This window comes from Miscanthus floridulus, chromosome 5, assembly GCF_019320115.1.
Source record: "Miscanthus floridulus cultivar M001 chromosome 5, ASM1932011v1, whole genome shotgun sequence".
Classification (NCBI taxonomy): domain Eukaryota; kingdom Viridiplantae; phylum Streptophyta; class Magnoliopsida; order Poales; family Poaceae; genus Miscanthus; species Miscanthus floridulus.
Window position 1 is genome coordinate 138,972,172 of NC_089584.1, and position 142,281 is coordinate 139,114,452.

Genomic DNA, 142,281 nt, shown 5'->3' on the forward strand with positions numbered 1-142,281 from the left:
TAGAGTGTTGATTGATGGCGGCAGTTCCGTCGATATACTGTTCAAGAATAGTTTGCCAGCCTTGAAGATAACCTAAGCTGATCTCAAGCCATATGAGGTATAGTTCTAGGGTGTTCTCCCCAGACAGAGCTCCACACCTCTCGGACAGATCACGCCACCTATGTAATTTGGTACCCCAGACCACTTCCACACCAACTACGTCAACTTCGTGGTCACTGACTTCGAAGGCACCTACCATGCTATCCTTGGCCGACTAGCTCACCAAGTTCATGGCCATACCTCACTATAAGTATTTGGTGCTCAAGATGCCTACTGAGAAGGGGGTTCTAACTCTCAGGGGCAACGTATACGTAGCTTACACCTGCGAGGATGATAGCTTCAAAATAGCAGAGGCTCACGACCTCTCTATTTGCATGGCCAAGACCATGCTCGACGCCAAGCAAACCCCAGCCGACCACCTAGAGATCCTAGAGCTCGAGGCCCCATGCAAGAACATCAAGTCCAAAGAGCACAAAGAGATCCAGCTGGTCGACGGTGATCCTAGTAAAACGGCCCTTATTGGGGCCAACCTAGATCCTAAATAGGAAGACACGCTCGTCAGGTTCTTGAGGAGCAACATGAGTGTGTTCACATGGAAACCCGCTGACATGCCCGGTGTACCTTGGAACTTGATCGAGCACTCCTTAAATGTCGATGGCAAGGCCAAACCCATCAAGCAGAAGCTATGACGGTTTGTTCGCAACAAAAAGGAGGCTATTAGGGGAGAAGTTACATGACTTTTAGTAACCAGATTTATGAAAGAAGTTTATCATCCAGAGTGGTTAGCCAACCTGGTTCTTGTATGCAAAAAGAATAAGGAATGGAGAATGTGCATTGATTACACTGATCTCAACAAACACTGCCCTAAAGACCCCTTCGGCTTACCTCACATAGACGAGGTCGTAGATTCAACTACCGATTGTGAGCTGCTTTCCTTTCTCGATTGCTACTCTGGTTATCACCAGATCGCTCTAAAAAAGGACGACCAGATCAAGACATCCTTCATCATGCCCTTCGGCGCCTACTGCTACATGACCGTGTCATTCAGGCTCAAGAACACTGGGGCTACCTACCAACATGCCATATAGGCCTGCCTCAAAGATGAGATAAAAGACGACCTCATCAAGGCTTATGTTGATGATGTAGTTGTTAAAACCAAGGAAGCATACACCCTTGTCGACAACTTAGAACGTACCTTTGCAGCCCTTAACACATTCCAATGGAAATTAAACCCAAAGAAGTGCATTTTTGGTGTTCCATCTGGTATATTGCTCGGCAACATCGTCAGTCACGATGGCATACGCCCTAGCTTAGAGAAAGTAAAAGCTGTCTTGGACATGAAGCCGCCTAAAAAGGTGAAGGATGTTCAGAAGCTTACCGGATGCATGGCTGCCCTTAGTTGTTTCATATCCAGATTAGGCGAAAAAGGACTATCGTTTTTCTAGCTACTCAAAGCATCCGAGAAGTTTGAGTGGTCGGAAGAAGCAGACGTTGCCTTTACACAGCTGAAATAATTCCTTACATCACCTCCGGTCCTCACTGCTCCTAGAGAAGACGAAACCCTCCTGCTTTACATTGTGGCAACTAATCGAGTGGTCTCCACTACCATGGTGGTCGAGCGCGACGAGCCCGACCATGTCTACAAGGTACAGTGACCAATTTATTTCATCAGTGAGGTGCTCAGCAAATCCAAGACCAGGTACCCATAGATTCAGAAACTGATCTATGCTATACTAATTACATCCTGAAAGTTGAAACACTACTTCAACGGATATCGTGTGATGGTCATGACTGAGTATCCTCTGGGAGACATCATTCGCAACAACGATGCAAACAGGCGCATCGTCAAATGGGTAATGGAGCTATGCCCTTTATCCTTGGAATTTGCAAGCCGTACTACAATCAAGTCTCAGGCACTTGTTGATTTCATCGTCGAGTGGACAGACTTAAGCACACCTACCTCTTAGGGACCTACCGAGTATTGGACGATGTACTTCGACGGCTCTCTCAACATCAACGGCGTAGGAGCAGGAGTCCTTTTCGTATCACCATCTAAGGAGCAGCTCTGATACGTCCTTAGGATTTATTTTTCGACGTCTAATAACACCACCGAGTACGAAGCATGCCTACACAGTCTACGCATTGCTATTGAGCTTAGTGTCAAGCGTCTCTATGTCTATGGAGACTCGGCACTGGTCATCAACTAGCTCAACAAGGACTGGGATACGACCAGTGAAAAGATGGACGCATACTACAAAGCGATCAGAAAGCTAGAAGGCAAGTTCTATGGCATCGAGTACACACATGTGGTCTAGGACAAAAATCAAGCAGCAGATGCACTGTTAAAGTTAGGATCATCCTGAGCCAAAGTCTCACATAGCGTATTTGTTCAAGACCTGCTCACGCCCTCCATCAAAGAAGAAGATCCCACGGTCGATAAGCCTCCAAACCAGCCATTGGTGGCTACGGTTCCGGCGTCAAACACCACCAAACCACCTCCAACCACCAAGAAGCCTGACTGGAGAGTATATTTCATCAAGTATCTGACAGATGGTAGCAGTTACACTGATCAGACAGAGAACAAATGCCTGATGCGTCGCAGTGCGCAGTATCTGCTCGTCGATGGCAAATTGTGGTGCAAGAACGTGAAGGAGAAAATCTTGATGAAGTGTATAACCTAGGAGGATGGTGAACATCTCCTAGACAAAATCCACTCTGGCTCCTACAGCAACCACGCGGCCTCGAGAACGCTGGTTGGCAAGGCTTTCCGAGTAGGGTTCTATTGGCTGTCAGTCGTAGCCGATGCAGAGAAGCTAGTTTGCCATTGTGAAGGTTGTTAGTTTTTCACCAAGAGAATCCATGTACTAACACATGAGATTCAGACTATACTAGCCTCTTGGCCCTTTGCATGCTGGGGACTGGATATGATCGGGCCTTTCAAACTGGCCCTTGGAAAATTTACATGCGTCTTTGTGCTGATCGACAAATTCTCCAAGTGGATAGAGTACATGCCCCTGGTCAAGGCATCTTCAGAAAAGGCTGTCGTGTTCCTCAACCAGGTCATCCATCGCTTTGGGATACCCAACAGCATCATCACTGATCTGGGTACTCAATTCACTAGGAACGCTTTTTGGGACTTCTACGATGAAAGGAGCATAGTAGTAAAATACGTCTCGGTGGCACACCCTAGAGCTAATGGACAGGTCGAGCAGGCAAATGGTATGATCCTAGACGCACTTAAGAAGAGGATGTACAAAGAGAATGACAAAGCTTCTGGAAGATGGCTCAAAGAGTTACCAGCCGTGGTCTGGGGTCTCAGAACCCAGCCCAGTCGCAATATCGGCGTATCACCATACTTTATGGTTTATGGTGCTGAGGCAGTACTCCCAGTAGATATAGCCTTCAGATCAGCACAGGTAGAGAACTTTGACGAAGACAAGGCTAATGAAGTGAGGGAGCTAGAAGTGAATAGTGCAGAAGAGAAGCGACTCGATTCTTATGTACATACAGCCAAATACCTTGCTGTTTTGCGTAGGTACTACAACAAGAACGTTAAGAAGTGGTTCTTCGTGGTCGGGGACCTGGTCCTGAAGTGGAAGACGAATTAGGCTGGTGTCCACAAACTCACAACCCCATGGGAAGGACCCTTCATGATCAAGGAGGTCACACGCCCTACGTCTTATAGGTTAGCTCACCTAGACGGCATAGACGTACCCAATTCCTGGCACATCGACAAGCTTAGGCGTTTCTATGCTTAGCTACTAAGATATGTACCCCTCTTGTACTTTTGATTTATTTCAATAAAGCTATTATGATTTCTCTGATCACTCTAATGTGTCACTTTGAAGTCTATTGTTATTCTAACTCTATCAGTTAAAACCGACCACCATTCCTTCTCGGGTTTTCAGAGCAGGCCCTGTCTCCGGTTCCCCCCAATGCGTGCATGGGATCCGCTCTCTATGCTACGGGTGATCAGCAGGTGCTCTCTGGTTTGACTTGTGTATTTCTACGTGTGCACAAGCTATGCACCTCACACTCCAAAAGCAAGTCAAACCAGGGCCGTACAAACTTTTCAGGATGACATGTCGACTAAACCGGTACAACTAAACAGAACGCCAACACGTTCGAACTTAGTTACACCAACATGATATCCGAGCTTAAACATGTTTTCTACAAAGCAAACAAGCTTATATTGATATACAGTTACGTTATTACAAGCTTGCCTAAAAAGGTCCAAGTTTACAATAACCCAACTACATCTTCTTCTATAGCTATAGCCTACATTATTGGCTGGTCGGGGCATGTGGCGCCTGCTGCTCGCTGGGCCTGACATCGTGCTCGGGTCTCAAGGACTCTGGCATTGATTGAGCTAAAGAATATGGCCCCACCGATGCCTGGCTGGTCAAGACCGTAGGCTTCGCCGATTGGCTTGAAGATGACAACGCTCCCAGCTGACTTGTTGATAGCGTTCCTTGTACGGGTGGTGTCGCACCTCCACATAGGTTAATATCGCCAATTATTTTTGCTGATAAGTCCAGCTAGGTCATCCGTAGCTCCTCGACCTTGTTTGGATCTACCTCCTTCGGGTATCCAGCCTCCAGGTGCTTGAGATCGATTAGGGGGTAGTGAGCACGTACCATGCTTAGCACATGTACGCCTGCATACTCTCCCGCCTCCTTCATGAACTCCTAGAACCATCCCCATGCCCTTTGGCATCTCTTGATCAATCCCAGCTGTGGCGTCCTTGGCACATCTTCTGCTAGCACCGGATCGATGAGGTTAAGGACCAGCAAAATGCCCTTTGCCACCTCCTGGCACTGGCTTTTCCAAGTGTCACAATCCTTGGTGATCTCTTGGCATTACGCCTTCCAGCCATCACGATCTTTCATCGTGGCCTCCAGATGCTTCTTTGCATTGATTTTTATAACTGCAAACCACACACGCCGCAGACGGTTGTTTTCATGTTTGTAGTATTACTCAGCCTCGAGATCTACGCCAATATATGCGCCTCTTCGTTGCCAGTGTGGGAGGGCCCACGCTGACGCACCTACTGATAGGTGCCATGCAACTGTTTGCTTGACAAGACAAAAGGCAGTATAACGTGCTATACCCGTCTACTTTTTTGACCAGACGTGTCAGACTAGACTTGTCAGATCAAATAAATAAATAAATACATAAAATAATAGTAATAGTGACATATGGTTTTTTGCCACACTCTTTTTGTGCTCGGGGACTGTCCTAACCACCCTCGTGCTTGAGAACTATCACGACTATCCTTGTGCTCGGGAACTGTCCTGACCACCATTGTGCTCAGGGACTGTTCCGACCACTCTCATGCTCAGGACTATCTCGACCGCCCTCGTGCTCGGGGACTGTCCTGACTACATTTGTGCTCGGGGACTGTCCCGACTATGGTGCAGCTTGTATCGCTTGTACGACGATTGGATTCTCAACTTAACTAGGAATTATTTTTAGACCCTGGCACCATGTGCCTACGTCACCTACTACCAGGCTCAAGGACTAAGTGGGCACACTTCACCTTGCGGTGAATGTGCTTATTTTATCGACCCCTACGCTCTGACTGTTGGCCATAACTACTCCTGTACAAGGGTCACTTACATTTCTTTTCAGAAATACAAGTGGGCACACTTGATCAGGAAAGAAATATTTTTCTTTTTTCTTTAGAGCACCATGCATTCTTCAGACAACCAGAATCTTCGGCTATAATCATGGTCTACTGCTCTCTATGCTGACTAGAATACTGGCACATTTGCTTGGTCAGTGTTTCAACCAGTTGGAGATGACATGAAGACAGACCGCATTAGCCGAAGAAGATCAAACGACGTGTCGCAACATAATACATGGTGCTCGGGGACTAGCTTTGGGGGTATTAACCCCTATACCCTTACGGCTAGGTTTGGGCCAGCCCGGACCAGGGGGTCCGGCCCACCAGAAGATGACGCGTGGCCCAGCCGATCTGCTCGGAGTCCCACGCAAGGAATCAAGGCAGACTTGGAGATTAAGCAAGATCCTAGTCGGTTAGAATAGGAATCCTTATTCGACCACCTATGGCAATTGTAACTGGTTGGGATTAGTTTCTAGATCTGTAACCCTACCCCCAAACTATATAAGGTGGGTAGGGGACCCCTCTCAAAAATCATCTCATTTACATACAGCAATACAATCAGACGTAGGACGTAGGTATTACGCCCTCACGACGGCCGAACCTGGATAAAACCTCATGTCTGTCTTGCGTCACCATCTCGTTCGTAGCTTGCATACCATTCTACCGATAATCTACTACCTTGGGCATACCCCTAGGTAGACTATCGACCATATTTCATCGACAGTTGCCACACTATACTGTCGTCCCCCAGACGTCGAAGACGTCAAGATGAAATACCATCATCACCGCTCGCACTATCATCGCCGATGAAGTCCCACACCAAGGTAGCCCACTGCGAAGCAGAGCTAGTCGCCGTAGGCCACTGCGAGCCATGTAGCCTTCCCATAATTGAATCCGCTTGCACCACCTTTGAAGACGTTGTCCCATGCATGGACTAGCCACTGCCAAGCAGGGCTAGTCGCCGTAGTCTGCAGCAAGCTGCCAACCCAATCGTGGGCGGCTGCCTCTGGCACTCACCAAGTCGACCCCGTCACCAAGATCCACATAGACACCCTATGGCTTCTAGCAACCTAGCTACCTCAACAAAGGTAGAAGTGCCACACGCCAACTCCAGCAGCCATCAGAGCACCTCCTTGCACCGGAACGGTCGCCGCAGAGCAGGACCGCCCACCGCCACTCCACACAGGTCACCTCATGTCGGGTATCGATAGTAGGGATACCCAAAACAAGAAAGTTAGCGTCCACGCCGACTTTCCTAGATGGCTTGAGATGTATTAAAGGGTCTCACCCGACCCCAAGGCTGCGGCCTCCGTCTCGCCCGACCCCAAGGCCGTGGCCTCTGTCTTGTCCGACCTCGGGCTCTGTCTCACCTGGTCTCGAGGACGTAGGTTTCATCTCGTTCGACAGGGACCCATACCATCGCCAACCACTCTAGATCCAAGCGTTTGGGCCTAGGTCAAAACTCTAACGCTAGGGAGGAGGCTAGCATGCCTCGATGTGACCCATGGCCATGATAGGCCATACCTGGGATTCACATCAAGAATAGTGTTAGACGTGCCGGTGCTGTTCTGCCTAACCCTCTTACGGATGCTAATAGGCACGTCAGTTCACCATGATGTCCGCTGAGATGGAGTGGAGCGCCATGACTGGCAGATGATGCCTATGCATGGTGCTAGTGACAAACAGGGCCATGACATGGAACTATCCTAGTTGACATCTATAGGATCAGCGGGACTCGCATGAAGGAGAAGGACCCAGTGACCCTGAAAGCCTTCCTCTCTTTATGGTTCTTTCACTTTTGCTCCTCTGTAACCCACGCTTTCCCTTCGTCTATAAAAGGGGAAGTAAGGCGCCTCATGGAGGGGGGGGGGTGAAAAAGCACGAGATTAGAACACAAGAGCATGACACGAGCACATGACTGAGCGATAATTGGGCTCTCAGCACCCGTTCACTCCTTCCACTAGAGACTTAGGATCCTTTCCCTCTCTCACCTATTTGTAACCCATACTACAAACCAAGTGTTGGTAACATGAGCAGCGATGAACTAGACGTAGGGACATTCTGCCTGAACCAATATAAACCCTTGTGTCCTCCGAACACACCATCCGAGCTAGACGCACAAATACAAATTTACTCATCAGTGGTCCAAAAACACCGACAGTTGGCGCGCTAGGTAGGGGCTTTTTGCGCGTGTCGACATTGACATCAGGCCTCGGATGGCTAGTCATGGTGTCAGCTGGGTCCCGAACACACACGTGCACTTCAAGAACCTAGACTTCATCATTATGACAGAGGGATTGTTGACGCAGGTTCTCGTCGTCGTCCAACCTCTCCACTCTGCCGGCCTCGACGTGATCGTCGAGGTGCTTGAGGAGCTACAGCTGCACGCATGGGAGGCTCGCACCTCTGAGAGTGACTAGCTCCTTGGCTTCGATTATGGGAGGCTAGAGCGCCAACTCGGCGCCTTCCTAGGACCCCAACTGTCTTGGGAGGACCTATGTCGCCTCACCTTCTCATCCACCAACGTCATGACACAGCTTGCTAGAGGAGAGCTGCTCTCCCTAGAATACCTCATTCAGAGCGCCCCGACAGCACTCCCGTTTGGTCTACACCATGCCATAGAGACCATTGGCCACCTTGTGGTGCAATGCACACCCCCATCCCCTACGAATGACAAGTTTGTGGGGATGACTGAATACGTCACGGAATCTTCCCACGACCTTCTCGCGGGAGAATTAGAGTCACCCTCTGACTTTGACTCCAGCAGGGGGAGCCATCACCCCTCGTAGGAATGTTTCATGGCAAGTACCCTCGAGGGATACATTGAAAGCATCCATGAGGGAGGGGCTACCCCAATAGATGACCTCAACGATGAGGTCGAGGGGGATGCAGGGGCCCCACCTTGCCTACGGGTAGAGCAGCTGAGGGCACGACACCAAGAGCTCGATGAAGCATGACTCCATCTTGAGCAAGAACATGTAGAGCTCAAGTGAGATAGAGCGCCATGGAGACGGTGGGCGTGCATGTGTCGTGGCCCGCGACGTGAACTAGAGGATCATTGTGGACGACGAAGCCCTCCCACAATTCACCTGGGCAAGTCAGAACATCGTTGCCATGGCAGCCTTGCTCCGGGGGCTTTCGGAGCCCTCGACACCTGAGGATCATTGGTCCTATCACATGATTCGCAAGCTACTCAAGCATGCAGCGGTGCAGCAGGCCAAGAGCTCCCTGTCCTGACGACATGAGCATGATGCCAGCTAGCGTGTGCTCTCAAAGCGACCCGATAGGGATGTGTCAGTCCACTAGGCATAACAAGGTGGCAGGCCATGTGCTATAGTCCTAGTGTGTGAATGTCTTGGCCTCCACCATTTTATTATCCACAACCTTCCATTGTTCCTGGCCGATTTAGCACGAACATGGTTGGAACACCCTTCGCCCAACTGAATGTTGGGCGGACCTAAAAGAGATCTTCATAGGAAAGTGCCAGTGCACATATGCGCATCCTAGGAACCTATGCTATCTCAAAAATTGCCAATAGAAGTCTGAGGAAACTCTTTATGGGTACATCCGGTGCTTCTCCCGACAGTGCAATGAGCTGCCCAACGTCGCCAACGTCGATGTCATAGGAGCTTTCCTGTATGGGACCACTTGCGAGTCTTTGGTTCACAAGCTAGGATGTAAGGGCCCATGAACCACCAAGGAGCTTCTTGACATCGCCACTAGCCATGCCTCTAGCGAGGAGGCGGTCAAGGCAATTTTTGACCGCCACAAGGGCAAGGCAAAGCAGGACGAGGACGCCGGTGAAGGAGACTCCAACCGCCCCAACAAGAAGAAGAATAAGCAGCGACATGAGGGCTCACTCGTAGCCACTGCCGACCGCACGGGGGGTTGGAAGCCCATCAAGGGTACCTCGGACCACTTCGAGAAGCTGCTCGAAGGGCTATGCCCGAACCATGCTTTCCCCGTCAAGCACCTATACAAGGACTGCGTCCTCATGAAGTAGTTCTTGTCCAGAGGCTCCAACAAGGGGGAGCATAGGAAGGAGCCTAAGCCAGCAATAGACAATGCCGAGGGGAAGGATGGTAGATTTCCAGTGCTGGATGGCTGCCTCATGATCTTTGGAGGTTCAGTGGCCTACGACTCCAGGCGCCGCCAGAAGCTTGCATGCTGCGAGGTCTATATGACCGAGCTGGTCACGCCTTCCTTCCTCCGATGGTTGGAGTCCGCCATAACCTTTGATTAGACTGACCACCCAGAAAGCGTCTCATAGCCAGGAAGATATCCGCTCATGGTCGACCCGATCATTGGCATGAAGCATCTCACGAAGGTGCTGATGGTATGCTGAAATGCTTGACGCTATGGGCATCGACCGATTGCGCATCCAACCGACTAGGGCGCCTTTCCATGGCATCATACCTGGAAAGCAGGCTGTACTGCTTGGACAGATCGATCTGCCCATCACCTTTGAGAATCTGACTAATTATATGACTAAGACCCTTACCTTTGAGGTGGTTGGTTTCCATAGGACCTACCACGCCATCCTAGGATGTCCATGCTATGCGAAGTTCATGGTCATCCCCAACTATCCCTATCTGAAGTTGAAGATGATGGGTCCATGCGGGGTCATCACCATTGGCACCTTAATCCAGTGCGCCTACGAGTGCGAGGTCGAGTGCTGCGAACACGCCATGGCAATTGTCGCCTCCAAAGAGCTTGCGGCCATCAGGGAGGAGGTTGTCGAAGAAGTGCCTGACCCCAAGTAGTCAGCTGGGTCCTTCGAGCCCATAGAGGGCGCCAAGGAGGTCCTCATAGACCCTAGTGGCTCTAAGGGCAAAGTGGTGTGCATGGGCACCATGCTTTCCTTTGAATAGGAAAGCGCGCTCACCGACTTCCTCCATGCCAACAGAGACATCTTTGCATGGAGACCCTCAGACATGCTAGGTATTCCAAGAGAAGTCATCGAGCACACCTTCAAGATTAGGCTAGGCTCTAAGTCGGTAAAGCAGCGCCTGTGTTGCTTCGATGAGGAGAAACGTAGGGTCATCGGCGAGGAGATTACAAAGCTTTTGGTAGATGGGTTCATCAAGAAAGTATACCACCCCGAGTGGTTAGCCAATCTCGTTCTTATAAGAAAAAGAGTGGGAAATAGAGAATGTGTGTTGACTATATGGGTCTCAACAAAGCATGTCCAAAGGATTCGTTTCCTTTGCCACACATAGACCAAGTAGTCGACTCGACCTAGGGTGCGAAACCCTTTGCTTCCTTGATGCGTACTCTGGGTACCATCAAATCATGATGAAAGAGTCTGGCTAGCTCATGACATCTTTCACCACCCCATTCAAATCATACTGCTATGTCACAATGCTGTTTGGCCTAAAGAACATGGGGGCTACATACCAACGCTGCATGCTCAAGTGTTTCAGGGATCTCATCGGGTGGACCATTGAGGCCTACGTGGATGACATCGTGGTCAAGTCCAAATGGGCTCACCAGATCATAGCCAACCTAGAGCAGACCTTCATGAAACTTCGAGCAAATGACATTAAGCTCAACCTTGAGAAGTGCATTTTCGGGGTCTCAAGGGGTATGCTGCTGGGTTTTATCGTCTCCAAGCATGGCATCAAAGCCAACCCGGAGAGGATCTTGGCCATCATGAGGATGGGCTCGATTTAGAACATAAATGGGGTATAGTGAGTTATAGGGTGCCTTGCCATGCTCAGCCACTTTATCTTGTGCCTTGGTGAACGAGGTCTCCCCCTCTATCGGCTTCTGAAAAAGGCCGACCATTTTGAATGGACACCTAAGGCCCACGAGGCACTTGACAAGGTCAAGCAGCTACTGACGAAAGCCACAATCCTGGTCCCTTTGACCGATAGGGAACCGTTTCTGCTCTACATTGCAGCCACCACGCAAGTGGTCAGTGCCGCCCTGGTGGTAGAGCGAGAAGAAGAGGGACACGCCCTCAAAGTGTAGCATCCCATGTACTTCATTAGCAAGGTCTTGTCCGATTCTAAGACTCGCTACCCCCAAATCTAGAAACTCCTATACGCCATCCTTATCGCCAAGAGGAAGTTGTGTCACTACTTCGAGTCACATCTAGTGATGGTTGTGACGTCCTTCCCTCTCGGTGAGGTCATCCAAAATCAGGATGCCACAGGAAGAATCGCAAAGTGGGCAATCAAGCTGATGGGTCAAGGCATTTCATATGCCCCCTAGACGGTTGTCAAGTCCCAAGTGCTGGTTGATTTTATTATAGAGTGGACCAGGATCCAAATGCCACCAGCAGTCATCGACCAAGAGTACTGGACGATGTACTTCGATGGATCGTTAATGAAAAAAGGCGCCGACATGGGGCTGGTCTTTCTTTTGCCCCTCGAGATACGCATGAGGTACATGGTTCGCATCCATTTCCCCTCCTCCAACAATATGGCCGAGTATGAGGCACTCATCAATGGCCTATGCATCACCATCAAGTTGGTATCCGATGGCTTGACATTTGGAGCGACTCCCCGTTGGTCATCGACCAAGTCATAAAGGAATCAAGCTGCCACAACGCCAAGATGACTGTGTATTGCCGAGAAGTCCGCTAGTTGGACGTCAAGTTCGATGGTCCCAAGCACAATCACATCCTGAGGTGTCTCAATGAGGTGGCCGATGCGCTGATGAAAATGGCGTCCTACCGAGAGCTGGTGCCGGCGGGTGTCTTTGCCAGTGATCAGTACAAGCCCTCGATCCGCTACAAGGAGCCAAAACAAACTAATGATGGGCCACCTGCCTTGGGCTCAAGGGCTAACTGGTCGGCGGATCCATCCGACCCCAAAGTCATGGAGCTTGACGAGGATCTGGCAACAAAGCCTGACCCTCTAGCAGAATGGAGGATGCCTTCTCTGTGAGGCACTGCCGATGGTCAAAATGGAGGCTCGGTGGCTCACGCGTCGTGTAAGTCCTTTATCGTTATTAAGGGCGAGCTCTATAGGCAAAGCCACACCGGGATCCTACAGCGTTGCATCCCCATCGAACAAGGGAAGCAGTTGCTGGGTGATATCCACGGTGGGGTCTGTGGACACTGTGGCAGAACCGCCTGAAATAACTCACTTTCGGAGGTGCTTGTTTTCAATTAGACACTATGCACCCCAAAGGTGAGATACATTAGGCAGTTCTATCGAGCACACCCCATGGGAGAACCCAAAAATCTACATTTTTCAACAGGACCATAAATGGAAGAATAAAGCTTACAACATTTTAGCCATTTCTTACATCACTTTCCATGCAACATCAGAGTATAATATTTATTATTTATAACAGCAGAATATAACCATGTTATCAGAGTTTCGGCGGGAAATAAAATCATTTATTGACAAGTTAAACTTTAACACGATGATCCATTATATACATCATAACAGGTTATACGTTTTTCCATTGTAAAACATTTTAGGTGGAAGTTTCAAAAAAACTCTATGTCCATAACGTTAAGGAAATCCTCGTTGAGCCCACCAGGAGGTTTCCACACATAAGTGTCAGCTCCACATGTTCTTGCCACCTGCAACAGGGTAGAACAAATCCTAAGTACTCAATTATACTCTACAAGACTTACCCGTAGGAGGAAAAAAAGACTCTAAGGATATGCAAGGCTGACTGGCTTGTGAGTTTGTTGCATCTACATGAAGCATTACTAAGCGTGCATCCTTATATTCAATTTTATTAGCAGTCATCATTAGTTCATTAACTAACCATTCTATGTAAGCACCTGTGCTACTTTTAAGCAGGTGGTAAGCAATCAAAACTATTTTACCATCTTTCATATTTCAGTTCTTACTATGGTGCTAGATTGTAAACAAGTCGTATCGGATTACCCGGTGATTTGTGAATCAATGTGCCTAGCTAGGTACCCCGAAACACACGCCCTGCTTGTACCCTAGGCACAAGCAGGACCAACCCATCACTCTGTTGTCAAGGGGTCTAGGTCCCCGTCCAAACTTGGACTCCAAGCCTCCACACCTGAGTCCTAGACTCAGTGTGGTGCTTAGACCTCCACCATCCCTGCCTCTAATTAGTCGGTCTAGAAAGAGCCGGAACCCATGATAAGAGGGCAATGAGCCTTCTCTGCTCCCATAAACAAGTATGTGCTCAGGATAATAAGTCTGTGACCTACCTATAACCCAATGCAACGGCCGGTCCTTAACTGACATCGGCGGAACAAGTGCAATCCAAGCCTCGCTCGAATGCCAAGCCAAGTCTAGATCCAAACTACCATTCCATCCGGTCTCCAATTATCATTCATATATATTCCATGTGATAGTAATATAATAACAACAATAATATCTTTCCTATCTCTCGTGAGTGACAGGTAATCACTCGACTTCTACCGGAGTCCTATAGCATAGCAGTCGACATGATCCTGTCATACTAGTAGGACTCAAAGGATAATGATATATATATGCAAGTGGTTTTCATTTAACTCCTTAAAACTTAATGTACAAGCATAAGATAAAGTGCAGAATAATAGGGGTTATGCACCGGGGCTTGCCTGGGAAAGATATAACCAAAAGTTAGCATTCCATCATGGTGACACGATCATCTAGGCACCATCTTTTCCGCTAATTCGGTCATCTCCATGATCCATCGTTGTTCCTATTATGATATATGTGGATGCAACGCATAGATGTAAATAATCAACGACAACCGAAACTCTTAGAAATTCGATTACGCCTCGCAAGCTAACGAGATAGCCCTAACGTGCTGAGCTACATATCTAGGTTGTCGAACTAGGCGCTAATTTCCCACAATGTTCTAGTTATAAAATCCATAGGTGTTTCGGCATTTTATTGATTTAAACATATATTTTTGAACTAGAGCTCATTTAGCTACCTTAGCAAACTAATTATTATGGAGCTACAAAAATTATAGTGAGCACCTAATAATGTTAGGAATCTACTTTAAAAATTTCATGGCCAAAGCTATTACCAATTTGCCATAAAAATTCCTACAATTATTAATCTAAATAACATTAAACACTTTCAAATGATTTAATAGACCTTAGCATCAACACAAACATGTATAAACTAACCATACTATCAGATAGACAACATTTTTAGGAACTCAACAAAAATTATTTTATAATTTTTGGACACTTACATGAATTGATATTAATTATCAAAGATTAGCCTAGAATTAACATGATATAACTATTTCTAATTTCTCAGGAAAAAGAAAAAGCAAATTCGGCCTTGCAGCCCAACGAGGCGTGGCCCACGCACAGGGGAGCCCGCACGCGTGCTGACGCATTTGCACAAAAGTCCTCGCTGTAACGAAACCACGTGTCCACTATGCGTGCTATTCACGTAGTCAGCAATCATGCACAAATGACCCTAAAATAATTCACCTTCGCATCGGGATGCGACTAGAGGGGTGCGGCGGTGCTCCACGATGGCACCACCACATCAGCTATGGCATGAAGGTGGTAGAGATTAGGTAATGGTGCATAGGGTGAAGTGGGGAGGGAGGCGAAGCTTGTGATGCGATTGGTTGAACGTGAGGCTCTAGGGGTGGATGAATGCTCTCGGCATTTGCCGATGCGGCCTTAGAGGCCCGGCGGTGAGCGACTCCAAAATTGGAGTTTGTCGTGGTGCGAGTCAAGGCATGGTACGGCCAAGTGGCTAGACGACTCACAGGCGGAGCCTTAGAGGTAGTGAATCGACATGAGGTGACCTATATCTACCGAATTTAAGGAAGCGGCTTCGTCGGCCATGGCGACAGGGAAGAAAATGCTAAGGAGAGGGAGAGGTAGGTCCGGCTCGGTCTGTCCTCACCTTGGTGGGAGCTATTGATGCTACCAGGGTGACACGTGCTCAGGAGCCAAAGCCAAAACGTGCGCGTGCAAGCGGTGGGGTAGCATGGCATGCGCGGCCGTAGCACCGTTAATGGCAAGGCGACAGCGCAAGATAGCAAGGGGCAAACCCATGTGCTCGGAGACATGACAGGCAGCAGCATCACGACGCAAGACCGCGAGGGCAGCAGTAGCAGCGGCTGCTCTACGATGTGGCATAGAGGACAGCAGCAGCACGACCATAGAGGCATCCAGAGCGACAACGCGAGGCAGGACTAGGGGCACAGGATGGGGTTAGCGGCCCGCTGCGACTGGCCTCAGCCAAGCCAAGAAGGCTCAACCAACCCAATGCGATGGCGTGGCACGCAAGACATGACCAAGTGCACGGCGTGGGGTGGACACGTGGTGACCACGCCCACGGCACCAGACTGCTTGAAATGTGACATGCATGAATTTTAAAGCTTCAACCACGACCGATCTAGCTCAGTTATGACCCAACCAACTCAGCCAAGCTGATGATGGTACCTAAGGCTACTAGATGGAGCAAAATACTCAGACCAAGGTAGACTAGAGAAGAAAATATGGGCATGCCAAGTTGGTGCCGCCAACCGGCGCCCAAGACCTTAGACTAGCTGTCCAAACATCATTTTCTAGCTTTTTGTACCAATTAATTGATGATCAAAACACATACCAACTAAACCAACCCCTATACCATTGAAAAGTACTCACTTTGATGCAACCAATGGTGCCAAAACATGAAACTAATGTTTAGGCATTTTTGTTAAAATTTAAATGACAAAATAGCATTGTCTATTATCATTTCAGACTCACAGGAATTCAATGTTCGATTGGTACTAACCTCCCCTAACACTTTTAATTGAATTTTTAAATGGTCTCAACCTTGCCAGATTCAACTAACAATTATACCATGACCTAGCCCATACTACATACTAACTTTTAGAACCAAAATATCTAAGAACTTCCTAATTAGTTTGTCCAATATAGTTCACCAAAAATGATACTTTTAAACACAAGTTCAAGTGTTTGCCGGCAACGAAATGACCGTTCTTAAATCCCAAGTTCGATTTTTGAACTTCCCAAATTACTAACTAATAGTATTTATTCTCTAAAAATTAATGTTGCATTTTCATCTACTACACTTACACTCTAAACTTTATTTAGGTACTACATACAAATTATATTTAATTTTTGTTTATAAAATTTGCTTTCGTGCCAATGTTTAGAACTGCATAGTCTACTCTTTGCGTTAGGATTTTCATTACACATATAGGCATTTAAGTAATCTAGCTCACTATATTTATTAGATCCATCTCTCAGGCCATAATCTCAGTGCTTAGCGAGTTCATAACACCAGAGGTGTTACAACCAACCCCACTTAAAAGAATCTCGTCCTGAGATTCGAAACAAGAATCAGAAAGGGAAATGCGATTGCACCTTGCATATCTAAAATTACACGTAAGATTACACGGCTTCAAATACTAAATCACTTGGGTATTTAGGGATACATGGTTAAGAGTAACCTAGTACAACCAAGGCTTAATCTAGAAGTCAGGATAGATGAGGGCAATGGAGAAACAACAAAAAAATGATTATCCAAAACATGGCGTATGTCCAACAGATCTAGAAACAGGAGACTGAGAACTCAAACATCGTGAACCCTGAGACCAAACTAACCAATGGTAGACTTGAACATATAAGCATGTTTAGAACTACTTATTCTACTCTTCGCGTTAGGATTTTTCATTACACATATAAGCATTTAAGTAATCTAGCGCACTATATTTATTAGATCCATCTCTCAGGCCATAATCTCAGTGCTTAGCAAGCTCGTAACACTAGAGGTGTTATAGGCACCATGCCGTAGCTAGGACCCTAGTCAGAAACATGTTCTGACAAGGCTTCTACTGGCCGACCGCAGTAGCTGACGCTGAACAGATTGTGCGCACCTATGAAGGGTGTCAATATTACGCTTGGTAGACCCACCTACCAGCCCAAGCACTCTAAACGATCCCCATCAAGTGGCCATTCATAGTCTGGGGGCTTGATCTGGTCAGACCTCTCAAGAGGGCACCCGGGGGCTACACGCACTTGCTTGTCGCCATAGAAAAGTTTACAAAGTGGATAGAGGCTCAACCGATCTCTGCGATCAAGTCCAAGCAAGCCGTGCTATTCTTCCTTGACATCATCCATCATTTTGGAGTTCTGAACTCCATTATCACGGATAATGGCACGTAGTTCACTAGGGAGAAGTTCCTCCGATTCTACGATGAATATCACATCCACGTCGATTGGGCCACCGTGGTGCACCCCCGCACAAACGGGCAGGTCGAGCGCGTGAACCACATGGTCCTGTAAGGCTTCATGCCTAGGATCTTCAACCGGTTGAACAAGTTTGGTAGATGATGGGTAGCGGAGCTTCCCGTGATGCTCTAGAGCCTGAGGACAACCCTAGCCGGGCCACCGGCTACACGCCATTCTTCATGGTCTATAATTCCGAGGCTATCCTCCCAACAGATCTCGATTATGGAGCGTCGAGGGTCAGGGCATATGATGAACAGGGAGCCAAGGCATCCCTCGAGGATGCCATGGACTAGCTAGAAGAAGCACGCAATGTTGCCCTCCTCTGCTCGGCCAAGTACCAACAAACATTATGCCGGTACCATAGCCGTCGAGTGTGGGATCGGGCCTTCAACATCAGAGACCCGGTGCTCCACCTCGTCCAAAGCTACAAGAACTACCATAAGCTCCCTCCACCATGGGAGGAACCCTACGTCATCGCGGAGGTGCTCTAACCAGGCACCTATAAGCTCAAGACCATCGAGGGCGAAGCCTTTGTCAACACTGGAACATCGAATAGCTACGTCGCTTTTACCCTTAAATCTATGCATGCTTTCTCTTATCGGTTTTGCTATTGACTCCTTGATCTTTAGTGACACCTGACCCTAGCAATGGCAAGGGGCTCAAGACCATCGACGATGAAGTCTCTATCAATGCCTGGAACATCGAACAACTATGGCATTTTTGCTCACCAGCGTGATCAGAGTTTTTTTGCCCGCACCCTGAGCTTTAGCCTTCGCCTTCCCAAGAAGGGTTTAGAGGGGCTAGATAAGGGTATATATATCCTTTCTAAAATAGTCACCATGCTCGACCCATTCTCGCATTAAAAACGTAAAGGCAAGGTTTGCGGAAATAAACACTGAGTAAAACTGGTTGAACCTCAAGAAACCTACGCCCTAGCAGCTATGGCATTTTTGCTCACCAACGTGATCAAAGTTTTTTTGCCCTCACCCAAAGCTTTAGCCTCCACCTTCCCAAGAAGGGTTTGGAGGGGCCCACCGATGGAATCTCCATCGAGAAGAGGCCAGTGGGTCACCCAAGTCGATCGGACAGCTTGGGCCGCTGCTGAGAGATAGGTAAGGAGCAGTAGAATGCCCCATGCAGGTTATGCTAACTCCATCACGAACGACGGACCTGGATTCCACTCGGACATATCTGATAAGAAACCCACCACTCAAGCCATTGAGGTAACTTTACCAACCCCCACTTTACTTTTCTAGTGCATGAGCATTCATTCATCCATTCTCATACATCCAAGCATCGCATATGCAATTATTGTGTCACAACGCTTCGCATCGCGTCACAAAGCGGTAGTCGTCTCATTCAACATGAGTAGCAATCGACCGGGGTTCAAAGATCAGCCCGTGAAGGGCTCAAGGCCGCCTCATGTCGAATAGAGCCAGGGGAGAAAATGTAGATGAGCCCCAGTGGCCTTTGCCCAACCCGCTCAGAAGCGGACAGGGTCATCTCGACCTTCTTGTTCGATCCTAACCTTGAGCCATGCCCACAGAATCTCCATCGAGGGGAGGCCAGCGGGCCACTTGAGTCACTCTCTGAAATGACTCGAGCATCCACCAGGAGGTGGGTTAAGGAGCAGTGGAATGCCACATGAGGGCTATACCAACCCCGTTATGAACAACGGACCTGGTTTCCACTCGGACATGCCCATTAGCGAGCTCACCGAGTGTGACACTCGAGCCATCGAGGAAAGTGACGTTAGCTCAACCCCCCAATTGCGGAAACCATGGATGGGGTGATGATCACAAAGCCGACCCCTCGACCGAACCCCTACAATGCGTGGGGGCTCGAGGGAAGTTGGACTCGCAAGGAGACCAAATGCACGGTCGTAGAATGATGGCTCGGACCCTAGGGAGGTGTACGTACGAAAACTAAGAATAACATTTCTAAAACAAAAAACGCTTTCTCCTACCAGTTTTGCTATCGTCTCCTCAATCTTTAGTGAAACCTGACCCTGGCAATGGCAAGGGGTTGGGTCTCACTCAGGCGCTGATAAGGGTATATAGATACCCTTTCTAAAATAGTCACCATGCCTGACTCTTTCTCACATTAAAAACCTAGAGGCAAGGTTTGTGAAAACGAACACCGAGTAAAACTGGTCGGACTGTAAGAAACCTATGCCCCAGCGGCTACGGCACCCTTACTTACCAGCATGACCAGCTTTTCCCGCCTACACCTCGAGCTCTATGGTCTTAACAATAGGAAGGGTTGGAACACTTTAAACCCTTTTTACACATAAAAAGGGAGAAAGAACAAATTTGTTCAAATGAAACAAAAGAACAAGTTTGTTTAGACGAAACAGAAGGGTTGGAACTTGTCCACTTATTACAAGTGCACCACCTGACCTATCTAACTAAACTAACCCCTCGAGGGGATGATTTCATCTTCTATCTTGGCACAAAGGTCATGCGCCAGGGGGCACCTCCTTCACGATGTCGTCTAGCTCAGCATCGGAATAGATAGGCGAGAAGCCTTGGCTCATCGTTGCCAGATCGATGTTCTTGTAATGAGAATGGGCGATCATGAACGATCGATGAACACCAAAGTGAAGCACACTCCTTGCGACATCACATGTCTAGTCCATGATATAGGTGGCGCGAACTGCTAGTGAGTTTGTCTCCTGCTCTAGGGCCAGCTCGAGTTCGTCGAAGACCAGCTAGATGGCGACGCGTAGGTTGTCATGTTCATCGCTCTCCTTCTAGAGGGTGTCCTTCACCTCATTGAGCTCCTTCTCTAGGCTATGACTCTTCACCACTTTCACCCCAAGCTTGTCATCGAGACCTACCCAAGTCACATACCGACCGTGTCAAAAGTCTTACCACAGATTCCAGGAAGAAAGACAACAAGGGAAACCAGATACTTACCATCCGCATCCGCCCAAAGCCTACGTACCTCATCGTGTTGTCGGGTCACCTTGGCCTCTAGGCGCTAGACCTCTTCTTGGCGCCGACTGACCTCCACGGCGAGCCTGATGGACACACCCTCTGCTACAACCTTCGGGTCCCTCTTCCTCTGAAGCTCACCCTTGAGGTGGTCGATCCGCTGTTGAGCGTCAACATGCTCCTGGCATGAGCGCCGTGGGCATCCTGGCCCATGTTCGAGTCTTGGTCGGTTCCCAGTCCATGGTTTTTCCTCGAAGAAAGACAACGAGCCCTTGGGACCGGCCGAACGGACCCAAGAACTATATGGACTGGTCGCCAAGAGTCTAGAGTCGGTCACCAGCTGACCCATGCTAGACACCTATGAACGGGAAGCCAGGGCCCCACTCAGACTAGCCCATTAACAGCTCAACAAAGCACCACGTTTTCGTCCATCGAGGAAAAACGTGGCATGGCTCAGCCCCTCCGTTTTATCAGAAAAAACACTTGAGGAACGGAATAGAATGTCATGACCGACAGATGACGCCTACGCATGGCGCCAGTGACGAATAGGGCCACGATATGGAGCCATCCCTGTTGACATCTATAGGATCGGCGAGACCCGTATGAAGGAGAAGAAGGACCCAGCGATCCTAAAAGCCTTCTTCTCTCTCTCTCTCGTTCTTCTCCTTTTCCTTCACTGTAACCCATACTTTTCCTTTACCTATAAAAGGAAAAGCAGGGCGCCCCTATCGAGGGGAAAAACAATGAACGAATTGGAACACTAGAGCACGACACGAACACACAGCTGAGCGGCAATCGAGCTCTCAGCACCTGTTCACTCCTTCCACCAGAGACTTGGGATCCTTTCCCTCTCTCGCCTGTTTGTAACCCCTGCTGCAAACCAAGTGCCGGTAACACGAGCAGCAACGAACTGGACGTAGGCACGATCCGCCCAAACCAGTATAAACCCTTGTGTCCTCTGAGCACACCATCCGAGCCAGACGCGCAAATATAAATTTACTCGTCGGTGGTCCAAAAACATTGATAGTACGACGACGGACCGATCGGGTCCTAGGGGACCAGAATCAAGAATAATCTTTTTGACCTCCCGAATCCCACGGTTGCATGCCCCCAAGAAAACCAATCGCGACAAAAGGAAATCACCGTCCTACCAGGTCACGCCGTGGGCTACCAAAAGAAGGCCAAGGCCTCAGACTCCTCCTGTCCGGAAAAGCCTCCAAAGGAGTATTCTACTCCTCCACAGGCTTGGGGCCTCGTGTCGGGTATTAATAGTAGGGATACCCAAAGCAAGGAAGTTAGTGCCCACGCTGACCTTCCCGGATGGCTCGAGACGTATTAAAATGTCTCGCTCGACCCTAAGGCCGCGGCCTCCGTCTCACCCGACCCCAAGGCCGCGCGCTCCATCTCGCCTGACCCGAAGGCCGTGGGCTCCATCTCGCCCAACCCCAAGGCCGCGGGCTCTGTCTCGCCCGACCCCAAGGCTACAGGCTTCGTCTCAACCGACCTCAAGGCCACGGGTTTCGTCTCGCCCAGCCTTAAGGCCACGGGCTCCGTCTCACCCGACCCCAAGGCCGCGGGCTCTTCGCCCGACCCCAAGGCCGCAGACTCCGTCTCGCCCGACCCCAAGGCCATGGGCTTCGTCTCGTCTGACCTCGGGCTCCGTCTCGCGCGTCCTCGAGGACGTGGGTTCCGTCTCGTTCGACGGGGACCCATACCGCTGCCAACCACTTCAGGTCCAAGCGTATGGGCCTGGGTTAAAACTCTGATGCCAGGGAGTAGGCTGGCATGCCTCGATGTGATCTATTGCCATGACGGGTCATACCTAGGGATGCACATCAAGAACAGTGTCGGACGTGCCAGTACTGTTCTGCCTAACCCTCGTACGGACGCTGACAGGCGCATCAGTTCACCACGACGTCCGTCGGGACGGAGTGGAGCGCCATGACCGGCAGATGACGCCTGCGCATGGCGCCAGTGACAAACAGCGCCACGACATGGAGCCGTCCATGTTGACATCTATAGGATCAACGAGACCCGCATGAAGGAGAAGAAGGACCCGACGACCCTGGAAGCCTTCCTCTCTCTCTGGTTCTTCTACTTTTCCTCCTCTGTAACCCGCACTTTCTCTTCGTCTATAAAAGGGAAAGCAGGGCGCCTCATGGAGGGGGCGAAAAACACGAGATCGGAACACAAGAGCATGACACGAGCACGCGACTGAACGGCAATCGAGCTCTCAACACTCGTTCACTCCTTCCACCAGAGACTTGTGATCCTTTTCCTCTCTCGCCTGTTTGTAACCCCTACTGTAAACCAAATGTTTGTAACACGAGCAACGACGAACTGGACGTAGGGATGTTCCGCCCGAACCAGTATAAACCCTTGTGTCCTCCGAGCACACCATCCGAGCCAGACGGGCAAATACAAATTTACTCGTCTATGGTCCGAAAACACCGACACCTTGGCAACACAAATCTGCTAGTCACCACATCCCACGTCGGCCTCCTCGCCAACTCTGTGGGTGCCATCCACGTAGGTCTCCTCGCCATCTTCATGGCCGCAATTGGCACACGGTCACAACAGACCGCCGCCCTCCACTAGCAAACAGACGTCAAGCCCTCCATTTGCTGCGTCAACGCACTCCTCCTGGCTGTCTTCCATCACTGTGGACACCAATAACTCGAATCCTCAACTAGGTCTCCACCTTCCTTGCCACGACACCGGCCGCTGCCACAGATCGACAGGGCACAACCTTCCAAAGCGACGCCTCCAAGGAGGGGCACGACGCCACTGACGCTGTCGTCGCCTGACCAGAAGGTCAAGGTTATACACCCAGGAAGAACACGCCGCGCGACTAGCGCAAGGGGAGAGGGGCCTTTCGATAGACGCTTCCAAGGAAGTAAACGGCACCCGAAGGCGTTGCCGTCATCGACCCAAAGAATGGGTAAAGCTTTCGCCATGGCCCGTGGACCCCATGCATGACCGTGGCCAGCCCGTGTCCGCTGCAGCAGCCTTTCCCGTCGAGCCCGTCGACTGTCTGCCCCAGGCCGCAGGTGGTGTACTGAGAAAATAAGGGTAGCTCAAATTCTTAGTGATGGAAATATAGAATCGTGTGGAAACACTCTTGAGGCAGAAATCAAGGGTGTGTTTGGTTGCTCGAACGAGAAGCATGTTTGGTTGGTTGTATCTGCCGATGCAATGACTCTGTGAAGATATTTAGTTCGTTGTATGAGCGGATACAGAGACTATCCATGGACCATATGGGACTAACGTGTGGGCTAGCGTCTTGTACGCTGAATCCACCTAGCTAAGCTCCCGAGTTAAGGTCGAAATGGCCTTCTCTGCGGAGCCACGATGAAACCGTATATTTGCATGAGTGAAGTTATCGTACACAGTAACAGCAAGCAACCAACCAAACAAACTTTTTTCTGAGTTAATACGCACAAGCTGACAAGCGAAACCAGGACGTGGAAGTAGCGAACAACCAAACACGCCCCAACTGACCTGCCTGACTGCCTTCCCGCCGGTTTCAGTCGTTACTCCTCGCCAATGCCCGAAAGCTGGCACCGGTCAGCACATGAGCGCAGCCTTGCCTTTGCCTCCGGCCTCCACCGCCGCAGCCCGCAGCGGTGGCCGCCGGCACCACATCACGCCGCTATCTCACGCAACCTTTTTTTTGCCACTCAACTAACGGACACGGAAAAGGAGGAGACGGCCGACGCGCGGAGAGAGAGCAAGTTGGCACCGAGGACGAGGAGACACTACTCCTACGTAACAGCAGCACGACGTTACAGCGCTGATGAGGACAGAACGAAATCGCAACCGATACACTAGCCCTTCTTTGCTCTGTCGTCTATGGGAGCTCTAGCGCCTGAACTTTCGAAACCAAAGGCATTGGTGCTGAAATATCAGTTTTTTTCTTTTCTTTTCTAGCTTGGATAGCTTATCAGTGGAAATTAACCTTTTCTTTAGCGGAAATCAAATAGGGCTTTATTTTATTTGTTGTATACCCGGGGACGAATCAGCAACGTGGCTTTCGCATCTTCGCTCGTTGCCTGCCCAAATATGCATCGCCGTATCGGCTATAAATGCAGTGTGTTAGGCCAAGTCCCTCCTGGGCCGTGCAAGCTGCTAGCTTAGCTCATTTGGAACAAGCAGGTGACAAGAGAAGAGGAGCAATGGCTGGTTCTTCAATGGACACTGAAGCTGCAGGCCACGAGCTCAAGCAGGGCAGCGGCTACAGCATCCCGGCTACTGCTCATGCGGTAGACACAGGTACGAACCGATTGAAACATGCATGCATGCTAGCTGTTCTAAAGAATTTTCTGACGCGATTCTGAAGAAATCGTATTCGTATGCTGGTTGTTGCCCGCCTGCAGACTCGTGGCAGCAGGTGGGGCTGCTGATGGTGATCGGTTTCAACTGCGCCTACGTGCTCAGCTTCTCCAACCTCATGATGGTGCCCCTGGGCTGGGCCTGGGGCGTCGCCTGCCTGCTGCTCGTCGGCGCCGCCGCATGGTACGCCAACTGGCTCCTCGCCGGCCTCCATTTCGTAGACGGACAGAGGTTCATCCGCTACAGGGACCTCATGGGCTTCGTATTCGGTACGCACATAGCTACAAGTTACTATGTTTTAGACTTCATTTCAGATTGTAACTTTGTAAGTCGTTTTAGTTTTGTACTAAGTTAAATTTCTCTAAATTTAATCAAATTTATAGACAGACATGCTAACGTTTACAGGAAAAAAAATATATGTATTAATGTACTGTCAATGCATATATATTTCAAGTTTGATTTAATGAAACTGATAGAACTAGATGTTGATAAACTTGTCAAAATTCGACTAGTTTGACATAGGACAAAACTAAAACGACAATTTGTAACAGATGGAGTATCTCATATGTTCTATGCTTTGTTCTGAAGGGAGGAACATGTACTACATCACTTGGTTCCTGCAGTTCACCACTCTACTTCTGTGCAACATGGGCTTCATTTTGCTAGGCGCAAGAGCACTCAAGGTACAAACTATATCTGACCAGTGTATTCAGATTTTATAATAAATAAACACATATAGGAATCAGCAGCCACGCTTAACGCCGTATACCTCACTAGTCACACTACTCGTAATTATTAACCAGGCAATCAACACGGAGTTTACCCACACCCCTGCCAGGCTGCAGTGGTTCATCACCGCGACGGGATTCATCTACTTCGCCTTCGCCTACTTCGTGCCGACGATTTCTGCCATGAGGAACTGGCTCGCCGCGTCGGCCGCGCTAACATTAGCGTACGACGTCGCTCTGCTGGCTATCCTGATCAGAGATGGTGATCGCCGTTAATCTCTTCCGTCCTCTCTCTCTCTCTCTCTCTCTCTCTCTCTCTCTCTCTCTCTCTCTCTCTCTCTCTCTCTCTCCCTCTCCCTCTCCTGTGTTTGGATATCGTTCTGCGCTTGAATCTATCTGAGTATTGGGACTTGGGAGAACAAATTAGCAGATTTGCTGTCGTTTCTTGTTAGGGAAATCGAACAAGCAGAAGGACTACAACGTCCACGGAACCCAAGCCGAGAAGGTATTCAATGCGTTGGGCGCCGTCGCTGCCATCCTCGTCTGCAACACGTCCGGGCTGCTCCCGGAGATACAGGTTCGCATCGCTCTCTTCTATTGATGTCAACTCGTCCCGATCGAGCTCGGCGGTGACGTGCCGGTGCGTGCATACCGGCCGACGACGTGTGTGACGCTTTACATGTTTTGGTCTCGCGGTTTAATTTCAGTCGACGGTGCGGGAGCCGGCGGTGCGCGGCATGAGGCTGGCGCTGCTGCTCCAATACACCGCCGGCGCCGCGGGGTACTACGGCATCAGCGTGGCGGGGTACTGGGCGTACGGGTCGGCGGTGTCGGAGTACCTCCCCAACGAGCTCGGCGGCCCGAGGTGGGCCGCCGTCCTCATCAACGCCACCGCCTTCCTGCAGAGCATTGTGTCCCAACACGTACGCACGCTAGCTTCTTTAATTTCACGTGCGCCGCCGGCCGCACCGGCCAGCAACATAGACGACGTACGTTAGCGGCGCTAACAAAAGTCGGTGGACGTACGTGTGCAGCTGTTCACGGTGCCGATCCACGAGGCGATGGACACGCGGCTGCAGCGGCTGGGCGAGGGCATGTTCTCCCGCTACAACCTCACGCGCCGCCTCTGCGCGCGGGGGCTCGTCTTCGGCTTCAACGTCTTCGTCACCGCCCTGTTCCCGTTCATGGGGGACTTCGTCAACCTCGTCGGCTCCTTCGCGCTCGTCCCGCTCACCTTCACGTTCCCCAGCATGGTCATCCTAAAGGTGACAACCTGATGGCTCGTTGCTGTAGGATATGCATGCTGAAGACTTCAATCTGTCGGAACAGTAATGGGATGCATGAGTGATAAATTTGATGGTACTGTGTTGCATGCAGATCAAAGGGAAGAGCGGTGGGAGATGTAACAGACTTTGGCATTGGGGGATCATCGTTTTCTCCTCGGTTCTCTGCGTCGCTACCACTGCCGCCGCCGTTCGTCTGATCTTCAACAATGCTAGGATCTACCAATTCTTCGCCGACATGTAGTGAGGAGTAGTCCAAACACATGATGAGGTGATATCGTCACGATGAGAGGTGATATTGCCACTTCTCAAATTTTTGTTTGGTCGAGGAATGGAAGGGTACGGCCACCTCATGTTTGACAAGGACATGCATGATCAATAAGCACCATGGAGTCATCCTATCAAAATTCAGAAATGGGCTTATTGTGATGGACAGCCTCCTCAAACCAAACATCTCTATTCTCCGTGAAAGCTTAAAGGCAACTCATGAGGTGTTCTTTTAGACACCACATGTGATTCCACATGCTTATTTCTTGCAAGTACTAAGAACAATGTTAGTGTTGTAAACTTACATATAACATCTCTAGCCTTTTGTCTCGCGTGTATTATGTGTCGACCGATTGCGTTATAGTGGTATGCTTGACCCTAGCTAGTCTTGGGCTCTCAGACTCATGCCTGTATATATATATATATAATCGCCCTCACTTTGATTAATGAATTATTGTGTATTTAGTCCAATCTTGTATGCAACATGCTTCCATGATATTACTAGAAGGTTCACATCTACGACCTTATCACTTCTACTTAAACCCTACACTATCATAAATTCCTCGCAGTTCTGTCCAGTGTCGGAGCCAGGACTTTGGAGTTGGGTATTCCCATCTCCCAAAAAGAGTCTAATCCAAAGATCCAAAATATAGTTCATAGATAATTAAAGGTACAAATTGTTCAAGTCTAAGATATGCATGGAACAAACTAATACTAAGAAATTACATAATGCTTAAAGAGAACAACAATTTTGCTTTAACAGTGTGATCTTTTATGGCTTATAAGCGGATGATGATGTCTTTCTCCTTAACTTATAACTCTTCAGGGCATTTTTCAAAACGACTTTAGCAACCTCTTCAAAGTTTGCAGCTAGCATATTTAACAGCTCAAAGAAATTTACTTTATTAAGTGAACTTTCACTTTCATCGTGTCCCCGAGAAGGTAACCTTTACCTTACAATAAATGTAACACATTTAACGGAACTAGCAAACATGTATGTGCTTTGCAACGAGAAAAATGATATTACGTGTTAACAAAGACGAAAATGTTACATATCAATTTATGTTTTATCCTTTCTATAAAATTTATTTAAAAGCTATAATTTATTTTATGATAAGTTACTGTTGACAATAATATAATAATGTTCAATTTTTTTTGAGGGGAATATAATAATGTCCAATTAAACCTGAATCGAGGAATTTAGGACGCAAAGGACCAGTAGGTCAGGAGCCCGCCACCGCTCGCCGGGAGTAGGTGGATTTAGGAGTAGATAGAGAACTGATAAGGGGATTGGGGATGTAGGGAATCGAAATTGCTACTTTGGGGGTGTCCGTTCCGTCCGGACGTACCCGCACAGGAACGACTCCACCGCGCGGACGTGAACTCCCGCTCGCATCCAACCCGTGACCCTTCGCTTCCACTTCCTCAGTCCGCTCGCTCGCTCCCCGTCCGCCGGTCGCTGCTGCCTCCCCCTTCCTCCTTCCACGACCTCCATGCCTCGGGCCATTCTCCAGGCCGCGCCGAGACGGACCGCTGCACCTGCGTCAGGTCGCCGCCGCTGCCGCTCCCTCCCTCTCTCCCTCCATCTCGTGACCTCCATGCGACCCCACTGAAGACGAGGGCGAGGGTGGCGACTCCGGCGAGGTAGGTCTAGATCTGAGCCCTCCTCATCTCCTTCTTCACCTCCTCCTTTGGATCTAGCTCTCCTCCTCCTCCTCCTATGGATCTGGATCTGAGGGACGCGGCGGTGGCTAGGGTTTCCGGCGAACTCTGTTAGCAGTAGCCTTGTTTTTGCTGTTGCACGAAGTAATTTTTCTTTAGTTGCATTAGTTTTTTCCTGATGTTGCAACTCGCATTGCGCTTTGTTTCTTGTTGTTGCAGTAGCGTTGTTTTGCTGTTGCAACAAGTAATTTTTCTTTGTTGCATTAGTCTTTTTTCTGATGTTGCATCTCGCATTGCGCTTTGTTTCTTTGTTGTTGCAGTAGCTTTGTTTTGCTGTTGCAACAAGTAATTTTTCTTTGTTGCATTAGTCTTTTTTCCTGATGATGCTTTTCTCGCATTTGCTTTTTGTTCTGTTTTATTGCAGTAGCCTTGTTATGGTGTTGCAACAAGTAATATTTCTTTGTTCCATTAGTTTTTTTTCTGATCTTGCATCTCGTATTGCAGTAGCTTTGTTCTGTCGTTGCAGTCGCTTTGTTCTGATGTTGTAGTAGACTTGTTCTGTTGTTGCATCTCGCATTGCGCTTTTGTTTGATGTTGCAAACAAGTAATACTTCTGATGGGAGCGCGGTAAGGATGCAACGCACCTAGCGTGAGCGCGGTGGGGGATGGGTGGCGCGACAGGATGGCGGGGGGACGGGACGCGGCGGGACAGAAGGAGTCTACTGTTTCCGTGGGGCAGCGGGCGCTAGGTGCTCCGTTGTTTTGATCGGTATCGAAACGAGTCGGGTGTGGCTTCATGCGTGGGGGGCGTGGGGGGCGGGACACTCGGACGGGTCCGAGGAGCGTCCAGACGCGCCCCCGAATCCGGGCGCTAGGAGCACGGGTAGGGAATTGCTATCGTGGTTTCGCCCGTTGGGAGGGTCACGCACGTGACGCGGAGTCGCAGAACACTGAACAACGCTCTGCAACGAACCGGGTTCAAAGAGACTGGTGTTTCCCAACCCGCAGTGCCCTCGCCTCTGAAAACCACGCAGTGCCCCCATGCCATTGCCAGGTCGTAGCCGTAGTCGTGCAATAAATTCACGCCAGCTGACAGGCGTATCGAGATCAAACTCTCAAATCTTTTTTTCAAACACGCTCAGAAGCACTAACATATCAAGTAAGAATTCAAATTAGCACCCATGATAACCGCGCGCTCAAACATAGGCGAGGCTGCCCGAGCAAGACTCGGGACACACCATACCAAGCATAATTTTTTTTAATTCACCAAAAAAATACGGTTTTATTTTTTTACACAATTGCAAGCAAAGAACAAATCAACATATCTCGGACGAAACTAAAAGCACGGGCACAAATAAAGAATCCTCTAGATCTGACGTCAGAAGTCTAGACAGGGGAGAATTTCGGCATGTACAATACAACTATAGAGTTGCAGGTTAGTAACCAAGGCACCAAGCTGGAGTTGCGGGTCAGTGCCCTACACGCAATTGTCTGATCCACCACACCACCACTTTTGTGTTTTCCTCTCTTTTTCTTCTCTTTTTTTTTTCTTTTTGGCAAGCTGCAATTCGGATCATTCCTGGTGGATATGAATACTGGGACAACCCTGAGCGATGGATCAACAGCCCTGCAATCCTCGGCTCCAATCGATCCATGCTTTCCCTGCAATCCTTAGATCCAATCGATATATGGAGTGCCGTTCCAGCGTTCCGATTGCAAATGGTACATGCTGTCCCGATCCTCCAGTGTGACGCAGGGTGGCTCCAGTATACCACCCATTGGCAATGATCCAAACCACTACTTGCTAGTATAGCTTTATCCTTGTAGTGATGGGATTGCGACAGATTGGGCACGACTCGAGACTCTGTCCGCAGTCACAGCAAGTCTGCAAAGAATATCCTTTGTTAGATAAGTATATGAAGCTGACGTTTCAACACACTTCCACAACTGAATATGACTCGTCCAACAAGGCACTTAATCTATCTTGGCATCTTAAGAAAAACAGCACAGGCATACTAGTCCTCATAAAAAAAGGTGTAGATCAACTGTAACACAAGAAAGAGAGAGAGGTAGGAGATTCACCTGGTGTCCACAGCCAAACGCCATGTCTTTGGGGTTCACAAGGCAGATAGGACAGACCTAGAAGGCAGATAAATGTTGATGGTCAGAGACAAATGATGCACAGATACCTCTAGGATACACATAAACTCAGAGATCAAGCAGAATAAATTATTTTGTCAGGGCACATGAAGTTGTACCTGGTTGTCATAAGTGGACTGAAGGTGCGGCTGGGGTGGCTGTATGTGGAGTTTCATAGTGAGGATAGGGTGATGCGGATGAAGAGCTCTGCGGGTAGGTGGTTGGTTTACTAAAGCTTTTAGATGAATAGGAATAAGCATCATAACTTCCAGTAGGGGGAGGCAGAGGAACTCTGTCAGGAGACTTGAAAGAGCGGCGACTGCTTGCAGCACATTGAGACAAGTCAGTAGGCAATTAGAATGAACAAATAATCAAAGCAAGAATGAGGATATGATTCAGGGAAAGAAAACATACCCTAAAATTCCTAATTCCACGGTTGCTTTATACTGTTGTGGTATCTCCATCAATGCTGAAAGAGCAAATGCAGCCTCTTTCCTTGATTGTGCCATGTTCTTGGACATTATCTCCGAGAAATTTACAAACTAGACAAGCAATAAATTCTCAATGTTAGGGAAAAAGAATTCATCATACAAAAAACGCAAACATGTTTAATGACATCAATCTCGCAGACATGAGCTATTAGGTATAGGTTCCATGTCGACTTACTTGGAAATTGTCAAAAGCTCGAGCAGGAATGTTGTCATCAAATTCCTTCATCATGTCCCAGGGGCCATCACCAACTCCTACTAACACAATGGACAAAGGCAATTCACTGCAGACAAAAGACAAGCTGAAACAATCAGAAGTGTTTCTGACACAGGAGGCCAGGAAAATTATGAAACATGATGATGTCATAGCTGTAAGTAAATGTCAAGACACCATTTCAGTAAGAGTATTTTGAAACAAGGTAATGAAGCACATTTATGTGGGTGTTACCTGGCCTTCACAATGGCATCAACAGTCTTTTGCTCTTGCGAACTCAGCTGTCCAGATGCAGTATCTACACTCCTCGTAACCTGAGTAATATACAGATTAACAAGAGAGAACTATTCAGCCAAGCAATACACCAACGAATTATACAATAACAGCAAATGTGAATTATTCAGCCAAAGGTTGCTATTGTCACTACTCGCTACTGACTAAAGGATTCATAGTAGACTAAGGGGAAAAGGGAGACTACAAGTGAAAGGAATCAGATAGAACACATTTCAAACAGATATTATGTACTATAAATGCTTTATTTCATATAACAACAAAATCCTATTTCATTGTTGCATGTATCGACATGCTAGATTTGGGTAATGGCAATATACAGGTAAGAAAAAAAAATGACTTAAAAAAGGATAGAGTATTCACAGCCATCAAATTAGTTGCATAACATCCCAACAAGAAGAGTTAACATGGTACCTGCCCATCTGCAATTATCAATAGGACGTGGTATTGCCCGCCACTTTGCTCCACAATGGTCATAGCCATCTCAATAATTGGTGCAAAGGATGTTGGCCCTGTTAAGAATTAGTGTAAACAGAAGATGGAACATATGAACAATCCAATTAAATGGATGAACAAGGTATAGCAGCTTACCAGCTAAGCGCAAATGTGGTACAAGTTCCCGATAACGATCGAGAGCTTCTTCGAATCCATTGCAAGGTCTATCGTCAGGAGAGAAACAGAAGACGTCTTGATCATGTGTTGATGCTGAAAGAAAAAAGTGCATGGTGAATTAGGATTTAGAGACACTATCAAATAGTGTAAGAAACAGTCAACCGTGAATGAAACCATTACCATCTCCAAATCCAAAACATGGAATCAAATTATCTTCGTCAAATTTCGATAGTGTTCGCCCAATAATTGAGATGGCTTGTTCATAGGGATTTGGTGCGTTGCTAATGTGATGTAGACTACGTCCATGGAAAGAGAATTTGCCTGATAGAAGGAAAAAAATCATTAGCATCAGGAAGCGAGGCATTTCATCAAACTGTAAGGCAATGAAACAAACAAACAGTTAATAAATGCTAACCTGTCCACTCATTGCTCTTTGTGAAATCAATGCCAACAATAAGATTTGATGATTCAAGTCCTGCTTGAGCTAGAGCATCAGTAACCTGCAAAAGGGAAAGATTTGGTCTTCAGAAAGATAGTCCAGGGGAAGCATAACTGAAATGTGGCCAACCGAGCAACTCTAACCTAACACAACTACACAAATGCCTTCAATATTGCCAAGTTGCCAACCTTACAAAAAATATTGTCTATTCTTCCAATGAGCTGTGAGCACTGACCCTGCACAGCATCTACTTTCGTGTGCATGAATCCTTCATGATTCATGAACAGTAGTTGATGGTTGACTAACAAATAGAACCACCATGTTCTATATCAGAATTTGCAGAGCCCCACATCGTCATCTTAAATCTCCTTTGAAATTTTAATCGACTGCAGATTGAGAAACTACGAAGCACAGATCGGTCATGTTCCCTAAACTTCGTAGCAAGTAAGGAAACTAGGACCCATAGATCCACAGGCGTAAGCGAACGGGGAGTTCAAATCGAGCCGATTCACTGCTTCCACTGTAACTAAGATCCAAGACCTCGCTACGAATTACCAATGACATAGCAATCGCACGCGTACCTGATCAACCGAGTGGTAGTCGTCGGCAATCCGCGAGTACCGCCGGTCCAGCTGCCGCGGCTTCGCGGCCTGCGGCGCCGGAGCAGCGGCGGCGGGCTGGTACGCCGGGGGCGGGTACGGCGCGGCGTACCCTCCTCCCTGTTGTGGCGGCGGCGCGCCGTAGTAGCCGGCGCGCGGGTCCTGGGCGTAGTACGCTCCTCCGGCACCCCACTGCGCCGACGGCTGCTGCTGTAAGGAGGGCTGGCGCCGCCCGTGGCTGCTCCCGTCTCGCGAGCTGTTTTGCCCCATGGCTGGCTCTCGGTGTGTGGTTGGCCGCTCGGTCAAATTTTGGATCCCGCGTGCGGCGGGTGAAGGAACACGAAGAAGCAGCAACCGCCCTCCCTGGGACTAGTTCTGCAGGAGTATAGGCGGCGGCGAAGGAGACCAGATGTGCGAAAGCGTCTACGCGACGTCGGCCGCCGCCTCGCGACTCGCGAGATCGTAAGGAGAGGCGAGGGGAGGTGAGCTTCGGGTCTCCTTCCTCCGGAGTCCGGCGACCGTCACGTTTGGATTTGACTGAGGCACAGGCGAAGCCGCGCTGCTGAGCTGGTTGGCTACCGAGTTGGAACTCGCAAGACTTTTGTGAGAGGTTGTTTTCACCGGGGAGATCACGGGCTGGACAAATCGGGGTTAATATATGACGTAGGGTTCTGGCCTCTGGGTGGGGCCAGCCACACTAGTTGGAGAAAGAGAAGGACGAAGCTCTCGTGGACCTGCAGCCCAGCGTGGCGGGGCCGCTCCGCTGCGTATAACACGTGCAGAGAAACGAAACTTTTTCCATCCTGTATGTAGGACAACGGTTGCGTGGAAAGCACGGATCTTAATGCATCACGGCTACCGTCTTTCAGCAAATTCTTGTGTATTTTCTGGTCACGGAGAGTTGGATTAGTAGCTAGCATCCATTGAGAGACATGATCCTTGGGAATTTGTCATGATTCCCTCGCAAAGTGTACTCAACCTGTCCCATGTTGATCTTTCACATGATTCCATGATTGCGTATTTGCATGGCATCGGATCCTTTTAAGTATCCGGTTGATCCATCATGCATGTGCTACATGTCTTATTGGCGCTCACTCAATCTGCGACCATTTTTCGTAGTAATATTTCATTCACTGGCCGGCTGCCATGTCTTTGTGGATTCGTAGAGAAGTATCTATGTTTATATATCTAATGTTGAAATAATTATTCGTCTTTACCTTTTTACATGTAATCTTTTAGACGCCAATAACACGCACGCACATTATCCCATATCAACACGCGTACACAAGTCATATCCCTATGAGCATATCCGAAGGACTGAGCCGACAGATAACATATCACTCTTCCTTGTCCAGATCTTACTATTATCATCTACATGTTTTCAATAATCTATTTCCAACACAAAATCACGTCTTCAATCTAAAGGTAGCAATGATCCAAATTCAATATGAGAACCCCGAACAACACGTATCTAGCCACGCAAAGTCTGATTTGAAGAGGTACCAGAAGAGAGACGTGGTTATTGCATAAATCTCAGCCATAAAGTCATCTATTGGTGACATGTGAGAAGTTGTACATTATTTGCTAGTGCAACCCGATAAGGTGATTGGCTAATGTATAATCATTCAGAGACGACTTGGGCCGGTATTGAGGCAAGTCTCTGTGTCTGCAGTATTATATTAGTCTTAAAGTCTGTCGACCTATTTAATTTAGGTCAATGTACAATCTTATAAAATAAAGTATGGAAAGTAGGAGCATTGTTCTTTTTGTTGATCAGGAAACTACCCCCCTACTTGCAGTTGCATTGGCCGTTTGACGTCATCTTGAGTACCAAAGCAATTGTCGTCAAGGGCTCACGTATAGGAGTAGGGTGTTTGGGACCACGTTTTTTTAACTTCGCTCTATATTTTTAGCTAAATAGTTTCAGCTCCACGTACTCTGTTCGAGGAAAATTGGTGGAATTGTGAGAGCACCTAAAGAGATGCTCCATAAACTCCAGTTTTTTTTTAGAGCTGCTCCATGGTGGAATTTATGGAGCAGTCCAAAACACTCCATATACTACTTTTTTTTCAAAAGAGGAGTATTATACTACTAGTACATCAGCAGCACGCTTTTTATAATTGTCCAAGAGAATGACTGCAATCGTACGGTGGACATATTTTTATTTTATTGCCATACTGCTGAAGCGCTGATATAGATAGACGAATCAGTCACGAGGGTGTCCGATACGGCACTGCGTACACATTCAAAGATACAGCAATACCACCGGAAAGAGAGACTACGCGCGTATACTTAGCTCGTAAGAAACTAGATAACGTGGTGGAGTGAACCTATCATTTATGAAGTCGCTAGGTCAATGCTTGCCTCTTCTGCTAGGGTCCTACCATGGACATGGATCAGGCCTTGTTTAGATCACCTCCAAATTCCAAGTTTTTTCACTCTCTCTATCACATCAATTTTTAGCCACTTGCATGGAGCATTAAATATAGGTAAAAAAATAACTAATTGCACAGTTTAGTTGGAAATCATGAGATGAATCTTTTGAGCTTAGTTGGTCCACGATTGGACAATATTTACCAAATAAGACGAAAGTGCTACTATTCATCGGGTTGAAATTTTTTGCAATCTAAACATGGCCTCAACTTATAAGTCAGTCATGACTTATCAGCCAAACGAACAGAGTAATAGTTGATACACATGTCTAGTTAGCTAAAAATTAGCTTAAATTAACTATGTTAGACTAGCTAGTTGGCTAAGAGCAAGGCTAATAATACAGCCGGCTTGTTGGCTGTAAGGTTTCTTGCAGTCTTCTCTCAGCCCACTCATATAGTAGTTAGCTCTTTACAGTTAATACATGGCCCACTTGTCTCTCTCACAGACTTTCTTGGTTCTTGTGCCCAAACCGGCTGTAAGCTTACAGCCCGCTTCTCCTCTCTCTCCTCCCCTCTCTCCTCTACCTCAGCATTTAGTTGGCTTACAGCCTACTATTATACTTGCTCTACCAATTAGTTGGAGACTTGGCTAAAATATTAGCCCGTCTATTAGACCTCTTGTTTGGACGACTAAGACTAATTTAAGCCAAATTAGCTAGCTTACAATTAATCTATGGTATAAAAAACATGTCCTAAGCTTAGCAACCGACATGTATTGATATTAAGCTATAAAAACTTAATTTTGCTGGCGAAGAAAACCTCAAACTTTAGTTAACCGACGACGCTAGGATTTTTTTTTTTTTGACCAGCTTGAATTCACTCAGTCGAACCTAGAATTTAGATGTGCTATTAAATCACTTGTAATCACTAAGGGCTAATACTCTTTCGTCTTATACCTAACCTACCTTCAACGACTGATTGATGGTGATCTGAAGAAAAAACAGGTATTTAATGCTGCGTTAGGCTGGCAAGTTTTGCAGGACAAGCGTCAAACGAAGTTGGAGAAGGAAACGACCCGGAAACTCCGACCCGCAAGCTGAATAATCCACAGCTGCTGATCGGTCAGTTCTATTCTATCTACTACCTGCTCTGGTTGCCCCTAGTTTAGCTATTACGCTATCGGCAGCAGTTGCTTAGCTTGCCTGCCGCGGGAGATACGCACCACGTCCGTGGAAGCAACCTGAAAAGTGCTGCGCCTTTGGGATCACTCACACGGGTGGGCGCCGCCGCGCCGGGCGGGCAACGGTGGCGCGGCGCAGACGGCACGTGGTAGTCGCCGCCTCACCGGGCGGGTTACGTGCCGTCGCGGTCGCGCGCAACCCCCACGACGCACGAGGCCACGACGCGCGCGAGGGGCGACGGGCTGACGGCTGACGGTGTTGTGTGTGGTTGCCGGGTGAGGATGCAATCACGATCACGCGGTCGCTTCTGCAGTTTGCACCACAGACAGAGGGGTGGAGTCTCTGCACGTCACGAGGCGGCGCACGCGCTTGCCTCGTCGCCTCGGGCTGGGTTCTCTGGATATCCGACGCGTCTGGCTTTAACTCTTTTCACCCGTTCGCTTGATCGTTTCTATACCATCAAGCGAACAGGGTTTTTGTTTCTAGAGAGAGAGAACGTTTGACTGCCTGAGGTAGACAACACAGGTCCGGTCCTGTCTCCACGTGCTGTGACTTATCTTCCGACGAAGCTTCTGAAGTTTTGAGGGCCTGAGTTTCTCAAAAAGTGCTAGCCATCATATCAAATCTTGTGATACGTGTATGGAGTATTAATATAGATAAAAAAAAACTAATTGTACAGTTTGGTTGAAAATCACGAAGACGAACATTTTAATCCTAATTAGTCCATGATTAAACACTAATTGACAAATAAAAACGAAAGTTCTACAGTAGGCCAAATTCTCAAATTTCACGAACTAAACCTAGCCTGAGCAGTGAAATGCCCATTTCATCAGCATCATGTCTTAGCAACTTGCGATTGTCTGCTTGTGTAGACTGATGGTCGTCGAAAGAAAGAATGCGTTGACGCGCATGTTACGTCCCGACAGGGATGCGTTGAAGCTTCACAAGGTCGGATTTTTATGCAGCTGCTTCCACGATTTTACGCGTATATAGCTACTTTCTCGAGGATGATGTTACTTCAAAGGCTTTATATCTCTTCTACTGGTTCTTGTCCTAGTCTTTCATATCTTTCACGGTTTGTTCACATGGTGCCCTCAGCTATAAACAGCCTTGGTCTCTAAGGTCTTGTTTGGATAGTCTATTTTTTTTGTGATGGTTTGCTAAACTTTTGACAACATTAATTTTTTGACTTCTTGTTTAGAACCTCAAGACCTCAAGTAGTCTAAAGTTAGACCATATGATTCAACACAAGACCTAATTTGTGTTTCGGAATAGATATGCTCAGTTCTTTGTGGCGGGCGATACATCTTGTTTTGTGTCTCAAACCCCTTTTAAATGTAATGGATATCTTTCATAGTTGACACAAACAAAGGGATAGATCAAATAAGACGTTTATTGACAGGTGGTGCAACCATTTGTTGGACCTTATAGCTAGTAAGAAATGATACTGGTTTTCGATAAATGCCGACTCAAATCTCTTTTGTAGGTTTTATTCAAAGGAACACACTGTCTATGACCATTGGTCATTGTTGCAAAGGTGTGATGAAATCAAGGATCGTTTCTCTCAAGTTTGTCAGGCGCTAGAAACAGCGGTCATAGGGTTCTGGCCTCTGGGTGGGGCCACACCAGTTGGAGAAAGAGAAGGAGGAAGCTCTCGTGGACCTGCAGCCCCGCGTGGCGGGGCCGCTCCGCTGCGTATAACACGTGCAGAGAAACGAAACTTTTTCCATCCTGTATGTAGGACAACGGTTGCGTGGAAAGCACGGATCTTAATGCATCACGGCTACCGTCTTTCAGCAAATTATTGTGTATTTTCTGGTCACGGAGAGTTGGATTAGTAGCTAGCATCCATTGAGAGACATGATCCTTGGGAATTTGTCATGATTCCCTCGCAAAGTGTACTCATCCTGTCCCATGTTGATCTTTCACATGATTCCATGATTGCGTATTTGCATGGCATCGGATCCTTTTAAGTATCCGGTTGATCCATCATGCATGTGCTACATGTCTTATTAGCGCTCACTCAATCTGCGACCATTTTTCGTAGTAATATTTCATTCACTGGCCGGCTGCCATGTCTTTGTGGATTCGTAGAGAAGTATCTATGTTTATATATCTAACGTTGAAATAATTATTCGTCTTTACCTTTTTACATGTAATTTTTTAGACGCCCACAACACGCACGTGCACTCACCCATATCAACACACGTACACAAGACATATCCCTATGAGCATATCCGAAGGACTGAGCCGACAGATGACATATCACTCTTCCTTGTCCACATCTTACTATTATCATCTACATGTTTTCAATAATCTATTTCCAACACAAAATCACGTCTTCAATCTAAAGGTAGCAATGATCCAAATTCAATATCCCCGAACAACACGTATCTAGCCACGCAAAGTCCGATTCGAAGAGGTACCAGAAGAGAGACGTGGTTATTGCATAAATCTCAGCCATAAAGTCATCTATTGGTGACATGTGAGAAGTCGTACATTATTTGCTAGTGCAACCCGATAGGGTGATTGGCTAATGTATAATCATTCAGAGACGACTTGGGCCGGTATTGAGGCAAGTCTTTGTGTCTGCAGTATTATATTAGTCTTAAAGTCTGTCGACCTATTTAATTTCGGTCAATGTACAATCTTATAAAATAAAGTATGGCAAGTAGGAGCATTGTTCTTTTTGTTGATCAGGAAACTACCCCCCTACTTGCAGTTGCATTGGCCGTTTGACGTCATCTTGAGTACCAAAGCAATTGTCGTCAAGGGCTCACGTACAGGAGTAGGGTGTTTGGCACTGCTCTGTTCCATATTTTTTAGCTTCACTTTATGTTTTTAGCTAAATGGTTTTAGCTCCACATATTCTATTCGAAAAAAATAGGTGGAATTGTGAGAGCACCTAAAGAGATGCTCTATAAACTTCAGTTTTTTTTTTAGAGCTGCTCCATGATGGAATTTGTGGAGCAGTCCAAAACACTCCGTGTACTACTTTTTTTTTCAAAAGAGGAGTATTATACAACTAGTACATCAGCAGCACGCTTTTTATAATTGTCCAAGAGAATGACTGCAATCGTACGGTGGACATATTTTTGTTTTATTGCCATACTGCTGAAGCGCTGATATATATAGATAGACGAATCAGTCACGAGGGTGTCCGATACGGCACTGCGTACACATTCAAAGATACAGCAATACCACCGGAAAGAGAGACTACGCGCGTATACTTAGCTCGTAAGAAACTAGATAACGTGGTGGAGTGAACCTATCATTTATGAAGTCGCTAGGTCAATGCTTGCCTCTTCTGCTAGGGTCCTACCAGGGACATGCCTCGACTTATAAGTCATATTTTTTTATCAATAAATAGTATTTTTCTCTCACAATAAATCAGTCAATGGTACTTTCAGTCATGACTTATCAGCCAAACGAACAGAGTAATAGTTGATACACATGTCTAGTTAGCTAAAAATTAGCTTAAATTAACTATGTTAGACTAGCTAGTTGGCTAAGAGCAAGGCTAATAATACAGCCGGCTTGTTGGCTGTAAGGTTTCTTGCAGTCTTCTCTCAGCCCACTCATATAGTAGTTAGCTCTTTACAGTTAATACATGGCCCACTTGTCTCTCTCACAGACTTTCTTGGTTCTTGTGCCCAAACCGGCTGTAAGCTTACAGCCCGCTTCTCCTCTCTCTCCTCCCCTCTCTCCTCTACCTCAGCATTTAGTTGGCTTACAGCCTACTATTATACTTGCTCTACCAATTAGTTGGAGACTTGGCTAAAATATTAGCCCGTCTATTAGACCTCTTGTTTGGACGACTAAGACTAATTTAAGCCAAATTAGCTAGCTTACAATTAATCTATGGTATAAAAAACATGTCCTAAGCTTAGCAACCGACATGTATTGATATTAAGCTATAAAAACTTAATTTTGCTGGCGAAGAAAACCTCAAACTTTAGTTAACCGACGACGCTAGGATTTTTTTTTTTTTTGACCAGCTTGAATTCACTCAGTCGAACCTAGAATTTAGATGTGCTATTAAATCACTTGTAATCACTAAGGGTAATACTCTTTCGTCTTATACCTAACCTACCTTCAACGACTGATTGATGGTGATCCGAAGAAAAAACAGGTATTTAATGCTGCGTTAGGCTGGCAAGTTTTGCAGGACAAGCGTCAAACGAAGTTGGAGAAGGAAACGACCCGGAAACTCCGACCCGCAAGCTGAATAATCCACAGCTGCTGATCGGTCAGTTCTATTCTATCTACTACCTGCTCTGGTTGCCCCTAGTTTAGCTATTACGCTATCGGCAGCAGTTGCTTAGCTTGCCGCCGCGGAAGATACGCACCACGTCCGTGGAAGCAACCTGAAAAGTGCTGCGCCTTTGGGATCACTCACACGGGTGGGCGCCGCCGCGCCGGGCGGGGCAACCCACGAGTCTGGCGCGGCGCAGACGGCACGTGGTAGTCGCCGCCTCACCGGGCGGGTTACGTGCCGTCGCGGTCGCGCGCAACCCCCACGACGCACGAGGCCACGACGCGCGCGAGGGGTGACGGCTGACGGCTGACGGTGTTGTGTGTGGTTGCCGGGTGAGGATGCAATCACGATCACGCGGTCGCTTCTGCAGTTTGCACCACACACAGAGGGGTGGAGTCTCTGCACGTCGCGAGGCGGCGCACGCGCTTGCCTCGTCGCCTCGGGCTGGGTTCTCTGGATATCCGACGCGTCTGGCTTTAACTCTTTTCACCCGTTCGCTTGATCGTTTCTATACCATCAAGCGAACAGGGTTTTTGTTTCTAGAGAGAGAGAACGTTTGACTGCCTGGGGTAGACAACACAGGTCCGGTCCTGTCTCCACGTGCTGTGACTTATCTTCCGACGAAGCTTCTGAAGTTCTGAGGGCCTGAGTTTCTCAAAAAGTGCTAGCCATCATATCAAATCTTGTGATACGTGTATGGAGTATTAAATATAGATAAAAAAAACTAATTGTACAGTTTGGTTGAAAATCACGAAACGAACATTTTAATCCTAATTAGTCCATGATTAAACACTAATTGACAAATAAAAACAAAAGTTCTACAGTAGCCAAATTCTCAAATTTCACGAACTAAACCTAGCCTGAGCAGTGAAATGCCCATTTCATCAGCATCATGTCTTAGCAACTTGCGATTGTCTGCTTGTGTAGACGATGGTCGTCGAAAGAAAGAATGCGTTGACGCGCATGTTACGTCCCGACAGGGATGCGTTGAAGCTTCACAAGGTCGGATTTTTATGCAGCTGCTTCCACGATTTTACGCGTATATAGCTACTTTCTCGAGGATGATGTTACTTCAAAGGCTTTATATCTCTTCTACTGGTTCTTGTCCTAGTCTTTCATATCTTTCACGGTTTGTTCACATGGTGCCCTCAGCTATAAACACCTTGGTTTCTAAGATCTTGTTTGGATAGTCTATTTTTTTTTGTGATGGTTTGCTAAACTTTTGACAACATTAATTTTTTGACTTCTTGTTTAGAACCTCAAGACCTCAAGTAGTCTAAAGTTAGACCATATGATTCAACACAAGACCTAATTTGTGTTTCGGAATAGATATGCTCAGTTCTTTGTGGCGGGCGATACATCTTGTTTTGTGTCTCAAACCCCTTTTAAATGTAATGGATATCTTTCATAGTTGACACAAACAAAGGGATAGATCAAATAAGACGTTATTGACAGGTGGTGCAACCATTTGTTGGACCTTATAGCTAGTAAGAAATGATACGGTTTTCGATAAATGCCGACTCAAATCTCTTTTGTAGGTTTTATTCAAAGGAACACACTGTCTATGACCATTGGTCATTGTTGCAAAGGTGTGATGAAATCAAGGATCGTTTCTCTCAAGTTTGTCAGGCGCTAGAAACAGCGGTCATGCAGTTCATTGCTTCTTTTAGATGGCCAAATAATGTTAGGATTGGTTTTTGAGTCGATTTAGTTTTATGTGTGCCTCAACATGTAAAAATTGGTCTGATTATCTTGGTTTCAAGAGATGAAGCCAAATCTTTTTTTTATCTAAAAAAGGTACTCGCCCCTAACCACATACGATGATACGACAGGACACATGTCTTAAATTATAAGTTATTTTAGTTTTTTCATAGATTTCTCAAAGTCTGGCCAATTTAATATTGTGACATCTACGATACTTAATAAATACACTATTAAGATGTATTTCATAGTCAATTTAATGAAATTAATTTGATGTATGTATGTTTTTCATCTTTTATGTAAGCTTCTTTTTAAGTTAGAAGAGTTTGACTTATAAGAACAAAATTAGAGGAGGTAATGTAGTCTCTATACAACTAAAACATACGGATTGTCGACGTTTACCCGACAGGACCAAAATCTTCTTGCGATCCATGACTACCTGACGCAGAAAAGAAAATTCCCCCAACCCCTGCATGGCTGCTCTGCCCGGCTCTATCCCGCGCTCCTCCCTCACAGGTTTCTTCGGGTCTTTTCCATGCATGGATGCATGCACGTGCACCCCGCTCCAACATGCAGCCACGATATTCTTATCTTTTCGGCAAATCCAGAAAACACATATCACGGAAAAAAATCAACAATAAGGGAAATATTAACGTCCACTGGCAGGACGTTGTTGTGCCCGATTGCGTGCACCCCAGCGCTCCAAGATCTACGGTATTTTTTTCTTTCAAGGAAAATCCAACAAATCACAGGAAAAAAACAACAATCAAATCCTGATGCCATCTACGTGCCATCTATGATTATCTTTCCGTAGCACTTGATTCCTAGAGAAGTGCGACCTTATCTTTCGCGTATCGTAGGCATGAAGTGATGTGACAATTGAAGTTGATGTTTTAGTTTTGCATTTAAATTTAGAGTTATATTTTAACTATCTATCTTTCGTGACGACTTATGTAATATTGATTGGAACATTATGATTGCGGTATCTATTTTAGATAACAGTATAATACACACTTATACATATGTTATCGTGATATTATGTGTTCTCGTTGCAACGCACGGACATTGACCTAGTATGTAATATAGCTTACACAAAACGACTAATTTTTTTCTAATGAGTTGAGACCGATACATTTGGCGCATTGATGGGTCTACGTACATGCCTATGTATACAGCACGGGCGCAAGCCTCGATCGGTCGATCATAACTTACAAGTGACAAGTCCGTATTCTAGACACGCAAATAAACGAGGCCACTCGTGTTTGAATCAATATCAGTACGTCAAAAAAAAAAACAGACAAGTAGCGCCCACATTACTTGCTGTGGGTCAAAAAGAAATGAAGGGCTAACACAAGTAGACGCGCATGCGTCATCTTATCTTGCACATAGGCAACGTCATCAGGAGAACATTTCAACTACGCGTCCTGAAAATTCTAGCCATTATAAGACAAAATAAGAAAGAGTATAATAGACACATTTATCATTGACTTACCTTCCTAATGTATTGAAATCTAATTCTATTTCACATGATTAAAGGTGAACTCTTAGTTTCCTTATATAAAATATGGAAAGTATATGATTTGCTTTTCTTATACAAAATAATCATATATTTTTATTTAAGTAAATATTATCTTCTTATTTTCCGAGTACACTATATTTAAGGACAGATTTCAAATGACAAAATACACTGCATCCAGTGGGCGGCCATTTCGTGCAAAGGATGGAGGGAGTAGTCGCACGCCATTTCGTGCAAAGGATGGAGGGAGTAGTCGCACTACATTGTCTGTCCTGTGTGCGGCCATTTCGTGCAACGTCAATCAGGAGAACATTTCAACTACGCGTCTAATCGCACTACATCGTGTGTCCAGTGTGCGGCCATTCCAGGAACACAAAAAGGCACATTTTTTTTAACGAAAGGGTACGAGATTAAGTGCGAGAGTTTTACAGCCCGTCTCATAATTGCACGTTGGCGTTCTATTTGCATCTGGTACAAAATGCCAAACACTTTAGCCTGTTCGCTTGTTCGTTTCAGCCAGGGCTTATCAGTTAGCCAACAGTATTTTCCTCTCACAGCAGACAACACCAGCCGGACTTATCAGCCTAGAAACCAATCAGCGATTCGATTAGCAGGACACAAAACGACCTTTTTCTCGGATAATCTTATAATAATATATGGTGGAAACCATCATGAGCTGTTTTGCTTTAAGAAAGCGATCAAATGCATGCAACATATAGCAATAGGAAAGGCAAAACTTGATGCAAAGGCAACACTTGAGGCAGTCATTTGTGATTACATCCATAACTTAAAAATCCGATAACTGGCTGAGAAAATGCTCACGGATCCATAGTTCATTGATGCTCACCACAAAAACAGAACCATGACAGAAACTGAAATAAATTTCTGAACCGAACCATATCCATTCTGTGTACCAGTAGCATGAGTTGAATTCAACATCAGACTCCAAAGCAAGGTATATGAATTTGACAGCATCGTGCTTTGGTCATTCATTAGTTCTACTGAGTTTCTGCAATTCTGAAGCTATGAGCCAACTACAGAGCTACAGTCTTGCAGAGTACACATGCAACTGCAGTTGCTGCCCATATAGCCATTTTGCTGGAATCATTTCATAGCGCGCCTCAGATGGCTATTTTACCATTGCAAGCAGACGCATATGCATCGGCAAGGCTAGGAAGAACACCCTTATGAGGACGTACATACCTGGAGCAGAACACGTTATCACTAACCGTGACCATCGTGTAGAAGCTCTGATCTTTCCGGATCAATCCTTTGTCCCGGAGCACCTTCATCACGTAATGCCGGGGCACCAGCCGGCGTTCCAGACTGTACATCAGGATTGTTGGCCTGCCCTGAATGTACTTGGTATCGACGCCGACCACATTGGTCAGGAACTCACAGGTGCGCTGAATCCTCTCCCTGGAGCGCCTCAGCACCAACGGGTTCCTTTGCACCATTCTGGCAACCTCAGCGTCTGAGCACCCGAGAATCTTGGCCATCATCTTGAGCTTAGAGGCCATGGTCTCCGGGCCGACGCCCGACACGGCGGTCACAGCCTGCCTGAACAAAAGCGTGTTGCGGGGCACGCCCATCTCATCGGCACGCACGAGGATGGCCCTGGTTCTGTCCGGGTTGCCGGTGAGCAGCCTCGGGTTGGCCACGCACAGGTTGCCAATCTCCTGGACAGATAGACCGCACTCCTGGAGCAGCCGGATGTTGGTCTTCACCACCTTGTCGAGGTCGGAGGTGACGAGGTAGAAGTTGTGCCTGACGATGCGGAGGAACCTGTCGGGCGAGCCGAGGAAGGGCATCCAGAAGCCGAGCTTCTCGTCGATGTTGAAGTTGCGGAAGGAGCAGGGGGCCACGCGGACGAAGTTGCTGATCTGCGCGGCGGAGAAGCCGTAGCTGCGGAAGCGGTCCACGCGGACCCGCAGGGTGTTGTCGACGCTGCAGCTGAGGATGCGCGGGTCTTTGGCCACGAGCAGCTGGATCTCGGCCTTGGAGAGGCCGAGCGCCGGGCCGGTGAGGAAGGACAGCACGGCGTCGGCGTTGGAGGACGATTTCCAGTGGGAGATACACTTAGCGGCGTTCGCGGCTTGCTCCCGGGTGAGGCCGCAGGTGGAGACGAGGTAGTCATCGGCGGCGAAGTGGCCCGGAGAGTAGGTCGCGGCGGCGGTGGAGAGGAGAGCGCGCTGGAGGGAGAGCTGTATGAGGGAGGCGGAGCGATGGAGAGGAAGGAGATGTTCTTGCAGACGAAGGGAGAGGTGTTTTTGGAGGCGGAGCATGGCGGCGGCGGCGGCGGTAGTGCTGCCAGTCTCCGACCTCTCTTCTGATGCGCCCCCCGCACCGTTCTAAACTGTAACCATGAACTATCATGGGCCTTCACCGCGCCTACTTTGGGCCTTCACAAGGCTATGCTAGTGCCGGGATTCCGGCCCAATCCACCTGGAAGTCACGTGCCTTCAAACGGAGGAACCCGTTCGCCTCGCCTCGCCGACGCGCAACGCGCCGCCTTCGGCCCTTCGCCAGTTCACCCCAACACCACAGGCCACGACCAATGCGTTGCCGCTCGCTGCCACCGCCACCGCCACCGCCCACCGCCTACGCTGCCGCGCTGAGCCGCTGAGGGTCCCAGACTCCCAGTCAGGCGCACCGAGCGCAGAAGCCGCCATGAAGCTGGTAAGCACCAAGCACACTCCTCTCAGTCGCAGGTGAAACCTTCGGACTTTGACTCTGACCCTAACGCGCGCCTCCTCGCAGACCTGCTTGTCCGCCAGCGGTGGCGGCGGCGGCGGCTACCACTCGCTGGCGAGCCATCTCCTGGAGCTGGAGGGGTTCCGCTTCCTCCTCGACTGCCCCATCGACCTCTCCGCCCTCGCGGCCTTCGCCCCGGTGCCCCTCGCCGGTGACGCGGCGGGCCTCATCCGCGCGGTGCCGCGCTACTGGTTGCCAGCGGCCGCGAAAGCAGGCGGCGTGGATGCCGTGCTCGTGTCTTCCGCTACGGGGATGCTTGGACTCCCCTTCCTCACCGGACTCCCTGGATTCTCCGACACCAAGGTGCTTCCCCTGCTTCTGCTTCTTTCTCTTTCTCTCTCTGTGTAGCATACTAGTAGTACTTATTAGGCTTCAGCTTGATTGTTTAGGTAGTATTCTTCAATTTTCTGTTTTTTACAGTTTTGTAAGAGATGCTGTATGTTTAAAGCGCAGTGTTAGTATAAGCTATTAGCTATTGAGTTGTGTAACAATATAACTAAAAAAGAACTAAAAAAGAACTTAACCTGCAGGAATACAATGTGCATAATCATTTGCCTTTACTCCACTTCATATAACTTTCACTGGCAGTAGGCAGCAAGGCACAAAGTGAAATATATTACTGGGAACATTTGAACTTATGTTTTTCATAAAATAACAATGGGAACATGTTTCTCCTTTATGAATGAAAGGGATAGAAACCTAACCATTTTGCTCACTGTAAAATGTTTTATGAGATGAGACCTAACCATTTTGGAGTTTTTCTTGTTCTGTATGGGTAGGTATATGTGACAGAGGTAGCAGCAAGGATCGGAAAGCTAATGATGGAGGAGCTGGTGGAGATGCACCGTGAGTTTGTGAGGTACTATGGGCCAGATACGGATGCATCACCCAAGTGGATGGAAGGGGAGGAACTCAATGAACTCATGTCAATGTTGCAGAAGGCAGTGATTGAAGGCAGGGAATATGATTCGACTTCTCTGGTGCCTCTATACAGGTCCGTTACAGAATCACGAGCCTGCTGGCTTGCACATCTGTGGATTCTCTTCCAGTCTTCCCGCAGGGCAATCTATATGTCTGAAAGCTTAAGATAAAGTGCATACCTGTTCTAACTTTCAATATTGGCCTTTAAAAAGTGAACTTGTTTTTACTTATCATTGGATCTGTGGCTTATCAAATACTCAAATATCTTAATCTTGGTTCTGGTTTTGTCAACTTAGTGATATGCATGTTGCTACTGTTTTTGTTGTAATGTAGCTGTTTACTTCCTCAAAGAATTTATATTGGATTAGAAAAGAATGACTGTATGGAGATTCACTGTAATTTTGCCATCACTAATTCTATATCACTGCTTTGTCGTCATGGTTTTTCTTGATTTAACTGAATTACATTTACTTGGCAGTCCAGGAAACATAGAAGAATGCATGCACAAAGTACAGCCTGTTAAATATGGAGAGGAGGTTTGCTTCAATGGCATATTTATGCTGAAAGCTTCTAGTTCGGGCCTTGAACTTGGCCATTCTACCTGGGCAATAAAAGGTCCAAGAGCTAGCGTTACCTACCTACCAAGTTCAGTATTTGTGTCAGCTCATGCATTAGATTTTGACTACAGCTCTCTGAAGGAAAATGATGTGATTTTGTTTTCGGATTTCTCATCCTTGAATGACATGGATGAGGATAATGAGAAACTGAATGAGCATTCAATGGATGAAACAGACTCTTCACTATGTCGCTACTCAGTGTTGAGGTAGGCTGTACATGAAATACGTGTATAATTATAAATTTCAATGCTTCTTTGGGATGAAGTGTTAAACTCGAAACCTTGCAGGGATGACGGTGCTGATGTAGATGAAAAGATGCCATTCATGTGCAACAAGGATGATATCACAGAGGAGATTGAGAGAATCAGCTTTATATGCTCATGTATTTTTGAGGCAGTAAAATCTGGAGGCTCTGTTCTAATACCAATTGGCCGCCTTGGTGTTATTCTTTTACTTTTGGAGCTTATATCAGAAATGCTACATTCTTCCAGCATGAAGGTAATTGTGGCCTTGGAATAATATAGTGGATTTTCAGATTGCAATAATATTATTGTCACACTTAATTAATTTAACATGTGAACCTCAGCTCTCGAGGCAATGCTTATGGTATGATTTTTTTCCTAACGTGGTCATGCAAGATGTCAATGCCTAATTTGCCATCAACTGCCTGTAAAATTGTTAGCATTTAGGGATGTTTAACTATGCATATGGTTCAGGTATCTTAAATTATTAACTGATAAGGAATGAACTATTTGAGTATCTGGCATAGTACAGCTTGCATGATCACTTATATTCTTTCTATCCCATGAAATGTGAATATAGTGCTAAGGTTCTGTAGCTAACTAGCAACGGCACCTTTTCTTAGATTATTCCCCCCTGTTTTTGGCTCATTATTATTTTTTTTGTCTGAGTCAGGTACCCGGGTTCGAGTCACGGGCCTGGTGCAAGCGGTAGAGTCTTACCGCCTGTGACCGGAAGGTCCCGGGTTCAAGTCGCGGTCTCCTCGCATTGCACAGGCGAGGGTAAGGCTTGCCACTGACACCCTTCCTTAGACCCCGCACAGAGCGGGAGCTCTCTGCACTGGGTACGCCCTTTTTTTTTTAGTCAGGTACCCATATTTGTGATTTCTGAAACAGCAGAAGAAATATTTGCTTTTACCAATGCCTTGCCTGAATGGCTATGCAAGTCACGTCAAGAAAAGGTTATTCACTTTGACTAGTCTTGACTCTTGTCTTGAAATTTTAGAGTTAAATGACCTCACTTCATTGCTGGTTATGTTGCAGCTATTTGCTGGTGAGGCATTGTTTGGCCATGTCGAGCTTTTGAAGGAGGGCAAATTATTTGTGTTCCCGCATAAGGGTTTACTGTAAGAATTTGATAAGATATGATTTACAGCTAATACATAGAAAGACTAAGGACATGCTTGGAATTCTTTTCTCATCTTTGCTACTCTTCTTATAAATGATCACTAAAGGCTTTGTTCTTATAATTTTAATTTAGCACAATTTATGGGGCATGCATCTTATGTATCCTGTATCCATTTGAGCTCACTTGTACTTGGGTTGCTGTTTTCTGTCATATTTTGGTTCTGCTGTGTGACAACACTATACTATTGACAGGGCAGCATGGAAGGAGCCTTGTATTGTGCTCTGTCCACACTGGAGCCTTAGGCTTGGCCCAGCTGTCCATTTGCTTCGTCGCTGGCATGCAGACAAACGGTGCCTTCTTGTTGTAGAGGTAAAAAAATGTCCGCCCTTTGCCGAGTCTAACATCTACCTATTGCTCTGTTGCTACAACAACAGCAACATAGCCTTTTAGTCCCAAGCAAATTAGGGTAGGCTAGAGTTGAAACCCACTAAGAGCGCCAAGTCATGGTTCAGGCACTTCAATAGCTGCTTTCCAAGTACTCCTATTCAAACATAGATCTCTAGGTATATCCCAAGCTTTCAAATCTCTTTTTATTGCCTCCGCCCATGTCAATTTCGGTCTTCCTCTACCTCTCATCATATTATTAGCTTTGGCTTAGGACTCCACAATGCACTGGTGCCTCTGGAGGTCTCCTTTGGACATGGTCAAACCACGTCAACCGATGTTGGACAAGCTTTTCTTAAATTAGTGCTACCTCTAGGCGACCACGTATATCATCGTTCCGAACTCGATCCATTCTTGTGTGACCGCAAATCCATCGCAACATACACATTTCTGCAACACTCAGTTGTTGAACATGTCGAATCTTTGTAGGCCAACATTCTGCTCCATACAACATAGACAGTCTAATCGTCGTTCTATAGAACTTGCCTTTTAGCTTTTGTGGTACCCTCTTGTCACAGAGAATGTCAGAAGCTTGTCGCCACTTGATCCACCCTGCTTTGATTCTATGGCTAACGTCCGTATCAATATCTCCATCCCTCTGTAGCATCGATCCCAGATACCGAAATGTATCTGTCTTAGGCACTACTTGACCTTCCAAACTCACATCTCCCTCCTCCTGTAAAACTCCGCCAAAGTTGTATCTCATGTATTCGGTTTTAGTTCTGCTCAATCTAAAACCTTTAGGCTCAAGGGTTTACCGTCATAACTCTAGTTTCCTATTTACTCCCGTCTGGCTTTCGTCCACTAACACTACATCAGCGAACAACATACACCAAGGGATATCCCCTTGTATGTTCCTGGTAACCTCATCTATTACCCAGGCAAAGAGATACGGGTTTAAGGCTGATCCTTGATGAAGTCTAATTTTAATCGAGAAGTAATCTGTGTTACCATCGTTTGTTCGAACACTAGTCACAACATTGTTGTACATGTCCTTCATGAGGGCACGTACTTTGATGGGATTTTATGTTTGTCCAAAGACCACCACATAATATTTCTTGGTATCTTGTCATAAGCCTTCTTTAAGTCAATGAAAACCAAGTGGAGGTCTTTCTTCTGTTCTCTAAACCGCTTCATAACCTGTCTTATTAAGAAGACTAGGTAGCGTGCCCGTACGTTACTACGGGACAACTAAATCTTTTATACTAAAAACACACAGATCACACGATAAGATAACAATACTGTTAAATTAAATACTGACGTTAAAGTGACATTTAATTCAAAAAGCAAAGTTCGTGAACTTAAGACAGTCATGGAGAGCGCGGCGTCGCAGGCTCACAAACTCTAGTGTATAGACTTTTTCGTGATATGGCTAAGATAATATTTTATATCGACAGAAAGAATTCTCCGATATCCATTTCTTTCATGCGCTAATAAATCCATGAATAAGTTTCGCTGCATCTCCATATAATCCTGTACACACAGGTTCGAGTATATATGTAAATATTAGTGCCTGTCACATGGATAATACTGCGTGTCTTAAAAAATCTCTCATAAAATTTTAAAACAAAGTATGTTATACTCACCGTATAAATATGTGTGGCTTTAGGACTATTCCACATAGACATATATTATAGAATAAGGTATCCACTTGAGTGTCTGTTCTAAGATGTTGAATTAGGTGTTGTAATTCTTAATTTCGACATATGTTTTAGGTCAAGGCAACCAATGGTGACACTTTTATTAGTGGTGCATAATTTTATGGTGCACCTCTTGACTATCTGAGTAAGGACAAGTTAGCACTGCTCTCAGAAAAGCTGCTGAGAAGGTCAAGGTTGAGTTTTCCTCCACTATGCATACTAAAACCTATGTCCCCGTTTATCATTGCTGATGTTTTTGATGCAAAGCAATTCAACATTACCATGATCAGATATAAGTTTGAGTCTCTTGTGAGCAATCTCATAGAGGGACTCTTATCCTTTATGTGATCTGTCTTAAGGATATTGGCAGGACCATGGACCCATGTTGAAATATCGCACCAAAAAGTGTCCATGTTTTGTTCATGATTTATTTTCCATGAATACATGCGGGTACTATGATAACACTAACTACACCAAATGAAAGATTAGAGAGAATTTGCATTGCGAATGATTTATTTATTAAGTTCTTTGGACTCTACAGGTAGTTTTGAAATATCTGTTTGCATGTCTTACCACGTATCCTAATTCAAAATTTTATAGTTTAATTAGAATATGGGGAAAGGATTCAAAATGTACAGACCCAAGGGCAATTTCAGCAAGAAACAACAAGCGAGGGTGATGAAACACGTGAGCGTGAAACCAAATGAAAGGAGGAAAAAGTTGTCCCTTTTGCAAATGTAAAGAGCGGAATTAATTAAATGTAGGCAGATTTGGCAAGGTTCTCAGAAATGCAAAGATATTCCTTTTGTCTTAATTATCTTTCCTTCTGTGTTAATTCTCTTTCCTTTTGCTCGTTACCATGTATGCTGGTGCATGCAAACATGCAATGTGTATATGGATAGCATAATAATTTTCTACTTCCTATTTTGCCGTGATTTCTCTATCACATGACAGGTAATATTCAATCAAGGAGAATCGCACAAAAGGACGCAGCATGCGGGAGATGTCGTGGGATCGCAGGCGTGGACAGATGGACAAATCAAAACAAATGTCGCACAAAAAAATGTCCACACTTTATTCTTTTTAGTTGTACGAGATTGCTTCTATGGTTGATCTTCCGGGCATGAAACAAAATTGGTTTGTTGATATCTACATCGTTCCTCGCAGGCACTGCTCGATTACTCTCTCTCATAACTTCATAGTGTGGCTCATCAATTTAATTCCCTGATAATTAGTACAACTTTGGGTATCTCTCTTGTTCTTGTATATTGGTACCAATATGTTTCTTCTCCACTCCTTAGGAATCTTGTTCGATCGAAAGATATTGTTGAACATCTTGGTTAGCCAGACTATAGCTATATCCCCGAGATATCTCCACACCTTGATTGGGATACCATCAGGGCCCATCGTTTTGCCCTCTTTCATCATTTTTCAAGGCTTCTCTGACCTCTGATTCTTGAATCCTCCGCACAAAGCGTCTGTTAGTGTCATCAAACGAGTCGTCCAGCTGAACGGTGGTGTTCTCGTTCTCACCATTGAACAATTTATCAAAATACTCTTGCCATCTATGTCTGATCTCATCCTCCTTCACCAAGAGCTGCTTCCTCTCATCCTTTATGCACTTGACTTGGTTGAAGTCCCTTGTCTTCCTATCGCGAGCCCTAGCTATTATATAAATGTCCTTCTCTCCTTCCTTCGCACTCAACTGTTGATAAAGGTCATCATAGGCCTGTCCCTTTGCCTCACTCATCGCTCGTTTTACAGTCTTCTTTGTCACCTTGTACTTTTCTATGTACTGTTGCTCTGTTGCTAAACTGCATAAATCTTTGCTTGCAGCAAGGAAATGATGCTGAGTTAAGTCTTAAGCCTTTCATGCCCTTGGCAATTCAAGTCCTTGAGTGTTCTTTCCTTTCTGGCGTAAGGTATGTTATAATTACAAAAGGTTGTGTTTCTGATATCGTAGATTATACGTTGAAGAAAAGACAACTTTCTTGATAACAGGGTGGGAAATATTGATCCATTACTGGGAGTGCTCAAACCGAAGTTTGTAATGGTATGACAGTCCTTGTTTCCGGCTACCTTAAGTTGTCAATCCTTTCCTTATGGCCCACTTTATTATGCAACTTCCTAGCCTGTTCGCTTGCTTGTAAATGATCGTAAATTTTCAGTCAGGAACAATGTTTTTCTCTCACACCAAACTAGCCAGCAGTAAATAATCTACGATACGATACGGCCTCCCGAACAGGCTCAAATTTACGCGAAGATTTTGAGGTGCATTTTGCAACTGATGTTGCCTTCAGATTGCAGCCTAGGCAACTGAACGAAACCACTGCAGTGGCAAGATTGAGAACAAAACTGCTTGTAAGCAGTGGACGGTACCAGCTGGCTTCTGCAGAAAAGCAATCAGATCAATCAAAGCGTCACTTGCTACACTGTAGCACTATTGACCCAGGTAGCTTGCTGTCAGCATTGCAAGAGAAGGGGATGGTACGCTCATTTGCTGCAGATGATAGCTCCACTGCTAGTGAATGTTCTGTTCTTATTACTAGTCCTGGAGATGCTTTGGTGAAGATAACATCTGATAGGACTGTTATATACTGCGACAATGAGAGAACATCCAATCAAATTTATGATTCACTTAGCAGTGTTTGTAAAGGGATCTGACTGCATAATACTACACGTGTAATTGTTCGTCATGGAATTTTGCGTGTGAAATTGTGAATTGCCATAAGGTAGTAGTATAGTGATTGAAAAAGGGTTCAGTTTTTTATTAAAAAAAGGGGGGAATTTCTTTATGAAGCATGTTGGTTCTGACTATTGATTTCTGGGCTCTCCAGGTTATCTATATATTTACCATTATTATGAATAACATCTCATATCGTGTCACTGACATATGAGTCACTGATATGAGTTACTGATATGATATTTTTTATATCATTCACGTTAATGATGGTAAATATGTAAATAATGCCGAATGGTCGATCCCAACCTTTCCCCATCCACCGCCCGCCGATGGCCGCCTCTCGCCGCCTCGCGCGGAAGCTGCCGTCGCTGATCTCCCGGCATCAGCGCCTCATCTCCCCGGAGACTGACGCACCTGAACTCACCGAATCCCCCACCACCTCCGCATCCATCCCGCTCGACCCCTCACTGCCCGTCCTTCCGCTCGCCGTCTCGCATCTCTCGCCGCCTAACCCGCTCCCGGTGCTCCCCTCCGCTCACGCCTCCTCCCCCGCCTCTCTCTTTCGTCTCCTCCGCCGAGCGCGCCACCACCCGCGACTCGCTGCGCTCGACCTCCACATCCTCCTGGCCGCGGCCGACGCGTCCTCCGCTTTCCGACCCGACCACGGCCTCACGTCCCTCCTAGCCGCCCGCCTCGCGGCTTCCCGCCGCCTCCCTTCGCTCCAGCGCCTCCTGGAGCTCGTCCTTACCCGCCCCTGCCCCTGCGCCGACGACTCCATCTTCGCATGCCCCGAGCTCCTCCCCACCCTCCGCAAGGCTATCGTCGCCTTCGCCGCCTCCGGCGACATCCCCGCCACATCCCAAGCACTCGCCTCTCTCCGGCGCGTCGCTGACTCCCCACTCCCCGCCGAGTTCTACAACATCATCCTCCACGCTCTCTCCCGCCTACGCCGCCACGACGATGCCATCCGCTTTTACGGCGAAATGACCTCCGTCCACCGCGTCAACCCGGATGCCTACATATTCAACATACTCATCAACAGCTCCTGCCGGGCGGAAGGTGTAGACGCCGCCATGCGATGGTTTGGTGAGATGCAGCGCCGGAGCTGTGCACCGACCGGCGTTAGTTTCAACACACTTATGCGTGGGTTCATCAGAGAAGGCAGGTATAAGGAGGGAATAAAGGTGGCACGTGAGATGCTTGAGCTTGGGGTCGGGCTGTCCGTTGCGTCCATGGAGATTTTGATTGGTGGATTGTGCCGTGGTAGTGAGGCTGTAAAGGCGGCTGAGGTGTTTGCTGAGTTTTGGGGGGATGGGGTGGTGCCAGAAGGGTTTGATTGCTTTGAACTTGTTGACACTCTGTGCCGTGGTGGGAAGGTGGACAGAGCAGTGGAAGCTGTGGACATGGTATTAGAGAGGAATATGAAATGCTGTCTCAGTGTGCCTGCTGGCGTTACGGTTTTGGAGTGTCTGATGAAGGCAGGGAAGCTGGATGAGGTTTGCCGGTTGACGTGGATAATGATTGATCAGGGGATTGTTCCGGATGCAATTTCTTGTAACTGCATCTTTGAGGCGCTTTGCGAAGCTGGGAGGACAGCTGATGCCAACCAGCTAAGGGTGTTCGCTAAGGAGAAGGGTTTTGAGGCTGATGGTGAAACTTATCGTGTGCTGGTGCAGGGATTTGGGAGGCAGGGGAAAAGAAAGGAAGGGAAGGCTGTGTTGGACGAAATGCTTGATTTAGGATTTATACCAAACATTGCCTCTTATAATAGGCTTCTTGGTGGCTTGCATAAGTGAAGATCTTTGTGGTTACATGAGCGCTTCTCGGGGCATGTGAGAGCACCAGACTGGAAGTATTTCGCTGGATGGAGATGCCTGATGAGCCACTGGTGTACATAGCTGCATGGATATAAGATGCAAGTTTGAAATGAGGTATTGTTTTGATTATGTGCTTCTATTGCACATAACATTACTTTATTGCATTCCTGTTCATTCTTTTGGTCGTGTTGGCTCCACCATATCTACAACAATTTATCATGGAAATTTCCAAGCTTCCAACATGGCATTTCCATTAGTTATTGAGATTAATTTATGAAAAAAAATGTTTAATTGCCATGGATGAATTTTGAAGGCCTATCTGTTTGGAAGCAAGGTCTATTTATCAGATTTTTGTGTCGCATTTTTCTGTCATCTTGCCAAACCATTCAGTGCAAGGTCTGTATGGATACAAAATGTCTTATTCCATCAGTGATCTGTGTATGTTTTCAGGGAGCTACTAAGAACTAATCAACTTTGCTTATGTTCCAAATTCTATTGGCCTAACTAGATAGCAACTAAGGTAGGGCACTAGGACTTGAATGACATCGTTTTACCGAACTATGTACCTTACCGGCATCTTTCTTATGCCCGGTGCCCCCCAAATATCATGCCTGCCTGATCTCCCTATATTAGGATATTTCAATGCATTAGATCAAGAAAAGTAATAGTAAGGTGGAAGATCAATGACCTCGTTAGGATACTGTCTTCCTATTGTTTTCTTATGTGCAGCATCTGAACATATTAAGTCCACATAATGTGCGAGTTGGAGTCTTATACTGTTATGATATTTGGACAGTAGATATGAAGCTAATATGATTGCCCCAAATTGCAGAAAGAGGAATTGCTACGGTGGGAGTGGGACTGCTTCAAATGTAGTCTTGCAGCCGTCACTATGAAATGATCTAGGATGTGAAATATTTGAAAAATGTTCTACAAGAAAATTATTTATTGGCATGCAGTGAACATTGGAAGAGAAACTTCTCAAGGTTTGCAGGAGGCAATGCAATGCTTCCGTTTAGATTGAGAGATCTCTTGGATTGATCCGTCTAAGGTTGGTGTTTTTTGTCTATTTAAAGTTGAGAATTCAAAGGGATTAATGTTGCATGAAAATTCTGTCATACAAATTTATTTAGCAACCATTTACCCCCAGATCTTATTTCCTTGTCTCCACTGGACAATGGTGAAATGACCTAATGGCTAGAGGGGGGTGAATAGCCTATAAAAATTTCTACAACAACACTTAGCAAACCGGTTAGATAAATATGAGGCGAAGCGAGTGTTGCGCTAGCCTACTAAAAATGCAAGCCACCTACCATAATTCTAGTTTATATAGTCTATCCATACAATAGCTATGTCACTACACTAAGTTAGTGTGGTCTTAAAGGCTAACTAAAGAGCCACACTAACCAAACTAACAAGCTCTCACGAGTAGCTACACTAAAGAGCTTGACAACTAGTTTGCGGTAATGTAGAGAGAGAGAGCAAGATGGTTATACCGCCGAGTCAAGGAATGAACCAATGAATCACAAGAATAAATACCAATGAAGATCAATCACATCGGAATCAAATGATGACACAATGATTTTTTACCGAGGTTCACTTGCCGGTAAGCTAGTTCTCGTTGTGGCGATTCACTCACTTGAGGTTCACGCGCTAATTGGCATCACACGCCAAACCCTCAATAGGGTGCCGCACAACCAACACAACATGAGGATCACACAAGCCACGAGCAATTTACTAGAGTACTTTTTGACTCTCCACCGGGGAAAAGTCAAGAACCCATCACAATCACCACAATCAGAGCCGGAGACAATCACCAAACTCTACTCGACGATCCTCGTTGCTCCAAGCCGTCTAGGTGGCGGCAACCACCAAGAGTAACAAGAGAATCCCGCAGCGAAACACGAATACCAAGTGCCTCTAGATACAAACACTCAAACAATGCACTTGGATTCACTCCCAATCTCACAAAGATGAATCAAACAATGATTTTTTACCGAGGTTCACTTGCCGGCAAGCTAGTCCTCGTTGTGGCGATTCACTCACTTAAGGTTCACGCGCTAATTGGCATCACACGCCAAACCCTCAATAGGGTGTCGCACAACCAACACAACATGAGGATCACACAAGCCACGAGCAATTTACTAGAGTACTTTTTGACTCTCCACCGGGGAAAAGTCAAGAACCCATCACAATCACCACAATCAGAGCTGGAGACAATCACCAAACTCTGCTCGACGATCCTCGCTGCTCCAAGCCGTCTAGGTGGCGGCAACCACCAAGAGTAACAAGAGAATCCCGCAGCGAAACACGAATACCAAGTGCCTCTAGATACAAACACTCAAACAATGCACTTGGATTCACTCCCAATCTCACAAAGATGAATCAATGATGGAGATGAGTGGGAGGGCTTTGACTAAGCTCACAACGTTGCTATGTCAATGCAAATGGCCAAGAGGGTGAGCTAGAGCTGGCCAAACGATATTTATAGACACCCCCAAACAATAGAGCCGTTGGCTCAATTATTGGGCTGACTGCGGAAAGACCGGACGCACCGGTCGTGTGCACCGGACGCGTCCGGTGGGTGACCGGACGCGTCCGGTCGCAGCCAGACCACCACGTGTCCCTTTCAAATTGTTTAACCATTCGTGTCCAACGGCTATCACTGTGCACAGTAATACAAGTGATCGGACGTGCTGTTAGTAAACGACCGGACGCGGGAGACGCAACGTCCGGTCGAGTCCAGAGAGCTCCCACAGCCGCTCTGGGCCGACCGAACGCGTCCGGTCACTCCGGGCCGAACGCTCCCATCGTCTGATCAATTATAGCGTTGAAAACCCAAGACTAGCAGGTTCACACCGGACGCATCCGGTCTCTGCGTCCGGTCGCTACCAGCAATCCTGCTTCGGGCTATATCACTTTGACCTGACGCTGAACAGTAACACGTCAGCGTCCGGTCACTCCACCGAGCCAGAGTCTGGTCACTTTCACTTAGCCGCTCACCTCGGGTCCAAATATCGGACGCGTCCGGTCCTGATTCCGGACGTGTCCGATCACTTCCATCTAACTACCCGAAGTCCACACCGGACGCGTCCGGTCACAGAGTGTATCACCTTGTGTACATGTGTTAGCATATTTTCACAAATGTTTTCAAGGGTGTTAGCACTCAACTAGATCCTAAATGCATATGCAATGAGTTAGATCATCTAGTGACACTTTGATAACCGCATTTCAATACGAGTTTCACCCCTCTTAATAGTACGACTATCGATCCTAAACGTGATCACACTCACTAAGTGTCTCGATCACCAAAACGAAAAAAAGCTCCTATTAAGTTTCACATTTGCCTTGAGCTTTTTGTTTTTCTCTTACTTCTTTTCCAAGTCCAAGCACTTGATCATCACCATGGCATCACCATCATCAAGTCATGATCTTAATTTGTTTCACCACTTGGAGTAGTGCTACCTATCTCATAATCACTTTGATAAACTAGGTTAGCACTTAGGGTTTCATCAATTCACCAAAACCAAACAAGAGCTTTCAAATGGTCATCTTTGTCTTCGTATATGAATTTTAACAAGGTATATCATGTCAACTTGTATTGACGTTCATGTGTTTTTGTGTCAGTCTCTTAAGGCATATCCAGTGGTTTGTCTATAGATGATGATATCCTTGATGTTATCATAATATTTGTCATCAACCAATGTTTGGAAGTACTTACCATCGATTGGAAATCCCTTTCTACACTGAATAGATGTGTCACTCCACACTTGTTCCACATTTTTGCTGTTATGCCATACTTTACAGAAGTGCCGTTTGCTCGTGGGCCTTGACAGAGGAGGATCGAGCACTCAGCGGCACTACGGGATTTCCGGATTGGTAGCCCTGGCACCACTGCCCGCCGGGTGCGTCGTTGTGGATGGTCACTGTGCTGGTGGTTGGCCTCCTTCCAGCGGCGGCATGGATTCAACTTCATCTGACGTTATGTCTTAGGAACTGCTTCCGGACCAGCTGGATTGCTTGGTTCTTGCCAGAGATTGCTTTGTTCTTGCCAGAGAGGTGCCGCAATGCCAATGGGACGGTACAACATGGTTGTCGGTCAAGGCTAAGATTGCAAGGTTGTGTAGTACCGGAGATGTGCGTTTCTGGAGGGACAAGGGAGGTATCTCTCAGTTTGGCAAATGGAGAGGCAATGACGCAATCTATTGCTGGGCATCTCTCTGACGCGCTTCACTTCACAAAGCATCTTCTCTGCATTGCAGGCGTAGACAACCAACAAGTTGACAACACACGATCCGTAGTGTTGATTCACTTCTTCATAGCTCATTAGATCCAACCGTCCAAGCTGTTGCCTGGCTTAACACATATGTCACTGGTTCGATCTCTGTTTCCATTTATTAAAAAAAAAAACTGCAAGAATCCCAATTCCCAAATGTGTTTTCAATAAAAAAAATAGCTACTGTAGAAACCAAAATACACGAGAGCTGTTCTAATAATAACTCTATGTAATGTTAGGAGCACGCTGCACGCGCGAAGCATTATTATTTTTTCGTCACATAACTGATCGGTTGCTTCGCGCATGTACCTGAAAATGCCTTAGCGATTTGAACAGCGCGCCCTGCGGAGGGCGCCCGCCGGCGGCGGGTCGAGCCAGAGCGCGCAAATCGGCCTGACCGTGTACCTGAACGGGAGCCAGCGGCCGAAGTTGAGCTGGACGTAGAACTTGCCTTGGAGGTGCATCTCTACGAGGCCGCCGCCGGTGGTGACGTTCTTCCACACCTCGGCGTCCTCCTGCGTCATGACCACCTCGCTGACCACCAGGTGCACGCTCCGGAGGGCGGAGTCGCCGGGCTTCTGGTACAGCGGCGGCCACACCGCCTGCGTCCCGATCAGCCTCCCCTGGAAGTAGAGGTCCAGCTGCATGTAGCGCAGGACGACGTCGACCTTGGTGTTTGGGTTGTAGATGGCCGCCAGCACGTAGAGGTCGGAGTTGAGCGCCTTGCCCAGGTGCGGCGGCGGGAGCTCGTCGATGTACCCGGCGTTGAGGGTGGCCGTGCTCACGTGGATCCGGGGCGCCTTGGGGTGGTACAGGAGGTACACCACCAGTATGGCGAGGCCGATGCAGACCACCAGAAGCCAGAACAGGATGCAGCACAAGGTGAAGCAGAACGCCAGTGGCTTCCTCGCGTTCTTCTCCTTCCTCCTCCTGTCCGTCAGGAGCATCGCCCGGTTCTTCGTCCCGGACGGCGACTGGTTCGGTTGCGGATGCTGAGGCACACCATGCGCCAGCGGCTGAGGCGCTGGACTCCCACTCCCACCCGGCATCGGCTCCAGCGTGCTGACGCGCTCGATGGTCTTATTGGGCTTGAGGCCGCGCCGTGGCAGTAGCGGTGCCGGTGCTCCTTCCGACGGGGGTGCCGTCTCGTTCTGCAGCGTGCTGACGCGCTCGATGCTCTTATTGGTCTTCAGGCCACCCGGCCGGGGTAGTTGCGGTGCCGGTGCTCCTCCCGACGAGTCGGGGACGTCACCGGTCGGCGACGCAGCTGTTCCGGGGCTGGGGATGCTGCCCCGTGGTGGCAGCGCCCCTCCCGCTGCTGCGGAGTGACTTGCCGCCTGCGGCGGTGCAGCTCCTCCCAGCCCGGCACGGCTACCCCAGCGCCGCGTTGGTTTTGACGCCGGCGGTTCCTCCCGGCCGCCTCCGAGCGGGTTCTGTCCGTACACCTGTGACACAGGCTTGTAGGTCGGCCTGGGGGGCTCTGTGCGCACCTGGGGCCGGGCAGTGTCCCTGGCACCGTCGCTCTGCATTATTGCAAAGCGAATGCGGCCGGTCCCGGGACGAGGCGGCGCCGCATCGGCTCCGCGAGCACCGATGGACGGCTCGCCGTCCCCGCCTCCCGCCTGCGGTGTCACCGGCTGCTTGCTCATGGCTATAGCTGGGCAAGAGCAGAAGCAAGCAAACGGAGAAGTACCAGCACTATGCAAGAAGGGAGTGACGGAATGGAAAGGAATCAAGGAGTGGTGTTCCAAGTGAGCGAGGATGCAGTTGGCACTTGGCACTTACAAGAAGACGAAGCAGAGGAGGAAGAAATGGGCGGGAGCGAGAATTTTGGAGGGAAAGGGGGGCAAGCAAGGAATCGTTTGATTTGTAACCAGGGCAAGCAACTTAGCCACGCTCCATCTGAGCTGCTTCGTTATACTACTAGCAGCACCGCCGTGTAGGCTGTAGCCAGGAATTTTGCGTTGGCTTGGCAAGAGAGCTTCCTTGCCACCGCCGAAAACCTTGCTCCATCTGAGCACTCTGCTTGCCAGCATGTACTGTAAAAAGCACTTTCTGTCGACGGCCATGGGGATCGCCATGATCCATGGAAATCGTACTGCTTTTCTGATGTTTAGATGCCGTTTTTCTTCTCGGTCTTGCGTGACAGTTAAGGCTGTGTTCTTTGGTCTGGGATGCAAAGGTTTTTGTTTCTCTGTATGTACGTGACGCATTCGGCATTCGTATGCCAATGAAGAGCTCACGTACACAGCCCATGTGAGCCCACTATACTGGGCTCCCTTTTCCGCTCCAAGCCGAACCGGAAGATCTAGGCCATCATGGCCCAAAGGTCCACACGGACGTCTCGCCTCCCTCTTTCTTCCTTACCATTTCCACTCCGCGTCGCCACTTCGATTCGGCTGACTGCGCCCCCCACAAGCCACAAAACCCTCTTCCAGGACCAGAAGCAGCGCGGCGGAGCGGAGCGGAGAAAGCGCTGTCCGGGAATTGGGTGGCCTTGCCCCCGTTCGCAGGCCATGGGGTTCGAAATGCCACTGGTGCGGATCACTGTTTCCCTTTTGCTATTATGCTCTGGTCTTTGTAAATGACGCTTGCTTGCGATCGTTCTTTTCTTATTGGAGTGCGTCGCATTGTTAGTCTGTTTTTTAGTAGGACATGTTGGATGCAATGCACTAAACGTAACGTGACCTATTCAAACAGTCCGATCCCGACGTACTCCTTACTCCGTAGGGTTCTGATCGATGCAGGGTTCCCTGGTGATCCTTTATGCGATTGATCGATGCAGGGTTCCCTGGTGATCCTTTATGCGATTGTTTAGTGGGGTGAGGGTTTTCATAACCATTTCGTTATATTTGGTATCTCCTGCGCGAGTCTTATACTGTTTGAACACGACTTATCTGTGGGCTACAGTGAATTTGTGTTGCGCCTTCCTTGATTCTTCAGTAAAGTTCCGGCATTGGTGTGATTGAACCATAGTTTGATGAACATACGGTTGGATGATTAGTTTAGTTGTTGTGCTAGTGATAAGCTGGCAAGTTTGAGGGTGACAAGCTTAGATTATAAACATAAGGTTTCCAGGAACGATCTTGTGGTGCCATAATGTAATGGTGCTTGTGTAAACCTAAATCTGCAATTGCTTTAATGCCTGTACTTTTTAACCTTGATTTATCATTAGTTTGTTTCTTTTGCTTTCAAGCTTTGAATGTTTTATGTTGTATATGGAAATGGGCACTGCCAATGGTCTTGTTTTGTGTGGATAAATCTTTTTAATACCATGTTTCTACTAAATTGTGACCCCCATATATAACTATGGATGCTAAAGTCTATACCCTTTTTTTTGGTTAAAAAACGTACTAATATTTCCAGGAGTAGTAGTCAGACCTGGAGAGACTGTGAAGTGTGACCCAGGGGGTCTCTTTTGTCATATTTCACAGGTCAGTTTTACAAGTTTTTAAATGGCTGTGCTTTCCTTTTGGTTTATTTGAGGGTAGATCCTATTTATTTACTGTTTGTTTGTTGGAACTGTAATACACAACAGATAGCACTACAGGCTGGCAAGGGGAATGAGGATGTGAGGATCTTTATGAAAGTTGATGACAAAGAATTTTTTATCACCACACTTTCAGATGACAAGTACCCTCACTATAGAACTGATTTGTTTTTGGAGGAGTAGTTTCAGTTGCTGCGCAGCTCAAAAACCAGAAGCATCTCTGTTATTGGCAACAACTTCAGCAATCTCGAGAAAAAATATCCTTTCTTTTTTGTTTCGTCCATGCTTAAGAGAAGCTCTATTATGAATTTTTGTTCCTTAACTGCTTGTCCTGTCTTTATCCACATCTGACACTTCTAGCAAACAAGGTAAATGCTGCTTTTGTTCTCGTTGTATAGAGTATCTCTGATATTTTTCTGCCCACGTAACATAATCTCATAAAAAATTGATATTTCAAAAAGTGTTCTGCCCATTTAACATAATCTTCATAAAAAATGATGTTTCAGACGATGAATCTTATGAGGAGATTCCATTGGATGTTCCACTATACCCCAGTGTAGATGGTACATCCTTTGTTGTACATAACAATTGTTATTTCAGGGTTAAAACTGTTTGCTTCTTTCGAGTATATGATGACTGATTCAACCTGCCTGATTCATTTATATTTCTGGTTTACACTTTACACTGTGATTATTCTTCTTGTATCGTTCACGAAACTACTTATTTGAGCTGCCAAGTGGATAGAATCATACACTTGTTTAACATTGTTTACATTCAGTTGATAAGAGCAAAGAAGCTGGAAGCAGTGCAGAGAAGCTTACTGCACCGCCAGGGCCTGCTGCTATTCAGTCATCTACCTCGAAGGAGACAATGGATCCTGGGAAACTGCAAACTGATATTGGTGGCTCTGATGATGGTGACAGTGATGAAGACTATGTTGATTCAGAAGAGGGTGAAACTAGTGATGATGAGGTTTGTTAAACTGTGACACAGCTACTATTTTTTGAATATTTTAGTTATTGCTCTCGTCCTTCTATAATATCTATTAACATAATGGTAAACGGATTCAGTGAACAACCAAGCGCTGGTCACTATAAATTATTACTGAAACTCTGAAAGATTGTTAACCAGGGGTCATCAGGCAGTTGGGCTAAATTTCTTATGTGTATGATTCTATGTTTTCCCTGTAGGGTTTTATAGGACGGCGATTAGACCTGCTATGTTGTATGGTGCAGAATGTTGGCCTAAGAAGGGATCGAGTTCGGAACGATGATATACGTGATAGATTAGGGGTAGCACCAATTGAAGAAAAGCTTGTCCAACACCGGTTGAGATGGTTTGGACATGTCCAACGGAGACCTCTAGGTGCGTAGTGGAATCCTAAGCCAGGATAGTAACGTGAAGAGAGGCAGAGGAAGACCGAAGTTGACTTAGGTAGAGGCAATAAAATGAGACTTGAAAGGATGTAATATACCCAAAGACTTAGCCTTAGATAGGAGTGCTTGGAAAACAGGTATTCACGTGCCTGAACCTTGATTGCTTCTGCTGGGTTTCAACTCTAGTCTACCCCAACTTGTTTGGGACTTAAAGACTTTGTTGTTGTTGTATTAAACTAGTACTGTTTGTGGATCTGTTATCCGATTACTGAATAGTAAACCTAGTGGTTGATCATGGAACTTATACCTTGTTCATGACTGAAATTGGCTCAGTTATTGTACGCATTAAGTGGAAGTGATGGGTTCCATCTTCCATGGCTTTAAGTCCATCCTTTGTGTAGCGCATTACATTTTTACAAACACTAGAACAACATGTATTCGGATTTTTTTTTTGCATGATATGATTGGTGTTTCAGGATTTCACTGATGAGGATGCTAGTGAGAGTTCAAACGAAGATGATGAAGACTCCCCAAAGGTGTGAGATTGTTCAAGCTGACCTTTAATGTTGTCATTGCTCATTATTTTTATGATATCCTGAAACTGTATCTATAATCCATTTTGACATATGCAGTGCGCTAAGGATAAGAATAGGCCAGCAGAAAAAACCTTGAAGACACCTCCAGAGAAAAAGGCCAGGATGACAACACCATCTAAGGGCAAGAACACTGATGAGAAGTGTTATTTGTTGACTTGTCTACATTGTTGTTCCTTCCCATGCCACATAAATCTCACCTTCTGATCAACTTTCATGCAGGCAGTGGTACTGGTATGAGAAGTGGCTATGTCCATGTCGCCAACCCTTATCCATCCAAGCTGGTGAAGAAGACGTCTTCAATCGTTGAGAGGCCTAAGCAACCTACTGGATATGCCTGCAACTCGTGCAGCAGGTAAGTTCTGGGCCCTTTTATTCGAACCTGTCTCCATCTGATTTTGTCATATGATATCGTTCTTGTCATATGATACTGACACACGAGCTTTTCTTCATATCCAGGACTTTCAATTCCTACATAGCTCTGAAAACTCACTGCAAGGTGAAGAAGCATGAGCGTAGTCCTCACACATGAGCTGTGAAGTTTTTTTTTTTTTCCCTGGAGAAGCCTGGCTTGGGCAATTTGGGCTTGGGCACTTGCCTTTGGTAGTGGTGGTCAGGTTTCTGGATTTTTATGCTGGGCTGCGAGTAAAGAAGCTGATTCTCTTGTTGTAGTGAAATGCTATGTTTTAGTACTTTTTTTATATATAACTTATGTTTTAGTACTTTGAAGCATGGTCCACGCTATACTAGAGCGTTGGAATTTCGTCGCCAATGTATTGGTTTTCTTCAGCCTTTTCCTTTTCTTGAATATAATGCATGGTGATTCTGTGATTCTTTCCTGTTTCTCGCAAACGAATATTCATCTTTTTTCGTTGTCTCCACCCGTAACTGAGTAACGCCGAAAGGAAAACAAACGATATTTCATTTCCAAATAAAAGGATAAAGAAGACACTGCTTGCAAAACTGAATTCTCGCATTGATTTTTTGCATTAAAAAAACTGAATTCTCGCATTACTCACGAAACGCTGCGAGCCCACTGGGCCAAACGAGAATTCGCGTTCCCAGGAAGCAGTCACAGCCGCTCCAAAAAGCACTCGAGAAGCAAAAGAAAAAGATCAAAGTGGACAAGGCGTTGAATAACAACAAATGGATAGAACATTTACTACCGATTAGTGACACTATGAACTCAGAGAACATGTCGACCTTTGAGCCGAATTTTTTACTTTTTAGCCCTTTTTCGAAAGTTTCTCATAAATAGACTCCTGACGGAAAGAATTTAGAAAATGGACCCTTAGCTCGGCGTCATCGATGCTGGCGCCGAGCTAACACGTCTCGGCGCCAGCGTCCTGGCGCCGAGCTCTTAGGCGCGAAGCAGACGTGGCGGTGACATGGCAGGCAGCTCGGCGCCGGCGCCGTGGATCTTGGCGTCGAGCTATCTGTCATGTACCTCAGCCATGATCATGATGGGAGGCTGGGACTGGGAGTGGGAGCAACAGCAGCAACCATGGAGCCAGGTAGCCTTTCCTGTTCCTGGATGTGATGGTCTCTGACTGCGTGCCTTTCCTGTCGGCTTTGGTCACCCATGGACTCCAAAAAAAAGCAAAAAAACAGAGTAGAGCCAGGTAGCCGAGATACGACTCCTACACTAGCAGCAGACGATGAAGATCTTGTACCTTGGAATTCACGAAAGCCACGCACCGTCCGCGTCGATCAAAGCTGTCGCATCCCTGCATTGCATGCCTTGCAGCTGCACTGCACTGCATGCATGCAGAAGAGTACAGTTACATGCGTGCTTTCTTTTTTTTCAACGCAAGCGATCGACTTTTTTCATCAGTCTCAAAGCATGCGCAACAAGATCACTTTATTTCATGTAGCAGGAAGGACTACTACTCGGTGTTTGTTAATCCACCTTGCTTAGTAATTATTAACACACACCACCCATCGGTGTAGTAGTAGGTCAGTGCTCTGAAAAGTCTTGGGAGATTCAAGGTGAGAGCAGTGGTGTCGGTGTTTCGGACCGGGGGGTCCTCAACCAACCAGTGAATTTATCCTACGTGTTCCCGATTTCGGATGGTGATGCAAAGAGACACAAGGTTTATACTGGTTCGGGCAATTCGAGCCCTACGTCCAGTCTAGGAGATTGATCTTGTATTCCTTGTACCGAAGTGCTTGTAGTAGGGGGTTACAAGCTAGGTGAGAGAGGGAGCTAGTCCCAGGTCTCAGCGGGGAGTGATGCGGGCTGCTTGAGACGTTGCTCTCAAGCGGCAAGGTAGTGCGCGTGTTACAGAGTGTTGTTCTTTGTGAGAACCTTGCCCCTCCCTAGAAATAGCTCAAGTCCTTTCCTTTTATAGTTTGAAGGGAGGACCAGGGCAGTACATGAGCTAACTACACGGCGTCGTGCAAATAGAGGCGGCATGTCCGAGCCCTGTAGCATGTTCCTGTGGCGGCGTAGTCGTCGGAGTGGTCCGTCCTTGGAGCACTGGGGCGGCGTGCAGGTCACATCTGATCCTATGCGTCATGGAAGCTCCAGGGCTGCCTCAGAGCGGGTGCTGCGGTCAGCGTGCGGGTCGCTGTGGATTGACTGTGCGCGAGGCCGAGGCTCGGTCGGCGCCGAGGCCGCACCTCGGTGGGGGGTCTCGGCAGACACGAATCCCGAGATAGCCGAGACCCCGGTGCAGAGTGTCGAGGCTCGGAGGCGATGATGACCCGGGCCGGGCTGCCCATGTTATGTTATTTTTGAGGCGGGGATCGCGGGGCACAGTGCAGTGCGGGCGCTGATCGTGGGCACAGCGTCAGAATATAGTGGCCGGTAATCCCCGCCGTGCCCTGTCTCAGCCGGTATGGCGCTGATGCGACCTCATGTCCCGTCGGCCATTCCGCGGTGTCGAGCCGTCGTCTGGCTGAGATTGTGGGAGTGGTTGACGTATTAATGGGACATGACGTGCTGTCGGGAAGACCGGTCGAGGCGGGGGTGACGGGCCGTGGACAAGCCAGCCGAGAATGAGGCCTCGCGCGAGACGGAGATCGGGCTCCTTGCCGAGGCCTTCCGTGAGAGGCCTCGCGCGAGGCGGACATTGCGCTAGGACGCCGAGACCTCCTGTGAGAGGCCTGAGGCGATGTGGAGAGCTGGGTAGGCTCGGACGGGGCTGGTGATGAGCCCATGGCTTACCCTCTAACTTTGTTGTTGATGGGATTTAAGTGCCCCTTTTGGTGTACGCTCGGGGTACCCCGTTTTATGGTACCCGACAAGTGGTTACTATGAGGAGAATAATGAATTTTTATTTAGGATCTTTTAAATTAATTGGCAAGTATTGTTGCGCTAGCAAATAAAATAAGTATTGTTGCTTTTTTCTGGTACTATATTTGTCGAGCTAATATATATTGCTTGTAATAATATACAATAATGTAATATATTATTGATTATCATAACCACAAACATGTGTGCTCCGCACATGTAATGCTTGGTCTTTGGTGTCATAGGAGTGATTTTCATCACATGTTTAGATACGAATATGTCTTTTCATAGAGATAAATATGTCTTTTCATAGAGACACGCGCGTGTGTCACTGGTGCATGGCCACTAGTTAAATTAAAGTCTCCAGTGAATGAAGGGATCAGTTAGTTTTGGCGTCAACTACCGAACAACTAGTACTACTTGATAGTACTCCTAGGACAACAAGCGCTTTGCACGTACTCCTAGATACTAGTATCGTTAACACTCACAATGCAAGAAACTATTAGCACTCCGTTAAGAAAATGCAACTAGTGTCGGTCAAAGTGGTTCATGTTTAATTACATTTTTAACAAATAATATTCATATTTATGATTTCAAATCAATTATTATAAAAATATATTTTGTAATTAATCTAATAGTATTTATTTGATATCATAAATATTGATATTTCTTATTTGTAGTTTGTCAAATTTAAGATATTAAAACATGACACTACGTTAAAATTGTATTTTTTCTAGGACGGAAGGAATACTAGGAATTTAGAAAGATACGTCGTCATTCATTAGCAGCCAGGTGCGATGCATACGTGCGTGGCCTAATGACTAATGAGCCGTCTCCCTCTCCCTCTCAAATGGAAAGAGAAGCCTGCCTGTAAACAAAGCGCTACAGCTGCACGTTCTTCGATCGCTTGCGTTGAAAAAAAGCATGCATGTAACTGTACTCTTCTGCCTGCATGCAGTGCAGTTCAACTGCAAGGCATGCAGGGATGCGGCAGCTTTGATCGACGCGGACGGTGCGTGGCTTTCGCGAATTCCAAGGTACAAGATCTTCATCGTCTGCTGCTAGTGTAGGAGTCGTATCTCGGCTATGTGGCTCTACTAGCTCTACTCTTTTTTTTTGCTTTTTTTTGGAGTCCATGGGTGGCCAAAGCGGACAGGAAAGGCGCGCAGTCAAAGACCATCACATGCAGGAACAGGAAAGGCTACCTGGCTCCATGGCTGCTGTTGTTGCTCCCAATCTCAGTCCCAGCCTCCCATCATGATCATGGCCAGGGTACATGACAGACAGCTCGGCGCCAACAACCCTGGCGTCGAGTTCGGCGCCACAATTCACGGCGCCGAGCTGCCTGCCATATCACCGCCACGTCTGCTTCGCGCCTAAGAGCTCGGCGCCAGAGACGCTGGCGCCGAGACGTGTTAGCTCGGCGTCAGGGACGCTGGCGCCGAGACGTGTTAGCTCGGCGCCAGCATCTATGGCGCCGAGCTAAGGGTCTATTTTCTGAATTCTTTCCGCCATGAATCTATTTGTGAGAAACTTTCGAAAAAAGAGCTAAAAATTAAAAATTTCGGACCTTTGGGAGGCAATACAACAAATACCAATAAATAGTGAAGTTGAGGATAATATTCGAGGTGGATAGCAAGTCGGGCATACACGACTAGTAGTGCCTACAATATGCAGTTCGCGGGCCCTACAACAAATTAAGATTAACCCCAATCTGGAAAGCACGTACTGAACCTAAGTGCACGTTTTTTTTTGCCTGCACATAGGGGCGGATCCAGCAGTGGGGCGGGGGGCTCAAGCCCCCCCTACCCATACCAAAGCAGTTCAAATTACTATAGAGCTCCTATGAATTTTTAGGTAAAGTTCTATAGTGTAGGGGAGGCTGAGACTTAAAATCGAGCAACAGTGTTGTTCAGTCCCCCCTAAAATATTTCCTAGATCCGCCACTGCCTGCACATTACTACATCGGAAGATTCTAATGGCGAATAACTTAATCAAAAGGAACTGGTCAAATGATCCTTTATGTAAACTTTGTGGAACTAAGCCTGAAACGCCTCAACATCTGTGCAAGGATTGCAGTTTCACAAAGAAGGCTTGGGCAATTCTTCAAAGTTGGTGCGACATCACTCATCTCAGGAATATCGATCAATCTGGCTCTGTCTATAATTACTGGAGAAAGTGTCGAGCCACCTTTGACAAGGTAACAAAGAAGATGTTTGATGGAATCATTATATATATTTCTGGTGGCATATTTGGAAGGAGCATAATAGAAGAACTTTCCAACAGAAGACAAGAAGACCAAGAAAAGTAGCTAGTTTATGCAAAGATGATATCAACCAATACAACATAGTAATGGTTCCTAGAACGTCCTCAAGTTAGTCGACATGGTTATCAGTTTATGTTGGCCTCTAAGGGGCCTTTGTTGTTGTTAGGTGTTAGCGGGTTGCGCTTCAATCGTTTTTATTTCGGTCGAGAGTGGTTTCAGGCTTTTTATCTTATTTTGGTGTTTCTTTCAATCCCGGCTGAAAGAATTGTACTAATTTTTTTTTTTGTCTTCTCTCGTCTAATAAAAATTGCGGCGAAGCTTTTGCCGTTTAAAAAAAGCACTCGAGAAGCAGCGCGGTGCAGAGAAGCCGCCGCCCGCCAGGGACTCCGTGGCGTGCCTTTCTTCCTCGTCGAGACATGCGGAACAGCACTCGGGTTCGTACCGCACGCCGAGATCTCCCTTTTGTTCCTTTTCTCCGATCGCGCCTTCTCTAGTGGATATTAGGGGTTCCTCACCCTGCTTGTATTGTGTCTCGTTTGATAGTTTGTGCTGGTAATCGGAGATGCTGGATCCAATGTAGAAAGGGTGAGAGGTTTGATCACTCTGTTCATCATCCCGTAGGGTTTTCGTAGATGGCCTTTGTGCAATTTTGCATTTGCATCTCTGTTTGTTGATTGGGGAAAGGTTTTTGTTATTTCCTGGGTGACGCTGGTTCAGTCAGGTTAAGACTTAAGACTACGACTTGTCTTCTACTGTTACTCAGTAGTATGTACTGCTGCTTCCTTCTGTAAATTTCCTGGATTAGTGTGATTCAGGATCGTATTCCATGAATGTAGGATAGGAATGGATGATTTTTTAGCTTCTGCAGTCTTTGCAGCAGCTCATGGTAAATCAGACTGCTCCGTGACTGACAAGGTCGAGGGAAACTAGTCTAGCTTGTAAGGTTTTCAGCTTTTCATGAACTGTAGGGGGTTTCCTATCAAATCAGATGAACATGATGCTGCGATGACATGGTGCTTGTGTGGCCTTCACAAGTTCACATTACGATTACTCTGATGCTCGTAGTGAACAACTCTGGTTACATTCTTCTCATGATCTTGTATTCTTTGACTATATAAATGCAATTGATGTTATAATTGGATGTTAGCACTGCCAATGGCCTTGTTCCCTGAGAAGAAATCTCCTATTTCCTGCAATTTGCGACCACAATAGTTTATCTTAAAGGTATGCTTATATTTCCAGGAGTTGTAGTCAGACCTGGAACGACTGTGAAGTGTGACCCAGGAGAGTTCTGTTTCCATGTTTCATAGGTCGGTTTATACAAGATTTAGTAATAATAACCACTCTTACTTTTGGTGTGTTTTTTTTTTACTTTCAGTTGTTGGCCTTTTGTGTCAACGGACGTGTTCTAAAAAAAAGGCCTTTTAAGGTAGCATTACAGGCTAGCGAGGAGAATGACTGAATGAGGATGTGAGAGTTTTTGTGAAGTTTGATGGCAAAGAGAAAAGCTTCTGATTGGAACACTTTCAGTTGAAAAGTACCCTCAGTATATACAACTAGTTTGGTATACAACAAGGAGTTTGAGTTACAACACAGTCGAAAACCAGCACCATCTCTGCCCTCGGATTTAAATTTAGCAATTTCTATCCTTTTATTTTACTTTCTTCAATATTTTCAAAGAAGCTCGAGCACAAATTTGTGTCCCTTAACTGCTTGCCCTGTCGTTTATCACATCTGACAGTGACACTGGTACTGAATAAGGTAGTTCTCTTGTTCTTTCATTACTGGACATCCCTAATGTGTCGCATAAGTAGCATGGCGATTGATGAATCAGATGATGAATCTGACGAGGAGGTTCCACAGGCTATTCCATTATTCACTAATGCACAAGATATATCCTTGTTCTACATAACAATTTTGTTTAAGAGTTAAGATTGCTTCACTTCTCTCTAGTTATGACTGATTCATAGATATACATGTTTAGTTCATGGTGCTATTTATCCACTAACCTCATTGTCTGTGCATCAGAAATCTGCTAAATTAGCTAATATGAGCTCCCATTTGTATCCTTGAAGCACTCGCTTAACATTGTTTACGTTCAGATGATAAGAGCAAAGACAGTAAATGCGGCTTGGAGAAGCCTACTGCCACCGAGTCCTCTAAACCAACGATTAGCTTGGAGGAAACAAAGGATCTGATAAACATAAAGCTGATGCTGGGGGCACTGAAGATGGTGAAAGTGATGAAGATTGTTGATTCAGAAGAGGTTGGTATAACTGTATAAGTGATGAATCATGAGGTTATTTATTGCGATACCAATAAATAATAAATAAATTGAGTGGCTAGCCAAAGTATAAGTCATTTTGTTGTATTACTGAAGATAACCTAGGTAATCATGTATTTTGGACCAAATTCCTTGTGTATATGATTACACATTTTTCCTGTGTATGGGTCTATAAGTCTGTTATCCATTTCCTAAACCTTGTACCTTGTTCGGTGCGTCGATACATTTCTACCAGCACTGGATATCACAGGTATTCTGACCATATTATTCATTTGCGTAACATGGTTGATCCTCAAAATTCCAGTGATTAGGATGATAGTGACTCAGTGAGACTCAGAGTTCAGAGTTCAAATGAAAATTTATATCTATATATATACCTAATAATAAAAAGGCAAAATTTCTACCATATTTTTTTCTGCCTCTTCATCCGCTTACAGAGTCCCTGTAGGACTATCGTCCTGAGATCGGGCGCCTCTGTTCGTGGTTTAGGAAAATGGATCAGAAAAAGAAATATAAGAGAAGGAAGGGATCCTGGTGAAAAAGTGTAAGGGCTCGTTCGTTTAGCTCTATTCCTGGCAGGATTCAATGCTTGTGACAGTTTGCTATATAAATTACTGAAGTATTCCTGGCAGGATTAGTTTCGGTGGGTGATTCCCTGCCAAACGAACAGGGCCTAAGAGAGAAAGAAAAAGTGGGAGGATTTAAATTGAATTCAAGAAACTCAAGGATTTCTGATGTAAAAGTACAACCCATGTTGGACCTGCTACTGCTGGGCGCAAATCCGGGAGAGTTGCATACTTGCATGTTGACATACGGGAAACGCCCTCAACTGAGTATATGTTTCTTTTCTTAATTACATATTATATTTAGTTCATGGTTTTCGAAATTCACATTTACATAGTTGGATGACGAGAAGCTTGAGACCGTAAAAAAACTACTTTCAGCTGCAATAATTTAAATGACGTTGTGACAGTAAGAACTTTGCTTGAGCCCGTCCAAACTAAAAGGCCTTATTTTTAAGAGCCCTTTTACAGTACTTGAAATTGCCTCGCGTTGCCTCCCATTGCCTCCTGAAAATTTTAATTATCATCCTAAAGGGTACGTTGGTCATTTCACGTGCCTATCACTACTCGCCGCGCCCCTCCCCGATCCGCGCCCGAAGCCGACTCGCCCTCGCACTCGGCATCGCCCGACGCCCCAACCCTCGCACGCGTTCACCAAAGCCGCCACCGCCGCCGCCGCCCTCGCACGGCGCCGCGCCGGCCTGCCATCCCCCGCACTGCCCTGCTCTTACCCTAGCGACCGCTGCCCTGCTCTCTCCCTCCCTCTAGCCGCCGCCGGAGCCTCGTCGCGACGGCGGCCCAGCCGCGCCGCTGCCCCCGCCCCCAGCGCGAGGGCCGCGGTGGTCGCCTCCGTCGCCGCCTTCGTCGAGTCCACCGGATTCCCGCGCGCCCTCGCCGCCCTCCAGTCTGAGGCCAGCCTCGAGGTACCAACTCCCCTGTAATCCGATCACATGATGAAACCTCGAATCAATTTGGTTTGTGTTCATTCTGATTCCATTCACTACTCTTTCATATGGAGATATCATTCTAATTAGGGACAGATGTCACACAAATCATTTCTGGAACCAGTTATGGAGCTAATAATGTCTGAAGGTATACTGTCCATGGTGAAATAATTGCTAAGAGTCCTTAAAATGCACACCCTACAGAGAAAATAAGATAATGTAGAAAATAAAGCATTATAATCATGGACGAAGTGGCCACCCGACCACTTATCTATCTTTTCTTTTGTGATTAACAACTCCTCTGTACTAATTAATTAATTTTGGTTGAGAATAAATTGAGAAGCTCCTACCCCAGACTGTGGCAGGAGTAAGTACACAGGCAATAATTGAAGCTTCAATTGCCGCATAACACATCAAATTATGCATGCCACAGCAAAGTTATTTTTTGTTGAGAAGAAATTGAGAAGCGCTATCTGGAATCATATCAAGATATGTAATATATGTTCATCTTTTTTATAGCTAGTCTATCAACTGCTATTTATGATGAGAATTGTTAGCAATAAAATAGTGGTTCAACCATTCTCAACCTCCTTGTGATCTCTGTAGCTAAAGGAATTATTAGCCTTGAATGTCAGATGACTCTCCAGGGAAAAAATGAATAAATCATGACACATTCAACTAACAAGATCAATGTACTTGTTTATTATAAGAAGCACATCAACTAATCAACAATTCAAGATCAAGCAATAAAACACCTAAATTTGGTATGGATAACCCATGATATCAACATAATCATGAAATCAGTGAACCTACTGCAACAACTTTTATAAGAACCTGAGCTGGTTAGAGGTATGGGTGTAAAGTAAACCCCCACACCCAGGTTCAAGTCCGCTTTAGATCACTTGCAAGAGAGAAGTTGATGAGCAGAGGATGGCCTCGAAATGAAGTTATAGGAAAAGCGAATGATAGTAAAGTCTATCAAACCTTCCATTTTTTTAAAAAGAAAAGGAATGCTGAAGTCTAAAGCAACTGATGGTTCAACACTATGTATCAGTTGCCCAATTTAACACTTGTAACTACATCTGTTACCAAGTTTTAAATTGCATATCTGTAATACAACATAATCACAAGACAAAGAAGAAGCATTGAAGTTAAAGAACCTTCATCTTTGTGACAGATGCAGTTGTCCTCTCCAATGCATATCCTAATATGCGTCCTGATAAAACTATGACCTACACGAAGTGACTTATGATGCTAAATCACTGACGGTTCACAAAAATATCCACACCAGCTAATCAAAACTTAACAACTAACTATTTGAGCAGATAAGATTAAAGTTTTATTTGGATGCTGTAATTGAAGCTGGACTATCAACAACAGAAGCTTATTTGGAACATATGGTGCCTTTCAAAGATCTAATAAAGGAGTAATAGTGTAAAAATGATCCTCGTTGGAATGCGTTGCATTTAGTCTATGTGATCATGAAAGTAACCCCTCACCAAAGAAATCTTGAATGTGACGATTGTGGTCAAAAAGCAGGACAGGTATAGGAGCCTTCACTATCAGCATACATCTAAACAAAAGAAAAGGTGCCTTGTAGGGAACTAGGAGAGATTCCGTGGTATGGTAGGGATTTTTTTAGGTAAGCAATACGATAGTTTTGCACTGCTCATAGTTATGTAGGCCTTCCAGGTATAATCTGTGTTTTTTTAGGGTTTCAAGGAGGGGGAGAGGCGGCGGCGGGGGTGCTCTAGTTAATCCCCTAAACCAAAGTGCTCTAGTTAATTTTAGTGTGATGTACACCTTACTGACATGAGAATGCTTGTAGGTTGTAGCCATGTTAAGGTAAGATAAAGGCAATTAAAGAACAAGTGTTGCCCATTTGCAATAAGCACCAGTGAGCAACTCCTGATGACCGTGCTGAAATCTAACCTACTAACTGAAAAAATAATAATATCATCAAAACTGAAGTACGAATGTGTGTAGTACCATTACCAAAAAATAAAGCAGATGGATTTATAGAGTTGAGTAATGCAGAATTAAAGTACATATATATCACTGCAGTACTGCACTCTGCTCAATGTCTGCCTGCTGATTCGTGCTCATTACATAGATTTGACGGCGGCCCAGCCGCGCCGCTGCCCCCGCCCCCAGCGCGAGGGCCGCGGTGGTCGCCTCCGTCGCCGCCTTCGTCGAGTCCGCCGGATTCCCGCGCGCCCTTGCCGCCCTCCAGTCCGAGGCCAGCCTCGAGGTACCAACTCCCCTGTAATCCGATCACATGATGAAACCTCGAATCAATTTGGTTTGTGTTCATTCTGATTTCAAAATTGTTTTGTTGTTAATCTGCATAGTTTTCATATGCCTCTTTGCGGTGGCTGCTTCTTTTAATTAGGTCTATATGCAATTTCACATATATCATTTTGTTTGAGTGACCTTGTGGTAAACTGTTCTGAAATAATTATCAGACTATCAAAATATCTGTATCGTTTGAGAGAAATAGGATCAAAGTAGGATCTTCCTTCTTCTGGATAATTCTGACATGTCAAGCTCATGCGGCAAGGAATGCTCCACTGTCTTCTTTGACATGTGATCGAAGTAGGACTAGTAGTTAGCTTTTATATTTAGGAGATGAGTGGTATTTGCATATATTAATATTGCAACCATATCAACAATTTCAATACATAATCAAACATTTCTTAGATTTAAACGTAGAACATGGAAATCAATTATTCACCTGGGATATATGGCATGGGAAATACATGTTGGTAATAATGGCACATTTTGGTTAAAACATTAAGCAACTGAAAAGGACCTGCCTCAAATGGTACCAACCAATCTTAAGCAGCAACTTTCAGTTGACAAAGACTGTAGTGGTTTGAGTGTCTCTGAACCATAGAAAATCAATTATTGGCTTATGAGCCACCAATAATATCATCCATACACTTCAGCATAAGTACTGTTCCCCCACAGCATATCCATGGTCTCACCAGCTTTGGATTGTTGTTTAGTCAAAAATCAAAACATGACCTTTGTTTTTTTTTGAAATCTTTGCTTTTTTATATTAATAATAAGAAGAAAGGGAGTCTAAGAAGAGTATAAGACTTATACAAGCCCATTGGGGAAGGGTTTAATACATGGACCATGCCAAGTAAACAAAAAGGAAAACGACCACCAACATATACATGCAAATGCCACTGCTGCATTAGCTTCCATACTCCACAAGATGGTCTCATCCCTTGTATCTTGCATAATGACATTGAAATTAGGAGAGCTCACCTCACAGAAGCATCCATTACTGTGCTTCCATAACCACCAAGCGACCAAAATTACTAATGAGTTGAAGCCTTTGCAGTAGGGGATTATCCTATGCTTCCCGATAAAATCAACCAAATAGTATTGTGATGCAATTACTTTTGTGTGGAAAAATGCGATCGGACTTCTCAACCTAGTCATCTGGCAGTTAACTTCGGTCTTTTGTTCATGTAAAGCTTCACTAGTCATCCGCACAGACACCTCTAAATAACGCTACAATTACTGTCCTGGGCTCGTTACAAGCTATGTTTGAAAGGTCCCTCAGTATAGCTCTGTCCTCGGCCCTATGTATATCCTTGAAAGTGTCATAGGTATGATCTACTTTCATTCAGCAATCAAAATTTTACTCTGTTCAGTGATTTACAAGCTGTGATGACTGACAACATGTGATGATAGCATAAACCAATTTGAGATATTTATGAAGTTTGTCACAGAAGTGTTCTAAGACACTTTCATCATGCTGTAGAGATTGTCAGTTAAGGGATTTTACTAGTGATGGCCAAACCATGTCAGTGCTGTGGTGTGAAATGCTACTTTTTATAACCCCACATATCGCAATCATTCCTGAACTTGACCATCCTCTTGAGGATCTTTTCAGTATCAGTCCATGAGGCCTCATCAGTCATCACTGTCCCTGGTTGATCTGCTGTACAGATTACTTGGTCCACATGATTCACATAAGCCTTTTCAAACTTTATGCACAAACAGGGTGACAGATTAAAAATAAGTGAAGCATGTGGGAGCTTGTTAATGTAATGATATATGCTAAGATAATCCATGTGATTCCAGCCATCTGTGTAGTAGGCAAGGCCTACTTGGCTAATTTTTTAGTAGATAGGCAGTACTGTTGAATCAGTCCCTTGATCAAGTGTAAGCTTAAACAAAAGACTGATCTCACTTGGTTGCAAGTGAGTGAACATGTGTGTGTGACCTTGCGTGGGGCTGAAGGCTTCATTTTTCAGGAGGAAATGTCGAATGATGATTCTTTGCTGGAGTACAGTGAAATTGTTACGAAGATGTTTGGCAGTGAGGACGACGGATTTGAGTTTTATAACAACTATGCTTATGAGAAAGGATTTAGTGTGAGAAAGGAATACTGCGAGTGGGACAACGGCCACAATGATAGGACCCTTCGGAAGTTTGTTTGCAGCTGTGAAGGTTTCCGCGCAGAGAAGGAGGTGAGGAGGGAGATCAAGAAGCGGAGGCCGCGGAATATCACTCGTTGTGGATGCCATGCTCAACTTGTGATTGCACAGGATCCAAACACAGAGCAGTGGTATGTGAAGGATTTCATCGACGAGCACAACCATCCGATGACGGAACCAGACCTTGCTTGCTTTCTGCGTTCACATAGAAGAATCAGCGATGATCAGAAAGCAGAGATTGTGCAGCTGCAGATTTCTGGGATCCGCAAACACCAGATAATGGATATTATGGTTAGGCGGTACGGTGGGTATGATAAGGTTGGATTTACATCAAGGGACCTTTACAATTTCTGCCATCGCAACAAGACGGAGACACTTTCCGGTGGTGATGCTCGAACAATCATCAGTTACATGACAGAATCAAAACATAGAGATCCTGATTTCTTTTTCCAGTACAAGACTGATGGGAGAGGGCACCTGACGGGACTGCTCTGGTGTGACTTTCAATGTCAGATGGATTATAGAGCGTTTTGTGATGTCGTCGTGTTTGATGGCACGTACAAAACGAATCGATACAACCTGACCCTTGTTCCTTTTGTTGGGGTGAATCACCATAAAAGCACGGTTCTTTTTTCCTGTGGAATTCTTTCTCACGAGGATACTGAGTCGTATGTGTGGCTGCTTAGGTCATTCTGTGATGCCATGATTCAGAAGCATCCAGTTTCTGTGATCACCGATGGAGATCGTGCTATGCAGAAAGCAATCAGTATTGTGTGGCCGAATTCATCGCATAGGCTATGCGTATGGCATATTGAGGTGTGCATTGCGCGTAATCTTTACACCCAGGATCTGAAGGATAAGGTTAGGGGTTTTCTTTATGATCGTTGCTCCATAGAAAAGATTGAGAGGAAATGGATAGCATTCTTGGCAAAGGAGAAAGTTACAGATAAGGACTCGTGGCTGTACCAAATGTATGAGATGAGGGAAATCTGGTGTGCGGCATATCATGCTGGTAAGTGCTACTTAGGACTAAGGAGCAACCAGCGTAGTGAGAGCCTACACTCTAGGATTCAGTTTAATCTAGATCGGAAAATGACACTGTTAGAGCTGATACAGCACGTTGACCACTGTCTTTCAAAGTTGCGCAGTAATGAAGCATATCTGGACTTTCAAGCAAGTTCTAAGCCATGCTTACAACCAGATGCTTCAACTATTGAGAAAGAGGCTGCGAATTTGTTCACACCAAGTGTTTATTTTGCTGATGTGCAGTACAGCGTAAAAGCAGCTGACAAGTGTTATTGGATTGAGACTGTAGATGGCTATGATATTGTTGAGTATATTGTTGGAAGGGTTGATAAAGGAGACAAACAATACTATGTGAAATGTGAGATATGTGTTGTTGAACGCAAGCTGAAGGAAATTTCTTGTTCTTGTCTAAAGTTACAGTCCCTTGGAACCCCATGCTCACACATCTTCTTTGTATTGGGTCGTCGAGGAGAACACAAGCTTCCAGACTCCTGTGTTTTGGAAAGGTGGACGAGGGGGGCCAAGCGTGGATTTCCTCCTATAAGGAAGAGTGCCATGTATGACTATTCCGATAGCTTACAGAGGTACCATGAGCTACACAATATCAGTCAAACGGCATCCTTTGTAGCATCTCAATCACTTGAAGCATATGGGCGGTTAAAACGCGTTCTTCATGAGGAAGCTGCTATGATCCCTCCAAATGGAGGAGAGAATGGAGGCAAGAGGTTTGGTCCTGTGCTGCCGCAAGCCCTGGATGTTGATTCTGCAGATGTCTTTGATCCCATACATGTGCCTGGTAGAGGAGCCCCGAAGAAAAAGTTGAAGTCAGTTTCAGATAAATCTAAGAAGAAATGTACCCTGTGTAAGGGTGAGGGTCACAATCGGCGAACATGCTCCAAGAGAGAAGAGGTAAGCTAAGTGTAATGTTCATCAAAGCTGAAAACTGGCTGTCTGTGAGGCATGTGTACTTATGGGTAATGTTCCTCTTCATTTGTAGGAAACAATGCTCCCTGAAGATGTGCCGGATATATGATTTGCCAAAGGTAACTAAAATGGCCTAGTCTTGTGTAAACACTACACTGTTTAGCACATTTGCTTTCCTTGTCATGTGAAACCCATACCCTTGCTGTTTGCTGCCTATATCTGCAGATTGTTCTCACAGATTTCTGGAACAATCCTGTACAATGGAAATGTGTGCTGCTCTGCCTGCAAACGAATCATTTTTATCTGAAAAGCCATAAGTTGAGGAATATTGCTTTATACTGCTTATTCCTTAAAAGCACCTCAATTTGATGCATCTGCTTCTGGATGATTCTTTGTTCACAAGTTTCTAAATATTTTCTGCATTTTCACCTAAAAAGGTGGAATTATCAAGTTCAATGTTATAGCTATTCTTAGGCATCTGCATGATACACCTAGAAAGCAATATGACGTGTATTCGATATATGCAACTGCAATTATTAGCTGTTGCTTTCTCCTTTTTGGGTTTTGAGCAGAAAAGGTCTCAGTGAAAGCTAGATTGCTCTTATCTGTTTACTTGAACACTGCACATTGTTGTATCATGCTTTTGTTTGCATATTCCTTTCATGTTCTGTATTCCTATTTGAGGCCTGTTGGTTATTGATTAAGATTATCAGTTACTAGTTACTTGATTAGCGGAACCTACTTATCCAAGATTTTCTATGCTTGGAGTATTGAGCTGACAGGCGAAATTCATGATTGCAGGGGCTTTCTGTTATTGTCGTTTCAACCATAGATAGCTTTCAGGGGAGGAAGAGAGCTAAGGAAGAAGATGAACAGCGGCTGGTGCAGCTGGGGCATTGGATCTTGATCCAAAGGCTGATAACATCGCCTAAAAGAAAAATGAAATTTTAAGCACCTGAAAGAAGATGTGAAATTTTAAGCACTGCATCTGGCGTTGTAGAAATGTAACGTTATCATGCTGTGATGCATAGAATAAACTAGTTTTCAGTGGCCATTTGACATCCCTTAGAACAATAACTATGAATCAGAATTGGTCAGACATTGTGAGCAGTTAGTTTGCTCAAATATTCATGCTGATCCTGCAGGAGAGCTGCACTGACACATCAGGCTCGTACGTCATCTATGCGCCAGTGGACGTGGTCGCCATGAACGTTGTCCTCAATGGTGGTGACCCTGACTATGTGGCGCTCCTACCCTCTGGCTTTGCCATCCTGCCTGACGGCCCGGCAGGCAGCAACATGCAAGGCGATGGTGGCGTCGGCTCAGGTGGATCACTTCTGACGGTGGCGTTCCAGATACTAGTCGACTCCGTCCCCATAGCCAAGCTCTCCCTGGGGTCGGTGGCGACAGTGAACAGCCTCATCGCCTGCACCGTGGAGCGCATCAAGGCGGCGGTCTCTGGCGAGAGCAATCCCCAGCAGTAGCTTCGTTGAATCAAACAGTGTTCTTATCCTTTGCATTGAAGGTATGCAGAAAACCAAATCACATCAAGGTCATAATTTGCAAGATTTCATATTATTGTTTAGTCTGAATACTGATGAAATCTGACCATCAATGCCTTTGCAGGAACAGCCAATTTTAGAGCTTTCATCAGTGGGAAGTCAAGAACGCACCTCAGACTCTCCTTGCCATGTGGTGCTCATAGTTTGGGTTATTTTTCGCCTACTTTCCCCAGAATTTATGGGTATTATTCCAAGAAATATTTCAGTCGCAGAAGAAAATGAGTCACCACTACGCAAGGGTAGTTGGTTCGGGTATTGACTTCCTCTTCATGTTGGCCTCTCGGATGCTGCTACCTCTGAATTTAGGCTTCTTTTTCTTCTCTTGTGGAGTACAAAACCGTTATTTAGCATGTAATTTGTGCTGTTGCTGCAGTTGTTCAGACCTTTTCAGTATCCTGGATTCCCCAAATAGAGATTTGTTTCCCTTAGGTTTTATACTTCTGCAGTGCTTCTTATGTCTAGCCACCATTTCAGTACCAAACGTGCCTGTGTAACGTGGTTGCATACTTGCACTGTTGTTGAATGTCTTCATTGCTATCTTGCAGCTTTAAGTTCTCAATTAATTTAGTTATGGCCATGGAATGCCACTCTCAATAATATTGCTGCTTTCGACCTTAAGTTTCTCGTCAGAGTAAGCTATATACATCCTGGGTAAGATGGCTGCATTCCTTGGCCATGCCGTTTCAATGTCCGAGATTTCGTCACCAGGTATCATATCTGAGCATGTATTTCATACAAAACAGCTCCTTAAGACGCACTTACAGAGTCTGAGATGTATATTTATGATGTGTCAGTGCAGCTCTCGTACGTCCCTTAGAATAAACTATGTTGTTGTGACAAGTTCTGCAAAACCGCATCACTGTGGTTTGTTTTGTATCACGCCGAAGCAATCGAACCGTTTCCTTTTATTACCTGCTGCTACTTGGGTCAATGCTACATCAATTGGGCAAGCCGACCTGAATATGTTTCATGGAAGTAAAAAATGGAACGCCAGGTATCTATCTGTATGGTCGTGGTTTTGTAATGTTTGGTCTGTGTCCCGTTAAGCCTATAATCTTTCTGAACTTGCAGTTACCTGCCCAGAACTTAAGCTTCTTGATCATCGTATCTTATTGTGTTCTGAAATTTCTCGCTACAAAGCATAAACTGTATACGATAAGATGTAAAAACAAATCTCAAACGGCGTAAAAAAAGGGAGTGACTAATGTCCAGATCTCTTGTATCACGCAGAAAAACAGATATCATCAGGCATCTTAGAACACAATTACAAGCAGAAAATAGATTCAAGATCATAAGTACAAAATAGATTAGAAGCTCGCAAACATGAAAAACTCCATAGCAATATATGGAAAACTAAGCTTTATGAATCATCCTTGGGGCCAGAGATAGGCCTACACAAGATGAGGTGAACATAACAACACAAGCGTCAAAATCATCCTGCTAGCTCAAATCAGCAAATATTGTATTTATTGGAAACTTCAAATAAATAGCAACCTACTGCTTTGTTTTGAAAAAGTAACCCTATAGTGATATAACAAGTGTAAAAACATGATGTTGCCTCAGTCACAGGTGCTATGAGAGATAACTATCATATACCCACCACTTGCAGATCCTTACTTAAGAGTTAAGAAAGAATAATGAACTGGATCACAGAGTAAATCGGATCAGTACTTTGCTTTAAACTCAAATGCTCCTTTTTTATCTAGTACTTCGCTTTAAACTAAAATCCACTAGTCAAATAGATGGCTACTTTTAACGACTCTCATGCGACGCTAAAGATGGGCTGTGGTATAGTGCCTTCAGGTCTGCCTCAAGGGTTGTCTCCAGCTCCAGGTAGCTGTCCATCATCTCCAGATTGTCTGCATAAATTAAAATTTTAGCTTCTTGTCACACATTGAGTGCAGCTTAAAGATGAATCATCAATGGATTCTTAATTCATTGGTTTCAAGCAATCTTTACATAAATGACAAGTATCCGACATGACAAGTAACTAAATGTCTTGCGATTATGCTAAGAGATCGCTTTCTTAAATGTCAGCACCAGAGCGGCAACACATAGGACATAGCTATGTCAAAACTTGCATGGAAGGTTACTGTACTTTGCATACTGCTATATGGACACGACTGATTCTAAAGTTTTAACTAGTATATCTTTGAAAATAGATCGAATATCTCACCTTATGCCCTCAGTACTATTCAGTACCACGTTCGTATTAGACGTTCCGTCAGCTTCATCATCGGACTCATCAGATGATTCCATTGGCACATCCTGCATTATAGTCCATTAGATGTTAGAGCATCAGTACTTTACAAGGTCAGTTGATGGCTTACTCCAAGGAGTAGTATTTGTCAAGAGGAACCAATACTCACATCCGGATCTTGGTCTTCATATCTGCTCACTAGGTACAAAAGACAAATCTTAGTCCCCTGTTCAGCATGAGCACGCACCATTTTGTTCACGTCATCTTCTCCGACTATCTTTACAAGGTCAGTTGATGGCTTACTCCAAGGAGCAGGATTGAGGTAGTATACCTCTGAGTCGAATATGTGCCCATTATAGGTCAAAGCCCTCATGAATTTGTGGAACTTAACAGATCTGCCTTTAATTGCAAAGCCTCTCAAATCTGCTCGAATGTCGTACTTCTCTAGATCAGAATAAAGCTCCTCCAATTTGAAAACCTTAAATCTCATAGCCAAATACTGCATGTAGGGATTACACGAATAAGAATCATTTGAGCACAACGAGTTCTTACACACAAAAAATGTACGAAAATTATATATACCGGTGCACAGTAGTTGTCCACTGCCATGTCGAAGTACCAACGTGGCATACAAATCATATCATCTGGTACCTTAAAGTCCTAACAATAGAGGGTTTAAGATCACTGTCTATATAGTAAAAATTTTAAATTAAAAGAGTGTCGTGGTTACCTCGACATTCAAGTTGTCAGTCAGACCGTTCAACTTTGAGCAGTCATTCTGCAACCCTTCCAATTGTGACCTTGCCTGATTACTCAAGGAATCAATTGTTCGTTGTTGTGTCTTCATGTTCTCATCATATTCTTGACGGGTCTTTTGTAAGACTTCATCTGCAATAGCACGTTCTTTTGATATCATGTGGGCAAAGAGATCACGCTGATGATTTAGCGCTTTCTTCAGCTGGGCAACCTGTTCTTTTTCAATTCTTTTGGCAAAGGCAGCAAGCTCTTCCTCTTCCGCTTTGTCCAGCTGGTCACGATCAAATGATATGTCTGTGTCAGTTTGATGTTGCTGTTTCATCTTCTTGATGTCAGCTTTGGTACGGTCAAGCTTGATCTTCAAATACTCATTGTTGTGGACCTTCTTAAGTTCGGTAGCCTTCTCCTCGAACTCTTGCAGGGACCTCCGAACTTGTTCCATGACACCTACGAATTTATAAAGTAACACCTAGTCAAAATGATGTAAGTTGGAGAATAAAATATACTAATGCTAGGAAAGTAACTCTTCTTCGCACGATGTCTGTCAAGGGATTAGCAGTTGAAGCTTACTATCTGCACAGATTTTGATATAGCATTGATCTTTTTGCTTCAGCCTTCGTTTAATCATGTGGCATGATTCTTGCCTCTGTGACCCAGCACTCATATTTAGTGATTCAACATGTAATCAGTCCAGGTTGCAATTATTCTGACGTTCTTAACTGTTTTTCTATAGTGTCAGCTCATTTTACGTCCTTTCACCTATAAGTCTATAACATCTCTGGAGTTTTGAAATATTTAACAAAAAATTAGAAAATTACAGGAAGCGTTGTTTAGCCTTTTAATCAGACCATTTGTTTGTATACGGCACCTTAGTCAAAAACCTTAGAAATCTGGAAGTTACAGATTTCAGGAGAAAAAGGAGTTATGATTACTATTGCGTACAGCTAGTGCTGCATGGTAGTAGTACATCTAACTTAATTGTGGAAGCTCTTGTATTTTGATTGACAGAAACCTTATGCATCTGACTGATCAAAACTAAAGAGGTGCCCTACGAACACCTAGACACTAAGTCTGGCTGTATGTAGCTTTCATTCTTACAGGCATGATATTCCAGTGCTGAATGCATGATATCTGTCCATTGAAGTTTCAGTTACCTCATGTATACTATCTGCAAAGCTGCTGTTGTAACCTTGAATTGACATTTTAATGTCAATCTTGTCAGATCAGTTATATAGTTGTAGAAAACTTTGTTGGAGAGCTACAGGGCCTTTGGTTGGCTTTTGGCTATAGGGATGGTATGTATTTGACATTTCAACTGTCGCATGTATGTTCATTCAGCTGCCACGGAACTTCTGTCTACAGATTTTATACTTGAGCCATACCATCCACAAAGTTGCTGATGTAACCTGGACCCTTTTGCGGCAGTTTTTGTTTTGTCAGGTGAATTATGATTGCCCCTTTGACCCAGCATTTATATTTTCTGATGCAACATCTGTTCTTCCAGGTAGTTATTATCTGACGCTATCAGCATCATTTGATGTGTCAGTTCTTTCACCCTTATAATTTTCTAGTTCTTAAAATAGTGAAACTAAAACTGAAAAAAAAATACAAGAAGCATAGGGGAGCCATTTAACCAGATTTGCTTGTTGCAAATCCGAAAATTACAGGCTTGAATAGGAAAAATATGTCCTCGTGATCTTAGAACATAGGTTAATTTCGTGCTACATTATGGTGATCACTTCCTATAGTCAACAGACCAATATGTACTTGCAGGAAAGGCTAATACGTAAGTTGGAGATTGCTCACCTCGCAATGAAGGTCGTGGAAGGGTTCTCGTGGCCAGCGACACGGTGAAGGCGGAGATCAGCGGCGGCGGTGGCGGGTCGACCTCCTGGCAGCGGCTATGGCGGCGCGCGGGCTAGGGCTAGGTCTCCTGGCGGTCCCTTTAGGGATGAAAAGTGGCGGCGCAGAGCTCTGAGCCTACTCTTTATAAGGGGCGGGCACGGGGAACCTCGGGGGGCACGTTCGAGGGGATCGGGCGGCGGTGGCTACGCCCGGTTGATGCGGCGCGGCGGGGCACGTTCGAAGGAGGGGAGGGGTAGTGGGCTTTGGCCCAGAGGCAAAATAGAGGGGAGTAGAGGAGAACCGCTCTGTGTCCGTCTCCAGGGAAGGAGGCGACACTGTGCGTGGACCCGCTGACACGTGGGCCCCACAGGTCAGCGGCAGGGGCGCGGGCACAGGGTGCTGGGCCTGCTATTGCTGATGGGCTGCTGCCTGCTGGGCTTTGGCCCAAGTGAGGGAAAGGGCTTCTGATGAATCAGGTTTTGAAATATTCCTAACATTTCTGAGTTTTGAAATACAGCTTTGAACTTGATTTTGAAATAAACTTTTAAAAACTCTATTTATTTTATAAATACATCAAAAATTTGATTCGAAGTTATGTCGAATTTTATAAATTCAATTTTCACAGCAATAAAATTTTATGCAAAGGCATGAATGCAACATCCCTCAATTTAAAATTTTTAAATTTATTTAAAGTTCCCATTTTGCACAATTTGAAATACTAAACCTCTAACTAAATATTGGAAAATTTTAGTAAATTCATAAGATCAATTATTTTTTCAATGAAAACTATTGACAACCTAAAATAGAAATTCGACGTCCTACGGTCAACGCGGCTTTGAGAGGGTATGACCGATCACTCTTATGTGTCATCCGAGTGCACTTATAGGTTGAACCGATCACTCTATCCATGTGTTTTTTATGTGTGAATCCGAGTTTCTTTATTTTAAGGTCCGGCTTTATATTACAAATCAGTACGGGAAGATACAAAAAAAAATCAATTACAAAATAAATGGTTTGAAAAAAAAGGTTTTCAAGAGGGAATTCAATTGCAAAATGGATGGTTTGAAAAAAAAATTTGGTGCTATGGGCCAGCAACGGCTAGGTCAGGCTCGACCTCCAAGGGAGCCCAACCAGTAGGCTCCACAGCCCAACCAGTAGGCTCCACCTCCAAGGGAGCCCAACCAGGCCGCGCCGGCCCAATTAGCACAGGTAACAAGCATTTAAGAGCACAGGCAGTGTAGTACAGGTGTTCGAACTGGCTAGATTGCCTGCGCTTTTAAGCTGTGCTTTTGATTGATATGCAAGCGAGGTGGGACTAAACCAGGCATGTAGCTGTTTCCTTCTCCACCGCTCTTGCAGTCCCCTCTATTTTCGTTCTGGGCCACAGCCCACTACCCGGCCCAGCAAACCAACCGCAGCCCTCCCTCTCTCCTTTCCACTGCCACGTGGGGCCGGGTGGTCATTACCTTGTCCGAAATCCCTTTCCTCAGTTGACCGAGCTAGACGCCCTCGTCTGATCCGCCATCGCCGGCGCGACCGAGCTTCTCCCTCCCCGCGTCCACCGCCCCCCCTTAGATGCACTTCCCAGATCCCACGCCCGCTGGCTGCCAGGCCCAGGCTGTCGCCATCGCGGAGGCCATCCTGCCGTCCCCTCCTCCTGCTATGCTGCTTCGCCACCGCTGCTCCTCGCCTTCGCCCCATGGGGCTGCGTCCCCTTCCCTGCCCTGGTGCGCGCCGCCGCCGCCTCCCCAATGATGAACCTGACGCCCACGCAGCCCCGTATCCACACCAGAGAAACCCACATGCCCTCGTGCCTCCGCCTCCGACCAGCGGTAATCAGAAGCACCACCTCCAATCCGAGCTCATGCGGGCGAATCAACGGGGCCCCGAAGCGGGCGAATCAAGCTCTGGAGTCGACGAGCTGGGCGAATCCGGCGCTGGTCGTGGGGAGCTGTGCCACCGCGAGATCTTCCCCGGAGCCGGAGGTGGCGTCTGGAGCTCTTGACATCAAGGGCATTGGTGAGTTCACTGATATTTTTCATGGGTAAAACTGTTTGGTTGTGTATGTCTTGATTTTGGAAGTAGTTAGTAGTAACTGTTTGGTATTGTGCCTGATTTTGGAAGTAGTTAGTAGTAACTGTTTGTGTATGTCTTGATAAGACATGTGGTTTCAGTTCCCTCTAATAATCCACAAATCAAATGTCACATGCCATGATGCAAACACAGAAGCTCCCTTCTATATCCAATCCGCTCATATGTTGTAGGTACACTACAATTTGTAGTGCGCATAGACAGACATCAAGCACCGTGTCTGAAGGTGAGTCATCGGCAAATTTATAGCCATGCTTGGTGCGGAACTGAACCTTATTACATATTACAAAATAGACAGCACATAGTTCTAACTAGGCTTATATGGGCTGGTTAGATATTTTCCTGGATGCGTATTCCGTTTAATTCGCTTAGTGATAGATTCGATACGGAAATCATCTACGACAGTACGAGGAGCAGTGTCAACATTTCTCTTTGGGGGTCGTCCTCCTTTCCTAGTTGCAGCTCCTGTAACTTTTGCAGATCCTCCTGTTGCTGAATTTTCTTCATCCTGAATCTTTCGTGGTCGTCCTCGTCCTCTTTTCGTTATTACCGATCCCGATACTGTATTTGCTTCCCCTTCTTTCCTTGCATTGCTTTCTTTCATGCTGGGCGGCGCAGAGGATGCTGGAGTTCCTTTGTTGCTAGCCGCAGCGGTGGTTGGAGTTCCCGTTGGTGGCGGTATTATCTGAACATCGTCTGCATCTTCATCCTGTCCATTCCCCTCTCGTTCATCCGGATTTGCCGCCAAGTACGCTTCCTTCTAAGTATCATCAACAGAAAATGTTAAACCCGATTATTTTGTGCTGTCTGTAACAAGCTGTCTCAGCCGAAAGATTTCAAAATGCAATAAAAGCATATACCGTGATAGGTTTTTTGTATGATTCCAAGCGATTTTTATTGCGATCAGAATGTAGCAGCCTCGTGCATATCTTGTAGCAAAAACTCTCCATTGCCTCCTGTACAAGAGAAATGTAGTGCATGTCGTCACATAGCAGTTTTCATTTCATTCTGTACAAATTTGGAATTCACAATAATTCTAAGACTCACACTTGTGAAATCATGAGCCATTTTTTCTCCATCCCATGCCAGAATATATTGTATTACAAACGCAGCACATGAAAAACTGCAACGTAGCATAAACATTAGTAACTGAATTACAACATTAATATACAAAAGGAAAAAGAGTACCTGTTTTCTTGTCTCGGTATGCCTTCCACATAGGGAACTATTTCCCAGTCGCGCAAGTTAAATGGTTTTTCAAATTTAACCAAGTCATTGTTGACAGAAAAGTCGATGCAAGACTGTATGGCTTTCACCTATAGGGAACATGTTTTTAGAGATGTACACACAATAGTTGGTACATGATGCGCAGAGGATCTGTACTTACCAATGCCTTCTCTAGGTCTTCGTCTCGTGTTCCTAGAGATTCAAGGATCTGTACCTCTTTCTTTATAAAGTTTAGCACCAAGAGACCCCAATGGTTGCCGTTAATATGCATTGGCACGAATACCTAGAAAGTTAAGTATTGACAAACTATTGAATGCATGAATTGAATCCAAACAGGTGACGTTTCCAAAATTCATAGTAAATCACGAGATAGCAACCTAGAAAATGTGACAAAACAAAATCAATATTACGTACCAAATGCCTTCCTTTACATTTCTCAGAAATTTCCTTCTTGAAAGTATCGCCTTGCTTCCAATTTGAGTCTACCAACCTTTGGACCTCGAACGTTGTTATAAATGAGGCTGAATCAGTCCCAACATTGCTCAAATGGACATAGGCATTTATGACCTGCAAAGGGTTGAGTTAGTACATAGTAGGTGTGCACATGTTTACACTGACGACATGGATCTGAAACAATATCACCTCGTCTGTTATAAATTCCTCTGAGACATTTTGGCGAAGTTGTCCTGCTGTAAGAATAATGCCATCTATGTCTACAACCCGAGCGTCCTCGTAACTTTGTATTACGAACAAGGCAGCTTCTAAGTCAATTGGAGCGGTAGCGTAATCTTGGTTGATAATTGGCTCTCTTGGTTTGATATGCATTGTAGGGGGGTCGCCTTGCTGCTCCATGGTATTTTCCATCGTATCATTTCTTGCAGTGGGTGGTTCAGCGTTTATTCTATCCTGCGCCTGGTGGAAACGTTTGAGCGGCGGTTCCTGCAATTGGTGTTGTTTTGTTAGATTCGAAAGTATCAATTCTAGCATCAGACAGGAACTAGTGATAACTGAACTTTGTGAAGATGCAATACCTGAAAATGTGCAGACGTAGGCATGTGTGGGTGAACTTGTGTAGAGGAAGGCATATGTGGCTGAATATGTGCAGTTGTACAAGTAGTTTGCTCAATTAGAATCTGCACTAGCTTTCGGATTTCCTGCTTTTCGAGACATTGTTAGAGATTGAAGCATGGGAGTAACTAAAATGAGTACTACCACGCTGGTTACCTGGATCTCCGTACTCATTCGTTCATGATAATCCTCTACCTTAGCTTCGAGCTTACTGATCCTATCTTCCAGGCTTCTGTCGATTGTAAATTTAGCAAACTCCTTCTTCTGTTCCACAAATTGCCGATCAAGTTTGTAGCTCATATCAAGAAATTTGCTTTCCACCTCTATTGCAAGCTCCATTTTGGTTTCTCTCTTCCAATGTGGAAGGCTTTGCACCTACCACAACAAGAACAACAACAAAGCCTTTAAGTCCCAAACAAGTTGGGGTAGGCTGAAGGCTTTGCACCTACCAAAATAGGGAAAAATGAATAAGCACACAAGTGATGTACAACTCATAAAAAGATGTCATACTTACTTCTTGGTTGCTTTGACCGTCGTGTGCACATTTTGCTTGTCGCGCTTGTGACATTGGCGCTTCTGTTGCTTCTTTTTTTTGTTGGGTGGTATGCGAAACAAGGGGCACATGAAGCTGCAAACAATCTAGATAGTTAGATTAATTGTACGCGTAAGAACAGCCCCATAATGGTGCTATGGTTGGAAACTTACAGTTCCTCCATATATCCCATCATTATTATAAGCAGTCGTTCGACGTTCGGCATTCTGTTTATCCCAAAACACCATCAGCGGTGGTTGGTATGTCCTTTTGGTGTAGTCGATCTGATAATGGCTGGGCACTCTGACGCGCTCCCAGTACCAACACTATAAACAAAACGAAGAAAATATGTAAGACCAAAAATAAACAATGTTTATAGGTTTTGATCGTACCATATAGAACAGACCTATAGCAGAACCAAATTTCCCTTTATGGTTCTTTCTTTCTTATTCTTGTAACTAAGGCATGAGTTCAACAAGTGGTTTAGAGTAAATTGACCCCAATTGAATTGCGGAATCTTTGAGACATCTCGAACAACTTCTATATAGCTCCAATGGATGTCGTTCCCTGTAGGTGATGCTAGGATGCAACCAATCGTGAACAAGACGAAGCCTCTTTTAAAGTCATCATCCGCAGGTCGTTCTTTATCAAGCATCTTTTCCAGCCATGTTAGGTCGAGCTTGTGTTTATCATTGGCATACCTATTGAATAATTCACTCTGCCTACTTCCATCTTTACTCTTCATTTTTTTATTTATATATTCATCTACATCAATGCCTGTAATCCGGAGTGCCATTATATTTTGGACATCATCTGGATGAATAGTAACTACTTGACCACATAAATTGAATCCTCGGTTGCTGACTTGGTATGTGTCTGCAATGTCCTGTATCATGCCTTTCCTGAGACTAATATTTGGCATTTTAATCAGACCACCAAATCCCATAGCCTCAATAGCGTTAATGTGTGGTTGCGATGCCTTTAAGGCTGCTATGACGTTAAATAGTCTCGTAGGCGAGTGTGTTACATGCATATCAACTTTCTGCAGCAGCCAGTTGGTGATGATAAGTTGGTAAAAATGAATAGGCAACATACACAAGAACTAAAACTGGATACTGAGATTACCTTGTTGCTGGTCAGATGTCGCTTCCCTGTGGTAGTACTCCTTCTATGATTGCCATCTGCATCAGATTTTGTGCATAAGAAATCTTTTAGTATAAGCTTCATTCTGACCTCTCATAAGATTTGAAACTAAGACAAGGCAAGGTGGCTACCGGCTACTCTTACAATTTTGTACTGATGAAGGCATTTTTTTAATTTTGTACTGATTATGGAGAGAAGCATTATGGAGAAAGGTAAAGAGGCAAGTACCAATATACTATCAAAGTGATGTGTTCCTAGAGCAGGACTCATGGTGATGTTCCTAATGTTATTTCCCAAAGCAGCGTGCTGACCCCTCCTGTTAAGAGAAAAAGAAAGTATATCCCCTGCAGGTAACCACGTTTAGCTCAGACTGCTGTTTATTTTTCCAGGTCCAATCTAGTGCTATGCTAACTGTTTTTTACTGTGTACAATGTAGATGCCGGCGTGGTGGGCGTGAGCTACGGCCGGTTGGGGAATGACCTGCCTGACACGGCTTCGATGGTGCAAGAAACGTGGCGGCGTACTACCCGGCGATGCAGCTACGATCGTGGACCCGTCGACTGCGGCACGGTGGGTGCAGAGAAACGTGGCGGCGTACTACCCCGCGACGCGGATCCACGGCGTGGCCGTGGGGAACGAGGTGTTCGAGGAGGCCAAGAACCTGAGCGGGCAGCTCGTCCCGGCCATGGCCAACGTGCACGACGCGCTCGTGAAGCTTGGCCTAGACAGCCGTGAAGGTGTCGACGCTGACCGCGTTCACCGCGCTCAAGGAGTCCTGGCCGCCGTCCGCGGGCAGGTTCCGGGACGACATCGCGCAATCGGTGATGAAGCCCATGATCGAGTTCCTGGAGCGGACCGGGTCGTACCTCACCATCAACGCATACCCGTACAAAAGAATGCCAAGATCCACAGCTCATGACGCAAAAGAATGCCAAGATGCACACCTAAAGACGCAAAATAATTCCCCGTATAAAAACCCGGTGCTAATTAAACTGAAGGAGGGATGTATCATTCACCTGTACCCATGTTGATCGGAGTACGTGGGGACTGCTCTCCATCTCCTGTCGTGTCCATGGTGCCAGTGCCGATTCCAGGTGATGTTGTCGTTGTTCGCCGGAGAAATCGAGACAGAAATCAAGGATGTAGAGAAAGAGCAACTACGCCGGGAACGTGGCGGCTACGATCCTATAATTACGCGCGGAGATCGTGCCTTCAAACCTCGTAGGGCCTAATTGGGCCGGCGCGGCCTGGTAGGGCCCTATTTGTGGTTGAACCTGACCTAGCTGTTGCTGGCCCATGGCACCAATTTTTTTTGTTGCAAACCATTGAATTTTTTTTTTTGCAAACAATTGTAGTTTGCACATAATGACTGAGTGGAGTAAAAGGCCTAAAGTGAATGGAAGTGAATCAATCACTCTCATGTCTCGACAGAGTGAACCACTAGCCTTAACATGATACAAACTAATCCGTCACTATCACGTGTCGTCCGAGTGGACTAACAGGCTAATAGCACGATAACAAAGTCAACCGATCACTCTTATGTCTCCTCTGAGTAGCTAGACTAGTGCTCGTAGGACGACAAGTACTGAACATACATTCTCGCGGCTTGTTTGATCAGTGGACTGATAGACCGTTAACCTAATATGATAGGAAGTGAACCGATCACTCTTATGTGTCATCCGAGTGCACTTATAGGTTGAACCGATCACTCTATCCACATTTTTTATGTGTGAATCCGAGTTTCTTTATTTTAAGGTCCGGCTTTATATTACAAATCAATACTGGAAGATACAAAAAAAATCAATTACAAAATAAATGGTTTGAAAAAAAAGGTTTTCAAGAGGGACTTCAATTGCAAACCATTGTAGTTTGCACGTACTGACTAAGTGGAGTAAAAGGCCTAAAGTGAATGGAAGTGAATCAATCACTCTCATGTCTCGACAGAGTGAACCACTAGCCTTAACATGATACAAACTAATCCGTCACTATCACGTGTCATCCGAGTGGACTAACAGGCTAATAGCACGATAACAAAGTATTGTAGTTTGCACGTACTGACTAAGTGGAGTAAAAGGCCTAAAGTGAATGGAAGTGAACCAATCACTCTCATGTCTCGACAGAGTGAACCACTAGCCTTAACATGATACAAACTAATCCGTCACTATCACGTGTCATCCGAGTGGACTAACAGGCTAATAGCACGATAACAAAGTCAACCGATCACTCTCATGTGTCCTCTGAGTAGCTAGACTAGTGCTCGTAGGACGACAAGTACTGAACCTACATTCTCACGGCTCGTTTGATCAGTGGACTGATAGACCGTTAACCTAACATGATAGGAAGTGAACCGATCACTCTTATGTGTCATCCGAGTGCACTTATAGGTTGAACCGATCACTCTATCCACGTGTTTTTTATGTGTGAATCCGAGTTTCTTTATTTTAAGGTCCGGCTTTATATTACAAATCAGTACTGGAAGATACAAAAAAAATTCAATTACAAAATAAAAGGTCTGAAAAAAAGGTTTTCAAGAGGGACTTCAATTGCAAAATGGATGGTTTGAAAAAAAAATTGGTGCTAAGGGCCAGCAACGGCTAGGTCAAGCTCGACCTCGAAGGGAGCCCAACCAGGCCACGCCGGCCCAATTAGCACAGGTAACAGACATTCAAGAGCATAGGCAATGTAGTACAGGTGTTCGAACTGGCTAGTTTGCCTGCGCTTTTAAGCTGTGCTTTACATTGATATGCAAGCGAGGTGGGACTAAACCAGGCATGTAGCTGACTTCCTTCTCCACCGCTCTCGCACTCCCCTCTATTTTAGTTCTGGGCCACAGCCCACTACCCGGCCACGCAAACCAACCGCAGCCCTCAGCAACAACAGGCCAGCCCCGCAACAACAGGCGACGTGGCCCAGCGCCCTTTGCCCGTGCCCCTGTCGCTGACCTGCAGGGCCCGCGTGTCAGCGGCTCCACACACCATGTCGCCTCCTTCCCTGGAGACGGACACAGAGCGGCAACTTCTCCCCAACTCCCGGCGATATGCCTCTGGGCCAAAACCCACTACCCCTCCCCTCCATCGAACGTGCCCCGCCGCGCCGCATCAACCGGGATTAGCCACCGCCACCCGATCCCCTCGATCGTGGCCTCCGAGGTTCCCCGCGCCCGCCCCTATAAACAGTATGCCCAGAGCACCGCGCCGCCACCTTAGAACCCTAAAGGGGCCGCTCGGAGCCATAGCCTTAGCCCTAGCCCTAGCCCGCCACCGGCCGGAGCTCGACGCGCCGCCGCCGCTGATCTCCACCTTCATCGCGTCGCCGACCACATCCACGCCGTCTAGAGATGAATCCAGGAAAATCATCGGCTGAGAAGAAGATGAAGACGGGAAAATCCACGGCTCTGAAGAAGAGCGCCGAAAGGTGCTTGGCCCCTGACTGCGTGAACTGCATGAACGGAGTCTCTCCATGCCTCTCCCCGAGAGGGAGAGACGGCTTCAGCTGCTGCAACTGCTGGAACTGGAATCGCGGTCGTCGCAATGCTTGCGTGAACGGAGGATGTGATCTTCGTATCAAAAGGCCCAGGTCACCCAACGAGGTATGTCTGTGGAACGACGAATTTTTAGAGATCTGTTTGTAGTTGAATTGGAAACACCTATGCCTGTTTGTTTCTATGCAATCCAGTCCATAGCTCATGCATGCATATTTCTATGCAATTTTTTTTTCAAGTGCTAATGAGTGTTTGGTCTGGTTCCACGAGGGATAGATGCATTGGCTCTTTTATATGATCCATTATATTTCAGGTGTGCAATCATGAATTCTGCCCTGATGACGGCCGATGCAATAAGTATCTGTGCCGCAACTGCAAGAACAATGTCTCTCCGTGCCTAAATCCTGTCGGTGGCATCGACGACCTGTTGGCGTGGTGCTGCAACTGCTGGAGCCATGAGATCCGTAGATGCTTGAATGGGTGTCAGGACTGGAGTGATGAGGAGGATGTGTCAGACCACCAGGTATCTTCTTGCACGGCTGCATGTAATTTGTACTACACAACCCACTTCATTTGACATGTATTATTTTTGGCATGTATTATTTTTGACAGATTCCATACTTACACGATGACACAACCCTTAATTGAAAATCAGTCTTACTGAGGTTGGTATAATATTTATGCTTTCCATTTTCAGTGTAGGAAAATGATAAAATGGATGCCCATGGATTTTGCATCTCCTACTATAATGTCCACTACCAAGTTAGGAAAATGAATGGCCAATAGCTTATCATGTGCTACTATAATGCCAACATGATGGCCCTGTCTGTTTGAAATCGCCGTAATGCAGGGATGTTTTTCGATTCTCGATTTTGCTAGTTCAAAGTTCTGAATCGGTGGTGAGCAGAAGCTGAGATAATCAAGGCATTTGGTGGGATTCTCGTTTTTTTTCACCGAGAATCTGTTATAAGCGGAAGCAAATAGGGCTGGTGTCCAGTAATTCTCCATGTCCTAATGTAAATATCAATTGTATTGATCAAGAGATAAGTTTCACATATATCCCCAAATCTGAGACCTCACCTCCCCAACCACTGCTGTCAGCCATGGACCCTGAAAAGCAGTAGGGATCAAGACATCATGTCTTAATAAAGTTATCTACCATGTATCCATGTTTCAAATATTAGAAAAGAACAATAGAGCAAACCTCTAGTCATTCCAATGCACTGTTTATGGTTTGTCTAACTTGGGCTAACGGCTTATTTGATGGTTAAATGCAGATGGTATGATTGGCATGGCTATCATCACAGGCGCCTTTGGAATTGTGGGTCGTGTTGCTGGTGGTATAATTGTTGCGGCTTCTTCGTCATCCAGGAGGAGATGAGGATATCTTCTCTCTTGAAGTGAATAAGAAATCAAGACGGGCAAAAGCTTGGTGACAGATGATCATCACTTTTGTGCACAGTGTGAAGGGGTGCTCACTTGTCTTTTTTCCTGTACTTTGCGCGTGAGACCAACCTTGTATTGCGTCCAAACGAGAGATAAATGTATTCTTAACAGTAGAGGATGAGGCTCAGGAACATTTCGATTGTTGTACTTTGTGTTGCTGCAGAAGATGCTGTGAGTATAGTACAATAACAAAGTGCATAATAATACTCTGATCCCGGGTCCTAGTTTCCTAGATGAGTTCATTCCTCATCGCCAATATGAAATTGCTGCACTTTACTTTCTGTGAATTTTTTGTGTGGCCTCAAAGCGTTCTGCTTAATGACTTTTTAAGCGGAAAAGGAGCTTAAAGTACGGGTAGAAGCAGCTCAAGGGTGTGAATAATAGAGGCTGGATCATTGATTCTTTAGGGTAGGTGTTTCTGCTGGCTAATTGTTATTTGATGAGATTTCAACTGTTGTAGAGGAGCTGACATGTTGATTTCGGCTAAACATGTGCTTGTGCTGCATGGTATGTACATTTGTTTTATCTTTATTTATTTCTTGTCCTTTCACATTTTTTTGTTTTTCTCATGAGAAAATTTCTAGCTGAAGAATCGAAGGAACAAGGAAAGAACTCGTGTGGTGATGTAACTGAACCATTAGTAATCATGAACTGAAAACACAGACATGTATTTCATTAATTTCAAAAATGAAAAGAAAACAGAGACATATATATACATCTTCAGAGTTCAGAATGCAGATTGCTGCAATATCTTTTTTTTTTCCTCCTCTTTTGGGGCAATGATCAACAAGTATTTACACAAATCTGTGTGCAGTGTTTCTTAGCTCACAAACTTGAGTTAGTTCCTACAACTATCTGCCGATCTATACAACAGCATCTCAACCAGAACATCTACAAACCACACTCTCTTTTGCTTTTCCTGAAAGTTAGTGCCCTACAGTAACATGACAGATTTACTCATCAGCTGCAGTTATCAGCGTCGGTATCTGCCCGTTGTCGGCGAAGTCGATCTTGTTCAGCCTCATGCAGCACAAGACATGCTCTGGCAACTCCTCAGCCTTTTGTGCCTGCAACCAGTATCAGACCATGGCTAAGTTACAGACATTCAGTCAAGGGGTCACTTTTCTTTTTTTCTTTTTGAAACAAATCAAGCGGTCACTTTTTAGCCAGGAGCAGAAGAAAATTAAGTACCTGAATAGTTAGACCAAGATCAAGAACGCCATGCTTGAGCCGCTCCCAGAAGGTCTCGAGCCCTTTCCGCGATATGAAGCTGAACCGATGGACATCGAGATCGATCTCAAAGTAATTTGGACCCTACATTATCAATGAAAACACACACATTTTTTATGTTTCAGTCAGAACTGAAAACACATTTTACTATTTCAACACTTGTTTGTCTATAAACTAGAGAGCAAATGCAGTCAGTTACCTTGTAGAATTTGTGTTGTGGGCGAGATAGAACAGGCTTCTGATTGTAGGTCTGCACAAGCTTCCTCTCTGCCGTGCTCAGCTGCAGGTCTTCAGGGTTTGCCAAACCAGCCAGGATCTTCAGCCTCTCTGTGTATGGCACAATGCTGTCTACTGGGAATCCCTTCACCTTTTTGGTTTCCTCATTCATAAGCCTCTGCATAACTAGTCAGTCAGAAACTTTGCCTAGAGGTGCTTTATCTATACAACTATACAAGAGAAATCTACCTTGATGCTATCCTGCAATTGAGGAGAAATCTCCTTGTCAAAGCTGTCAGATAACTTGAAATACAGAACTAGGCTTATCCCATCAACGTCGTTATCGCCAAACACTGTAGCAGGATAGGTGGGCAACTGCACAAACAAGTAAACTTGTCAAGCTCAAAAGCCAGAACTAACCAATTAACAATCAGTAGTTAAAAAGCAATGATTAAGAACCCTTTACGACCTACTAAATTACCTGAATGTTGACAATGAGGAGAGTAGGAAATGTCTCATGTGTCTTCAGAGACGGAAGCGAGAGGTGCTGTGCAATGTGATGAATCTTCCTTGTGTAGGCGAACATGTCTGCTCCAATAGACTAACTAAAGAGAGCATACTTGACAGTTTCTAACCTAGTATACGAAAACCATCAATCCTGTAAGACCATACCCCTTTTGCCAATTGAAAACAAGCACTGTATGCTATGATGAACACACAATTGCAAGTGATTTGTATGAACTACTCTAGTAGTTACGATATTCTCTGAACTAAGAATCAAAAGACATGAACTTGCAGCAGCGAGAAACCAACCTGGGTAACGCCTACGCCGGGTAAAGTGCGCGAGAAGCGCGCAATGAGGTCAGCCGCGAGGGACGCGCCGCCGCAGTTCACCGCCAAGAGCGTGGCCACGTGGGTGGCGGAGCGCCCGCGTCCGCTTCCTCAGCGGTGCGCACGATGGCCAGCAGCGCCGGCGGCGCCAGCGCGAGGCGCGTGACGCGAACCTGCCCCTAGTCGTGTGCAGCATGCCAGCACTAGCGTCAATGTCGGCGCCGGCGCCTCCTCCTCATGGCGCGCTTGGATCTAGGTTTCATGGCCCCCATCCTCTCCTGCCTCCTCTTGCTCCACCATGGACGAACGCCGAGGGCGGCGCCCGAGCGGAGTACGGCGAGGAGGAGGGCGACGCCCGAGCGGAGTACGGCGAGGAGGAGGGCGACGCCCGAGCGGATGACGGCGAGGAGGAACGAGGGGGTAGGGGTGACCCGTTGCCCTGCGCCCGGCCTCCTCCCATCGGCGGCGGCGGCGGCTCGCAGGACAGCGGCGGTGAAACCCTATAGAAGTAAACGACATATTCATTTAACTAACTATACTAATTGTATTATCCATCCTAACTATATTACTCAAAACATTATTTTTACATTTATAGAGTTACCGTTTTACCCTTTATCAAGAAAAAAAACTACGAGAATGAAATTACCGCCCAGTCCTAATCCCCACATTTGCGGAGGCAATGGAAGGCGATTTTTGCGCATATGGCCCACCGATCATAGACACAACAATCGCCTCTTGTTGCCTCCATCCCATTGCCTTCCATTGCCTCCTATCTTTGTTGCCGTCGGATTGGCCGCTCTCGGTCGATGTCAGCCATCGAATTTTTTCCCAATTATTGTAAAAAATTTCTATTTTTAATAACTAAGAGACAAAATTTTCGATCATTTTTTTCGTCCATTCTTTTTTTTTCTGTCTCCCTCTAACTGAGCCTTTCCCTAACTATATAGATGTATGCAAACTAGCAATTCTAATCTAAATATAGATTCCCCCACTCCAGAATAACCTGAATAGAAATAGAAATTCTAATCGAAATAGAAAAGGATAAAAATTGTTTGATCTTCTTTTTTCTATTTTTCATCTACGAGGCTGCTGAATCAAATAGGAAAAGGATTGGATGAGTCCGACTCCTACACGAGCCAAGAACCAATCGGCCATGACAAGAAGTCCACGTGCGCATCTCAATGAATTTAGGAAAGGAAATATGCCGGCGGTTCCTTCCTTCGGCAAAAAGAGGTTACATGCATGCAGGAACGCAAGGCAGCGCCCTCGAGTCCACAAATATTTTTTCCTCGGCACTCGCTGCTTTCTCATTGCATGTGAAGCTAACGGATTTGTTACACCACGGTGCCGCAAGCTCTTAATATAGCTCTTTGGCCGGCGGCCGCCTACAGCTGACTTACATGAACGTTATTTGCTTTTGTGTCGACTGAAAGTTTGGACTTTGGAACCATAGCGCTGGACAGGTAAGAAAATAATGAGGTTAATTAACATATCATTAAGGGCTAATGAGTTTTTATAACTTGCATGTGTTTTGGTTCTTGTGATATGAACACCTGTGTTCCAAACACCCCCTTTTTGTCCATTTCTTGCAGTTTTCCAATCCTCTGTTTTCCTGCTACACTCTCATCTCATTCCTGCGGTTTTATCCATTCCTCTGTTTTCTATTCCTTTGTTCCGAACAGGTCCTCATGAGCGAAAGGACAGGGTAAGGTTTGGAAATAGAAAAAAGAAATTTTTGGTGTCTGCTGGAACATAGTTTCGGGAGTTGAGTCATCTTACATAATTTTTAGTTCGTCAAACTCAGTTTTTTCACTGGTAAATACAAACCAACCCAGAAGAACATTATATTTTTTAAAAAAAAATCTAAGAACATTAGATTTAGTTAGAAGCTTGCTTTTACCTTGACGTGAAGCACATATAAACCGTGACTCTTTTTTGGGTTGTTATATGATCCAATAAAATTTAGTTATTATATAGTGTTTGTGCACTACTTATTTCATGTTTGAATTTGCATCGCCTAGCCTTACTTTTGCAAATATTTAACATATTTAACAAGACAATGATTATTATTTCCAAAAGAATTTATTTATTTCATAAAAGACAATAAGATGAAAACAAACACAAATTATGTTAAATGTCCTCTTGCCTCTAAATTTAAAAGTTACAAAGTATAACTATTGTGAATATATATATATGGGGTTTCGTTCACACTATTTACTTGACTGTCTACACATGAATATTGTGAGCATAGAATGTATATGCAAATAGAGATCATTGACCAGCTATAAATAGTAATTTTTAAAAAGTCTCGGACCATTGTTAATTGTTTATTCCTTGAAAAAAAATGTTCAATTGTTTATTGGACTTGGATATGTTAGTGTTTTTTTCTCCCGTTGAAACACACGGGCATATTTGCTAGTTAGGATGAAGTCTCCAAAGGTTGAGCTTTGTAACTTTTCTTAAAAAGAACACATCTCCTTTGTGTGATACTCCTGATATTGGTTTTTTATGCAGAGTACTGAAGGCGAATAGGCCTGCGGAAACACCCTTGAAGACACCTCCAGGGAGGAAGGCAGCTCACAGTTCTTCTCCATGGCACAGGAACCTCAGTTTGTGATGTACTTAACTCGTGTAGCTCACAGTTCTTCTCCATGGCACCGGAACCTCAGTTTGTGATGTACTTTGCAGGTAGTGGTGCTGCTATGAAAAGTGGCCAGATCAATGTTGCGACCCCAAGGTCTTGTTTGGATATCCTCGTATCTACCTCAATCCACATGTGTTAAGGGAATTGGAGTAAAACTTAAGCTTATTTACATCTCAATCCACCTCAATACATGTGAATTAAGGTGAATTCAAGAGTATCAAAACAAGGGCTAAAAGTGGCTAGATCCATGTTGTGACCCCTTATACATCATCAAAGCAGGTGAAGAATACTCGGTCAATCATTGACAGCTCTAAGACTGTCTCCAACAGCGTACGCATAACGTGACCCATACTCAAAATACGTGGTGCACAGTTTTCTAGCGGCAAAAAGACACGCTCCAACGGAGTAGGCAATCGCATGACCCATTTTGCGTCCGAGGCGACGCGGAACGCAAATAAGCGTTCTATCTCCGTCTCTTTGCGTCTCCACGTAGCGCCAGGCCCACCACCACGATCGGAGCCGGCTCAACACGGCGGCCGCGTGGCTGCTCCCCCTCGCCACGGCCAGCATCGAGGGGGGCACGCAACATGAAGAACCCGCTCCGGCGCCGGGTTGCACGCCGCGCCGCCACCAACGCGGTACGACCGGAAGGAGAAGACACGGGTGGCCCTAGATCCGCGCCACGCCTCCACCGCCGCCAAACGGGGACGACCCGTGCTTGCTCCAGAAGCTGCGGCCGCGGGAGGTCCCGCCGTCGGTTGCACCTGCTCCAGAAGCGGCGGCCGTAGGAGCGCTTGAGTAGGAAGTCCCTGGCGCCGGCGGTCGCGAGCTGCTGCTAGTTCGGGCTGGCTGGCGTAATCTCGGCCTACTGCTGCTCGGCCCCCGCCGCCGCTTGAGCAGGCGCGTCAGGGTGGGGGAGGGCCACCATGGCCGGGTGCCTTGCCCGCTCGCAGGCGCGAGATGAGGGAGGCGCGTTGCCCGCGGACGACGACGACGAGGCGGGCCCACGACGGGGAGCGGCCGGCGAGGCCAAGCGGGACCGCGGCGGGGCGTGGGCGTAGCCAGCGCTGCCAGGCGGGGCACGGGAGAAGGAAGGGGAATGGAGGAGGCGACGTCACAGACCTTGAAGAGGAAGGGGAGGTCGCCACCCCATCTCGTGGTGACGGCACGGCCGAGCGCGGCGGGGTTACGGGCAACCTAGTCGTGGAGCGAGACGTCGGGCACCAGGGAGGAGGGCGCGGCGGGGTGCGTGCCCATCCAGAGCTCGGCGTAGAGCCGTCCATCCCCGTCTCCATCGCCCATCCAGAGCTCGGCGCAGCGCAGCGGGAGCAGGCCCGGGAGCGGCAGCGCGGGCATCATCGGCAGGACGGCCTGGTGGTCGTCAGTGAGCGCGATGCGGAGGCCTAGCTGCTCCAGCAGCGCGGACACGGGGGCGAGCGAGGCTGTGGACGACCCCATTCCGTTTCCGGCCCTCTTGGCTGTTGGAGAAGGCAAGTTTTAGGTCCGTGACCCTTTCCCTGTACATGACCCAAACCGTGGAATAGGTGCCGCGTTTAGGTTCTCGTTGCTGGAGACAGTCGGTCTATTCGCTGGTTGGTTTCTGGGCTGGTATGAGCTGGCTGGTGCTGGTTTGTTGTGAGACGAAAATACTATTGGCTGGCTGGTTTTGGCTGGCTAAAACCAATAAGCATACAGGCTGTCTAAGCAATCCACTGGCTATGCCTGCAAGTCGTGCAGCAGTAATTTCTCGCCTCTTGTATTTGTATCAGGGTGTCCTTTCCAGTCTTGTTCATGACTTTCTACTGCTCTATCGGTCTGGAAACTCATTGCAAGATAAAGGACAGTGCTCGTAAGTGAAGTGGCATTCATGAACAAGGAGATAATTGTGGGGTTGGAAAGGACTGTAAAGAAGTGTTCATACCGTCGCTGCTAAGGCAGCATCACAATGTCTGAGCCCTATTGGTCTTCGTGAATATGTCTACGGTGCTGTTTTATCTGCCGACAGATTTTCTGCCTAATGGCTAATTGAGCTTTTGTTTAAGAATGATCGCACCCAATTTGCTACCATAATTTGAGATATAATCCCTGATTTTCTTACGTAGGTCATACTGGATTTGAAGGTACAACTTTTTGAATGATAATTAGTTGCGTTTTCTCAGTATATTTTATTTTAACTTCTCAGAGGAATCAATGGTCAAAACTTCGTGCCCATTCCTTGCAAGCCAATTTGCGTGCACAGGATTAGCAAGACATAAAACAAACACCGTAATAGCAAGATGTTAACAAATGTGAAAAAGATACTACTGATTTGCACTAGGCCATTACCAGATAACAAGATTCTCCCTTACGGGTCACATACTCAATTCAAACATTATCATCATTCAACGACGACCAAAACTGGGCCAACAGGGCCTGTTCTAATCTTGACGTTTCCTATGTTCTTAACAAAACATACCGGGTATGTTCCAAACTTGACATTTCCCAAGTTCAAAAATAATAAGACCACTAATCAGATGACTACTGGGCAAGTTCCAAACTTGGCATTTTCAAGTTCAAAAATAAAACCACTAATTTTGATAGCTCATGTAGATCAACCTATAAGGTACAGCTCATGCTCTAGGCTTCATGCTTCTTTGCCTTCTGATGAGACTCAAGTGCTGACGCACTGCCAAAAGATCTGGTCCAACATGATACTATTAGCAAACTATATAATAGCAAATTATAACCATTCACCCAAAAAAAAAAGAAACTATAAACTATACATACTTGTTGCATGACTTGCAGGCATGGCTACTAGATTTGGGGGACTTCTTGTCAGCTGTGGGGGTCTTCGTAGATTTGTCTGCAGGAGTCTTGCTAGACTGCTTTGCAGAATGAGTTGAGACCTTGTCACCTTAGGTAAATGAAAACATAGTTAAACATTAGCATGTTAACGTTACAGATATAGTTAAACATCACATGTTAACCTTACACACCCATTAGTTAGATAAACATTCGCATGTTAACATTACACATCCATTAGTTGAGCTTTATATTAGGTAAATGAAAATATAGTTAAACATCACACGCTAACCTTTCACATCCATTAATTGGGCTTTATATAAGAACATAACAAGAGTTGAGACTTCACATGTTAACATTACACATCCATTAGTTGGGCTTTATAAGAACATGAAAGGAACAGCTCACCTGTTTTCTGAGCAGATTGTTCAGACTTAGCCTTCTTACCAGAAGGTGCCTCACCTTCAATTGCTCTCTTCTTGCCAACTACTACATCAGTCTACAATTTAAAGAATGAACAGAATAAATAGGGTGAGACATGACTGCAATAAGCACTACAGGAAAATAACAACTATCTAGTGCAAACCTTCTTTGGGGTAGGAGTCTGTTCATCTGAATCTGAATCATCACTAGGATCTGCACCACTTGACACTTCATCTTCATCACTGGAGTCATCTTCATCAGACATTTCACTATCACTCTCACTACCAGTGAAGTCATCATCATCATCATCACTAAAAGATGATTCAACTTTTATACCACCCTTCACTGGAACCTTTGCCGCAGAAATTTCTTGGAAAACCAAAACCAAAATAAGTGACACATGCAATAAAACTTGTTTTGTACACTTGTTATGCATAATGAAATTTATAATTGCAATAGAAAAAGAATACCACTTACTTGGAATTTGATCGGTTTCTAGCTCTTCATCTGAACTATCTTCACCAGAATAAGACGTGAATAAAACCAATGGCGGTTAAGGAAAATAGAGTTACCATGAAACAGAGCCTAGTTTTAAACAAAAATCTTAAAAATCGTAAATTTTGATGATCATAAGAAAGGACATAAATCTTGATCTTGAAAATCATAAGCAAGGATATTCAAACTGGGGAACAGGGGACTTGTAGCCACAGAAGAAAACACTAGATGTTTTGGAATTGTGTGACAGCTCAAAATCTTTATCAAAGACAAGATCACATGAAATCTGAGGATGATTCTCAACTGATAAGGTTCCAAGCACTATTTTCTTATCGTTGATTTTGACAGAGACAATGACATTCTCACTCATTTTCTTTGGTTCCCCAAGTGCAGCCTGAGGAAAAATATCAAATCAGACAAGGACTAAAAAAGCTCATAAAAATTACAATTACGATGTAGAATCAAATCAGCCAAGGGACCTAAAAAACTCATGTAGCATATGCAATTACAATGTGGAATCAAAAATTACAATTACAATGCAGAATCAAATAAGCCCAATGTGGTATCAAATCAAAGGGACCTAAAATTTACAGAGGTAAGGTGCACAAACCTGTGAAAGGTGAATAACCAAATCATCACCAACTTTGCAAGAAACCGTGGCTCCTGGCTTTACTTCTTTACCTGTATGATTATAAAAATCAATTCTTTAATTTAGTATTGCAAACAAAGAAAGAAAAATAGAAAGAAAAAAACTACTTAATGCACTTTCTACCAAATCCAAAAACCAAACAGTGATAGCTAATATCAACAAGTGCCTATCAGATACCAAGCTTTCTTTACAAATTGCACCATACTGACTGGCGGACAGCCACAGAAATCTAACAGATTGCACCATGCCAGTCAACCACATAAATCTGACCATATCTTTCACACATGACAAAACATATTGGCCAAGTATGAAGATAGTGACTAAGTAAGATGCACAATATCCAACCTTGGTTAAGTCAGTACATAGCCTCAGCAGTGGCCACCAATGACATACCATATATGTACGTATATCTATGAACAGAATATAATCATTCTCGAAGGGGCAAAAATAAAACTTCCATGATACCTGTCCACGGAGACATGGACAACATACATATCCCAATTCGAAATTCATAGAACAAATGTAGTAAGTGACATCCAAACAACATACGTTTCAACAGGAGTGCTTTACCCAAATAAAAAGAACACTAGCTGTATGATAGATGCCTACAGACAACACAACGAGCTAAATCTAACTCCATCGCAGCTTCAGTTCAATTCCAAAAGTAACATAAAGCAGTATATAAACTGACATCTGGACCGGGTATCACAGAAAAAAGAAAAGCAATCGGAGACTACCAATGGCAAACGGGACACGGGGGGTGTCTAGAAACGAAAACCGCCTAGTACGCGTAAGAACAGTCGATCGATCGATCCCTCCCGCACTGACCAGAGGGGAGCAGTGGTTGAGAAACCGAGCCGCGAATCGCACTGAGCAGTCGAGGATAGTAATAGCGAGGGGAAAAGTGCGAAGTGGTTACCCCAGAACTCCATTGCGCCGACGAGGAAGCGGCCGCGCAGAACCCTAGCCGAGTGGGGAGTAGGAGTCGGAACGGGAGGCGCCGGTGCGGGGTTTAGGGTTTAGCGGCGGAGTCGAATTGTGGGAGAGGGAATTACGGGGAGGGGCCGCTCTTAAAGGGAGGACGGATCGTCTGGACCGTCCGATTCGTGCCCTGGGGATCTGGCCCGTTCGTTGGCGTGTTTTCTTTTCATATATGGGCGTCGCGGCTGGGACACGGTCTTACGGAGTTCTTCACCTTGGGCTTGAGCGCCCCGCCCAGCCTAGGCTGGGCCAGGCCTAACTCTATCGTCCTATTTATTTGGTTTATAAGTTGTATTTTTCAGCAAATAAATAGTATTTTTCTTCGACAATAAATCAGTCAACGTTGTTAATACTTGTAGGATCATCTAAGGAGTAAATCTGGGGTGTTAAACATTTACTGTATGAATCCAAGACATAAAATACGTTCTAGACAGAGAGAATAGAGGAAGATCGTATCGTACCTGACACCGCAGGGGATGATCCAGAAGCCGCCATCACGTTCGTCGGTGAAGTCTGCGCACGATCGATGAAGTCGTCGACGTTGGTGGAGCGAGGCGGCACAACTGATGGCTTCCCGTCAGTGGCTGCGCCCCTCTCTAATCAGATTAGGAGTTAGGTTTCGGTGGGGAGCTCGGCTCAGGCGAACCTCGTACTCAGAGCCGCCGGCCCCCACCTCTATTTATTGCGCAGTGTGATAGGGACCCTCCAACCATAGTAGGTTGGGCGCCCCTGATCAGGGTGCGGATCAAAGGTCCAATTGGACCATTGGGCCTGGTTTGGGATTAGAGATCAATCTAATAATCTTCCCTTTGAGCTCCTACCATCTTTCAATTTTATATCATTTACTTTTATTCATTTCATTACAGATTAGTGCATAGAGCATGTTTCATCGTCACGGTCAATTGCCGATAGATTTAACAGCTACAACACACCACCCTGTTCTGAAATAGATACTTAACTTTGGGCCTTCTTTTGTTTAGGAATTATAGATTTATCCTTAAACCCATGCCGGTTACATATTCTCTCAATACGCTGGGTGTTAAGTCTTTTGTAAGCGGATCCACGGGCATCTTTTCGGTACTTATATGCTTAAGACTTATGACATGATCTCGAACTTTATCTTTCACAACATAATACTTTATGCCAATGTGTTTGGCAGATTTATTGTTGTGAGTATACTGTATTGTAGGATTATTATTGTAGTATAACTTAAATGGTCTATAGATGTTGTCAACCACCTTCAAACCGGGTATGAACTTCTTTAGCCAGTTCATCTGCCCCGTTGCCTCATAACACGCTATAAACTCGGCATACACTGTGGACGATGTAGTGACGGTTTGCTTCGAGCTTTTTCATGAAATAGCTCCTCTGCGAGAGTGAATACATATCTAGACGTGAATTTTCTATCATCTCCCACATAATCTGAATCTGAATATCTCACTATATGGAGTGAATCAGATCTTCTATACGTTATCATGAGCCTTTTTGTTCCTTGCAAACAACGCAAGACTTTCTTTACTAATCTCTAGTGTTCTGTTCTAGGATTGCTCTGAAATCTGCCAAGTAACCCGATAACAAATGCCAAGTCAGGACGCGTACATACTTAAGCATATTGCAAGCTTCCGACAGCTGAAGCATATGAAACTGCTTTCATTTGATCGATCTCATATTGGTTCCTGGGGCATTGAAAATCCCCATATCTGTCGCCCTTGACTATAGGAGCAAGTGAGGGACTATATTTGTGCATATTGAATTTCTTTAAGATCCTTTCTATGTATGCCTTTTGTGACAGTCCTAATATCCATTTACTTCTATCTTGGTGAATCTCAATCCCTAGAATGAACGAGGCTTCACCAAGATCTTTCATATCAAATTTTGAAGATAAAAACTTCTTTGTCTCCAGTAGTAGACTGACATCACTACTAGCAAGTAAGATATCGTCCACATACAAGACAAGGAAGATAAACTTCTAATTCTTAAACTTTGTGTCGGATACCATAGAACGGGGTACCCCGAGCGTACACCAAAAGAGTCACTTAAATCCCGTCAACAACGAAGCCAGAAGGTAAGCCATGGGTTCATCACCGGCCCTGTCCAAGCCCACCGGCTCTCCGCCTCGCCTGAGGCCTCGCACGGGAGGTCTCGGTGCCCTGACGAAATCTCCGCCTCGCGCAAGGCCTCTCGCAGAAGGCCTCGGCAAGGAGCCCAATCTCCGTCTCGCCCGAGGCCCCATGCGTATAGCCTCGAATGAGACAGCTATTCTTCGTATCGCTCGAGGCTGGCTTGTCAACAACCCGTCGCTCCCGCCTTGACCAATCTTCCCGACAGCATGTCGTGTCCTATTAATGCGTCAACCACTCCCGCGATCTCAGCCGGACGGTGGCTCGACACCATGGAGTGGCCGATGGGACAAGAAGTCGCATCAACACCATACCGGCTGAGACAGGGCACAGGAGGATTACCGGCCACTGTATTCTGGCGCTGTGCCCACGATCAGCGCCCGCACTGTGCCCCGCAATCCCCACCCCAAAGACAATGCGGCATGAGAAGTCTAGTCTGGGTCATCATCGCCTCCGAACCAGTGTACCAGATCAACCGCTCCCTCCGGGCCTTAGCATTCTACACCAGGGTCTCGACTATCTTGGGATCCACGTCTGCCGAGACCCCCCACCGTGGTTCGGCCTCGGTACCAACCGAGCCTTGGCCTCGCGCATAGTTAATCCACAGCGACCCGTGCGCTGACCGCCACACCCGCTCTGAGGCAGCCCTAGAGCTCCCATGACGCATAGGATCGGATGTGACCAGCACGTCGCCCCAGCGCTTCGAGAACAGACCACTCCGACAACCACACCACCACAGGAACAGGCTACAGGGCTCGGACGCGCTGCCTCTGTTTGCACGACGCCGTATAGTTAGCTCATATACTACCACTGTCCTCCCTTCAACTATAAAAGGAAAGGACTTGGGCCATTTCGGGGGAGAGGGACTCACGAAGAACAACACCTTGTAACACATACACTTCCCTACGGCCTGAGAGCAACGTCTCAGGTAGTCCGCATCACTCCACGCCGAGACCTGGGACTAGCTCCCTCTCTCACCCAGCTTGTAACCCCCTACTACAAGCACTTCGGTGCAAGGAATATAAGGTCGATCTCTCAGACTAGATGTAGAGCACCAATTGCTCGAACCAGTATAAACCTTGTGTCTCTTTGCATCACCATCCAGGATCGGGAACACGTAGTACAAATTCACTAGTTGGTTGAGGATCCCCCGGTCCAAAACACCGACAGTTGGCGCACCAGGTAGGGGCCTCTGCATGTCAGCTTCGTCATCCCAACAAGTTCCAGATGGCAGACCCCGTCCGACCGCTACGTCTCGGCACGGTGGTGTGGTTTGGGAGCCTAGAGTTCATGTCTCTAGGGCATGAGTACGACATGGTACTTCTCACACCCCGAGCCCCGCCTACCGACGACGACGTCACGCACCGGCAGCCCAAGCGCAGGCGGCGCCTGGGCGGCCGCTCTCGCCACGCTCGCCGGACACGACGCGAGCAGGATCACCCTAATGCTACGCGAACCCAGGGCAACTCGCCGCTCTCTACTGGTATCCTATGACCAGCTATTGGCGTAGGGTCCCTGGTTGGGGACCTGTCTAGCCTGAGCCTGGACAAGGGAAAAACGCCGGTGGCACCCGACAATGCCCCGACATTAAGCTCCACTCCACCACTCCCTGAGGAGCCAACTCCGGCAGAGTAGAGCCCGACGACGGCACTATCTCTATACCCCTTCGGGTTGAGAAATGCCACCGCCTCTTATGCTTACGCCTACGCTTCTGCTCACGTGGATCTCTCGGAGCGCCGCCAGCGCTTCGCTTTCAACTTTGACACCATTGCGTCGACCCACACCCACGCTGACTCCTTGGAGGAGGACGAGGCATGGGCCAGAGCGGATTTCTCTGACCTCCACGACAGCGAAACCATGTGTCGCTTCTTGGCCGCAAGTGACTATTGCTTTGGCTACTCCGATTTTGATGATGAAGGTACTTATGATCCCTCTCGTGAGTGCTTCCACGTCAGACTTGGGATGCCAAACATGGGCGATGAGGACAAGGGGGTAGGCAACCGTACTCCGCTTCATCAGGGAACAGGCGATGCCATGCCTCCACGCATTATCCCACCGGCAGTGCGGAACGAGAACCTTGCCCTCGGACAATTTCGACGCCCGGACCTGGAGTAGCTCCGCGAGCTTCAAGCCAAGGTCGAGCAAGATCGACTCCTTCTGTAATAGCTCCGAAGCACTCTCGAGCAGGAGTAGCAAGGCCACGGTGACGGCGGAGGAGCTCGGCGATGGGCTCGTGATGTGCACCACCGCATCAATGACGACGAAGGGGATGATCGTCCCCCAATCTTCAATCGCGCTAGCCAGAATGTCGCGGCTGCGGCGATGCTAGTGCGCGTGATGCCCGAGCCCTCCACCACGAAAGGACGATGGGTTCACGGCGAGCTCTGGGATCTCCTCGAGACCACCGCAGTGCAGCAGGCCGAGAGTTCCGCCTCCCGACGGCGCGGTGCCGTCTCAGACCTCCCCTCAGCACCACATCGGCAGGATAGGGAGGCCTCGGTTCGTCCCGAACCCGCTCAGGTGCCGGCAATCAATAGGGTCCCCTCGATCCACAACCGCCTCGATAACTGACGTGAGGCGCAGGGTGACCACAAGGTGGTCGGCCAACGATGATGCCATGATAGTGAGGGGCCCGCCCGAGGCTACCATCCGCATTAGGGTGGCCGCTACGACAGCGAGGAGGACCGCAGTCCTTCTCCCGAACCACTTGGCCCCCGAGTCTTTAGCAAAGCCATCCGCAACGCTCAGTTTCCAGCCTGGTTTCACCAGCCAGCCAACCTCACAAAATATAGCGGCGAGACCAACTCCGAGCTCTGGCTCACCGATTACCGCCTGGCTTGTCAGCTAGGCGGCGCGGACGATGACCTACTCATCATCCGTAACCTCCCCTTGCTCTTGTCTGACTCGGTGCGAGCCTGGCTCGAGCACCTTCCTCCCTCTCAGATCCACGACTGGTGTGACTTGGTTAGGATCTTTGTCAGGAATTTCTAGGGCACATACATGTGCCCTGGAAACTCATGGGACCTTAAGAGCTGTCGCCAGAAACCAGACGAGTCTCTCTGAGACTTCATCCGGTGCTTCTCTAAATAGTGCACTGAGTTGCCCAGCGTCGACGATTCAAAGATCATCCAGGCTTTTCTCTCTGGCACCACCTGCCAAGACTTGGTCCGAGAATTAGGCCGAAACGTGTCGCGCTCAGCTGCCGTGCTCCTCGACATCGCCACCAACTTCGCCTTAGGCGAAGAGGCTATAGGGGCCATCTTCCCCGAGAACGACGCCAAGGGGAAGCTGAGGGATGAGGCCTCTAAGGCCTCAGTTCCCCACCTCCCCAAAAGAAAGAAGAAGGATCACCAGGGGAAGCAGGCCGCCCTTGAGGCTGATCTAGTCGCAGCCGTAGAACGCAGGAATCCTTGGGGCCCAGACCTTTCGACGACATGCTTAAGAAACCTTGCCCTTACCACCAAGGCCCGGTAAAGCACGCCCTCGAGGATTGCTCCATGCTGCGGCGTTACTACGCTAAGCTCGGGCTCCCCGACAACGATGCCAAGCAGAAAGGCACCGGTGACCAGGACGATGACAAGGACAACGGGATCCCCGAGGTACACAATGCCTTCATGATCTTCAGCGGACCCTCGGTGTGCCTTATGGCGTGACAGCAAAAGAGGGAACATCGAGAGGTCTTCTCGGTCAAGGTGGCCACTCCCCGGTACCTTGACTGGTCTCGAGAGGCGATCACCTTTGATCGAGATGACCACCCCAACTATGTTATGAATCCCGGGCAGTACCCACTTGTTGTTGACCCAATCATTGGCAACACCTGACTCACCAAGGTGTTGATGGACAGAGGCAGCGGCCTCAATATCCTCTACGCCAACACCTTGGAGCTCTTAGAGATCAACCAGTCAAGGCTCCGAGGCGACGTCGCACCTTTCCATGGCATCGTGCTAGGGAAACGCACATGACCCCTCGGGTGCATCAACCTTCCCGTCTGCTTCGGCACCCCCTCCAACTACCGCAAGGAGGTCCTTACCTTTGAGGTGGTCAGGTTCAGGGGAACCTACCACGCCATCCTGGGGCGGCCGTGCTATGCCAAATTCATGGTAGTCCCCAACTATACCTACCTCAAGCTCAAGATGCTAGGCCCCAGCGGTATCATCACGATTGAGTCCATGTACGAACATGCATACGACTGCGACGTCGAGTGCATCGAGTACGCCGAGGCTCTTGTGGAGGCCGAGACCCTCATCGTCAACCTTGACCAACTTAGTGGCGAGGCACCTGACTCCAAGCGTCGTGCAGGGGCGTTTGAGCCTGTGGAGGCCATCAAGCTTGTCCCGGTCGACCCTGCCTGCCTCGACGACTGGGCATTGAGGATCAGTGCCACCCTCGACATCAAATAGGAGGCTGTGCTCGTCGACTTCCTTCGTGCGAATGCCGACATGTTTGCATGGAGTCCCTCAGACATGTCGGGCATACCGAGGGAGGTCGCCGAGCACACCTTGGACATCCAGACCAGCTCTAGACCGGTGAAGCAACACCTGCCGATTCGACGAGGAAAAGCGTAGGGCCATCGGCGAGGAGGTGCAGAAACTCTTAGCGGCCAGGTTCATCAAGAAAGTGTCCCACCCAGAGTGGTTGGCTAACTCCGTGTTAGTTAGGAAGAAAAATGAGAAATGGAGGATGTGTGTAGACTACATCGGTTTGAATAAAGCCTGTCCAAAAGTCCCCTTCCCATTACCACGAATCGATCAGATCGTTGACTCTACTGCGGGGTGCGAGACCCTATCTTTCCTTAATGCGTATTCTGGTTACCATCAAATCAAGATGAAAGAGACCGACCAGCTCGCGACTTCTTTCATCACCCCATTTGGCATGTACTGCTACGTGACAATGCCTTTCGGCCTCAAAAATGCAGGGGCCACGTACCAGCGGTGCATGACCCATATCTTTGGCAACCACATTGGGCGAACCATCAAGGCCTATGTGGACGACATCATGGTCAAGTCTAGAAAGGCTGAGGATCTAGTCGACGACTTGAAGATAGCCTTCAAATACCTTAGAGAGAAGGGCATCAAGCTCAATCCTGAGAAGTCTATGTTCGGGGTCCCTTGAGGCATGCTCTTAGGATTCATAGTCTCGGAACGCGGCATTGAAGCCAACCCAGAGAAGGTCTCGGCCATGACCAGCATGGGACCAATCAGAGACCTCAAGGGAGTGCAGAGGGTCATGGGATGCCTTGCGACCCTAAGCCGCTTCATCTCGTGCCTCGGCAAAAAAGGCTTGCCTCTGTACCGACTTTTGAGAAAATCCGAGCGCTTTTCTTGGACCCCCGAGGCCAAAGAAGCCCTCGCCAAGCTTAAAGCACTGCTCACTAATCCTCCTGTCCTAGTACCCCTGGCCAGGGATGAGGCCCTCTTACTCTATGTCGCCGCAACGACCCAAGTGGTCAGCGCTGCCGTAGTAGTAGAAAGGCAAGAAGAGGGGCATGCTCTACCCACCCAACGACCTGTTTACTTCATTAGCGAAGTGCTCTCTAAGACCAAAACATGCTACCCCCACATCCAGAAGTTGGTCTACACCGTAGTCCTGGCCCAGCGCAAGCTGCGTCACTACTTCGAGTTCCACCTAGTGACTATGGTATCATCTTTCCCCTTAGGAGAGATAGTCCATAACCGGAAAGCCTCAGGCAAGATAGCCAAGTGGGCCATCGAGCTTATGGGGGAAGCCTTGACTTTTGCGCCTCAGAAAGCGATTAAGTCTCAGGTCTTGGCTGATTTTGTTGCTGAGTGGACCGACACCCAATTACCACCTGCTCAAGTCCAGACAGAATGCTAGACCATGTACTTCGATGGGTCTCTGACGAAGACCTGGGTAGGCGCGGGTCTCCTCTTCATCTTGCCCCTCGGAGTACACATGCGCTACATGGTGCGGCTCCACTTCGCCGCCTCCAACAACGTGGCCGAGTATGAAGCCCTTGTCAACGGCTTGCAGGTTGCCATTGAACTTGGGGTACGGCGTCTCGACGTCTGGGGCGACTCGCAGCTCATCGTCGATCAAGTCATGAAGGAGTCAAACTGCCTTGACCCCAGAATAGAGGCTTACTGCAAGTTGGTACGTCGCCTAGAAGACAAGTTCGATGGTCTCGAACTAAACCACATCGTGTGGAAGTACAACGAGGCCGCTAATGAACTAGCAAAGATGGCCTCGGCACGAGCTCCGGTCCCCCTAAACGTCTTTGCCAGGGACCTCAACAAACCTTCCATTGACTACACCTTGGTAGCAGAGGAGGGCCCACCGGTCGAACCAACAACGGGGCTCGATGCCCCCTCTGCTACCGAGACTCTCTCGACCAAGCCTGAGGTCATGAAAGTCAACACCGAGCCTCCCTAGACCGACCAAGACGTGGATTGGCGAATCCCATTCCTTGATTGGCTTGATCGGGGGGAGCTTCCTAGTGACAGGACCGAAGCCTGACGGCTTGCGCGTTGAGCCAAGACTTACATCCTTTGTGATGACGAATTGTATAGGCGAAGTCCCTCCGGTGTCCTCCAACGATGCATCACCACCGAGGCAGGCCGAGCCCTGCTTTGGGACTTGCACGTAGGGGCCTGCGGGCACCATGCGGTGCCTCAGACGCTCGTGGGAAACGCTTTCCACCAAGGGTTCTACTGGCCGACGGTGGTCGCCGACGCCACCAAGCTAGTATGCTCCTACGAAGGATGCCAGTACTATGCTTGGTAGACACATCTCCTAGCCCTAGCCCTCCAAACCATGCTCATCACGTGGGCGTTCGCCATGTGGGGGCTCGACATGGTCGGGCCTCTATAAAAGGCCCTCGGAGGCTACACCCATCTACTGGTATCAATCGACAAGTTCTCCAAATGGATCGAGACTCGTCCGATCAATCGAATCAAGTCCGAACAAGCAGTGCTGTTCTTCACTAACATTATCCATAGGTTTGGGGTTCCTAACACCATCATCATCGACAATGGGACACAGTTCACCGGCAAAAAAATCTTGACGTTCTGCGACGACCACCACATCCATGTGGCCTGGTCGGCCGTAGGACACCCAAGGACTAACGACCAAGTAGAGCGTGCCAACAGCATGATCCTACAAGGCCTCAAGCCAAAAATTTACAACCGGTTGAAAAAGTTTGACAAGAAATGGCTCACCGAACTCCCATCGGTCATCTGGAGCCTGAGGAACACTCCAAGCCGAGCCACGAGGTTCACGCCTTTCTTCCTGGTCTATGGGGTCGAGGCCATCCTCCCCACTGACTTGGAATATGGTTCCCCAAGGCTATAGGCCTATAACGAACAAAGTAACCGCACCACCCGAGAGGACGCCCTCGACCAACTAGAGGAAGCCCGAGACGTCGCGCTGCTGCACTCGGCTAAATACCAGCAAACCCTACAATGCTATCAGGCCTGGCGCATCTGAAGCTGAGACTTGAAGGTAGGTGACCTAGTGTTGAGGCTGGCGCAGAGCAATAAGGGTCGCCACAAGCTGACCCTGCCATGGGAAGGACCGTACATCATTGCCCAAGTGCTGAAGCCCGGGACCTACAAGCTAGCCAACGAAAAGGGCCAAATCTTCACCAACGCTTGGAATATAGAACAGCTACATCGCTTTTACCCTTAAAATTCCAAGCATTGTATATGTGTTGTCTCTCAAAATACAATTGAAAAGCGTTCTTTAATTGTTCTAAATTTTTGAGAACCCCCCCCCCTCGAGCCCATCGTTGGTCTCGGCAATACAATGACACTGTAAGGAAGACTCGGCTCTACCTATATAGAACCGAATCTCCCTCGGGGGCTAGATGGGGGATTCCCCCTAAGTCCCACGCGCCATTTTTTAGTCATTTTTTGAAAAAATTCCTACGCCAAACCCTCTAGCATGCTCTGACGAATCGGTTGCGGAAAACTCAAGGACCAAAAGCCCGTCTCAGGGCCAGAAGGCCGGTAGAGTCACAAGACGGCCTAAGCCTCTGGGCTACGGCGCTCCCTCACCAACTTTCGCCCAGGGGATGACTTAGGCTCCAAAGAGGTTTCTTGCAAAGAAATCAGATCGGAGACAACAAGAGGGCAGAGGCTCGAAAATACAAGACAAACGATTAAAGAAACACGAATACTTCCAAAGAAAGGCCTCCACGGCCACAAACGTTACGATACATAGTTAATTCCTACTCTATTTACATGGCCGCTTGGGCCCAGGTCAAGGCTTAGCACCTCCGGCATCGGTAGACGATGGGGAGGGACCACCTCCTCTTCAAACAACGTTGCCAGCATGGTGCCAGGGCCTTCTACCATCTCCAACAGCTTCGTCACCACCTCGTCGGCCTCATCGTCATCATCGGGCAAGACGTAGCCATCGCTGATGGCTTGAAGGTCAACACCAACATAGTGCGAGGCGATGATGGCCAGTGCGCGCTTGACGCTCGTATGCAGTGCCCCTCAGAGCCGCTCACACACTTGACCGCTCAGCATAATCAGATGACTCCTAAGGGAGCTGCCTAACTGACCCCCCTTGACCTCCAGGGCCTCACAGGCGGCATGGGCGGCACTCTTCAGTGCCTTGTGCTCCCCGATCTCGGTCTCGAGCACCGTCTGCACCGCGCTGGAAGCCTCGGCTGCCCGGGTAACCTCCGCCTCTGACTCTGCACCACAGAAAACAGAATAGGGTTGAGCAAGAGAAAAAACAAGCTAAATAGGGACGGAAGCCTATGGAACTCACCCTTGGCCTTAAGCTCCCAGTGTCGGGCCTCGACCCAAAAGGCCTCGGCTTTCTCCATCAGGCACTGAGCCTCGACCCGAGAAGCCTCGGCCGCCCTGGAAGCTTCACTCCCCAGCTCTGCGTCACACGAGGAAGTTAGGGAATGAACATAAGAAAAAGCGAATAAAACGAAGGGACTAGGACTCACCCTTCCTTTCCCCTCCAAACCATAGCCTCAGTTTGTGAGGCCTCAGCTGCTGATTGGGCCTCATCCAAAGCGCCTTTAGTCAGCTAGTGCACATTCTATTCCGCCCCTAGCTGCCCAGCAAGAGCCATGGCCGAGGCTGTAGCTTCTACAGCTCGAGACCTGAAGGCATCCCGATCACTGGCCACGTGGGTGAGCTCCTCCTCCAACTCCTTGACCCGTGTCGCTAGAGGGGTGAGCTGCTCCTAGGCTGTGGCCGCCTCGACCTTCGTGTCAACACAACAAAGGTGGAGGTCCTCCACCTCTGCGCTCCGCACCGACAGGAGCTCATTGGCGCCTACAAGAAGGCCCTTCTACCGCTGAAGCTGGTCCTAGACATCCCTCTCCCGGTGGAGAAAGACCGACTTCCCAAGAGATCAGGGCTCGAGCTCCTGGGGTAAATCAAACAAGGGTCAATCCCTACAAAGAAAACTCAGAAAAAGACCATCGCATAGGAAAAGAAAGCACGAACCTGGGCGACTTTGGGCAAATCGTTGGCCACCACGGATAGCGCCGTCCATAGAGACTACTCCGCCAGCTGGCGGTACTGCTCGAACGTGTCCCAGCGACCACCCTCGGCCGCGTCCTCGAGGGCAAATAGAGGCTCTACCTCAGGATCATCCCGGCTTCACCACAGGACACGCGGGTGGTTCCATCCGCGGGGCTCAGGTCGCACCCACGCGAGGGCCAAGCTTCCCTCACCTGAGCTTGGGACCTGCTGTTCCACGACACCGGCCACCTCGATGCTGGGCATCTCCTACGCCCGGGAAGTATCGTTGGAGGAGATCGGAAGAACTTCTACCTCCCAGGCGCTCTCCCACAACGGCGGTGGGCCTTGAACCAAGGGTGCCGCCAAGGCCTCTGTCGCCTTCATCTCCACTTCTTGGGCCGGCAACCCCACCATGATCACATCAGCGTCAGTGGTCCTAGGGGCTCTGGCCTCTGCTGTCGTGGCCTCAGTGGTCCCGGGGGCTCTGGCCTCCACCATCGTGGCCTCAGTGGTCTTGGGGGCTCCGACCTCCGCCATTGTGGCCTCGGCGGTCGTGAAGGCTCCGGTGCCTGCCACAGCGGCCTCGATGGTCCTGGGCACCGTAGCCTCCATCGCCCTGGCCTATGAAACCTCGGGGACCTCGGTCCTAGTGGTCTCGGTGGCCAAGGGAACCTCGGCCACATTCGACCCACGGGCCTCGCCATCGCGGGGCGGAGGTGCTCCCTCCCCCTCCTATGTTAAGGCCGCCTCGGCAGCCCCTCCTTGGGTGGCTGGCTCCTTCGGGTCAGCCCTCACTGACGCCACGCCACATTGTAGGGTGGCTTGCGCCTCTGCCACCCAGTGGGCGGTGGAGCCGGGGTTAACCTTGAGCACTTTAAGGGGCACCAAGGTAGGCACCTCCGCAGGCCACTTCTGGCTAAGGACAAGATGATCACAGGGTCAGCACAAGACAAAAGAATGAACGAAAGGCACTACGACCCCACCAAAAATACACCTACCTCGAGCGGGGCGGCAACTGCTTCGCCACGATGACCCTTGTCCGCAAAGGCGGTGGCGGCAGTAGAGGCATGGCCTCTATGTCCATCGATGCCAGTTCGTCCTCAACGAACCCCGACGCCCCCTCGGTCCTCTATGGGGGCAGTTGCATCACCTCCGCCGCCACTTGCTCCACCGCCACCACCGAGCCCACTGGGCTGATGGCGCGTTTGCCCAATGCCCGCGCCTCAGGCGTGTCGGCCTCGGCCACGGAGTGGGGAATTGCCGACCTCGGGTCTGCTCCTCCTCCTCCTCATGGGAGCGCCGGGCTGATGGCCGATGCCCTGGGCACCATCTCCCCCAACATCAGGAAGATGGTCTAGGGGACTCCACCCCATCTCGCCCTTGTCATCCCCGTCCAAGGCCTCCGTTGACAAAGACGGCGACGAGGATTCCTCCAATGGGAGGCCATCCTTCCTTTGCTGCCAGCGGCACTTATCCAGTTCCTTGCGCGCGAGGATCTTCTTCGTGCATTTCGCCGCCTTGGCATCCTTCCGCTTTTTTTGTGCCTTGGCGTGCGCCCAGTTGATCGCTCGTCGCCTCGCGTCCTCGGGAACGGGCGGCGGAGAGGCGCACACATCCCTCATCTCCTGTAGAAACGGCGAACGTGCATAAGCGAACGAGAAGTAAGGAGAAACAGAGGAGGCTTGAGGGCTACAGCGGCGCACGACTTACCAGCGAGAGGAACCCCCATGACGGGCGCATCGCGATGGGGGTCAGGTTTGCCGCCCCGCAGATTCGCCTCCACCGTCTCCCCCACCCGACGAAGAATTTCGTCGTCGGAAAGGGCAAAGGAGGACATCTGGATGCCCTCATTGGGCTCACCCGGCCTCATCTCAAAGAGGCGCCGCCGCCGAGCCATCAGCGGTAGCACCCTTCAGTGGTGGAAGGCAGCCACAACCACAGCCGCGGTAAGGCCACGGCCCCATAGCCTCTCCTGCCCCTCTAGAAGCGGCTGCAACTTAGGCTGATCCTCCCTCGGGACGCCGTACTTTCACCTCTCCGGGCAGCTCCCCATGATCTGCCCAGTGTAGGGGGGAAGTCTTCCGTCGTCGTTGCGAAGATAGAACCAGCTCGTGTACCATCGATGATTAGATGACGCGAGCTGGGCCGGGATGTAGAGGTGCTGGTGGTCCTAGCGTACTTGGAGAGTGCAGCCGCCGACCCTTGTCACTTTCCTTGTGCCCGACATGCCCGTCGGCTTAGTGGTATGCCCCACCCGGAAGAGATGGAGCCACAACTCCCAATGGGGAGCAATCCCCAAGTACCCCTCGCAGACGGTGATGAAGATTGCCGCCTGTGCGATGGAGTTGGGGTTGAAGTTGTGGAGCTCCATGCCATAGTAGTGCGGGAGTGCCCGCATGAACCGATCCACCGAGACGCCGAGGCCATGCTTGTGAAAGGAGATGAAGCTCACGACATAACCGCCGTGAGGCCTCGGCTCCGGCTCACCCGATGGAGCGACCCACTCTAGCCTATTGGGGTCTATCACCGGACGAAGGAGTCCATCGTCGACAAGCGACTAAAGTGTCTCCACGGTGACGTTGGAAGGATCCGAAGGGTCCACCTCGATGACAATGATGTCGCCGGCCATAAGTGCGGTGGAGGGCTCGAATGCGGCGGTGAGTTTTTCTTCTCTCTCTCTTTCTCGCTCTCTCCCTGGCTCGCTCTTCTCCCTTCTTCTTCCCGGCACCCGCTGCTCTAGCGATGGCTCGATGGGGGCAGAGCTAATGCAGGCAAGGTAAGGTGAGGAGGGGCGAGGCTCTTTGCGTATTTATGCGGGGAGAAGGTGAAACAGACGGGCGATGAAATCGAGGAAGTTTCCCCTGGATCCGACACGGTTAACCTCGATCCGATTTTACCGCCCACGCGCCCACCTTTTTCTCATTAATTGCGGGAACAGTTATGTCCCATCCACCATGTCACGCCCGACTGCTGCGGTAGCAGGCGTCATTTCGTCTCCTTAGAAAATCGCCTCAAAAGACGTGCCAACCATTGCCGAGCCGATGGGGAAGATATTCCCCCCGCCCTATTCCTTTCAGGTGAAGGAACCGGGCTTTGAGCCTATTACGGTCTAGGGGTTCGAAGGCTGGGCCCCTAGAGGGTTTTGACAGTCGCCCCAGGACAACAGAGTCAGGGACGACCGCGGGTGAGCCCATATGGGGCCGAGGCCCAAGCAAGCGAAACAATTAGGACGCCCTAAGTTGTGTCCGAGACCGGCAGGGAGGTCTCCGAATGGGATCCCACCATAGGGAGGCGCCCAGCCACTGAGGCCCAGCGAACGGCCTCGGCACCCACTAGAGAAACCCTCTGGTACTTTTGGAGTGCGTCTCTGGACAGCTAGCCGTCCCCTAGCGAACGAGGCATGGGCCTCCACTCGGACTTACCCGATAACAGCTCACCGGAAGTGCCAACACTCGTACCCACCGAGGGTAGCCTGGCACATTCCACCCCTCCTTCTGAGCGAAAAGGAAGCGTGAGGGTCATATAGAAAGCCAGGGGAACCCCTGACGGACCTCTTGCTCCGTACAGAGACTAGGGGGCTTTTCCTGCAACCTTGCCGAGACCTCGCGACCCCGACTCACACTCGAGGGGGCTCGGCAAAACAACCCCTCCTTCTGAGGGAAAAGGAAGCGTGAGGGTCGTACAAAAAGCCAGGGAGCTCCCGATGGCCCTCTCGCTCCATGTAGATGCTAGGGAGCCCTTCCTGTAAACTCGCCGAGACCCCACGACCCAGGCTCGCGCCCAAAGGGGCCTCGGCAAACAAACCCTCACGCGCGAGGGGTGTACAAAAAGCCAGGGGAACTCCCGACGGCCCTCTTGCTCCATGAAGAGGCTAGGGGGCTCTTCCTGCAACCTTGCTGTGACCCAGTGGCTCCGGCTTGCACCCGAATAGGCTCAGCAAACAACCCCTCCATCCGAACGAAAAGGATATGTGAGGGTCGAACAAAAAAGCTAGGGGACCCCTGACCGCCCTCTTGCTCCGGGTGGAGGCTCGGGGGCTCCTCCTGCACCCAAGACAAAGATGAACGATCTAAGCCCGCGCTAGAAGTTTCATTACAAATACGATAAAGGGCACCGAGCCCATTACAGTCTAGAGGTTCGAAGGCTGGGCCCCCTGAGGTTTTGATAGCCGCCCCAGGGCAACAGAGTTAGGGACGACTATGGGCGAGTCCACGAATGGCTGAGGCCCAAGTAAACAGTCGCTCAGGGCGTTCTAAGTCGTGTCCGAGACCGGTAGGGAGGTCTCCGAATGGGATCCCACCGTAGGGAGGCACTGAGCCACCGAGGCCCAGCAAATGGCCTCGGCACCCACTAAAGAAACCCTCTGGTACTCTTGGAGTGTGTCTCTAGACCGCTAGCCATCCCCTAGCGAACAGGGCATGGGCCTCCACTCGGACTTACCCGATAACGGCTCACTAGAAGTGCCAACGCTCGTGCCCACCGAGGGTAGTCTGGCACATTCCACCCCTCCTTTCGAGCGAAAAGGAAGCGTGAGGGTCATACAAAAAGCCAGGGGAACCCCTGATGGACCTCTTGCTCCGTGCAGAGGCTAAGGGGCTCTTCCTGCAACCTTGCTAAGACCCCATGACCCAAACTCGCACTTGTGGGCTCGGCAAATACGATAAAAACTCCACTCAAAATATGAAAAAGCCCCTGGAGGAATGATTCCACTCCTCCAGGGCCTCGGGGGCTACACCCGATGGGTGCGCTCACGCGCACCCACCGAAACCTCAAGAAGCAAAACACAATCCCTACAGGAGCGGCTGCAAGCCAAGTCTCGACAAACCCTCAGGGAGAGTGCACGCACTCCCCCCAAGGCTCGGGGGCTACTATCGGATACTATAGAACGGGGTACCCCGAGTGTACACCAAAAGAGTCACTTAAATCTCGTCAACAACGAAGCTAGAAGGTAAGCCATGGGTTCATCACCGGCCTCGTTCAAGCCCACCGGCTCTCCGCCTCGCCTGAGGCCTTGCACGGGAGGTCTCGGCGCCCTGACGAAATTTCCGCCTCGCGCGAGGCCTCTCGCAGAAGGCCTCGACAAGGAGCCCAATCTTCATCTCGCTTGAGGCCCCGTGCGTATAGCCTCGAATGAGATAGCTATTCTCCGTATCGCTCGAGGCTAGCTTGTCAACAACCCATCGCTCCCGCCTCGACCAGTCTTCCCGATAGCATGTCATGTCCTATTAATGCGTCAACCACTCCTGCGATCTCAGCCGGACGGTGGCTCGACACCATGGAGTGGCCGATGGGACAAAAAGTCGCATCAACACCATACCGGCTGAGACATGGCGTGGGAGGATTACCGGCCACTGTATTTTGGCGCTGTGCCCATGATCAGCGCTCGCACTGTGCCCTACAATCCCCGCCCCAAAGACAACGCGACATGGGAAGTCTGGTTCAGGTCATCATCGCCTCCGAACCAGTGTACCAGATCAACCGCTCCCTCTAGGCCTCAGCATTTTACACCAGGGTCTCGGCTATCTCGGGATCCATGTCTGCCGAGACCCCCACCATGGTTCGACCTCGGCACCAATCGAGCCTTGGCCTCACACGTAGTCAATCCACAGCGACCCGTGTGCTGATCGCCGCACCCGCTCTGAGGCAGCCCTAGAGCTCCCATGACGCACAGGATCGAATGTGACCAGCACGTCGCCCTAGCGTTTCGAGGATAGACCACTCCGACGACCACACTGCCATAGGAACAGGCTACAGGGCTCGGACGTGCCGCCTCTGTTCGCACGACGCCGTATAGTTAGCTCATGTATTACCCCTGTCCTCCCTTCAACTATAAAAGGAAAGGACTTGGGCCATTTTAGGGGAGAGGGACTCACGAAGAACAACACCTTGTAACACATACACTTCCCTGCGGCCTGAGAGCAACGTCTCAGGTAGTCCACATCACTCCACTCCAAGACCTAGGACTAGCTCCCTCTCTCATCTAGCTTGTAACCCCCTACTACAAGCACTTCGGTGCAAGGAATATAAGGTCGATCTCTCAAACTAGACGTAGGGCACCAATTGCTCAAACCAGTATAAACCTTGTGTCTCTTTGCATCACCATCCGAGATTGGGAATACGCAGTATAAATTCACTAGTTGGTTGAGGATCCCCCGGTCCAAAACACCGACACTTTGCATAGACACAATTGTCCTCAACATTCTCTTCAAACCTAAAATTCCTTATTGTCTGATCAAACTTCAAGTATCACTGTCTTAAAGTTTATTTTTTAGGTGGTATCCCATTCGTTCTTTTCCTTCCAGGAAAAAACCTTTTGGTTGTGTCATGTAAACATTTTCCTCCAAGTCCCCGTTGAGAAATGTCGTCTTTACATCCATCTGATGTAATTCTGAATCATAATGTGCCACTAATGCCATTATGATTATAAAAGAATCTTTATATGAGACTGGAGAAAAGGTCTCATTGTAATCAATCCCTTCTTTTTACGTAAAGCCTTTTGTCATAAGTCGCGCTTTATATCTCTCTATATTCCCTTGAGAGTCAAGTTTTGTTTTGTAGACCCATTTATAGCCTAGTGTTTTGGCTCATTTAGGAATTATTTCTAAGTCCCAAACTTTATTAGCATTCACATTTCATCTTCTATGGCCTCAAGCCACTTTCATGAATGATCACTTCTCATGGCTTCTTCAAATAAGGTGGGATCATTCTCCATTTGAAATTACTCAGTGTTGTATACTTCGTAGTCAACAGGAATAGCTGATTTTCTAATTCTTTGAGATCTTCTAAGGGCCTTCACATTTGGCACATCTTCTGTTTGAGGCTATTGTTGCTCCCTCTCATGTGTGGCAATAGGTTCTATAGGATCCTGAAGAATAGGTTCCTCATCATCATTCATTGTTACCACAGGCAGAATAACAACAGGTGCTGGCACCACAGTATCTTGCATTGTCGGTGCAGCGACAGCAGGTAGTGATAAAAATAGCTCATGAATCATCGGAGTGGGCGCATACACCCGCTTCTCTTCAAGGTCAATTTTTTGAGGTACCATGCTCCCCCTATCATTTCATCCTCTAGGAAGACAACTGTCTCATTTTTATAAACTTTGTATGTCTGTCTAGACAGTAGAAACAAAAATCTTTTGACTTTTCTAGGTAGCCAATGAAATGACAACTTACTGTTTTGGGATTTAGTTTTCCAATATTTGGGTTAAATACTTTAGCCTCAATAGGACTCCCCCACACACGTAAGTGGTTTAGTGAGGGTACTCTTCCTATCCACAACTCATACGGTGTTTTGGGCACTGACTTACTTGATACACTATTGAGAATATGAATGGTGGTTTTTAACGCCTCCATCCACAAGTTCAATGGTAAGGTAGAGTAACTTATCATACTGCACACCATATCCATCAGGGTACGATTGCGTCTTTTAGCTACTCTATTCTACTAAGGTTCGCTCGGTGTAGAATACTTGGCTACTATGTCATTCTCCTGTAAGAACCTTGCAAAAGGTCCAAAAACTTGGCCATATGGGGTGTGCCGACCGTAGTACTCCCCCACGGTCGGACCAGACTATCTTAATCTTTAAATTATGTTGGTTTTCAACTTATGCCTTAAATATCTTAAATTTATTCAATGCTTCTATTCTTTTTTTGATTAGATAAATGTAGCCATAACAGGAGTAATCATCTGTAAATGTTATGAATCATAACCATACATACTCTTTATAGAAAATAGACCACAAATATCTGTGTGAATAATTTGTAAAATTCCTACGCTTCGTTTGACATCTTTCTTAATTTTCTTTACATACTTTCCTTTTATGCATTCTCTGCATTATTCTAAATCTAAGAACTCTAATGAAGGAAGAATATCATTCTTAACTAGTCTTTCTATTCTCTTCCTTGAAATATGGCCTAAACGATAGTGCTATAATTTCGACGATGCATCGTGAGCTCTCTTTCATTTTCTGTTTACATCCACAGATGAGGATACATTCTTATTGTCGCACGTAACGTTCCCATCATCGCATAACATTCACATCATCACATAGTGATAACAAATAAAGCTCATTTTGTAAGATAGCAAGACCAACACATACATTATTAAATGTTATCTTACATTTGTTATTTCCAAAATGACAACCATATCCATCATTGTTCAAGCATGAAACACTAATCAAGTTTCTCTATAAAGAGGGAACATAAAGTATATCTCTAAATAAAAGTGTGAAGCCATTAGTAAGCTCTAGAGAAAGATCACCAATGGCTTCGACATCTGCTTGGACTCTATTTGCAACTTTAATGTGTCTTTCGCTTCTTTGCGTAGTCCTTATCGAACGGAATCCCTGTAAAAAATTAGCAACATGGACAGTTACACCTGAGTCAATCCACCAAGTAGATTTTGAATACTGTACATACAGGGATTCATTTATAAACGTAATAATATTCTCACATTTCTTTGTCATGATCATCTTTAAGTAATCGGAATAATCTTTCTTATAATGTCCCATCTTCTTGCAATAGAGACACTGGTCTTTCTCTACTGTGAGACTGATGCAGCATGGGACCCTTTCTCTTTGGTTTTGAGAAGGAGTTAGCATTATTATTCCTTTTATTGTTGTCTTTCACATAATTGATAGTGCCATCATTGGCAGCTTTTATTCTTTCTTCTTCTTGTACACACATAGCCATGAGCCTCTCTAAGTTTCACTTCTCGGGCTATATGTTGTAGTTGACAACATAAGTGTCAAATTCCTTAGGCAAGAAAGCAAAAATCAGATGGATGAGGAACTCTTCCTTGAGAGCTAGATCCATTGGTTTTAGCTTGGATGCCAAATTGCTCAACCTTAGTATGTGCTCTCTTATGCCATTATTTCTAGAGTACATCTCTGTCACTAGCTGCTTTATCAACTGGGTAGCATATGTCTTTAAAGAGCCAGTGAACTGACTCTTTATTCTATCAAGGTACTTGGTGACGGTGTCACACTCTTGGATTGAGCCCATAATTACAGGTTTAATCGTGTTCTTTATTACAGCTAAACATTTCTTGTTGGCAGTGACTCACTTCCTATGCTCAAGGTCATAGGACATCTTTTGGGATGCAGAATCCCTTTCTCTAGTTGCCCAAGCGGCATCAGCCTTGTTTGTCTCTCTCACCGACGCCACAGGCTCAGTGGGATACGGTGAGGTGACTATCTAGTCTACCTCAGCCAAGATGAAGGTCAAATCAATCTTTTTCTTTCACTCCATGTAGTTATCACCTTTGAGAGTGTGGATCTCTTTGATACAACCCATCAAGTTGTATCCGCCTGAAAACACAATTCATATAGAGTGAGAACATAAATAATAACAACAGTTGCATGCCTTGATTCTAATATTGGTCAAAATAAAAACATACAACTGTTTATACATTAAATCTATATCACCGTTGGGCAGAAGTAAAAATAATGCATAAAATCATTAAAATTACGATATTTTTATTAACAACGTTGGTCAGAAAATAACAACATCATAATCATGTCAAAATCTCTTTTTCTTCAATTAAATATCATGTTGGTTCAAAATAACTGAAGAATAAATAATTTCTTTAGCAGCGGAAAACGTATACTCAATTTCTTGAATTTTACCCACAGAGAAAAATTACTTTTTTTATTTTCTTTGAGCTATTTTCATTTTCTAGAAATAAGCAATTACTGGAAAATAAAAAATAAAAAACTGATCTTGGGTCGGAACTCGCACAGTGGCCCAGCCCAGCTCTGCCCTTTCACTCGTGCGCGCGTGCGCTGCGCTGACCCAGGCCGCAACATGGGGCCTAGGCTGACAAAGCAGCCCGGCGTGCTCGCCCGCCTAGGCCAAGAGCGGCCCGTGGAAACCTCGCTATCGGATCTCATCCAACGGTCGAGTGCAGGCTTCGCAGGATCAAAACCCGCTCGGCCGCGTCGGCCGAAAACCCTAGCCCCATTCCCCTTTCTACTTTTGGATTTGGTTTCTACTTCTCTTATCCGAACCAGTGTTGGGGATTATAGTTTAGATCTAGGGTTAGGGTTCAAAATCCAACCCACTGTTCTTCTTCCCTAGAGGGTCTTCACGGGTTTAGGGTTCGACTTTGATTCTCTTCTAGTCCAAATTCCGCTTCTTTTGTTCTTTCCTTCACCCAGTTAGGGTTAGGGTTAGGGAACCCCTTCTGTCTGCTCAGATCTAAAAGGATCTAATTTATTCTTTTCTTTTCTAATCGTTTCTAGCCCCTACCGAGATCTACCCCTAGCAAACCAAGCTCCGATACCATTGTTAATACTTGTAGGATCGCCTAGGAGTAGATCCGAGATGTTAAACATTTACTAGATGAATCAAAGACCTAGAACACGTTCTAAACAGAGAGACAAAGATAGAGAGAGAATAGAGGAAGAACGTGTTGAACCTGACATTACAGGGGATGATCCAGAAGCCGCCATCACGTTCATCGGTGAAGTCTACGCATGGGCAGTGACGTTCGAGGAAGAGGTCGATGAAGTCGTCGACGTCGGTGGAGTGAGGCGGCGCGGCTAGTGGCTTCCCGTTACTGACTGTGCCCCTCTCTGATTGGATTAGGGTTTAGGTTTTGGTGGAGAGCTCGGCTCAGGCGAACCTCGTACTTAGAGCTGCTGACCTTCACCTCTATTTATTGCGTAGTGTGACAGGGGTCCTCCAGCCATAGTGGACTAGGCGCCCCCGATCAGGGCGCGGATCAAAGGCCCAACTGGGTCGTTGGGCCCAGTTTGAAATTAAAGATCAATCTAACAAACGGTACTTTTAGCCATGGCTTATCAGCTAAGCGAATAGGACATATATTGTCTGCCTGTGGTGCCTAGGCGTGTTTGTAGACCTAGAACTTATGTTAAAACTGTGTCATGTACTCATGTGTGTCCTACTGTATCGCTTTGGAGAATTTTGAATGGGCGCAATGGCATATACAATGGCGGCCAGGCGAAGAGTGATACTCTAGACAAAAGACTTTGCGATCTCAACTTACATCATTCGCTGCCAAAGTGCCAAGCGCCCCTGGCACCCAACGATCGAACCTGGCCTCTGCCAGCCTTCTTTTTTATGACGAGTTATACAAATGCTTGCAATAACACCTATTCCTCATGCTTAGTGCTATTTTGTATAACGACTTCGTTCTTACATCATAAGGATATGTCTCTACTATAATGGACCAATCGAAATTATACTAGGTCCCTCAAGAAAACGACTCCCGCTGAGAGCCTCCAACCACTATGTACTTAAAAAAAATTACACATAAAAATTCATTTTCATTAAAATGACTAATAAAACACAAGACCGATCCGAGGACTAACGTTTCATGTGTGATGGCAGGCTTCTCAGCCCCCGCGCACTCCGTCTCATGCCTCACCCTCCCTCCACCCTCAGCCCCCGCGTCCCCGCTCACGCCCCAGGACGCCACAACCACGGTTCGATCTCTCTTTCCTTCCTAACGCAGATGAAGAGAGAGAAGCAAGATAGGGGTAGCAAGGACATTTTATGTGCTCATGCTGACTAGGCACCAACGTATCAAGCTAGCGTGGCATGCCCTGTGCGTAAAAGTAGTAAATCTAAAAACTAAAACTTTTGATATGGAAAATTTGGAAGTGTCATCCTAACGCATGCGAGCAACTCCGCCGCGACCTCGCGAGTGCGCGGAGAGGGAGGCCGAGGTGGTGGCTCACCCGCTGGGGAGCGCATGGGGAGCAGCTGCTCTGGCGAGCTGGACGTGAAGGCCGTGCCGAGCCTGTGGTGCATGCCACGTCCAGGCGCTGGGCGACGGAGCTCCGATCTTGTAAAAATGTAAAAGCCCCACGGCGGTGAGGAAAGCGTGGGGCTGGTTGCGGCTGTCCGAGTGTGCCGCCCTGGGACGCCGTCGTGCTCACTGTCGCGCTGAGACGCCCCGCTCCAGGCCGCACGGTGATGGCCCTCGCGGGGGCGGGGGCGGAGGATATGGCGCGGGCGGCCGCGGATGGCGCGACCATGGTGCAGGAGGCGGCCGCGGTCCCGGAAGAGGCGGCGGCCAGGCGTACGGGTCCGGCGGCGGCAACGCGTGGGCACCAACGCCGGGTGCGGGAAGAGACCTCATCGCGCGGTTACTCTTTCCCTTCTTTGCCGTTTTGATTCTGTTTCCATGTGAGGAAATTGTTCCAGCTTCAGTTTTCCCTTCTTTCCTCTTTGATTAATTGAAGTATTCCATCGGATTCTTCCGGTCTCTGTTTCATCGTGTTCTTGTAAAACATCGATGAGCTCTTTTTTTTCTCTCTTTTCTGATGTGTCGGTGAATTCAGTTGTTTGGTTTTCGTCGGGAACTAAAAAGGCCCATTTAGCTGTTGTCGCCCCAATAGCCGCAATCACCGTGTGATCACGGCCATACTGCTATTTTTTTTTTCTTGCATTTCTGGTTTGCAGCTGCGGTTTGATTCAGTATTGACTGGGCGTTTTTTTTTTTCAATTCATGAAGCAGCATTAGCAGATGGAGATGCGGCTTATTCTTCTTGGGATACTGACTATGGGTACCAGAAATTCATCCAAAAGATGAACCCTCAAAGGTAGTACTAACCCAATTCTTCAACAATTTCCTTGTTTCAGAAAAGCAGCTCCTTCCTTCACCTCTGTCAATCTTAGCAGTGTGCAAAGTTTTTTATTGTTATATACTAACATGTTGATTCATATTCTTTTCTGAGTTCAGGGTCGCTATTGACCACACCTCACGTCCAAATGCTACAGTTATTCGTGTGAGTCCCTCAAAAATCAAGTGCTTCTCATTGGTTTGTTTTTCTTGTTTGTGGCTCAAGCTGACATAGATTTTGTTTGAACGATATACGTGGACAGCCGGACAGGAGTGAATCAGAAACTGGAGTTATGGCGGGAGACTTTGGAGTCCAAAGGTTTTAGACTTAGTAGAACTAAAACTGAGTATATGAGATGTGACTTCGGCACTACTACTCGGGAGGAGGAAGATGTTAGTTTGGAAGGTCAAGTAGTGCCTAGGAAGGATACCTTTCGATATTTAGGATCAATGCTACAGAGGGACGGGGATATTGATGAAGATGTTAGCCATAGAATCAAAGCAGGGTGGATGAAGTGGCGGCAAGCGTCTGGTGTCCTATGTGACAAAAGGGTACCACAGAAGCTAAAAGGCAAGTTTTATAGGACGGCGATTAGACCTGCTATGTTGTATGGTGCAGAATGTTGGCCTACGAAAAGACGACATATTCAACAGCTAAGTGTCGCGGAAATGCGTATGTTGCGTTGGATTTGCGGTCATACAAGAAGGGATCGAGTTCGGAACGATGATATACGTGAGAGATTAGGGGTAGCACCAATTGAAGAAAAGCTTGTCCAACACCGGTTGAGATGGTTTGGACATGTGCAATGGAGACCTCCAGATGCACCGGTGCGTAGTGGAATTCTAAGTCAGGATAGTAACGTGAAGAGAGGCAGAGGAAGACCGAAGTTGACTTGGGTAGAGGCAATAAAAGGAGACTTAAAAGGATGGAATATACCCAAAGACTTAGCCTTAGATAGGAGTGCTTGGAAGACAGCTATTCACGTGCCTGAACCTTTTGCTTCTGTTGGGTTTCAACTCTAGCCTACCCCAACTTGTTTGGGACTTAAAGACTTTGTTGTTGTTGTTGTTGTTGATATATGTGGACAGCGCCAACAAGTATGGGATACTGCTGGAGGTAGTGCAGGTCCTCACTGACCTCAAACTCATAGTCAAGAAAGCATACATATCCTCCGACGGAGGATGGTTCATGGATGGTAGGACAAAATGAAAATTGGTTTCTTTTTGTTCCCTTCGTCAAACTGGTGCAACAATTTCTAAGCTGTTTGGTTTATATTCTTGTTCCCGTTCAGTTTGTTGAATCTGTCAATCTCTTCCTGTGCAGTCTATCGGGCCTGATTCTTGCTTTCTTCCCTCACGGAGGAGAGCCATTGGAGCCTTCCTCTACACCTTGATAGAGCTAACTGGGACTGACAGGCCCGGGCTTCTATCCGAAGTGAGCGCTGTGCTCACAAATCTAGAGTGCAATGTGGCGAATTCGGAGCTGTGGACACAGAACGAAAGAGCAGCTGCCGTCATGCAGGTCACTGATACGAAGTCTGGGCTGGCAATTTTGGATGCAGAAAGGAAGTATGTAGTAATTTTTGTAAGAGAGTTGCTATAATTTTTTTAGGAGAGTTGATACTTTAGCAACTTTTCAGGAACTGGAGAATAGAAGAATATTGTATCTGTCGTTTGGGGCTAATTCCAAAAAAAGTTTCATGCAATGTCTCAGTATTAGCAAAATACTAAACTTTCAGTGCTCAGTTCAGTGCTATGAAAAAACAGCTTCGACAAAACACAAATAGCTAGGTACTTCAAATTGATAGAATTAACTTTAGACTTAATAAGGTCCGTAGCGTTAGCACGAAAGAAATATACTAGCATGGGAGTAGTTATTTGTATTATGCGAGACATGACCTATTATATGCCTTGTTATGCATGATTGTTTTTCGAATTAAACTATGAAAAAAAATTATCATTTGACTGTTTTTATGTGCATTTATAGGAAAATTAAGCTGTTTCCAGAGCACGACCAAATATATGGATAAGAGTATCTCGTGAAGAATCAAGTTTTCCTGTTAATAAGCATATCATTGCCTTGGGTGACAATTTCAGCTCATAGATTTTTCCCGAGTCTGGAAACCATGTGATGCTTATTACTGCATGAGTACACACGTCACGACCACGGCGAACATAGACGGAGTGCCCTCCCAGGCTCTTATCGGCATGCACCTGAATCCACAAGGCAGGAACAAGAGCAACGTACACGGCTACATTATTTTCCTACACCGGCGCAGCGGCCATCTAAGGACAACTGGTTTGGTAATGACATTATTCCAAGATGCCCAAGCAATAATCGCCGGTAAAATTACACCTTTCATAATGGAGCCACGAATTTGTGGCGATTCCTCATACTTCTTGGACTTGGAATCTACCTTGCCGCTGCAGCTCATAGAGCATGAGCAGCGCAGCAGAATCCTGTGAGCTCTTCTTATCCGCACGCCCGTCTCCTGTGAGGCTGATGACATCGCCGTTCGGTATATGCAATGTTATTGTTGAAGCAAATGTGAATCCTTGGGGTGCAACCTTTTGTGAGGAATCACCGAAAGAGGAGCACACACTGATATTTTCAAAAGAGGAAAGATTAGGTACTTGTTTACACAAGCCAACTGCAAACCCAATGTGAAACAGTAGTACCTTGGTTCGACTTTCACAAATTCAAACGTAGGCATTGGCCACTGAAGCTTTTTACACGACTTAACCTTCACAACCACTGCACAAATAAGATAAATTATTAAACTAATGTGAACTTATACATGATATGCATAGACGTCAATCTGACAAATATATAGGATGAAAAACAAAACAAAACAACTGAGACAAACACGTACATGGTTTATCAAGAACAGAGCCAGGAGCGGTACGTGACACAGTTAGTTCCTTTTGCCTAGGTGGTGCTACATTTTGTGTGTCCATAACATCAAGCAAGTTGTTGCAATGTTTTGTAGTACCAGAATTCTTTTCAAATTGTTCCACTCTGCTTGCATTCTTTGGAATTATAAGTCCTTTTTCCTGCCAACAAGAATACATGTTGAGCTGCTAATGCCCCAAATCAACCAGCATGCATGTAGAATGAATTACCAAAAGAATGGAGCATAAAAGGAAGTACCTCTAGATCCCTGAGCATTAAGGAAGCTGCGTGTGCCTTTGCATCTACTTTGTTCTTCCCACAACCTTGCCTCACAAGAAGCAAGTCCTTGAGTTGTAAGTTAAGAATAGCCATTGTGTCGTCTCCTTGATTTTCGCATTTAATTCCAATAAAGTACCCATTCTTGTCACACCACTCATTCAGTTCTCTGAACGGGGGTAACTCCAAATTCTCAGGTGTGACAATTGGGGAAAGAAGAGGTTTGAAAACCCGCCAAACTAAATCTAAATCAAGTTTGCTATCAATAAGAATAGCACCTGCAATACTTTCTACAATATCACCTAGAACCTGTGTGAAAGAAGACAAAGTGAAATGTCATATTCTAGACAAAAACAATGTTTCAACCAAGGTTTTAAAAACTGTGTTTCAACAGTATCTTTGGGGTCGGCCAAAAATGGGGATTACCGCATGGTGGACCAACCAATCACATTTTGTATTTTACTTTCAAGATTTCAACAGTTGACAATTTCAAACTACATGAAAAGCAAGTAGAGCCGGATATATTTCCTAGTTTTTACCATAGAAGTCCAACAGGCTGTAAAGGATGTTAACAAATAGTGCACTAATATGCTACTCCTAAACGAAAGCACATGTCATTCATGGGATCTGGAATCTCATATGCACTGGTGTACAGAGAGGAAGAGAAAACATACTTTTGGCCCCCTAAATGATCCACTGGATAAAAGGCTGGTTCTGTCCATGGATGAACCTTCCAGACTATTCACATATTCAGTGATTTGGTCTTGTAGGAACCCAGAAGAATGTTGTAGAAACTGATGGAGATTGTGCTTTACCGCAACTTGTGCAAAATTCTCATTATTAACTGATGCAGACCGTAAATCTGTCAGCTCCCCCTCATCTGTGTCTTTATGACTAAGGAACAAATGGCGAGTTATTAAAATATCCAAGACTGCATCACCAAGGAACTCCAAGCGCTGAAAGTAAAACGTCTTCCGTTAGAGAAAATGAGAAATAGAATAAAAAGCCTTGAACTAGCTAAGTTCAAGATAAATATCAACCATACCTGGTAGCAGTATGTTGCTCCAGATTCTTGCTGTGATGCGTGGGTGAGAGCCTCTATTAGCAAACCTTTCACTTGAAAGGTGTAGCCTAGTTTTGCTTCAAGCAATTCAACTACATCAACTTTTGGAAGATAATTTCGAACTGAAGCACACGACAGGGCTTCCATAATTAGCTCTTCCTCAATTTCAGTCTCAATCTGCAACCATTTGAGAACAGCAAAAGCTGCTTTTAATCCCCCTTCCACACAATAGGCCCCAATTATAGCCTCAACACAATCAGAGATGGTTTTGGAACATATCCATCTGTGTCCCTTGTCACACGCCTTGCCTATAATTATAGATTTGTCATCAATCCTATGAATATCCTCAGTTATAACCTCAGATTTTACTGGGCATTCACAAGGATAGGGACGTCTGCCACCCAGCAAGCCGACGGTCCACTTTGGAGATGAGCGGGGTGAAAGCGGCGAGATTCAACTTGACATTGGACAGAGGCAGACCTAGGTATACCTGTGGGAAGGACCCCTTTTGACACTGCAGGATACGCACAACACGCTGAAGGCGGTTCTCAGGAACGTGCATGGGCACCAGAGTGCTTTTGGAGAAGTTGATCTTAAGTCCAGTGGCCAGTGCAAAGTCATCTAATGTTGTCTTTAGCCGCCTGACATCAGTCAGCTCCGCACGGACTAGCAGTAGCGTGTCGTCTGCATATTGTAAGATTGGGCATGGACCGTCAATGGAGGGGTGACGGATGCCCGAGTCTTGTTTGATCAGCTGCTGTAAGACATCAGCCACCAGAAGAAAGAGGTATGGGGACAGTGCATCACCTTGCCGCAGCCCCCTTCTGCACTTGATCCATCTTCCTGGACAGCCATTGATTAGGACCAAGGAATGAGAGGTGGTGAACAATTGGGTCATCCATTGAATCCACGTTGGTGGGAACCCCCTGGCATGTAAAATTGCGAGCAAGCTGTCCCAACTAACAGAGTCAAAAGCCTTGACGAAGTCTAATTTGAGTACCAAAGTGAGACACTTTTTGCGGTGGCAGTATTGGACGAGCTCTGTTGCATAAACAAAGTTCTCTGAAATTGATCTGCCTTTGATAAAACCGGTCTGGTCGATGTCAATCAACTGCTGAACGTGCCTTTGCAGCCTGGTGGTAAGAATCTTGGTGATAATCTTGACCGGGCAATTCTGGAGGGAGACCGGCCTAAAATCTTTCGGAGCTGTGGCCCCCTGACATTTGGGCAGCAGAACAATGTATGCCCGGTTGATGCGGTCTAGATCCACCGTGCCGTTGTAAAAGCTTGAGAGGAAGCTGAGGATGTCGTCTTTGATGGCAGTCCAAGCAGTCACATACCAGGCTGGGCCGAATCCATCGGGTCCAGGGGCGCTGTTGATGTTCATTGATTTAACTGCATTGAGAGCTTCACCTTCAGAGAAAGGAGCCACCAGGTCGGCCAGAGCAGTAGCATGCGTCACAGGGTAGAGTGTTGCCACATCGAAATTCCATCTCGTGTCGTCAGCCACACCAAGGATGCTGGTGTAGTAATTGGTCCTAAAATCTTTCGGAGCTGTGGCCCCCTGACATTTGGGCAGCAGAACAATGTATGCCCGGTTGATGCGGTCTAGATCCACCGTGCCGTTGTAAAAGCTTGAGAGGAAGCTGAGGATGTCGTCTTTGATGGCAGTCCAAGCAGTCACATACCAGGCTGGGCCGAATCCATCGGGTCCAGGGGCGCTATTGATGTTCATTGATTTAATTGCATTGAGAGCTTCACCTTCAGAGAAAGGAGCCACCAGGTCGGCCAGAGCAGCAGCATGCGTCACAGGGTAGAGTGTTGCCACATCGAAATTCCATATCGTGTCGTCAGCCACACCAAGGATGCTGGTGTAGTAATTGGTCATGGCCTCAAACTTCGCCGCATGATTGACCAGAACTGTGCCATCCACAATTATTGCCGCAATCCGGTTCATTCTTTGGCGGCAAGATGCACGAGCGTGGAAGAATTTGGTGTTGGCGTCACCTTCCTTGAGGCTTTTCATTTTTCCCCGCTGCTTCTGGCAAGCCGCTTTCTGGCTGAGGAATAGCTGCAACCGGTTTGAGCACTGGTCCCTGAGACAACGTTCACCTGGAGAGAGTGATCTGAATTCTTCCAAGTAGTCAAATAAGCAAATGAGGAAGTAGCAATTATGGTATATGAATGGGGGGGTAGCGATGCTTACGCAGCCAAACCTTTGATGCTAGCCGAGCCGCCTTGACCTGTGCAACCATGACATGAGCAGCATCCCCAGTGCGAGAGACAGACTGCCAAGAAGGGAGAACAGAGTGTAGGAAGGAGGGGTCCAGGAGCCAAGACCTCTCCAGTCTGAAAATGCTGGGCTTAGGAATATTAGTTTGGATGGAGGCAAGGATTGGAGTATGATCAGAGGTTGGACGGTGGCCGGAGGTGAGAGTGGAGCCAGGAAAGACGTTTCCGAACTCCATGGTAAAGAAAGCACGATCCAGTCTAGCGAGTGTTGGCTCAGCCCTTTTGTTTGTCCAGGTGAACAGTCGGTCTAAGAGCGGCAGCTCGATCAGCTGCAGGTCATCAATCATTTGGTTGAACCTGGAGGCTAAGCTAGAGTTAAATGAAGTCGTATTCTTATCCGACGGTGCCCGGGTGAGGTTGAAATCCCCAATAATTATCTAGGGGTCGTTAATGGTGCTGGCAACGTTGCTCAAGTCGCTAAGGAACTGATCGGTGAAAGCATGGTCCGCAGGGCCATACACGTTAGTCAGGGCGGGGCGAAGGTCAGAAGTGGTTGACTGTAGGACCACAGTTATAGTGTACGCCGAGAAGTCATGGTGAACCAAGGTGAAGAGGCTGGAGCACCAGGCAGTAACCAGCCCACCACGAGTATCATTGGCCGGTTTAGCATGGAAGGCATCGAGGTTGGGGGGCATGAACGAGCGAAAGCAGAAACTGTCTACGACGTTAAGCTTGGTTTCCTGGAGGCAGACAAGCTGTGGGTGGTTCTTGTCGATGTTGTCTTTGACAACCACGCGTTTGTCAGACTGGCCGAGGCCACGCACATTCCAGGAGAGCACCACAAAGTTGTGATACGAACGATTCATGGATTCAGATTGAAACAACCAACGCCCGCTGAAGGCAGCAACGAGTTCCTGAGAGACAAAACAGACGGCGAGAGGACATTGCACGAACGAACAGAAACTAACACAGCAAGGTTCAAAGGCCTAAGAAAAAAGGACGGCGACGGAGAACCGCGATGACCGGTAAAGGTAGTGGCAATGCCAACCAGCCGAGCCGCAGGCGCAGCGTCGATCATGGGTAGCGACCGGTGGCCGCCGCCACCGCAACAGCACGCCTGCTGGGGCCGTCAAGACACGCGGCCTTGGCCAGACGGGAGAGGTCGAGCGCCATCAGAGGATTCTTCTTGAGGATGCGGCAGGCAGAGACCTGCGCCTTGAGCTCAGAAGAGCAGAGTACAAGGCTCTCCCGAAGAGCCTTCCTGTTGACCGCCTTTGTGGTCATGTCGACGAAGGAGCCAGACTCCCGAGCAGCAAGCCTGGAGCTAGCACGCTGAGGTTGGCGCCCAGCAGGAGCGCGACCGCGGCGAGGCTGCGGCAGGCGATCAGGAGCAACTGGTAGGCCCGAGGAGGCTTCAGGGGCACCAGAAGGACCCGGGCGCCCGACCGGGCGACGACCGCGGCGCGGCTGGAGGTGCTGGACCGCCGGGCACGGCGGCGGCGCGGGCGTAGTGTTGTCGACGTCGTGCCAGGGGAGAGCGAGGAGCGG

At 46.9% G+C, this 142,281-nt stretch overlaps 8 protein-coding genes and 2 pseudogenes across 12 annotated transcripts in view; 5 read left to right on the forward strand and 5 right to left on the reverse strand.

Annotated features, from left to right (window-relative positions):
* Window positions 1-24,622: 24,622 nt before the first annotated feature.
* LOC136453832 (proline transporter 1-like) lies at window positions 24,623-27,785 on the forward strand. Its single transcript, XM_066454388.1, has 8 exons — window positions 24,623-25,021; window positions 25,126-25,350; window positions 25,670-25,764; window positions 25,885-26,071; window positions 26,262-26,386; window positions 26,517-26,732; window positions 26,844-27,074; window positions 27,187-27,785. Exons 1-8 carry the CDS (start codon window positions 24,835-24,837, stop codon window positions 27,334-27,336), a joined length of 1,416 nt encoding a protein of 471 aa, XP_066310485.1. The 5' UTR covers window positions 24,623-24,834; the 3' UTR covers window positions 27,337-27,785.
* A 2,481-nt stretch (window positions 27,786-30,266) lies between these two features.
* On the reverse strand, window positions 30,267-34,214 carry LOC136453833 (E3 ubiquitin-protein ligase RGLG2-like; annotated as a pseudogene).
* Window positions 34,215-45,499: 11,285 nt separating this feature from the next.
* Window positions 45,500-47,253, reverse strand: LOC136453835 (transcription termination factor MTERF2, chloroplastic-like). Its single transcript, XM_066454389.1, has one exon. The coding sequence runs from the start codon at window positions 47,114-47,116 to the stop codon at window positions 45,953-45,955; it is 1,164 nt and encodes a 387-aa protein (XP_066310486.1). The 5' UTR covers window positions 47,117-47,253; the 3' UTR covers window positions 45,500-45,952.
* Window positions 47,254-47,317: 64 nt separating this feature from the next.
* On the forward strand, window positions 47,318-55,239 carry LOC136453834 (uncharacterized; annotated as a pseudogene).
* Window positions 55,240-55,558: 319 nt separating this feature from the next.
* Window positions 55,559-65,305, forward strand: LOC136450958 (pentatricopeptide repeat-containing protein At2g36240-like). Of its 4 annotated transcripts, XM_066451653.1 has the most exons (5): window positions 55,559-57,189; window positions 57,908-58,126; window positions 64,718-64,785; window positions 64,890-64,922; window positions 65,025-65,304. In XM_066451653.1, the coding sequence occupies exon 1, from the start codon at window positions 55,588-55,590 to the stop codon at window positions 57,052-57,054; it is 1,467 nt and encodes a 488-aa protein (XP_066307750.1). In that variant the 5' UTR covers window positions 55,559-55,587; the 3' UTR covers window positions 57,055-57,189; window positions 57,908-58,126; window positions 64,718-64,785; window positions 64,890-64,922; window positions 65,025-65,304. The 4 variants fall into 4 exon arrangements, with proteins under 4 accessions (XP_066307750.1, XP_066307749.1, XP_066307753.1 ...); XM_066451652.1 differs by having other exon boundaries at window positions 64,890-65,305; XM_066451656.1 differs by lacking the exons at window positions 64,718-64,785; window positions 64,890-64,922; window positions 65,025-65,304 and adding an exon at window positions 60,912-61,180.
* Window positions 65,306-65,605: 300 nt separating this feature from the next.
* Window positions 65,606-67,595, forward strand: LOC136450960 (histone deacetylase HDT2-like). The gene is made up of 5 exons (XM_066451659.1): window positions 65,606-65,813; window positions 66,694-66,753; window positions 66,850-66,934; window positions 67,033-67,165; window positions 67,270-67,595. The coding sequence occupies exons 1-5, from the start codon at window positions 65,712-65,714 to the stop codon at window positions 67,340-67,342; spliced, it is 453 nt and encodes a 150-aa protein (XP_066307756.1). The 5' UTR covers window positions 65,606-65,711; the 3' UTR covers window positions 67,343-67,595.
* A 33,132-nt stretch (window positions 67,596-100,727) lies between these two features.
* Window positions 100,728-102,624, reverse strand: LOC136450959 (uncharacterized). 2 transcript variants are annotated; one of them, XM_066451657.1, is made up of 6 exons: window positions 102,120-102,623; window positions 101,788-101,941; window positions 101,556-101,681; window positions 101,290-101,484; window positions 101,052-101,174; window positions 100,728-100,927 (listed from the first exon to the last, which is right to left on the reverse strand). In XM_066451657.1, the coding sequence occupies exons 2-6, from the start codon at window positions 101,890-101,892 to the stop codon at window positions 100,814-100,816; spliced, it is 663 nt and encodes a 220-aa protein (XP_066307754.1). In that variant the 5' UTR covers window positions 101,893-101,941; window positions 102,120-102,623; the 3' UTR covers window positions 100,728-100,813. The 2 variants fall into 2 exon arrangements, with proteins under 2 accessions (XP_066307754.1, XP_066307755.1); XM_066451658.1 differs by having other exon boundaries at window positions 101,788-102,624.
* Window positions 102,625-107,070: 4,446 nt separating this feature from the next.
* On the reverse strand, window positions 107,071-110,166 carry LOC136453836 (histone deacetylase HDT3-like). The gene is made up of 8 exons (XM_066454390.1): window positions 110,049-110,166; window positions 109,091-109,161; window positions 108,663-108,874; window positions 108,463-108,518; window positions 108,149-108,354; window positions 107,971-108,061; window positions 107,548-107,674; window positions 107,071-107,458 (listed from the first exon to the last, which is right to left on the reverse strand). The coding sequence occupies exons 1-8, from the start codon at window positions 110,059-110,061 to the stop codon at window positions 107,398-107,400; spliced, it is 837 nt and encodes a 278-aa protein (XP_066310487.1). The 5' UTR covers window positions 110,062-110,166; the 3' UTR covers window positions 107,071-107,397.
* Window positions 110,167-133,347: 23,181 nt separating this feature from the next.
* LOC136455472 (ACT domain-containing protein ACR4-like) lies at window positions 133,348-136,299 on the forward strand. Its single transcript, XM_066455483.1, has 5 exons — window positions 133,348-133,792; window positions 134,165-134,249; window positions 134,390-134,435; window positions 135,594-135,838; window positions 136,257-136,299. The coding sequence occupies exons 1-5, from the start codon at window positions 133,621-133,623 to the stop codon at window positions 136,297-136,299; spliced, it is 591 nt and encodes a 196-aa protein (XP_066311580.1). The 5' UTR covers window positions 133,348-133,620.
* A 10-nt stretch (window positions 136,300-136,309) lies between these two features.
* The window catches only part of LOC136455473 (endoribonuclease Dicer homolog 3a-like), a 14,966-nt gene continuing 8,994 nt past the window's right edge, over window positions 136,310-142,281 (reverse strand). Inside the window, exons 17-24 of the mRNA XM_066455484.1 lie at window positions 141,822-142,281; window positions 138,992-140,634; window positions 138,484-138,948; window positions 138,113-138,394; window positions 137,421-137,747; window positions 137,143-137,323; window positions 136,949-137,024; window positions 136,310-136,871 (exon numbers count right to left, since the gene is read on the reverse strand). The exon at window positions 141,822-142,281 is cut by the window's right edge and continues 574 nt beyond it. Of these exons, the coding sequence (XP_066311581.1) occupies window positions 136,661-136,871; window positions 136,949-137,024; window positions 137,143-137,323; window positions 137,421-137,747; window positions 138,113-138,394; window positions 138,484-138,948; window positions 138,992-140,634; window positions 141,822-142,281 (3,645 nt within the window). The 3' untranslated portion in view covers window positions 136,310-136,660. The remainder of the gene's footprint in view (window positions 136,872-136,948; window positions 137,025-137,142; window positions 137,324-137,420; window positions 137,748-138,112; window positions 138,395-138,483; window positions 138,949-138,991; window positions 140,635-141,821) is intronic.

Bases quoted from the DNA above. Each gene is read 5' to 3' on its own strand.
- LOC136453832 (XM_066454388.1), top strand. From the start codon at position 24,835: ATGCAGTGTGTTAGGCCAAGTCCCTCCTGGGCCGTGCAAGCTGCTAGC. The intron at 26,387-26,516 runs GTTCGCATCGCT...GTTTAATTTCAG, and splicing joins GGCTGCTCCCGGAGATACAG to TCGACGGTGCGGGAGCCGGC. The intron at 26,733-26,843 runs GTACGCACGCTA...GTACGTGTGCAG, and splicing joins AGAGCATTGTGTCCCAACAC to CTGTTCACGGTGCCGATCCA.
- LOC136453835 (XM_066454389.1), bottom strand. From the start codon at position 47,116: ATGCTCCGCCTCCAAAAACACCTCTCCCTTCGTCTGCAAGAACATCTC.
- LOC136450958 (XM_066451652.1), top strand. From the start codon at position 55,588: ATGGCCGCCTCTCGCCGCCTCGCGCGGAAGCTGCCGTCGCTGATCTCC.
- LOC136450960 (XM_066451659.1), top strand. From the start codon at position 65,712: ATGGATCCTGGGAAACTGCAAACTGATATTGGTGGCTCTGATGATGGT. The intron at 65,814-66,693 runs GTTTGTTAAACT...TTGGTGTTTCAG, and splicing joins GTGAAACTAGTGATGATGAG to GATTTCACTGATGAGGATGC. The intron at 66,935-67,032 runs GCAAGAACACTG...ACTTTCATGCAG, and splicing joins GATGACAACACCATCTAAGG to GCAGTGGTACTGGTATGAGA.
- LOC136450959 (XM_066451658.1), bottom strand. From the start codon at position 101,892: ATGTTCGCCTACACAAGGAAGATTCATCACATTGCACAGCACCTCTCG. The intron at 101,682-101,787 runs GTAATTTAGTAG...TTGTTTGTGCAG, and splicing joins TCCTCATTGTCAACATTCAG to TTGCCCACCTATCCTGCTAC. The intron at 100,928-101,051 runs GTACTTAATTTT...TACTGGTTGCAG, and splicing joins ATCTTGGTCTAACTATTCAG to GCACAAAAGGCTGAGGAGTT.
- LOC136453836 (XM_066454390.1), bottom strand. The intron at 108,062-108,148 runs GTTTGCACTAGA...TTTAAATTGTAG, and splicing joins AGACTCCTACCCCAAAGAAG to ACTGATGTAGTAGTTGGCAA. The intron at 107,459-107,547 runs GTATGTATAGTT...ATGTTGGACCAG, and splicing joins GCCTGCAAGTCATGCAACAA to ATCTTTTGGCAGTGCGTCAG.
- LOC136455472 (XM_066455483.1), top strand. From the start codon at position 133,621: ATGGCCCTCGCGGGGGCGGGGGCGGAGGATATGGCGCGGGCGGCCGCG. The intron at 134,250-134,389 runs GTAGTACTAACC...TTCTGAGTTCAG, and splicing joins CAAAAGATGAACCCTCAAAG to GGTCGCTATTGACCACACCT. The intron at 134,436-135,593 runs GTGAGTCCCTCA...CTTCCTGTGCAG, and splicing joins CAAATGCTACAGTTATTCGT to TCTATCGGGCCTGATTCTTG.